Source organism: Elephas maximus, chromosome 8 (genome assembly GCF_024166365.1).
Source record: "Elephas maximus indicus isolate mEleMax1 chromosome 8, mEleMax1 primary haplotype, whole genome shotgun sequence".
NCBI classification, from domain to species: domain Eukaryota; kingdom Metazoa; phylum Chordata; class Mammalia; order Proboscidea; family Elephantidae; genus Elephas; species Elephas maximus.
In genome coordinates, this window is record NC_064826.1 from 20,882,730 (window position 1) to 21,019,332 (window position 136,603).

The following is a 136,603-nucleotide window of genomic DNA, read 5'->3' on the forward strand; positions in this document are numbered from 1 at the left end:
AATGGGAAACTAATTTGCTCGGAAAACTTTCACCTACTGCACAATAAAAAAATTTTGTACAAATGCTTGTATCCCTATCACATGGGAGCAGTAGAAAGGGTGTGGTGCAGGGAATTACTTAATATGGTCTTGCAGCCATGCATGGTCTTGTGACTCCCACAAATGACTGGGTGGGGCTGTGCAAATAAGGTGTTTGTGACCAACCAAGGGAATTGGAAAGCCTACGGATAATGCAAATAATGTGTATGGAATCCTAGCAGGGGTGGGACAATGCAAATAAGGTGCTTGGAACCCTAACAAGGGGATTGGTCAGTTTCACCATCCTGCTATGCTTAAAATGAGCCATCCTGAAGGCAGGAAGAGAAGACTTCACTACCATCAAGAAAGAAGAGCCAGGAGAGGAGCATGTCCTTTGGACATGGGGTCCCTGTGCTGAGAACCTCCTAGACTCAGAAGACAGAGAGAGCTGTAACACCAGAGATAGGGGAAAGTGGTGGCAAGCATAGCAGAATCCAGCAGCAGAGAAATAGTGGGCTTCCTGGCCCACCAAGCAAGGTGGCTACAGTGAGCGTACCAATCCACAGAGCAAGAGAGCTGAGTACCTTTGGGCAGGAGGCTTGCAGGCGGAGTGGGGTGCCTCTGGGCACTTATGAGTGGAGTTAAAGGGTTTGTAACACTTGTCCAAACAGGGCAAAGGCCAGGCCAAGGGCTGAGAGCCAAGAGAGGAGCCTGTCCTCAGAGGGCCAAGAGGAGCCCTGCGTGGCCAAGAGGAGCTGAGAAGGCGGCCATGCACTGAAGAAGGGAGACTTTGCCTGCATACATCTTGTCGTAGTTATCTAGTGCTGCTGTAACAGGTATACCACAAGTGAATGGCTTTAACAAACAGACATTTACCAATAGTCCGGGAGGCTAGAAATCTGAACGCAGTGCACTAGCTCCAGGGGAAGTCTTTCTCTCCCTGTTGGCTCTGGGGGAAGGTCCTTGCCATCAATCTTCCCGTGGTCTAGCAGAGACCCAAGTACAAAGGACGCACGCCACTCCTGGCTCTTCTTACTTGGTGGTAATGAGGTCCCTCTCTGCACCCTTCTTTCTCCTTTCATCTCTTATAAAAAGTGACGCAGGCCACACCCCAAGGAAACTCCCCTTACATCAGCTCAGGGCTATGACCTGAGTAAGGGTGTCCCACCCTGATCCTCTTTAACATAATCTAATTTTGCCTCATGAGCGCTGGTGGCACAGTGGTTAAGAGCTCGGCTGCTTTAGCCATTAGAGAAATGCAAATCAAAACTGCAATGAGATACCATCTCACTCCAACAAGGTTGGCATTAATCCAAAAAACACAAAATAATAAATGTTGGAGAGGTTGTGGAGAGACTGGAACACTTACACACTACTAGTGGGAATGTAGAATGGTACAATCACTTTGGAAATTCATTTGGCACATCCTTAAAAAGTTAGAAATAGAACTACCATACAATCCAGCAATCCCACTCCTTGGAATATATCCTAGAGAAATAAGAGCCTTTACACAAACAGACATATGCACACCCATGTTCATTGCGGCACTGTTTACAATACCAGAAAGGTGGAAGCAACCAAGGTGCCCATCAATGGATGAATGGATAAATAGTGGTATATTCACACAGTGGAATACTATGCATCAATAAAGAACAATGATGAGTCCATGAAATATTTCATAACATGGAGGAATCTGGAAGGCATTATGCTGAAACTAGTCAGTTGCAGAGGGACAAATATTATATGAGACCACTATTATAAAAACTCAACAAATAGTTTAAACACAGAAGAAAATATTCTTTGATGGTTAAAGGGTGGGGAAGGAGGGAGGGAGAGGGGTATTCACTAATTAGATAGTAGACAAGAACTATTTTACGTTAAGGGAAAGACAACACACAATACAGGAAAGGTCAGCACAACTGGACTAAACCAAAAGCAGTTTCCTGAATAAACTGAATGCTCCAAAGGCCAGAGTAGCAGGGGCGGGGGTCTGGGGACCATAGTTTCAGGGGACATCTAGGTCAAGTGGCATAATAAGATCTATTAAGAAAACATTCCGCATCCCACCTTGGTGAGTGGTGTCTGGGGTCTTAAACACTAGCAAGCATCTAAGATGCATCAACTGGCCTAAGATGCGTCAATTGGTCTCAGCTCACCTGGAGCAAAGGAGAACACCAAGGACACAAGGTAATTATGAGCCCAAGAGACAGAAAGGGCCACATAAATCAGAGGCAACATCAGCCTGAGACCAGAAGAACTAGATGGTGCCCAGCTACGACAGACGACTGCCCTGACAGGGAATACAACAGAGAATCCCTGAGGGAGCAGGAGAGCAGTGGGATGCAGACCTCAAATTCTAGTAAAAAGACCAGAATTAATGGTCTGACTGAGACTAGAAGGACTCTGGAGGTCATGGCCCACAGACCTTCTCTTAGTGCAAGACTGGAACCACTCCCAAAGCCAACTCTTCAGATGGGATTGGACTGGACTATAACATAGAAAATGATACTGGTGAGGAGTGAGCTTCTTGGCTCCAGTAGACACATGAGACTATGTGGGCAGCTTCTGTCTAGAGGGGAGATGAGAAGGCAGAGGGGTACAGAAGCTGGCTGAATGTACACGGGGAATACAGGGTGGAGAGGAGTGTGCTGTTTCATTAGGGCAAGAGCAACTAGGAGTACATAGCAAGATGTATATAAACTTTTGTATGAGACTGACTTGATCTGTAAACTTTCACTTAAAGCACAATTAAAAAAAAAGATAGAGGTCGGCTGCTAACCAGAAGGTTGGCACTTCAAATCCACCAACTGCTCCTTAGAAGCCCTATGGGGCAGTTCTCCTGTCCTATAGGGTCACTATGAGTTGGAATCAACTCAACAGCAACGGGTTTGGTTTGGTTTTTGGAACCTTGCCTCATTAACCACAGGCAGAGATTAAGATTTACAACACAAGAAAATTACATCAGATCACAAAATGGAGGACAACCCCACAATACTGTGAATTATGGCCTAGCCAAGTTGACAAATATTTTGAGGGACATAATTCAATGACATTTCCTAATCCTGATACTTCCCTAATAAACCCTAACTCTGAGTATGGTCTGAGTTCTTTATGGCCATTGCAACAAATTATTGAATCCAGCAGAGAAGTACAGAGTGCTGTGAGAGGGACCACTGTGTCAGAATTGGTAGACAGGTCGGAGGGTGGAGTATGTTTGATGTCCATCTCATAGGAATCAGTCTTGGGCTGATGTTGATGGTCATTCTCTCTCTCCCTTGTGAGGTTAGTTGAGGAGGTCTGACAATGCCAAGCTGCCATTTTTACAAACGGGTACCCTCAAACAAGCCTGGTTAGTACTCTACACAATACCCTCCAAGTCTGTGGGTACCTGCCTTTTCCTCTCTAGCTCTCCTTTCCTCCAGGATCTTTCTTCCATGGACCTCCTTTCCTAAATGGCTCTCCTTTCCTCCGTGGCTCTCCGTTTCTCAATGGATCTTCTTTGCTTTCCTTCCTCCATGACTCTCCTTTTCTCCCTAGCTCTGCTTTCCTCCAGGATCCTCTTTGCTTTCCTGTCATCCATGGATTTCTTTCCTCCCTGGCCCTCCTTAATCCCAGCTCCCGGTCTTCTACTGATACCTTGTTGGAGGTAGTGGGGCTAACTGACTCTGACATCCCTTTGTAGGAGATAGGAGGGCCCCCACCAGTAAGGTCCAGGATTGCCCTCAGGAACCATGCCCATCCAGTCACCAATGGACACTTGTTTCCAGTTGTAACTCCAGGCGCTAAGTGCCTGTTTTTGCTCAGTTATCTTGTGACCAGCAGGCTCTGGGGCAGCTGTAACCACAGAAGAGCTTTCAGTGTAGAGCTAACTGGCCAGGGAGGACAGCCAGCACATTACACAGACATCAGTTACTTGTGACCTTATTTGCACCAAACTCTTGAACAGCCTTAGGAGGAAGTGGAATACAAATGATTCTGAGATCAGGGCCAGAGCCTATGGAAAAGCAGCACACCAAGAGTTTATACAAAAACCTTTTATTTAGTTTATCTCTTCTCCCTCTCCCTCTCCCCTGATCTGGGACCCAGCCAGCTTCTTAGGCTTCCTGCTGTCTGGTTCTTGAAGTTGGGGCCTTGGGGACATTGTTGGGGGTTATGAGAGGTGGGAGTGCCCTCACCCACAGGTTGTGGAAGTTGAAGGAAACTTTTCTGTCTGGCTGAAGCTACAGCAGCTTCCCAGGGTAGTTCCTCAGGTCGGAGGATCTACCCCCCCCCACTGGATGGATGTGCGGAAGTTAACACGTGTCCCTCCTGTCACTGTTTCTATGCTACACCAGGTCCAGGCTCTCCCTGGAGAGGAGGCCCAACAGTAGAGAGGTAGGGTGGGGGACGGGAAGTGCTGCAGCTCTGGGTCCTAATCAATAAACAGGAAATGGAAACAGGTTGGCCTGGGTGAAGTGAAATGGGGAGGGATGGTGTAGGACAGCAGAGGATGGGTTACTGACCTGGGTTAGGGCCAGCTAGGCACCTCCCAAGAGAGGTTACAGCCCGCATGGGAGTGGACGCTCCCAGTCCTACTGCCATCTGGAAGAGGAATAAGGGAGCCTGGCCCCTCTTAGACAAAGGGCTAATGACACAATAAACCAACTTGGTTTGAGAGCGCCAAAAAGGGTACCACTTGGCCCAGAAAAGGGTAGCTGGGCCCAATCTGCTGGACACGGGCCACCAGAGCCCACTTGAGTGCTGTCACCCCTGCTTCCACCATTCCTGCCCCACCGCAAGCTCAGCATGTTCCATGACCCTACAGGCGACGCGCTCCAGCCAGACTCCAGCTGGTGGTGCAGAAATGAGGACCCTGAGCGCCAGGGCCCTGCCCTTGGTGAGTCCCAACCAAGGAGATGTAGCCCCTCAGGGCTTTTTCTTGCAGTCCTGCTGCCTCGAGCCCCTCTCCCAGGAGGGCACTGGGCCCTCGGGTTCTCTGGAAGATCAGGTCCTGAGGAAGCGCTCTCAGGGAGGAAGAAGAGCCTCGGAACAACATCTGCTCCTCTCTGTCCTGTCCCAGGTCCTGCTCTCCAGGCTCAGAAGTCTGAGTCTGCATCCATGAGCTCAGCCTCCATCAGGTTGGTGCGGGAGTGAATGGGCCCCAGACCCTGCCGGCGGCCCTGAGCCCAAGGCACGGGGGCTGGGGCAATGGGCAGAAACGGGTCCTGGAAGGCACTGGGCTCTGGACAGAAGGGGTTGGAGACCAGGGTCCAGGCTCCCTGTCGGCAGGGCTCCCCAGCTCCCCAGGCTCCGGCAGCCACCAGGCATTTCTGCCGGGGCAGCTGAGGCAGCCGAGGGACAGCACTGGAGGCATGGCCCACCGTGGGGCGGGGCAGCTCGGTGGGGGGCCCCAGTGGGCACACCTCTTTCTTCCTCTTTCTCCGTTTCTTCTTCCGGCCCATGCGCTTCTCCAGCTCTGGGGAGATCTCGGCCTCCACTAGCCACAGGTTGGCTTGCTCCTCAGGGGGCACTGGCGGTGGGAGAACAACAGAACCTGAGCCTGGGCCCCAGCTTTGTCTATGCCACCCCGTCTCCTCAGACCTCTACTCTTTCATCTCTGGGGCCCCCAACTCTAGACCTCTAGGGTCTCAGCTGACACTTCAGATCCTCCAGGGCCTCTTCTTCCTCCTCCCTCTATGAAAGACCCCTTCCTACGGAAACCCAAATCCTCATACCTGGAGTTGCCACAGGGGTGACAGACACATCCTGGGGCAGTATGGCTCCTCTCCGAGCCACCATCTTGGTGACATGCTGAGCCCAGGCAGAGGAAACATCTGCTGAGGGTTCATTGAGGTCAAAGGCCAAGCCCGCTACAGGGATGGGGAGAAAAGAATAAGGACAGTGACTGCACAGTCCCTGGATGGCACCTCCCTTATTCAGCACCACTGACCTTCCCCACCTGGCCCCTCCCATTCTACTACCCACAGAAAGCTCACTCTGGTATCAGAGTGATCTCGACCCGTTCTCAATCTGAAGAGAAGGGCCAGAAACCCAGTTCCTGGAACCCTGACTTACTCTAGCCCTGGGAGAGCAAGTGTAGAAGACAGGAGAAGAGGGTGAGAGGGGCGAGCCCTCTCGGAACCAAAGCACTAGGGTGGGGCTGAGGAGGAAGGGGGCATCACTGGTGAGGAAGCAGTGAATTAGGGTTTACGGTGGTGGAAACTTTGGCAATGATTACTGGTGAGGGTTGCTGATTACATGTAATTGATATCACTAAATTGGACATGTGAAAAACATTGAATTGGCAAATGTTGTGCTGTATATATTTTTACAATTAAAAAAAAAAAAGCACCAGCATGCAGACCCAGGGGAAGAAAGTTAAGAAACATAAGAGAAGGGAAAGGTGGCCGGGGACAGGGGACCTGAGAGCTGAGGAGGAGAGTGAGAAAAAGGAGGCAGCACCTTACTCCTCACAGCTCTCGACACAGCCCCACGTCCGTAGCAGCCTGGGTAGGGTGGGGTACCACTGGTGGGGAGGGGGCGAAGGCTTACCCACAGGCCCGTCGTGGGAGACGGTGTGCATGCTGAAGGAGAGCTCCTGGCCGGGGTTCTGCAGCAGCTCTCGCCGCTTGGAGAAGGCCTTGGCGATCATCTTGCTCTTCTTGATCCGTTTGGGCTCGTCATCGCTCTGCCCGGTCAGCCTGAGAGGAGAGAGGGTCGGGACGGGGAGTGGAGGAGCAACCACTGCCAGCAGTCCTGGGGAAGAGCAGGGACACCACTCCCTCCAGGGAAGGAGGCCCCAGAGGGTCTCTAGTCCCTCAAGAATGCTGAGGGACAGAGGTCTTCTCTGCAGGAAGTGGGCCTGGAACGCAGGGCTTCTGTGTGCCCCGCTCTCAAATCCCTTCTCTCTTAGATGCTGGTCGGGGGCTGAGCACTTAGCCTCAAGTCCTCCCAAGGACAGAAGGTGCCACCAGGGGGCAGTGGTGAGCCGCAGAGAAGGGCTTTAGGCAGCTCAGTGCATTGCCAAGGCAGTGCTGGAAAAAGTCGGACCACACAAGCCTAAAGATGGGGACACTGAGGCTGAACGAGTCAGGTGGGAGGTCAGAAGGAGCTGGCAGCTGACCCCACCTGCACCAGGTGCGCCTCCAAATGAGCAGCGTGGCCTTGGTCCACACCCAGGTGCTCATGGCAATGCCAGTGCCAAACATGGCAAACAGATTGATCTTCTCCACCAGGAGGCTCGGGCGGTTTTTGATCTCACAGTCTGGGATGGGCTTCTTGGTGGGCAGCCCAATGGTCACGTTGGCCTGGCATCTGTGGTGAGGGACAGCAGACAGACAAGGTTTTCTGGACTCCCTGGGTAGATACCCAGACAATCCAAAGACTTTATGAAGAGCTGTGACAACAAGCAAAGCCCCACAGCACTGATCTCAGCCCCATCTGCTCAGGGGCATCACCAGGAAGCTTACAGTCATTACTGATACTAGACAACTGAACATCCCAGACGACTGAATCAGGATTTCTGGAGAAGGCACCCAGGCCTCAGTATGTTTTAAAGCTTTGCAGGTGATTCAAGGCACAGCCAAGGTTGAGAACCACTGCCCTACAGTCTGGGATCACTGAGAAAGAGCCTGAAGTAGTCAGGACGAGGAGGACTAGTGTCAATTTTAATGAGCATCTTAAATGCTCCAGGAGTCCCTGGGTGGTGCAAGTGGTTAAAAACTCAACTACTAACTGAAAGGGTGGTGGTTTGAACCCGCTTGGAAGAAAGGCCTGGTGATCTGCTTCCAAAAGGTCACAGCTTTGAAAACCCTATGGAGGGAGCACAGTTCTACTCTGCACACGTGGGGTGGCTGTGAACTGGAATCAACTCAACAACTGGTTTAAATGCTACCCATGGTAACAGCAGGTGTCTGCTACACTTCTTTTGGGCGCCCAGTTGCCTTACTCTCGCAGACTCTTCTTCATTGTGACACAGCAAAGCACAGTCAAAGCTAGCAAATATGACACGTTAACTACGGTAGAGAGGTAACTCCTCCCATGCAGGGATCTACAATACACTCTGTAAACCAGTACATATGATTTACAGAGAGCACCTTCTCTGGCTCATGGAGAGTTGGCCAGAGAAGCCAAAACATGAAACGGCTTCTTAACAGTTAAAAATACAGGCCATGGGCATGCAGGAGGAAGGGTGGAGTTGAGAAGAGACTTGAAGGCTCTTTGCTAAGTTTGGCAAATTACAGGGCAAATGATGTCTTGGGTACCCAGAGCAAGACAGCCAGTTCAATCTGCTGTCTGAGGCAGGGAATCGGAATGATCCCTCCTGCACAGAGGAGGGGCTGTCCCTTACAACTGGCTCCAGGGCCACTGCTGCTGATTCTGAGCCCCGGGCCCTCACTCACAGCACATAGTCCCGGAAGCTGCGCTCCCATTCCGCCTGGTTGAAGAAGTCGTAGAAATGGCAGCTGAAGGTGATGAGCACAAAGCCAAAGGCCAGGAAGCCAAAAATGCCTGTGGAGGCCAAAACAATTTCTCCAGGAGCAGTGGACTTACAGAAAAGGCACTTCTTTCAAATTCAGCATGGATAACTCTAGGTCATTCATTCATTCATTCAGCAATTAAGTACTCATTATGTGCCAAGCAAGGAGCCCTGGTGATGCAGTGGGTAAGTGCCTGGCTGCTAACTGAAAGGTCTGTGGTTTGAACCCACCAGCCGCCCCAAAGATGTGGCAGTCTGCTTTCGTAAAGATTTCAGCCTTGTGAACCCTATGAGGCACTTCTATTCTGTCCTATGTGGTCATTATGAATCGGAATTGACTAGGTGGCAACGGGAATGTGCCAAGCAAGGAGTCCCTGCGTGGTGCAAACGATTAAGCACTGGGTTACTAACCAAAAGGTTGGTGGTTTCAATCTACCCAGAGGTGCCTCAGAAGAATGCCTGGCTTTCTACTTTTGAAAGATCACAGCCATTAAAACCCTATGGAGCACAGTTCTACTCCGAAACACATGGGGTCACTATGAGTTAGAATCGGCTCGGCAGCAGTGGGTTTGGTTTGGTGTACCAAGCACTGTCCTCAGTGTAGAATGAGGCACCATCAGTGGCCTCATCTTCTGGGATCTGGAAACTTTATTTTTATTTATTTTTTATTGAGTTTTTTGTGAAAGTTTACATAGTAAGTTAGGTTCTCACTTGACAATTTCGACACAAATTGTTCATTGACACTAGTTACATTTATCACAGTTTGTCCACATTCTCTTGTGTCTATACCTGTCCATATGTGCTCAAACACTTGTTTACTTTGTTATGCTGAACCCATAAATCCACATTTGGTGCCACTTTTCCCATCACCAAAAAGAACTAGTCTTTATGATCCAAAGCGTACTTCCCCTTTCCCCCTCTTCTCCCTGGTAACCACCAATGAACATTGGTCTCTCTCTATATATCTATTCTTGTCTTCTTATAGAAGACGGATCATACCATATATGTTCTTATATGCTTGGTTTATTTTACTTAGCACTATGCCCTCCAGGTCTATCCATGTTAAGCTTCATGGACTCATCACTGTTGTTTACAGTTGCGTAGTATTCCATTGTATGCAAGTACCACAATTTGCTTATCTATTCATCTACTGATGGGGACTTCGGTTGTTCCTAACGAGCCCTGGTGGTATGGTGGTTAAGCGGTTGGTTGCTAACCTAAAGGTCAGCAGTTCAAACCCACTAGCCACTCTTCGGGGGAAAGATGTGGCCATCTGCTTCCGTAAAGACTACAGCCTTGGAAACTCTATGGGGCAGTTCTACGCTGTCCTACAGGGTCGCTGTAAGTCAGAATTGTCTCAACAGCGAGGGGTCTGTTAGCGGGTCGGTAGTCCCATTTATTTGCTAGTATAATAAAGCTGCAGTGAACATAGGAGTGCATATGTTTGTGTGTGTCAGAAGTATTAGGTCTCTAGGCTATATCCCTGGGAGAGGGATTGCTGGATCATAAGGTAGTTATATTTCTAGTTTTTTGAAGACGCACATACCATTTTCAATAGTGATTGTACCACTTCATAGTCCCACCAGCAATGGATAAGGGTTCCAATCTCCTCACATTGTCTCCAACATTTTTTGTTATCTGCTTTTCTAATCAGTGCCATTTTAGCCAGGGTGAGCTGGTATTTCATTGTAGTTTTGATTTACATCTCTCTAATGGCTAACGGGGCCCTGGTGGTGCAGTGGTTAAGCATTTGGCTGCTAACCATAAAAGTTGGCAGTTTGAATCCACCAGCTGCTCCTTGGGGAAACTCTTTGGGGCAGTTCTAGTCTGTCCTATAGGATCACTGTGAGTCGGAATCAACTCGAAGTTCACTTTTTTTTTTTAAATGGCTAATAATCGCGAGTATCTTTTCATGTGTGTTGGCTACTTGGATGTCCTCTTTGGTGAAGGCTCTGGTCATGATCTAGAAGCTTTATTTTAAATCAGAAGGTCTGTGTGCTTTCTCTGAGTACTTTGCTTTTCAAACACTTTATTTTTATTTTTTAATGACAAAAGGAATACATGCTCTGTGTGCGAAGTGAAAAAATAGAGAGGTATATAAAGGAACAGCAGATCCCAGCTCCCTCAGCTGAACCAACCCATGTTGACGATTTGGTATATTTCCTTCTATTCTTTTCTCTGTGCTCATACAAATGTCCACAGAGAGAGAAACTCCCTTTCTTTATGTTAACGAGCTCATTCTAGAAACATTACTCTGTACCTTGTTTTTATTTTTTTCCACAACATATATTATGAATACACTGGAAAACAAATGCCTGTGGAGGGACGGGGCAGGACGGGAGGTTACTGAGCACCTCAGGAATCGGAGCAGCAGTGGGGAGCAGAGTGTTTGCCCCACAAGGGCCTGAAAGACAGCTGAGTCTGGGCGGAATCCACGCTGGGCTCTGAGAGCTGTGCTGCCCAAAACAAGGCAAGAAGGGCACTAAGGCAACTGTAGGAGGACTCAGGGAGAGGACGTGGGCATAAGGAGGCAGTCTTGGCACGAACTCCAGAATTCATCTACCTGAGAAAGCGCTCTCCTATTGAGCTGCCACTGCCACCTACACACACACACCACACACACACACGTACACGCACCAGGCTCTTGTCTGTGGCTGCTAACTATCTGTCCTCACTGACTCACTGCACCCTCCCAACCCTTGCCTGCAGGTCCACAGCCCCCAGAGGAGGCAGTGTTGGGCTGGCCCAGACCTCCGGCCCACTCACCCAGGCGCAGCATGGTCTCGTTGATCTTGCTGGCAGCCTTCTCGCTCAGCAGCCCAGGGTGGTTGCTCTTGATGGAGAACAGAGTCATCACTCCTGAACAGGGGAGACCTCAGACATTAGCAGGGTGGTGAGGCCACACACCTGGGATGGGTGTGTGCGGAGAAAGGGTCCCGTGGCCCTGAAGTCCTAGGTCTGGTTACTCTTGTGCTCGGGGAACTTGTGACACTGGAGAAATGGAGAGTCGGCTCGTGGAGATCTGCCATGGACTGGGGTGATTGGTATACAGCCCTGACATACAGTCAAAAAGAGAGGGAGGCTCGGTCCTAGCCCAGCCGCCCTAAGTAAGGCTTCAAGGCCAAAGCTGCTCTGACAGAAAAGGCATGAAACAGACTCCAGAAGAGTGCCACCCAGTGGAGATACGTGAGCCACACACATCATCTTAAATTTTCTAGTAGCCACGTAAACAAAAACAAGTGAAATGAATCTTAATGTATTTTATAAACCCTATATATCCAAAGTATTATCATTTCAACATGTAATCAATACGACAAATATTAATGAGCTATTCTACAGTCTCTTTTTGGTATTAAGTCTCTGAAAAGCAGTGAGAATTCTACACCTAAGCACAGCTCAGTTTGGACCAGTTTCACTGTAGGTGCCCAAGAGCCCCATGTGACTAGTGGCCACCACACGGGACAGCAGAGATACAAAACATACACCAGAGGCTCAAACCTACTGCCACGAAGAGGAACAAGACGTGGCTGATCAGAAAGAAGGCTGAGAGCGCAGGGTGAGGAAACGGAAGTTTACAAAAAACAAACAAACAAAAACAACCAACACGAAAAGCTACGTGGATACCTAGGCCTATCGTGGAGGTTTCGGGTGGAGACGGGGAAACTAGGGAACAATGAATCTGTGGGTGAGGAACTGTGTGTGTTGTGGGGAGCTGAGAAACAGCCCCAAAAGATTTGGGAGTATACACAAAACTCATGTGCGCACACACACCCCTACACATATACGAATGGCCCCAAGCTGGTCCGTGTGGACCGGGGAGGTTTCTCTGGGTGGTCTCCACACAAGAGCACCTGGACCAGGGGTGGCCAGGGCTGAAACGAACTCAAGCTCCACTCATTGAGCTGTGAGTCCTGGCACAGGCTCTAGAGAAACAAGCACATTTTTCTGGCCAGCACAAATGTGCCAGTCCCACACTGAGTGTCTGAGGTGCTGTGGCCACCTGGAGAGGGCGCCTCCTTCTCATACGCACCCAGGCCCATATGGGCTGGCTGAGGACCTAGCTCCTAACTACACATAGCAGGTGCTCTGTACATTTCTGCTGCCTCACCTCGGATGAGGAAGTAGCCTCCGACAATGAGCACCAGGCCAATGGGGGCCAGCACAAAGCCAGCGCGGTATCGGTAGTTCTTGTAGCCCACAAAACAGATGCCGCTCACGGAGTCCCCATCCACCTGTAGCAAGAGGGTGGGAAGGCAGAGGTGGTCACTGGCTGCTTTACTCAGGCCCATCCTACTCAGGCCCCAGCACCTCCCAGTCACTTACCTGGGCCACAGCAAGGATGGCCACAGTGAGCACAAACGGGAGTGACCATGTGAGCAGGTGGAAGTAGGAGGTCTTGCCTGAAAGAGGCTGGTAGGTGGTGCCTAGGGCTTTGAAGGAGGTGTGCCAGGCATAGGTGAGGACCACAAACCAGACCACGCCAGCCATCAGGGCATAATAGACAATGACAAAGATGATGACGCAGGACAGGGTCTCATTGGAGCTGTGCAGACATGTGGGAAGGTGTCACCTGGGGAGGTCATTCCGGACTCCCTCTACCAGGCCTCCTACCCTGTCCCCAGACCCTTGGCTTCTAAGGTCTGGAGGTCCCCTAGGAGACAGGACCCAGGTCAGATTTGAAGAGGATACAAAAATGCCCTTCTGAACAGATGCAAACCACCAAAGTCCTGGCGCTGAGATCAAAACACTCTGATTTGGGGTGCAAGGAGACAGAGTGGAACCCCACACTGAAATCTCAGATATGGGTCCACCTCCCTGTTCTGTGTGAGACACACACTGCAGCCCTTCTCCCCCACCTTCACCTCTGGGCCCCCAAAACACCTACGTGGGTTCCCCAAGCCTCATGGTGCCATCTGCCCGGCAGACAATCTCCCGGCGGGCACCGTCCATGAACTGGGCCAGCCAGCCAATGCTGCCCACGAAGAAACACGCATTAACGTAGAAGAGAATGACCGCAGGGTAGCGATTCGAATTCCGCCAGTCAGCAACAAACGTGGCCTAGAGAAAGAAGTGGGGCCTGTCCTTTGAGGCTCGGGCTATTGTATTGCCTCAGATGCCCTAGTCTGACCCCCCAAAAAACAACCAGTAGTTGCCTAACTCAGTTAATTCCGACTCATGGTGACCCCATGTGTGCAGAATAGAACTGTATTCCATAGGGTTCTTCACAGTGTGACCTTTCAGATGCAGATCACCAGGCCTTGCTTCATGGCATCTCTAGGAGGATTCGACTGGCCAACCTTTCTGTTAGTAGCCCAGCGACACCCAGGGACTCCTACACTTCCCTCATCATGACCCTTCCCTGGAGACCCCCACCCAGATCCTGCCTCTCCCCCTGACAACTGGGCTCCCCCTGACTTTACGGGCCGAGGGTCTCCTGGCCCCTGCGGCCTCTCGCCTGATCCCCACCCGCCCACCTGCCCATGGCCTGCCCCGGCTGACCAGCGTGAAGAGCGTGCAGAGGCCTGTGACGGCGCCGAAGCCAGCGATGTAGACATGCATGTCCTGGTGCTCGTCCTCCGTGAAGAGCGGGTTCTGGCACTGGATCCCGCAGCCCTCCACGTCCTCGTACCAGCTCTTGGGGTTGTCCGTCCGAACCAGCGGAGCCTCACACTGGCCCGAACTGTTGAATTTGATGTTCTGCACCTCATTCTAGCATCAGGGAGCAGGAGGAGACAGTGCAAGACGGGAAGGGGGGCTCAGAACGAGGGGCTCTGGAGACAGGCTGCAGGATTTCAGTCCCAGCCTCGCCACTGAGTGGCTGTGTAACCTTGGGCAAACTATTTGACCGCTCTGTACCTCGGTTTCCCTATCTATAAGATAACAATGTCTACTTCATGGTGTTATTTTAAGGTTGAATATGTAAAATGATTATAATAGCATTTGGCATGTAGTAAATAATAATAAATATCATTATATTTGTGATCTATCCCTCGCCACTCAGGACTAGATCACACCCCATCTTGGTGTCTCTCATTGTTCTACATGTGTGTGCCTTGACTCCCAAATATACTATAACCTTCTAGAGGATAGGTAGGTTCCTGTCACCCTGGACTCCTGTACCCCCCAACATCTAACAGAGTGAGCGCTCAGAACATATTTTCTGGGCACAAATCACCTTCTATAAATAGATAATCCCTGGAAGACTGACCCAGATGGTGAGCTGCAGTTGGGTCTGTGGCCTGTGGACCCCATGGTCATGGACCCAGGGCTCCAGGAACCAGGCTCTAGGCAGCCTGGCCGTGCCTCAGGCTGGGCCCTGCCCTGTGCTTGGTACTGCCCAGCCTGGAGCCCAGGACTCACCTCCACAGGGCACTCACCGGACAGCCTTCGGGGAAGTGATCGGGGGTGCAGCGCAGGAAGTCGGGCCAGCCCCGCTCCCTCTCCACGATGGCACAGGGGCCGCGGGTGGCCTGGCAGAGGGTGCGGCTGGGCAGCTCCACTCGGTCATTCTCGCACTTGGGCATGTACACAGCACATAGCAGGGGCTGGATCACTGCCCAGCAGCGAGGGGCGTTCCGGAGGCCTGCGGTAGCAAGAGTGTGGACACACTGGGGTGAAGACCCCTCTTCATTCTGACCACAGCCACAGCCACACCCCTGTCCCCCCAGGCCCCAGGTATCTCTCTTTGCCACACCACAGGCTCTTACTGCTCAGAGCTGTCAGGCACAGTGTTTTTCACCAGGGCATTTGGGCAGGCCAATTCTTCATGCTGCAGGGCTGTGCCATGCATCGCAGAAGAACTGTCCCATGCATCACAGCACTGTCCCACCCACTGCAGGACTGTCCCACCCATTGCAGGACCGTCCCATGCGTCACAGGACTGTCCCACACACTGCACGACTGTCTCACACACCGCATGACTGTCTCACACACCGCACGACTGTCCCACACACCGCACGAGTGTCTCACACACCACACAACTGTCTCGCACACCACACAACTGTCCCACCCATTGCAGGACTGTCCCACTCATCACAGGACTGTCCTGTGCATTGCAGGGCTGTCCTGTGCATTGCAGGACTGTCCCATGCATTGTAGGGTTGTCCCATGCATTGCAGGACTGTCCCATGCATTATAGGGTTGTCCCACCCATTGCAGGACTGTCCCATGCATTGCAGAGCTGTCCTGTGCATTGCAGGGCTGTTCCAGGCATTGCAGGAATGTCCCATGCATCGCAGGACTGTCCCATGTATCACAGGACAGTCCCATGCATCGTAGGACTGTCACATGCGTTGTAGGGCTGTCCCATGCATTACAGGATATTTAGCATCCCTAAGCCCTGCCAGTAGAGCCCCTTCAGGACAGGGCCTGAAGAAGAACTTCCGGGCTGCTGGTAATGTTCTATTTTGTGATCTGGTACTGGCTATACGGGTGGGTTCACTCTGTGAAAATCAGGCCTATCATCTGTACACTTTTCGTGCACACATTATAACCCAATTAAAGTGGCCTCCATTCCCAGTGGCTGCTATGGAGGGGTAGCCCCTCTGGCTAAGAGCCCCACGTAGGCTTCCATTTTCAGGCCCATTCTTAAAACCTTCTGCCCTCTCCTAGGGGCAGAGGGCGGTGGACTCCACCCCTTATGGAGTCCATGCACCAGAACCAGGTTGCCCCACGCCCAGACCCCCAGAACCCTCATTCCTCTTACCAGGCTGAGGTGAGATAGAGAAGAGGTGGGAGCTTAAAAAGAGGTAGTCAGAGGAGCCAGGTACTCCAAAGCCAGAGGAGGAAACAGGAAATCAGATGGAGAGAAACAGAGGAGGCTCTGTCCAGCACAGAGGGAGGAAAGGCGTGGTCAGCAAGGTAGAAATGGGCCAAGGCCTCCCCACACCCCTGCCTTAGCCCAGGCTTCCACCCTGCTCAGCCCAGTAGCTGGGCTTACTTTGCATTCTGTAAATCACCCCTGCTCCAAGAGCACCCATTTCTCAAGCAGGAAGTTGTATTAGGAGAAGCTTCTGAGGTGACTGCCAACATGGGTGACTGTCACACGGCCAGACTGGAGGTAATATATAAGGATCTGCTCCCATAAAGATTACAGCCTTGGAAACCCTATGGAGCAGCTCTACTCTGTCCCATAAGGTCACTATGAGTCGGAATCAACTCTATGGCAAACAACAACAATATGTATATAAGAAAGGAGCCCTAAGGGTGCAATGGTTAAGTGCTCTGCTGCTAACCAAAAGGTCGGTGGTTCAAATCCACCAGCAGCTCTGAAGGAGCAAGACTTGATGATCTGCTCCTGTTTTAAAGACTACAGCCTAGGAAACCCTATGGGGCAGTTCTACTCTGTCACATGGGGTCGCTATGAATCAAAATCAACTCGTAAACCAGAGACTCCACCAGCCTGAGACCAGAAGAACTAGATGGTGCCTGGCTATCACCAATGACTGCCCTGACAGGGAACACAATGGAAAGTCCCGGCCAAATTCAAGTAAAAACACCAGACTTAATGGTCTGACAGAGACTGGAGGAACCCCTGAAACTATGGCCCCCGAATGCTCTGTTAACCCAGAATTGAAACCATTCCTGAAGCTCACTCTTCAGACAAAGATTAGACAGGACTATAAAACAGTAACACACCTGAGGAGTGTGCTTCTTAGTTCAATGAGATACACAAGATTCCGAGTGGCTCCCGTCCAGAAGCAGGATGAGAAGGCAGGGACAGGAACTGGTTGAATGGACATAGGGAACACGGAGTGGAAAGGGGGAGTGTGCTGTCACATTGTGGGGATTGCAGCTAATGTCACAAAACAATACGTGTATAAATTTTTGGATGAGAAATTAACTTGAGCTGTAAACTTTCACCTAAAGAACAATAAATAAATAAATAAATAATGATCAATAAGGTAAAAAAACCCAAAAAACCTCAACTCGACAGCACCTAACAACAACAACAATATATAAGGAGCATGGACACTGTGACTGGCCTGCCTGCGTCAAAATCTTGGCTTTCCCACTTCCTAGATGTGTGATCTTGGGTAAATTACTTAATCTCTGTCTCCAGCCTCAGTTCCTCATCTGTAAAGTGGGAGTGATAGAGTTACTTCATGGAACTGTTGTGAAGAATGAGATAAGGTATTAAACGTGCTTAGCAGAGTACCTGTCATAGAGTAAGCACTCAGTAACTGCTAGCTGTTATTACTTGTCAGAGACCTCCTACGGCTTACAGGACTCATCTTGACAGAGACAGAGCAACTCCAGGGCTGGAGAGCAAGCTTCTGCCTCAGAAGAAGCAATATCCTCAGGCAACACTTACCAAGCAAGGCTCAAGTCAGAAACACCTGGGGAAATTTTATCACTCTAGGCGGGGGGTTTGGGTGAGGCGGAAGGTCCGCCCTCAGAATTTTTGACTGAGCGGGTCAGGTAGCTGACAGGGATGGGGGAGGGGGGGCTTACCTGCAAAGGGGCAGTACAAGGGAATATTTAGGGGTAATGAGACTGTTCTACATGTTGATTGTGGTGGCCATTTATATAACTCTATGCATTTATCAAAACTCATAGAACGCTACAACCAAAAAAGTGAACTTTACTGTATGTTTATTAAACAATAAATTTTAAATGGGGGGTGGAGTTCCCTAGAGTAAAATGTATTCTAGAGGAGCATCAGGCACTTAATTAATAAAAATATTATGTAATTTTCTTGGATTTTGTGATATTCATGGTAATTATCAACTTTTAAAATTTTGTAATTTGTTTTCATTCAAATAGCCGTTGCCGTCAAGTTGATTCCGACTCATAGCGACCCTATAGGACAGAGTAGAACTGCCCCATAGGGTTTCCACGGAGCGCCTGGTGGATGTGAACTGCCGACCTTTTGGTTAGCAGACATAGCTCTTAACCACTATGCCACCAGTGCTTACTTTCATTTAAATAAATACTCTATTTCTGACTTTAAAAAAGAAATCCCCCAAGGAAAAGGCAGATTATTACATAAATCTTAAAGGATGATTAGGGATCCATCTAGGATAAAAATAAGTTGGATCCTTACCCCTTCACTACATCAAAATAAGTTCCAGATGGATCAAAAATAATTACATCATTAATAAAAAAAATAAACATTAAAGTACAAGAAGAGGACATGGGAAACGGTTATTTAGACCTTGGCATGGAGAAGACCCTTTGAAATACAACACAAAACCCCAGAGCTATGAAATAAAAGACTGAAAAGACTTCAGAAAAATAGATAAATTCAGTAGGGTAAAAACAACAAAAATCATAAAGCAACAAACTGAGAAAATATATTTCCGATACATATCACAAGTAAAGAGCTAATTTCCTTATATACACGAAGCTTCTCTAAAGTCAATGAGAAATACTAAAAAAAACCAACCTATACCTGTGGCCTTTGAGTTGATTCCGACTCATAGCAACCCTACTCCGTCACATCGGGTCGCTCTGAGTTGGAATCGACTGGACTGCACCCAACAATAACGTAGAAAAATTGACAGAAGGCACAAACAGAACAAATCACACCGAAACAAAACCAGTGACTTTTCAACACATAAAGAGATGCTCAACCTCACTTCTGATAAAAAAAAAATACACACTAAAACCACAATAAGCTATCATTTTTAACTTCTAGAGTGGTAGACATAAAAAGAATTTAAAAGACTATACTGATGAGAGTGTAGGGGAACCTGGCACTTTTATAGATTATTGGTAGGAATAAAAATGAGTAAACACTTGTACAGACTATTTGGCATTATCGAAAAAAATTTAACCTAGCGAATAAATCTAAACAGAGACATAAAAGACCTATACAAAGAAAACTATAAGGCACTACTGCAAGAAACCAAGAGACCTACATAAGCAGAAAAACATACCTTGCTCGTGGATAGGAAGACTCAATATTGTAAAAATGCCTATTCTACCCAAAGCAATCTATAGATACAATGCAATTCCGATCCAAATACCAGTGACATTTTTCAATGAGATGGAGAAACAAATCATCAACTTCATATGGAAGGGAAAGAGGCCTCGGATAAGTAAAGCATTACTAAAAAAAGAAGAACAAAGTGGGAGGCCTCCCATTACCTGATTTTAGAACATATTATACGGCCATAGTAGTCAAAACAGCCTGGTACTGGTACAACAACAGATACATAGACCAATGGAACAGAATTGAGAATTCAGACATAAATCCATTCACATATGAGCAGTTGAAATTTGACAAAGGCCCAAAGTCTGTTAAATGGGGAAAAAACAGTCTCTTTAACAAATGGTGCTGGCATAACTGGATATCCATCTGCAAAAAATGAAACAAGACCCATACCTCAAACCATGCACAAAAACCAACTCAAAATGGATCAAAGACCTAAATATAAAATCTAAAATGATAAAGATCATGGAAGAAAAAATAGGGACAATGCTAGGAGCCCTAATACATGGCATAAACAGTATACAAAACATTACTAACAATGTAGAAGGAAAACCAGACAACTGGGAGCTCCTAAAAATAAAACACCTACGCTCATCCAAAGACTTCACCAAAAGAGTACAAAGATTACTTACAGACTGGGAAAAAGTTTTTAGCTATGACATTTCTGATCAGCACCTTATCTCTAAAATCTACATGATACTGCAAAAACTCAACAACAGAAAGTTAAATAACCCAATTAAAAAATGGGCAAAAGATTATGAATAGGCACTTTACCAAAGGAGACATTCAGGCTGCTAATAGATACATGAGGAAATGTTCACGATCTTTAGCTCTTAGAGAAATGCAAATCAAAACTACAATGAGATTCTCACTCCAACAAGGCTGGCATTAATCCAAAAAACACAAAATAATAAATGCTGGAGAGGTTGTGGAGAGACTGGAACACTTATATACTGCTGGTGGGAATGTAAAATGGTACAACCACTTTGGAAATTTGGTGCTTCCTTAAAAAGCTAGAAACAGAACTACCATACAACCCAGCAATTCCACTCCTTGGAATATACCCTCAAGAAATAAAAACCTTCACACAAACAGATACATGCACACCCATGTTTACTGCAGCACTGTTTACAATAGCAAAAACATGGAAGCAACCAAGGTGCCCATCAATGGATGAATGGATACGTAAATTATGGTATATTCACACAATGGAATACTACACAATGATTAAGAACAATGATGAATCTGTGAAACATTTCATAACATGGAGGAATCTGGAAGGCGTTACGCTGAGTGAAATTCATCAACTGCAAAAGGACAAATATTGTATGAGACCACTATTATAAGAATTCTAGACAAAGTTTAAACACGGAAGAAAATATTCTTTGATGGTTACAAGGGTGGGCAGGTAGGCAGAGGGACAGTCACTAACCAGACAGTAGACATGAATTTTTTTTTGGTGAAGGGAAGGGCAACACACAACACAGGGATAGTCAGTACAACGAGACTAAACCAAAAGCAGTTTCCTGAATACAACCAAACACTTCAAAGGCCAGAGTAGCAGGGATCGGGGTCTGGGGACCATGGTTTCAGAGGACATCTAGGTCAACTGGCATAATCAGATGTATTATGAAAACGTCCTGCATCCCACTTGGGTAAGAGGCATCTGGGGTCTTAAATGCTAGCAAGTGGCCATCTAAGATGCATAAATTGGTCTCAACCCACCCGGAGCAAAGAAGAATGAAGAACACCAAAGACACAAGGTAAATATGAGCCCAAGGCAGAAAAGACCACATAAACCACAGGCTCCATCAGCCTGAGACCGGAAGAACTAGATGGTGCCTGGCTACCACCAATCACTGCCCTGACAGGAAACAAAACAGAGAATCCCTGATGGAGCAGGAGAACAGTGGGATGCAGATCTTAAATTCTCGTAAAAAGACCAGACTTAATGGTCTGACTGAGACTGGAGGGATCCTGACCGTCATGGACCCCGGACCCTTTGACAGCCCAAGATTGGAACTATTGCCAAAACCAACCCTACAAACAGGGATTGGCCTGGACTATAAGATAGACAATGATGCTGGTGAGGTGCGAACTTCGTTGCTCAAATAGACACTTGAGACTATGTGGGCAACTTCTGTCTGGTGGTGAGATGAGAAGGAAGAGGGGGACAAGAGCTGGTTGAATGGACACGGGGAATACAGTGTGGAGAGGAGGCATGTGCTGTCTCATTAAGAGGAGAACAGCTAGAACTACGAAGCAAGGTATGTATAACTTTTTGTATGAGAGGCTGACTTGATTTGTAAACTTTCCCCTAAAGCACAATAAATAAATTAAAAAAAAACACTATTAAAAAAAAAAACTTAACCTAGCAATTCCACTGTACATTTTTACAAATATATAAGGTTATTACAGCATTGTTTGTAACTATAAAACAGTAGAAAGTCTGAATACTTATCCAGCAATAGAACAATTAAATGAAATATCATACATCATTATAATAGAACTGTATTCAGGGTAGGACTCTATGCACTGAAATGGAATGGTCTCCAAAATACAGTTATCTGTATCCATTGTTAATGGATAGTCTCAAATGCAGGAGGGACAAGATTAGGGCACATCTACGTTTATACATATGTTGGCTATCTCTAGAAGGGTATCTGTGTTTGCCTCTGGGGAGGGGAAATAGGTAGCGGGGGGAGTGGAAATGAGTAGCTTCAGAAATATTGTTATTAAAAACCCCAAAACCAAACCCATTGCCATTGAGTCAATTCTGACTCTTAGGCACCGTCAAATCAGCTCTGCCTCACAGCAACCCAATGTACAACAGAACGAAACACTGCCTGGTCCTGCGCCATCCTCACAATTGTTGTTATGTTTGAGCCTATTGTTGCAGCCACTGTGTCAGTCCATCTCATCGAGGGTCTTCCTCTTTTTTGCTAACCTTCTATTTTACCAAGCATGATGTCCTTCTCCAGGGACTGGTCCCTCCTGACAACATGTCCTAAGTACGTGAGACCAAGTCTCACCATCCTGGCTTCTAAGGAGAATTTTGGCTGTACTTCTTCCAAGACAGACTTGTTCATTCTTCTGGAGTCCATGGTACATTCAATATTCTTCACCAAAGTCATAATTCAAAGGCATTCATTCTTTTCTGGTCTTCTTTATTTGTTATTCAGCTTTTCCATGCTATAAGGTGATTGAAAATACCATGACTGGGTCAGGAGAGCCTTAGTCCTTAAGGTGACATCTTTGCTTTTTAACACTTTACCACTTTTGCATTTTTGCCCAATGCAAATATGTCATTTGATTTCTTCACTGCTGCTTCCGTGGCCATTGACTGTGGATCCAAGTAAAATGAAATCCTTGACAACTTCAATCTTTTCTCCATTTATCATGATGTTGCTTATTGGTCCAGTTGTGAGGACTTTTGTTTTCTTTACATTGAGGTGTAATCCATACTGAAGGCTGTGGTCTTTGCTCTTCACCAGTAAGTGCTGCAAGTCCTCTTTGCTTTCAGCAAGCAAGGTTGTTTTATTTGCATGTCACAGGTTGTTAATGAGTCTTCCTCCAATCCTGATGCCCCATTCTTCATATAGTCCAGCTTCTCAAATTATTTGTTCAGCACATAGACTCTACAGCAGAGCTCTAGAAGCAGAATTTTCGTTTCTCTTGTATTTTTTTATTGTGGTAAATACAGATAAAACAAAACATTGGCCATTTCAACAATCTCCGCAGGTATGGTTCAGTGATACTAACTTTGTTCATCATGCTATTCAGCCATCGCCCTTGTCAGTTCCCAGATTCTTCCATCACCTTAACGGAGGCTCACTGTCCCCTAAGCACTGACTCCTCCTTTCCTCCTCCATCCCTCCCCACCCCCTTAAACCAGTCATAAACTCTGGTCTCTATACACTTGCCAATTTTAGATATTTCACATACGTGGGATCATACGATATTTGTCCTTCTGTGCCGGACTTATTTCACTCAGCATAAAGTTTTCAAGGTTCATCCATGTTGTAGCATGTCGTTCCTCTTATATTTTATACTAGGTGTATATACTACCTATTTATAAAAACTAATTAACCATATATATATATATATATATATATATATATACATGCAACTTACTAGGACAGGGAGCGTTCCCTAGAGGAGGAGAAAAGGGAGTGAAACTGCAAAGGCAAAGACAGGGTCATCAACTTTATCGGCATTATTTTATTTATTTTAATAGGATACGAAGTAAAAAGAAAACATAGGTACACAGATGTAATAGCATTAGTCTGCATTTTTTACAGTCACAGACTTTTAAAATAACATTTGCCACAATTTGATCTAGACCTTTAAAAAGATTTTTTGCTTGTGTGATTTGGATTACCAGTCAAGTTTGAGAACCATTATTCTAAGATTGGTTTAACATTAGCAAATTCAGTCAATGCAATCTGCCATGTTAATATGTTAAAGGAGAAAAAGCGTATGATTATCTTAGTAGCTGCAGGAAAAGGACTTGATAAAATTCACCACTCGTACAGAATAAAAAGAAGAATTGGCAGATTAGGAATAGATGAAAACATCTTTATTTGGAGAAGGAGAACTACAGGAAACCTATAGCAAATGTATTTAATGGTGAAGGGTGGAAAAGCTTCCCTTTTGAAATCCAGAAAGAGCCAAGGGCATTGCTGTTATCACCACTTCTATGGAACACTGTACTGAAGGTCTTAGCTAGGGCAGTAAGGCAATAAAAATAAGTAAAAGATAAAAAAAGGCTTGAAAAGATAGATACAAAACTGTCATTATTCATAAATAATAAGACTATAAGTGTAGAACAAATTTAGCAAGTTTACCGGATTCCACATCAATTGTATTTCTACCCACTAGTAACAAACAGAAAGTGAAATAAGTATTAAACATACCATTTCAATAGGATAAAAAAATAACAAGTTTCTACAAGTAAATCTAGCAAATGATATGTAAGGATTCTGTGCAGAAAACTGTAAAAAGTATTGAGAAAATGAAAGAAGATCTAAATGTACAGAAATATATAAATGTTCGGTGATTAGAAGACTCGATATTGCAAAGACGCCAAATTTTAAAAATGAATCTATGTATTCCATGTAGTCCTCATCAATATCGTCAAAGAGTATTTTTATATTAAAATACAAAGGCTCAAAAAATAGTGCAGACTCTCTACAAGATACCGATTTACTATAAAACAGATTTCAAGAGGTTGATGGAGTAATTTCAGGGGTCCATATTTTTTTTATGAACCTAGATGGGAAAAAACTACACCTAACTTAATTCTAGCATTTCTTTCAACCATATATGTAAGCAACATACAACAGGAATGTTAGCAGTATCCGTGACTCTGTCACATATGGATACTGCAGGTATTTTGGTTGCAGATACCTTCATATATTGTTAGTGTTCATCAACACTTCAAAGTTACAGCGGTCATGAGTCCCTAGGTGGGGCAATGTTAATGCGCTCAGCTGCTAACCAAAAGGTTGGAGATTTGAGTCCATCCTGAGGTGCCTGACGACCTACTTCGAAAAAATAAGTCACTGATGAGTAGCATCTGGGGTCTTAAAAGCTTGTAAGTGGCCATCTTAGATACTCCACTGGTCTCACCCTGTCTGGAGCATGGGAGAATGAAGAAAACCAAAGACACAAGGCAAAAATTAAGCCAAAGGACTAATGAACCACAACTGCCACAGCCTCTACCAGACTGAGTCCAGCACAACTAGACAGTGCTCGGCTACCACCACCAACTGTTTTGACAGGGATCATAATAGAGAGTTCTGGACAGAGCTGAAGAAAAATGTAGAACAAAATTCTAACACGCACACACAAAAAAAGACCAGACTTACTGGTCTGACAGAGATTGGAGAAACCCCAAGAGTATGGTCCCCGGACACGCTTACAACTCAGTAATGAAGTCACTCCTGAGGTTCACCCTAGACAGGCCCATAAAACAAAACAAGATTAAATGGGCACACCAGCCCAGGAGCTAGCACCAGAAGGAAGGAGGTGACAGGAAAGCTGGTATGGGGAACCCAAGGTCTAGAAGGGGAGAGTGTTGACACGTCGTGGGGTTGGCAACCAGTGTCACAAAACAATACGTGTATTGTTTAATGAGAAACTAGTTTGCTCTGTAAACCTTCATGTAAAGTAAAATTAAAAAAAAAAAAAAAAAAGTCAGCCATTGAAAACCCTATGGAGCAGAGTTCTACTCTAAACACACATGGATGGGGTCTCCATGAGTTGAAGCCAACTCAGTGGCAATTGGTCCTGGTAGACCTGCACTAAAAAAATGTATTAATAAAGAAGCACATATATTATTGTGTCACAAATTTTTTTGCATATTTTGATAACTGCATTTCAATATAATTCATTTCCTTTGTTAATCCTATGAGCTTAAAAAAAAAAAACTTATGTGTTTTACTTTATGCATTTAAAAATAGTATACTGAGAAGAGGTCCATAGGTGTTACCAGACTGCCAAAAGGGCCCATGGCTCAAAGAAGGTTAAGAACCGTGCTACAAAGATACGGTAATTAAAATTGTGTGATATTGGCAAGGAGTAGACGAATAGACCTATGGAACAGAATAAAGATCCCAGAAAAAAGTAAACATACATACACTTGATTTATGACAGACTGGTGGAGAAAAGATGTCCTTTTTAACAAATGATGCTGGGTCAATATATGTGAAACTGGATTTGTACAAAAATCAACTGACAGGAAAATCTATAAAGATAACACAAAATTAACTTCATGACTTCGAGGTAGGAAATTTTTTTTTTTTTAAGCAAGACACAAAAAAACATTAGCCATAAAAGAAAAGTTAAATGACTGCCTTAAAGTTCAGAATCACTGTTCAACAGAAGATACATAAAAAGAATGAAAGGCAAGCTATAGAATAGAATATATTTTCAATACATATAATCAATAAAGGATTTGTATCCAGAATATATAAATAACTTCTACAAATCTTATGAAAATGACAGATGGATCTATAAAAAATGAGCCAATAGTTTGAACAGACAATTCACAAAAGAAACCCAAATGGCTAGTAAACATTTGAAAAGGTGTTAAACCTCAGTAGTAATCAGGGAAATGCAAATTAAAACCGCAAATACATACCACAACATAGCCCCTACACTGGCAAAACTTTTAAGGGCTGACAGTACCACGAGGGGAATCATATAGAGCGATGGTGACTCTTCTATGAGACAGTTAATGGGAGTGTAAGCTGGTACAACCACTTTGCAAAACAGTCTGACATTATCTAGTAAAGCAGAAGGTGCATACACCCTACTAGCAATTCCACTCCTCTAAGTATGTACCTTGGATGCACAATCAACACTCATGGAAGCAGCAGTCAAGAAAACAAGAGACGCATTGCGTTGGGCAAATCTGCTGCGAAAGACCACTTTAAAGTGTTGAAAAGCAAAGATGTCATCCTGAAGCCTAAGGTGCGCCTGACCCAAGCCATGGTATCTTCAATCGCATCTTACCCATGCGAAAGCTAGGCAATGAATAAAAAAGACCGAAGAAGAATTGACGCCTTTGAATTGTGGTGTTGGCGAAGAATATTGAACATACCATGGACTGCCAAAAGAATTAACAAATCTGTCTTGGAAGAAGTACAACCACAATGCTCCTTAGAACCAAGGGTGGATAGACTGCATCTTACGTACTGTGGACATGTTATTAGGGGGGATCAGTCCCTGGATAAGGACATCATGCTTGGTAGAGTACAGGGTCAGCAAAAAAGAGAAAGACCCTCAACGAGATGGACTGACACAGTGGCTACAACAATGGGCTTAAGTATAAAAAGTGTGGGCATGGCGAAGGACCGGGCAGTGTTTCGTTCTGTAGTACGTGGGGTCGCTATGACTTAGAACCAACTCGATGGCTCCTAACAACAAGTATGTACCTCAGGGTATTGGTGGTTCAGTGGCAGAATTCTCCCCTTCCACACAGGAGGTCTAGATTCAATTCCCAGCCAACGTACCTCAACTGCAGCCGCTACCCAATTGTCAGTGAAGGACTGCATGTTGCTGTGATGCTAAACAGGTTTCCATCGTCTATCTATGACCCTGGCGGTGTAGTGGTTAAGAGCTATGGCTGCTAACCAAAAGGTCGGCAGTTCAAATCTACCAGGCGCTCCTTGGAAACCCTATGGGGCAGTTCTACTCTGTCCTATAGGGTCGCTATGAGTCGGAATAGGCTCAACAGCGGTGGGTTCGGTGTTTTGGTTTTATCTACAACCCATCACGGGCATGGCGCAGGACTCAGCAGTGTTTTGTTCCATTGTGCACGGGAAACTTAATGCCACGTGCACCAGAATACACATAAAAGAATGCTTACAGTAATGTTCTTCGGGGTAGAGAAAAACTGAGACAACCTAAACGTTTAACAACAGCAAAATGGATAAATAAATTTTGGTATCTTCATTATGAAGCCCTAGTGGTTAAAGGGCTCAGCTGATAACCGGAAGGCCAGAGGTTCGAACCCACCAGCCGCTCCGTGGGAGAAAGGTGAGGTCTGCTTCTTTAAAGATTTACAGGCTTGGTAACCCTATGGGGCAGTTCTACCCTGTCCTATAGGATCACTATGAGTCGGAATCAACTTGACAGCAGTGGGTTACATTCATCATATTCATACAATGAATTATTCGGCAATGAAAATGATCAGCTACAATAAGATGGATGAATCTTACAAAATAATGTAGAGTAAAATAAGCAAGACAAAAAAATACACATAGCATGATTCCATTTGTATAAAGTTTGAAAACATGCAAAACTGAAATACACTGTTCAGGGATTCCACACCTAGGTGGTAAAACTATACAGAAAAACAAGGAAATGGTTGTCAAAAAATGCCAAGATGATGGGTACTTTTGCGGGGGGGGGGGCCTGATAGGGAAAGACCAAAGAGGGAGGGTCCTGGGGCGGGTGGCAGTGTTGGGTTTCTAGATTCAGTATATCCGTGTTTGGAGTCCCTGGGTGGTACAAATGGTTAAAGCACCCCTCCTGTTAACTGAAAGGTTGGAGGTTTGAGTCCACCTAGAGGATCCTCGAAAGAAAGGCCTGGTGATCTGCTTTTGAAAATCAGCCATTGGAAACCCTATGGAGCGGTTCTAATCTGACACACTCGGAGTCACCTTGAGTCAGGATTGACTTGATGGCAACTGATGAACACCTGTGTTTTATACATTTTTCTGTATATGTGTTTTATTTCACAACTAAGAAAGTTAAAAATCTGTAGCAGAAATGAGAGCTCACATCCCTGAGTGTTTTTCTGTACATCTCTACTCTCAAAAAAAAATTTGTTTCAACTGATTCTAGTTATCAGTCAGGTTTCAGAAACCTATAAGGAAATTTTTCCTGAACAGTCTCCGCAGATAATCCACCATTACCAAAACAACAGTCCTCCTCTCAGCTCTCAACTCCATGTCTGGGACGCCAACGAGAAATTCCTTCCCAGCTTCTCTGTCTCCTTCTACTGGCTGCACCAGGTGGGCGACAGGGTCCATATGCCCAGGTGCACCCGCTGAGCACAGCAGTGGTCGGTGAGGAAGGGCTACGTGCTGGCTCTCAGGGATGTGTTGCCCTCGCCAGCTGCAGGCCTCTCTCCTTTTTTTTCCCCATCTACCAAATCCGAGTTGGCCTAAGCTGGACCATGGCCTGGACTTTATGTCTGTCTGGTCAGCTTGGAATGCCTGGGAGGGGAAATAGTAAGCTGTAATGCAGAGGGATGCTGACTGGCAGAAGAAGCCCAAGTGGACAGAGTTTAAAGATATAGGAGAGGCCTAAGTTCTATATAGACCTAGAAATTGGCCCAGCCTGATCTAGAAACTTCTACACCCAATAGCATCCTCCTAAAGCCTCAGTTCTTGGGCCAATGAAGCACCTAGTGGCCATCTTTCTTCGCTCCCTCATATTTCCAGACCTGCTAAGCACCTGTGCTTAAATGTCTTATTAAAAAAAAAAAAAACAACGAACCCGTTGTCATCGAGTCGATTCTGACTCATAGCGACCCTACAGGACAGAGCAGAACCGCGCCACAGGGTTTCCAAGGAGCAGCTGATGGATTCAAAGTGCTGACCTTTTGGTTAGCAGCTGTAGCTCTTAACCACTGTGCCACAAGCACTTCAAATTCACAGGGCCACACACCCACTAGGAAGGCTAACAGGAGAAAAATGGAAAATAAACGTTGGTGAGGAGGTGGAGAAATTGAAACCCTCATCCACTGCTGGTGGGATTGCAAAGTGGTGCAGCCACCGTGGAAAACAATTTGGCAGTTCCTCAAAAAGCTACACACTGAATTACCGTATGACCCAGCAATTCCACTCCTAGGTATACACTCAAAAGACTTCAAAGCAGAGACATAAACAGATCCTGTACGCCAAGGTTCACAGGAGCATCATTCACAACAGCCAAAAGGTGGAAACAACCCGAGCGTCCATCAACAGGTGAATGGTTAGACAAAATGTGGTACATACACACAGTGGAATATGATTTAGCCATAAAGAGAAATGCAGTTTTGATACAGGATGACACAAAGGGACAAATACTGTATGACCCCACTTATATGAAATACTTAAAACAGGCAAATGCAGAGACAAAAGTTTATTAGAGGTCACCAGCAGCTGAAGGAAACCTGGATGCACAGTGGTTAAAAACTCAGCTGCTAACCAAAAGGTCCAGCTGCTCCTTGGAAACCCTATGGGGCAGTTCTACTCTGTCCTACAGGGTCACTATGAATCGCAATCGGCTCGATGGCAGTGGGTTTGGTTTGGTTTACCAGCAGCTGGGAGGAAGGGGAAATGAGGAGTTACTACTTAAGGAATACAGAGTTTCTGTATAAAGCAGTTGCCATCGAGCTGACCCCAGCTCATGGCAACCCAATGTATGTCAGAGTAGAAACGTGCTACATAGGGTTTTCAAAGGCTGATCGTTCAGAAGTAGATCACCAGGCCTTCCTTCCGGTGCCTTCGCGTGAACTCAAACCTCCAACCTCTCGGTGAGTAACACAGTGTGTTAACTGTTTGCACCACCCGGGTGTGGTGGGATAAAACGCATTTGCAAATGGGTAGTGCTGATGGTTGCACATGATGAATGTAATGAATGTCACTGAATCGTACACTTAAAAATGGTTAAAATGATCAATGTTTTGTTATGTGTATTGCACCACAATAAAAAAACTCACATGGCAAAAACAGCCCCTGCTCTGTTCCCACCGGCTCCTCCTCTAGCAGTCTCTCTTAGTGAAAGGAAATGTCACCTTTCATCCAAGCCGGAAACCTGGATCCTCCTGCTCGCTCTTGCCCCACGTTCAACTCATTAGCAACCTGGTGGTGTAGTGGTTAAGTGCTACAGCTGCTAACCAAGAGGTCAGCAGTTCAAATCTGCCAGGAGCTCCTTGGAAACTCTATGAGGCAGTTCTACTCTGTCCTATAGGGTCGTTATGAGTCAGCATTGACGGCACTGGGTTCGGTTTTCTTTTGGTTTATTGGTTCTCCCTCTTAAACTCTCCGGGATCTTTCCCCTTCCTCTTTTCTGCTGCCCAAGTCCTGACCGCCATCATCTCTCAGTTGGGCTACTTCAACCATCCCCTGAGCAGGATCTTAGGTTCCAGGCTTTCCCTCCTCCCACAGCTCCCTCACACAACACCAAAGACAACATTCTAAAATGCAAATATTATTACTCTTCTCCCTTGCTTAAAGGCTTTTGATGGCTCCCCATTATCTTCTGGATAAAATCCAAACTTCTCAATACAGGGTATGGATCCCTTCACTGTCTAACTCTCTAGGCCTTACTCTTACAGCTCTACCCCTCACACACTTTGGTCCAGGTCTCCTGAAATTCTTATACTTCTTTACAAGTACCAAGCTCTCTCTCCTCTCACGTCTATACCTTTGCATATCCTGTCTCCTCTTCCTAGCCCTTCTGTCCCAACCCTCCCTTGGCCCAGGGAATTCCTACTTGTTTTTCTAGTCATGGGTTAAATGTCAGTTCCTATGGGGAATCTTCCCTTGCTCCCCAAAGTCCTTTGTGTTCCTTCAGCACCCTACTCTGTCACAGGTATTGCTACAGTCTGTTTAACTGTCTGTCTTCCCCTTGATGGCGGGATCGTGTCTGACTTCATCTTTATATCCTCTAGAACCTGACCAGTTGCTGCTGAGTTCACTCCAACTCACGGCGACTCCATGTGTGTCAGAGTAGACCTGTGCTCCATATGGTTTCAAAAACAAACAAACAAACAACCCACTGCTGTCCAGTCAATTCTGACTCATAGAGAACCTATAGGGTTTCCAATGGCTGGTTTTTTCTAAAGTAATTGCCTGGTCTTTCTTCTGAGGTGCCTCTGGGTGGACTACATCCTCCTTTCAATCAATACCATTTGTACCACCAGAGGACTCCCAATATGTAATATATATTGCTAGATATAGGTGCTCCTGTAGCTCAGTGGTTAAGAGATCCACTACTAACCAAGAGGTCGGTAGTTCAAATCCACCCGCCACTCCTTGGAAACCCTATGGGGCAGTTCTACTCTGTCCTATAGAGCCACTATGAGTCAGAATCAACTCTACGGCAACAGGTTTGGTTTTTGGATAAATACTGCATAGCAAGCATTCAATATGTAATTGAGTGAATGAGGGGAGGCATGTACTCAGCACTCCAAGGCTTCGAAAAAAGCGAAGACCAGGTCTCCACCTTCAAAAGTTTACAGATGAGAAAGACAATCTAGATCATCCTCATCTTTCACCCACAAAACCACCTCCAAGAGCCAGGTGATACTAACCATGTCTGACACCAAATCAAGCTGACTACATCAGGACAGGACAGACGACCAGCCTAGGGCTCCCAGCTGAAGGCCTGGCTGTGAGAAGTGGCTCGGGTTCACTCTACCCATTCACTGACTCAGTGCCACACCAACCCCTGCTTCTGGTCCTACTTCACAGACCACCACACAAAAGTCCAACCACGTGAGAATAGGACTGAGCTGAGGGATGAGGGGGCAAGGCAGAAAAGGGCTCAGATGAATGAATGAACGAACCTGAGCTCAGTGCTCAGAAGCAGAGCGAAACAAAAATTACGTGGTTTTAACTCATGTACTTTCCTGCTCGGCAGCAGCTCCCAAGAGTGTGGGCTGGAAGAGGTTCATACCCTTCCTCCCTGATGTAATGGCAGCTAGAGGGGCAGTATCACATACACATTTCACTTAGGAGAATTCAACCGTGGACCCTTGAAAAATAAGTAAACTGATAGATATCCTCTCATAGTGTGGACAACTCAGAACTCATTGAGATTCTAGTGCTGAAAGATTTAGGGTTTTCATACAGCTGGTTCCGGAACTCAAGGCTTATGTCACATGGTGTTCAAAGGAACCTTGTTTATCTTTTCTTTTATAGGGCAGAGTAGAACTGTCCCATAGGATTTCCAAGGAGCAGCTGGTGGATTCAAACTGCCAACCTTTTGGTTAACTGCCGAGCTCTTAACCACTGCGCTATTTAAGTCTTCCGCTCTTTTGCACTGATGTAACTTTAAAGGCTAAAATTATATTTTGTATGTATAGCCACACCAAGCCAGTTGCCACTGAGTCGATTCCAACTCATGGCTGTCCCAGCGTTTCAGAGTAGAGCTGCTCTCCATAAGGCTCTCAGTGGCTATGGTCCTTCAGAAGCACATCACTGGGACTTTCTTCCCAGGTGCCTCTGGGCGGATATGAACCACCAATCTTTTGGTTAGCTGCTGAGCGCTTAACCATTTGCACCACCCAGGGACTCCTGTCTTCTATGCATTACTATACGTTACATATTTATACAAACATGTTATCATAAAGGAGTGTATAGGCAAAATCACATATACCATACATTAGGGTAATTCATGGATTTTTGAAGATACTGTGGATTACACAGGACTTCTGCCTTATGTGCTGATTTTTGAATCTGATCCCTACTGGAGACTATAGGAGACTGCAGCTCCACCACAAGGATACCATCCTCCACATGCCTTCTCTGGCATCACACTAATGATAACGATGCTGCCTCGTTCAACATCCCGGCAAAGGACCTGAGAAGTCTAATGGCCTATGCCAACAACGACTGGTCACCTACGTACACCCTCCCTCCTCAGGAGCAGAGCTGCGAAATGAGGCACCCTAGGGCCGTCAAAAGAAGGAGGCTGCCAGGTCTGCTCCTGGCTTTTGATTTCTTTTCCAAAGATAGTTTTGGAATCACACTGGCCAGAAGCGGAAACAACAGGGCCACTTCCCTTCCCCAACACCTCCAGGTCCCCAGCCCAGCAGAGGGCAGGTGGGGACGACCCATTCCATACTGCTGAAAAAGGACCTGTTTGGGTTCAGGCTGCAGTTTTTCAGGCCCTGCCATAAACCCACCCTGAGGAGAGGGCTCTAGAAGTATCCACAGGCCCTCTGCATCCCACAGTTAAGGGTCCTTCAGCAGTCTTGACCAGGCCAAGGATCCCAACTTCCGAAGAACACACAAAATAATTGGTGCAATAATTTCATCCTTTCACAAACTCAGGCAAGGATCAGAATGCCCATTTTTCAGATGACGAAACTGAAATCTTGTGTGAAAGCAAGACAAGATCTGGACTTCCTGTCTCCCAAGGCAAGAGTTTTCCAACTTTTTGGTTACCTTTTAATTTTCATCACAGATTCCACTCAATTCTTTCCCCCCACCTTCTTCTCCCTCCAAATGCCTAAACCTCCTCCACCCCTATCCTTTCCTTTTGCCCCTCCAACTCGATTTCCCTGTCTCTCCCCCCGGGTCTAAACACCTCCTTGAATCCCTGAGACCCTCGAGCTCAAGGTGGCACTTAGTGAAGCATCTTCTCTTTAAAATGCTTTCCTGTAGCTTGGCGCCCCTCCTCCGGGTCCCTCATTCCCCTGCTTCCTCTGCTCGCCTACCCTGCTCAGGCCTTTTGTGACTGGCTCCTCCACTCTCTCCTCCTCCGCCCCCATCACCGAGGGTCCCCTCCTGCACGTAACCCGCTCCAAAGCTTTAGCCTGTGTCCCTCTCACTCTCTCGGAGTCCTCTCCAAAGCTCAGGCCTGAGCCTGCTCTTTGCACCAGTCTCCACCCCACCTCCGCAGCCCCTGGGCCCGCTCCGGCACTTACCCGACCAGAGCAGGAGTTTGCCGTGCGCTTCCTCCTGGGAGTCCGAGTCCCCGGCCAGCAGCGTGGAGGTTGCCCCGTAGGGCAGCGCCGAGCCCAGACACACGTTGTAGCGCAGCGGCTCGCAGGGGGCCGCCCGGCCGCAGTGGCTCAGCAGCCGCGGAGGGCCAGTGGCGGCTGCGCTCCTCCTCGCGCTCCCGCCAGCGCCCCGCGGCCCAGACCCGGTCGCATTCCCGCTCCCGGCCGCCCCCCGGCCCCGGCCCCCCAGCAGCAGCAGCAGCAGCCCCAGGAGCGGGAGCGCTGGCCCCCGCGCGGGCCGGGTAGCGGCCATAGCCAGACCCGCCAGCTCAGCAGAGCCCCGGCGCCCCCGCCCGCTCCCGGAACCCGGGCCACACACGCACGCCTCGGGGCCGCGGGGGCGACTCAAGCGACCTGGGCGCCCCGCGAGCCCGGCGCCGGGCCCCCCCGCACGCAGCGCGCGCCCGGGCCCCTCGGCGCCCAACTTCGCAAACTTCGGGCCCCGCGGCCCATGGCGGGCGTCGGAAGCCGGGCCGCGGTGCGCAGCTCCCTACCCTCGCCCAGCGACCCAAGTCGTCTCAGTCCCGGGGGCCCCCCGGACCCTCAACCTCCAGCACCATCCCCCCTCCCACCATTAAAACCGACTCCCGGCCCCTCGGCGGAGGCCAGGCGCGGGCGGGGTGCGGGCGGCGTCCGGGCTCCGCGCCCGCCCGCGGCCCGGCCGCCACTTCGCCGAGCGCGCGCAGCCCCTCTCCCCGCCGACCACCCGGCTCCTTTGTGTTCTCCTCGCTCGGCTCTGGAATGCACCGGCCTCACGGCCAAGCCCGGCCCCTCCGCGCAGCGGGGGAGGGACTGGCCCGGGAGGAGGAGCGCCGCTCGGCGGCCGTGGCGCCCGGAGGGCCTGGGCTAGGGGGCTCGGAGGGCCCTCCTGCCGCCGCCCGCGCCCTGGGGCCAGAGGCGGGGGGAAATGGTGGCCCAGAGCTGCACCAGACCCAGCGGGCACCTTGACTGCTCGGAGGATCTTTGGACTTGGGCCTCTGCAGAGAGCGGCGTGAGGGGCTGGGTGCTGAAGTCAGTGGGAGCTTCTACCACATCCCCGCCCCCCAGCTCCGGCGGTCTTCCCAGCTTTCGGTTAGATCTTTGGACTCGTCTCTGGGCCCATGGAAGAGTACCAGGGTTGGGGTCTCCGTTTCTGCGGTTCCTTCCCGCTTGAATTGTCTGCTCCTTTCTCGTGACTTGCCTAGGAGATGGCCTCAGGATCACTCAGGAGCTGCCTGGCTGCTGTTACCTGTGGGAGCAGGCTGTGAAAACCAAACGTCCCAACGTCGTCTTTATTGCTACAGACGTGTGAAGTCTGAACCGTGGTTCCCAAAGACCAGCCCTGGCGTGTCTTTGGTTGTGTCCAAAGTAGACCAGTCTATCTCTGATAGCCCTTGCTACTGTCTGTTGGCCAGGGGAGTTTCTGCTCCCCTTACCTCCCCGGATCATCTTGCTCTCCCTCACAGGGCTTGATTTCACATCGAGGCAGTTCACACCCATCACCACACGACGAAGTCCAGAAAAGTGGACTTGCATTAAGCAACTTTCCAGTGTTGCTGACCAGACAGCACACTAAGGTGCCTTTTCCTTTCTTAACCGTGGAAGACTAGCTCATAGCCTAGCTGAGTTGGACTAGCTGTTACGTTTGACCTTTTAAGAGCGAATTAGCTATTACACTTCAGTTACTAGCCTTAATTAGCACGTAAATCTGAGTGAGAGAGAGAGGTTTTAATTCAATTTAGCGAGTCTTTCTGAAAATCTAGTACATAAAAACCAAAAAAAAAAACACTGTGTCAGAGTAAAACTGTTCTCCATAGGGTTTTGGATGACTGATTTTTCTGAAGTAGGCCGCCGACATGTCTTCTGAAGTGGTCTTGAATCTGCAGCCTTTTGGTTAGCTACAGAACAGGTTAACCATTTGTACCACCCAGGAACATAGCACTATGAGAAGCAAGACATTCTTGCAGAACTTGAGAACTTGCATTTTACTGGGGAGACAAGGCTTGCCCTTAGGAAACAGTGCAAAGCAGCAAGGCCTTCCTCTCCGGAGCATCTAGTGCAACACCATATACATATTAAGAACTCAATAAACTGCCAAAATGAGGTGCACAGAGAGTGCGCTACACGAGTTTATAGCAGGGAGAGATCAGTGTGGCTGGTGGAAGCGGAGGAGACGGGTCTTGAGCGATTAGGTGGAGTCAGAAAAGTTGAGAGGAGTCGAGGGGGCATTACATGGGGGGGGAACCATGAATCTAGCTCAGAGCATGATTTGCCTGGCTATCAGGGCATAGCAGGAGATCAGATAAGTAGGGAAACTGGTGAAAAGCCTTGACTGATGCACAGGGGAGTTAAGGCTTACTTCTTTTGGCAATAAGGAAAGGGTGCCAATTTTTGATGAAGAAAGTGTTATGTTTAAGGATGTTAATCAGGTGACATGAAGGTGGTATGAGGGCAAGAGGCTGGAGGAAAGGGGCTATTTGGAGGGAAGTTGATGGCGATTTACGGAAGAAATGGGAATAGACTATGTCATCAGGCATAATATTCTCACTGGAAAAAATAATCTAAAACATCATGACCAACTTCAGTTCTTTTTTTTTTTTTCCTGTAATATAAATGTTGTACATGTCCAAGTTTGAGCCACAGTGAAAGTTGTCTTGGTGTCTCCTACCACTCAGAGGTTTTGCTTTGTGAGCCTTCTCCACTCATTTTCTGTCTAGTTGTTACTGTGGTCACTTTGAAGTATTTTCTGAGTTTTCCATGTATTAGGGAGAAACCTACATGTATGCCAGCAAGCCCTTACTTTTCTGCTTAAAAATGTCAGTAGGTAGTTCCTCCAGTATGAAGACACTACCATTCCTTGTCCAGGCACAGCAGAGATTTCTTGGGAGGTATGTTGTAATAGAGTAAGCAGTTTGCAATCGCAGCTAACCTAAAGGTTGGCTGTTTGAACCTACTCAGCAGTTTCATGAAAGAAAGGCCTGGTAAACTGCTTCTGTAAAGATTACAGCCAAGAAAACCCTATAGAACAGCTCTACTCTGTAACACGTGGGGTTGCCATGAGTCGGGGGCGGACTCCAGCTAACAACAACCTTTTACAGTAAAGATAGAAGAGGGTGAATTGAGGAGATTCTAAAGTGTTGCCTTCCCTTCAGGATATTCTTCCCTTTAGGGTGAGAAAGAGATATCTTTATTTTTCAACTTGGTAGGTGTGAGTACGTCTACACACCAGGCTTCAGCATCCTTTTCTGGGAATCCTGCTGGCCTAGGCAAAGGGAAGCAGGAAGACAGACTGGAAAAATTCTCATAGTCCTGTCATAGGCTATGGGGCCAAGGGGGCCAGGTTCCCATCCATGGTAGCTGCAACAATAGCCATAGATCTGTATCTAAAGTGCCTGTGCTGTTCCCCAGATACAGAAGGAAATGGAAAGAGTCAGGAATCCTGTCTAACCTTAGGTTTGGAAGAGGAAAGAAGTCTTCAGCAGGCACTAGGGAAGACAGAATTTCCTGGTACTTCCTGGATGGCATTCAGGGTTCTGGAAGAGCTCAACCATCCCCTTCTGCAGGCACACTAAGACTGCCAGTGTCTGTTAGAGATTCCTCAGAGCAGCCTGACAGGCTCTTGGCCTCAGCCTGGTGGCCAGCTGGAAAGTGCTCCTTTCCTGAGCCTGAGCACCTCCCACCCAGTTTCTCAAGAGTCTTAGCCCGATCTACGTGTCATGACACAGTCCTTCCGTCAGGACCATGAGAAGCTCTCCTGTGTTGACAATGCATTACAGTACCTGGCTTGCTACAAGTAGCTTCTTGATTTCTGAGTCATCCTCATCAACTGTTTTGGCATTTTGAGGTCGCATACTCAATGATGACTCTTTGTCATTTGCCACTGGGCCCTCCACTCAAAGAGGAAGGACATGAAAGTATCTGTGGGATATCCATGGGTATCCTCAAGATCTTGGTTAGTGGCTTATGGTTCAGATTGTCACACTGGCCAGAATTTGAAGCATAATTGTTGCAGCACTCCAGTTTTCTTTCTTCTTCTAGTGTTTTCTATTTTGCAGCTAAGAGCATCAAGTCAAAGGGAAAGTGTAAAATGGGAAAGGAGCTAGATATGCAACCTCCTGAGAGAGGCAGCATATAGATTTGGAGTTAGAAATCTGAGTTGAGCCTTTCTAGCCAAGTGACTTTGAGCAACTTATTCTGAGCCTCAATTTCTTCCTTTATAAAAATGAAGGCATAACTATTTAGCTATAAGGAGTCTAATAAGGATTAGTATGAAGTAACATGACAAAGAGCTTATTCCTTAGGTGCTTAATAACTGTCACTTTCACTTCCCTTTTCTTCCATCTCCAAGATCCTTCTTATGCTGCCATTTCAGTGGTTCCTGGAAGTCCAACCAGTAGCCAATATGGTAGAAGTGTGGCTGCTGTGAAAGGGCTGTCCTACATCATTCCTGTCTGGAGCTGCACATTATAACATCAGGTGGTTTTAGGTCTTTTCTGGGTAATGACATTCTGTTTTTAATCTATGGAATTAGTTTTCCTCTTCTTGGTAAACAGTACCACCATTTATACAGCTGCACAGGCCAAGAATCTTGGAGTTCTCTCAAGCTGTTCTCTTTCTCTAACATCCCACACCCAACCCATGAGCAAATCCTGTCAGCTCCAACTACTCCTCATCACCTCCTCAGCTGCCACACTGGTCTGAACTACCGTCGTCTCTCACCTAGGTCACTCTAAGAGCTTTCTCACAGAACTCCAGTTTCCCTTGCCCTCCCACAACCTATTCTCCCCAGGCACCAGGGCTATCCTACTAAAATAGAAGTAGAATCATATCATTTCTGTGCTGAAAACTCTCTGATGGCATCTCATTATACTTATAATAAAGTCCAAAGATCTCACCATGGCTTCACCAAGGTCCTGCTGACCTCCTGGGTCTCATTTCCTGCAGCTCCTTTTCTAGCTTGTTTGACCTCCAACATGCTATTCTTTTTGCTGGTCCTTATATACACCAAGCAAGCTTCTGCCTCAGGACTTTTGACTTTTGGCTCACACTCATGTCTCACTTCATTCAGGTCCCTGTTCAAATATCCCTTATCTTAGTTAGCTAGTGCTGCTGTGACAGAAATACCACAAGTAGGTGGCCTTAATGAACAGAAATTTACTTCTCACAGTTTAGGAGGCTAGACATCTGAGTTCAGGGCACCAGCTCTAGGGGAAGGCTCTCTCTCTGTTAGCGCTGAGGGAAAATCCTTGTTTCAGCTTCTCTAGCCCTGTGTTCCTTGGTTCCTTGGTGATCTTCACATGGTATCTGTCTTTCTCCCATTTGTGTTTGCTCATAGCTGTACCTAATCTGTTATTTTTATACCTCAAAAGTCATTAGGTTTAAGACACACCCTACACTAACATGGCCTCATTAATATAACAAAGAAAACCCTATTCCTAAATGAGATTATGTCCCTAAGTATAACCAAAAAAAGAAAACTAAACCTTTTGCTGTCAAGTCAATTGCAACTCATAGTGACCCTGTAGAACAGAGTAGAACTGGCCAATAGAATTTCCAAGGAGTGCATGGTGGATTTGAACTGCCGACATTTTGGTTAGCAGCCATAGCACTTAACCACTACTCCACCAGGGTTTCCTTCCATAAGTATTAGGGTTCTGATTTCAACACCTGTTTTAGGGGAGCACAATTCAATCCATAATTTTCCTCCCCTTACAAATTGCTCAAAAGAAAATTAAATACTTAAGTATAAATCTAAGAAAATATGAATAGAATCCATATGATGAAAATTACAAAATGCTGATGAAAGAAATCAAAGAAAACATAAGTCCTTGGAAAGACATACCATGTTCATGGATTGGAAGATTCAACATAGTAAAATGTTAATTTTTCCTAAGTTGATCTATAGGTTTAACACAATTCCTATCAAAATCTCAGAAAATTTCTCCATAGACATAGACAAGCTTATTCTAAAATTTATATGGAAAGGGAAAGGCCCAAGAATAGCCAAAACAATTTTGAAAAAGAATATAACGGGAGAATCACTTCCCAATATTAAGATAAAACTAGCTGCAGTAAAGACAGTGTAGTACTAGTGGAGGGATAGACACAATGATCAATGAATGGAATAAAGAACTCAGAAACAGAGCCACACAAATATGCCCAATTAATTTTTGACAAAGGAGCAAAAACAATTCAAAAGAGGAGCGAAAGCATTTTCAATAAATGGTGCTGGAGCAATTGGACATCCACAGGCAAAAAAATAAAACCAACTTAAGCCTCACACCTTATACAAAAAATCAACTCAAAATAAACACAGACTTAAATATAAAGGTAAAACTATAAAACTTCTAGAAAAGAACATAAGGGAAAATCTTCAGGACCTGGGACTAGGGAAAGAGTTCTTAGATTTGACACCAAAAGCACAGCCCTTAACAGAAAAAATAGATAAATTGGGCCTCATCAAAATTAAAAACTTGCTCTGCAAAAGACCCTGTTAAAAGGATGAAAAGGCAAATTACGGACTGGGAGAAAATATTTGCAATTCACGTGTCTGACAAAGACCTTATATGTAGACTATATAAAGAATCTCAAAATTCAACATTAAAAAAACAAACAACCCACATAGAAAATGGGCAAAAGACATGCACAGACATTTCACTAAAGAAGATATATATATGGCAAATAAACTCATGAAAAGATGTTCAGCATCATAAGCCATTAGAGAAATGCAAATTAAACCACAACGAGGTTATCACTACACATCTACAAAATGACTAAAATGAAAAATAGTGATTAACACCAAATGCTGGTGAGGATGTGGAAACACCAAATGCTGGCAGGAGGCGGAGAAACTAGATCTCTCATATGCTGCTGGTGGGAATGTAAAATGGTATAGCCACACTGGCATATAGTTCAGCAGTTTCTTAAAAAAAACTACACATATACTTACTATACGACCTAGCGACTGCACTCCTGGGCATTTATCCAAGAGAAATGAAGATATATTTTCACGCAGAAACTTGTAAATAGTTTTACTTGTAATAGCTCAAAACTGGAAACTAACAAAATATCCCTTAATGCGTGAATGGTTAAACAAGCTGTGGTACATCCATACCATAGACTACTACTCAGAAATAAAAAGGAATGAACTATTGATACACTCAACAACTTGGATGGATCTCAAAGGAATTACGCTGAGTGAAAAGCCAATCTCAAAAGGATATCTACTGCATGATTCCACTTATGTAACATTCATGAAAGAACATAATTATAGAGCTGGAGAACAGATTAGTGGTTGCTAGAAGTTAGTGATGGGAGGGATGGGTGTGGCTATAAAGGGGTAACACCAACATGTTTTGTGATGATGGCACAGTTAAGTATTTTTTTGGTAACAGCTTTATTAGGATATAATTCACATACACAGTTGAGTATCTTAATTGCTATCATGGTTACACAACACTACACATGTGATGATAAAATTACATAGAGCTAGACACATACACAAATGAGTACGTGTGTTGTTGTTGTTATTAGGTGCCGTCGAGTAGATTCCAACTCATGGCGATGCTATGTACAACAGAGCAACATACTATCCTCACAACCATCGTTATGCTTGAGTCCACCGTTGCAACCACTGTGTCAATCCAGCTCGTTGAGCGTCTACCTCTTTTTTGCTGATCCTCTACTTTACCAAGCATAAGGTCTTTCTCCAGGGACTGATCCCTCCTGATAACATGTTCAAAGAACGTGAGACGTAGTCTTGCCATCTTTGCTTCTAAGAAGCATTTTGGCTATACTTCTTTGAAGACAGGTTTGTTCATTCTTTTGGACAAAACCCAACCAAACCTGCTGCCGTCCAGTTCATTCTGACTCATAGCGACCCCACAGGACAAAGTAGAGCTGCCCCATTGGGTTTCCAAGGATCAGCTGGTGGATTTGAACTGCCGACTGTCTTAGTCATCTAGCGCTGCTGTAACAGAAATACCACCAGCGGATGGCTTGTGCAAAGAGAAATTTATTCTTTCACAGTCTAGTAGGTTATAAGTCCAAATTTAGTGTGTCAGCTCCAGGGGAAGGCTTTCTCTCTCTGTTGGCTCTGGAGGAAGATTCCTTGTCATCAATCTTCCACTGGTTGAGAAGCTTCTCAGGCTCAGAGACCCCGGGCGTAAAGGACACGCTCTGCTCCTGGTGCTGCTTCCTTGGTGGTATGAGGTCCCCAACTCTCTGTGTGCTTCTCTTTCCTTTTATCTTGCAAGAGATAAAAGGTGATGCAGGCCAAATCCAAGGGAAACTCCCTTTACATTGGACCAGGGAGGTGACCTGAGTAAGGGAGGTGCTGCAATCCCACCCTAATCCTCTTAACATAAAATTACAATCACAAAATGGGGGACAACTATACAATACTGGTAATCATGGCCTAATCAAGTTGATACACACAATTTTGGGGGGACATAATTCAATCCATGACAGGACCTTTTGATTAGCAGCCATAGTTCTTAACCAAAGGTGTCAATTCTTCTTCGGTCTTCCTTTTCCATTGTCCAGCTTTCTCATGCATATGAGGTGATTGAAAACACCATGGCTTGGGTCTTCAAGGTGACATCTTTGCTTTTTAACACTTTAAAGCGGTCTTTGCAGCAGATTTGCCCAATTCAATGACTGGTGAACTCTGAATAAGCTCAACAGATTATAACAATGTCTATTTCCTGGTTTTGATATTGTACTAACATTGCATAAGATATAATTGCATAAGATGGGGGAGGTTGAGGGAAAGGTGCCCAGGACTTCTCTGTACACTTCTTTGCAACCTCCTGTGAGTCTATAATTATTTCAGAAAAAAAAAATTTTTTTTAATTTAAAGGCATTTTTAACTGCTTCATCCAAAACAGCAGGCCCTTCATTGCTCTCTATCCTCTTAGCCTGCTTTTTTTTCTTCATAGCTGACATTACAGTGTATATAATGTGTAAGAGATCACATGTATATGTATAAATTTGACTCCTCCAGCGGAATATACATTTAGGAGGGCAGGAACTTATTTTGTTCCCCACTGCATGCCAGTGCTAGAATGTCGCCTGGCACATTACATGTGTTGAGAGAATGCATGAGTTTACCTGGCTTCCTGTAGGTGTCCATCTTGCTTATTGCATCTATACTTAAATTGGCCCTTTACAGCCTCCTTTCAGAAACATCTTTAATCAAGGCTCTCAGTTCAGAGGAAATTTCAATTTCCTTTTCCAGTAATTATATTTTAATAAATGCAAGTTTTAGTTGCATTATTTGCACTTTAATAAATGCAATATTTTAGTTGCATGCAGAACAGGAATAAGCATTTGATTCCATTCTGTCCATTCCTCCTTGACTCCAACCAGACAAGCCCTTTGGGAATATGTCCTCATTTAATGTCTTTCTGGGATAGTTAAAACTTCAGCCACAAAAAGGCAGCTAAATAAAGGTCCTTGAATCTGACAGGGTTGACCCCGTGTCCCTCAAAAAGAGCTCCAGTAGGCCAGGGCTTCAGACTGAGTTGTTCAAATGAAATGAAGCAAATGTATGAAGAAAAAGGAACAGTGTAAAGAAAAAGCCATTAAACTCTCAGCCATCCATATTACTACAAATGGTCATGACATGTTTTATTGTCCATCTGTGGTAGGCAAAATAATGGCCCCTATACATGTCTACATCCTGATCCCCAGAACCTGTGAATATGTTGCCTTACATGGTGTCAAAAAAATCTGTGTATCAATTGGGTTGGACAATGATTCCTGGTATTGTGTGAGTTTCCTATGTGTTGTACAACCTACAAGATTGGATTGTGTCTTGAGGCAATCTCTTGAGATATAAAAGAGAGAAGCGAGCAGAGAGACAGGGGGACCTCATACCATCAAGAAAGCAGTGCTAGGGGCACAGCGCGTCCTTTGGACCCGGGGTCCCTACGTGGAAAAGCTCCTAGTCTGGGGGACGATTGATGAGAAGGTGTACAGAGAGAGAAAGCCTTCCCCTGGAGCTGATACCCTGAATTTGAACTTTTAGGCTACTTTACTGTGAAGAAATAGATTTCTCTTTTTTAAAGCCATCTACTTGTGGTATTTCTATTATAGTAGCACTCGATTACTAAGACACATGACAAAAGGGAATTTGCAGATGTGATTAAGGCTAAGGACTTTGAGATGGGGAGATTATCCTGGATTATTCAGAAGGCACAATCTAATCATACAAGTCCTTAAAAGAAGAGAACTCTCCCCTGCTGCAGAGAACCAGGGCGATGGCTGCATGAGAAGGACTCAACTTGCAGTTGCTGGCTTTGAACATGGAGAAAGGTGGTCACCAACCAAGGAATGCAAGTGGACTCAAGAAGTTAGAAAAGGCAAGGAAACGGACTCTCCCCTGGAATCTCCAGAAAGGAGGACATCCCTGTGGCACATACTTTGATTTTAGCCCAGTGAGAACCACGTCAGACTTCCGACCTCCAGAACTGTAAGACAACAAATGTAGTTTTAAGCACTAAGTTTGTGGTAATTTGTTACAGCAGCAATAGAAAACTAATACATCTTACTCTGATAATAGCTTTCTTTTTAGCTTTGTTTGTAGGTGTCATGGCTTGAATTGTGTCCCCCCCAAAATATCTGTCAACTTGGCTAAGTCATAATTACCAGTATTGTAAGAGTCTGCCGTTTTGTCTTCTGACATGATTTCCCTATGTGTGGTAAATCCTATCACTGTGATGTTAATGAGATGATTTGCAGCAGTTATACTGATGAGATCTACAAGAGTAGATAGTGTTTTAAGCCAATCTCTTTTGGCTGTAAGTATAAGGAGCCCTGGTGGTACAATGGTTAAGAACTTGGCTGCTAACTGAAAGGTTAGCAGCTCAAACCTACCCAGCTGCTCTGTGGGAGAAAGACCTGGCAACCCGCTCCTGTAAAGATTACAGCCTAGAAACCCCTATGGGGTAGTTCTGTTAATGCATGGGGTTAGCAGCATACAGTGTCCCAAACAGGAAAGCAATGGAGCTGTAGAAGGGTTCTAGGACCACGTCTGGAAATCTGCCGCCAGAAACCAAAGAAGTCTCCTTTCTCTGCCCCTTTTATCTAAGCCTCCATGTTCCTACCCCCAATTATTTTCATTCTTCTTTTTTGAAAACAGACATTCTGTTACTTAGTCCTTGGGGTGTAAGAAGGCTGAGCCACAGCTCTCCTTTGCTTTCTTTCTCTTCACGAGACTAGCCCAGGCTGTGACTAGAATCTCATTCTCAATTCCAAAGTTTCAGGGAAGGAACTCTGGCACAGTTTAGTTCAGGTGCCCCATCCTGATCCAATCAGTATGTCCAAGGGACCAGATTTTCTAGTATAAATATGGCTCCCCCAGACTCCCCTTGAGGCTAGGGAGTGTGGGAATTAGTTTCCACAAAAGGAAGACTTATTGTGAGCTGGAGAGATGCACTGGAAAGGTGTCCACTCTAGCTCCCTATAGCTAAGACAAATATGATATTGTTTTTAGTTTTGTTTTGCTTTTAAATATTTAACTGTTTTACTCTTCTGGAATTCATTACAGTGTATATGATATGAGATACGAATCTAAGTTCCTTATTTTCCATATTGCAATCCATTTGTCCTAATAACTTTCATTACTGATGACCCCTTCCTCCATCGCTGTGCTGCTTTGTTGATTCGACAATGAGTACAGACAAAATGTTTGAAAATAGTTCTGGAATCTCTATGTTCTTCCATTAATCTGATTGATTTACCAGGTTCCTGCACAGTAGCAAGAAGACTCTGGAGGCTTAACTCAACCTGAGTTCTAGACCTGGTTACCCTTCCCTTTATTTGCTCCATTATCTGTGGCAGTTTAGAATATCTAATTACTCTCAATTTATTTGGATGGGGGGAGGGCTCACAAAATGTTTCTGACTCTTTTAGAGTGATGGACCAGAAGAAGTCTTCTAATGGAAGAAGCTGTTCAGTTCTCCTTTTGAAACTGGTCCCTGACCCTGTGACCATACCTGGCCTTCAGAAATCAGGAAAGGATCTGCCTATTATATAATAAGTATGTGTCTGGCACACAGTAAGCACTCAGTGTTAGGTGGTTATTAGAATGAAGGCCAGAGAACACCTACCTCAAACTCTTGCCAATATCCAACATTAGGTTGTCCCTGCATCCCCTCTTCCCCTTTAAATCATAGTGAGGCTGGAAAGGGGAGGATATGGTAGGCTGAATAATGCACCCCCCCCCCCCGCCAAAGATGTTCATGTCCTCCTAATCCCTGGGACCTGCGTATATGTTGCCTTAGAAGGTAAAAAGGACTTTGCAGATGTGGCTAAAGTAAGGACTTTAAGATGGGAAGATAACCCTGGATTATCCGGGTAGGTCCAATATAATCACAACGGTCTTTGTAAGAGGGAGGCAGGAGAGTCAGAGTCAGAGAAAAAGGAGGTGTGACGATGGAAGCAAAGGCTGGAGTGATGCACTCTGAAGATGGAGGAAGGGGGCCACCAACCAAGGAATGTAGGTGAATTCAAGAAGCTGGAAAAGGCTAGGAAATAGATTCTCCCTCAGAGCTTCCAGAAAGGAAATCAGCCCAGTAAGACCCATTTTGAACTTCTCACCTCCAGAACTGTAAGATAATGAATTTGTATTATTTTAAGCCACTAAGTCTGTGGTCGTTTGTAACAGTAGCAATAGGAAACGAATACAGGTGGAATCAGAATTTCATTGAACACTGTGCAAAGTTTGCACCCCCAGACTCACGTTGTACAGCTTGAGGTGGACAGAACCAACTGATATCTTTCTTGTCATGCCCCCACCCCCAGCCAGGTTCTCACCCACCCTGTGGGGCTCTTCTCTTGGCCTCTGCCCACCCAGCCTGACTTCTGCTGCCCCCAAGAACTTCCTTCCATTCGCTCACCTACAGTTTGCCCTCTAGTCGATTCTGATCGTGGAGACCCCACATGTGCAGAGTAGAACTGTGCTCCATAGGGTTTTCAAGGCCGTGACCTTTCAGAAGCAGATTACCAGACCTGTCTTCTGAGGTGCCTTTGGGTAAGTCTGACCTCACACCTTTTGGTAGTAGTTGAGCACTTAATAGTTTGTGCCACACAGGGATTCCCTAGATTTGATTAGCTGTTCTAAAGTACTGGTGTGAAACCCCATATGCTTGGAACTCGGGTTACTAGAAATAGGTAGAAATTCAGGTAGTAAATTAAGTTGAAACATGAAATAACTACGAGAATCTTTTAGAGATTTGGGGTTATTTTTCTCTTCCAGCATCAGGCCACATTTCTTTGGCATGTGTGTATGGGAGATTAAGAGCGAAAGAGAGAGAACCAAACTGAAATCTAGGAACATTGAGCCTGCACTACAAGCTTCAGAAAGGATCCCTGGTGGCGCAGTGGTTAAGCACTCACCTGCTAGCCCAGAGGATGGAGGTTCAAACCCATCACCTGCTCCTCGCTCCTCTGGAGAAAGACGTGGCAGTTTCATTCCTTAAAGACCGGAAACCCTATGGGGCAGTTTTACTCTGTCCTGTTAGCTGGCTATGAGTGGGAACAGGCTCAAGGGTAAAAGCTTCAGAACACTTGCTCAGCACGTTTTAAGGCCTGGGGCTTGGGCAGAAAATTCCTGACCCTTTTGTCCAAGCTAGATACTGCGAGACAGAGTGGTAAAAACGTGGTTTGCAGTCTGAGAAATCCGGGTTTGAATGCTGGCTCTGCCGACCACGTTCCTAGTGTCTCTTACTTCCTCCGAGAGGCTCCAGAGGAGCTGGTGAGCCTCTCCTAGCCGGTGATCCGTTAGGGTGCAGCACCGCCCCTTCCCCTACAGCTTCTGGGGCCGGGTCACTAAAAGAAAAACCAAAAAAGCCAAACCGTTGCCATAGGGTTGATTCCAACTCACAGTGACCCTACTGGGCAGAGTAGAGCTGCCCAATAGGGTTTCCAAGGAGTAGCTGCCGACCTTTTGGTTAGCAACTGAATGCTTAACCACTGCGCCACCAGGGCTCCCACTAGAAGAAGAAAAAGTATAAAACACGTCGCTGGCACCAAACAAGAAAGACTTCACTAAGAATGTGCACTGTTTTACTCCTCTCTCCCATTTTTTAAATAAAAAGTATACTTGAATAAAACATTGGTGATGATTTTTTTTCTTTCCGTTCTGCTACTAGCTGGGCGCTAAACCTTGGCAGGGGCCCCAGACGGCTGCTGGAAAGGGCCCTCCCGGGAACAGGGGGGCTGGGCTGGGAGAATCGGGGGCGGGAGCAACTCACAATTCTTTGTCTCCCCAGCACTGTGGGGACTCTCTCGGGTTTCCCTGCCCAGGCCAACCCCCCAGTCTGAGCCCCGGGCAGCAAGGGGCAACGAAGAGACTTCAGAGACAATCCCCGAGGTGGCGGGGTCACAGGCCCAGCCCCGATTCTCGTGGGAGGGGGCGGGGCAGGGCCACTGGCGCCCTGGGTGGTCCCCGCCCTGCCCCTCCACTGGGCGCGAGGAAGGCCCGCGCAGCTCCTCACGTCTTCTCTAACACCAGCTGGGCTGCAGTGCTCAGCTCCTTCAGCTAAAGACGGGGAGGGAGGGGCGAGAGGACCCAGCCTGGGGTGAAGAGAAGGCCCCCCCACGAAGAGTGCGAGCTCCCACTTCGAGACAGATCCTTACAGTCAAGTAAACCCTATGGGGCAGTTCCACTCTGTCACATGGGGTCACCATGAGTCAGAATCGAATGGATGGCAACTACCACCACCACCATCCTAAAAGTTTTGGGTGGCAGATTAACTTCAATTTGAAATTTTTTTTTAAATTAACATCAGTTTGAGGATAATATTCGACCTGTTTTAGACTTGAGAGGGCAGGGTTGTGGGGGGCAGGGAGGCAGTGTGCCTAGTTTGGAGGGAGGTGGGGGCAGGTGGTGGGGACGGGGTTCAGTGGCCTGGAGGGAGGGCCCAACAATTTCTTCTACCCTTCCCTTCTAGGTGCCAGAATGGAAAATTCATGGAGTCCAGCTTAGCCCAGGTCAACAAACTTTTATTGCTGTTTCTGGCTCCCCCAGCCCCAGCATGATTCCTGTTGCTTACAGTGTAGAAATACTGCAGGGAATGTTGGGAGTGGTGGTGCCGCCTCCCCTCCTCTGTACACTGCCAAGGTTAAAGACAACCCCACTTGGTGGGGAGAGAGGGCTAGACAGGGGAGGAATTCAAGGGCATGTATGGCTCAGTCCCACTTCTGCTGGCTGCAGAGAATAGGAAACCTGGTTCCAAACTTTTTTCAAAAGGGGAGAGGGAGCTGAATTTGGCTGCTGTTGCACCCTTGGCCTTGCTGCCATGTTTCCATGGAAATGAGGGAGGGGCAGGGTGTAGCTCACTCTGACTACCTGGGGGATGGCAGAGCAGGCATTTGGTAAACATATCCCCTTCCACTGGACCCAACACATACAACTGTCCCCAGTCAACCCCCAAGCTCACTGCCCACTCCACCTCCTTCCTTTCTGGAGCTGGTTTCCGGCCAGTGACTCCAGGCAGGGGCTCCTGGTGTCTACTTTGCACAGCTAGGACTCACTGACAACAGTCAGAATCTGAGTATGTCCACCAGGCTCAGCAGCAGCCCTAGTAGAGCCGTTGGTTGCAATGCCTCCATGAGAAAGCAGCAAATGTGCCCTCATAACTCTCCGTGTACCTGCTGTTTCTCAAACAAAACTTAAAAAAACATAAACCAAAATGCTTAAGGTTAGAAGCAAGACAAATAGCTCCCTAGCGATGCTGTGGGCTAGGATAGGGGTCAGGGGGCACATCCTTCTGAGACTTGGGCAGCTGTGCACCCTGCCTTCTGCCCTTCTGAAGCTTGCTTCTTCCCAAGGGGCTGTCGCTGGGGGCTGGGATCCGAATCTCCACTTGTGCCTAGAGCTGTACCCACTGCTGTGGGTGGACGAGGCTCTCCTGTCGCCATGGTGAGGTGGATGCTCAGTACCATGGGTCAGCCTGGTGCTGCTGGTTGTAGAGCTGAAGCTTGATTTGGTCTCTGATCTGACTCACCAGAATCTGGGACAGCAGGATTCCCACCAGCTGCAAAAGGCAAGAAGGAACTGGGCTGCAGTAGCAACGCCTCTGCTCCCCTGACTGAGCAGTGTCCGCACCACTCCCCCACCCCCTGCCTTTCTCCCTTCTCCTGTCCTCTGGCCCTCAGCAACATCAATGCCTTGACACCCAACTGATCCCCAGGTGCCCTCCCAAAAATAAAGGAGCCTTTGTGGAGTTTCTGGGGCCCACAAGTCTTACAGGGTAAATTACCTGGGGGATGGCGAGGCCCAGTGCCACACCGCCAAGTAAGAAGAGATTGCTGTGTATCCAGTTGACCAGTTTGTCAATACAGCCATTGGGGTAGATGACTTTACTAGCTGCCAAGTAATCAAGGGCCTGCATACCTTGGCCACACATGGTGTTGATCACTGCCTGAGGAGAGAGTTGGAAAGCCAAGTGGGACTCCCATTCCAATCACTTTTTGCCTCAGGCCCTAGCTGATGGGCTTCCCAGCCTTCTGGACTCCTACGCTGGTAGAGAACACATGTGGGAGCCGCTGGGTTGGAAACTCCTAAGGGCAGACTTCCTTTCCTCTGAGAGGTTAAAGTCCAGATCTCGCTTTCCATCTGCCCCTTCTGAGCCCCTAGTTGGGCTACAAGAGTGCAAGGTTACCACAGCCATCAGATCAGGGTTAAGAAAGGCATCTGGTAGCTATCCTACAAAATTGACTGGTTAAGGAGGGATATCACTGCTGATGTCAGATAGATCCTGGCTGAAGGTGGAGAATACCAGAAAGATGGTTACCTGTGTTTTATTGACTATGCAAAGGCATTTGACTGTGTAGATCATAACAAATTATGGATAACACTGAGAAGAATGGAAATTCTAGAACACTTAATTGTGCTCATGTGAAACCTGAACATAGACCAAGAAGCAGTCATTTGAACAGAACAAGAGGATACTGCGTGGTTTAAAATCAGGAAAGGTGTGCATCAGGGGTGTATCGTTTCACCATACTTATTCAATCTGTATGCTGAGCAAAAAATCTGAGAAGCTGGACTATATGAAGAAAAATGTGGAGGAAGACTGATTAACAACCTGCGATATGTGGATGACACAACCTTGCTTGCTGCAAGTGAAGAGGACTTGAAACACTTACCGGTGAAGAGCAAAGACCACAGCCTTCAGTATGGATTACACCTCAACATAAAGAAAACAAAAATCCTCACAACTGGACCAACAAGTAACATCACCATAAATGGAGAGAAGATTGAAATTGTCAAGGATTTCATTTTACTTGGATCCAAAATCAATGCCCATGGAAGCAGCAGTCAAGAAATCAAGTGACTATTTTGCATTAGACAAATCTGCTGCAAAAGACCTCTTTATAGTGTTAAAAAGCAAAGATGTCACTTTAAGGACTCAGATGTGCCTGAACCAAGTCGTGGTATTTTCAATTGCCTCATATACATGTGAAAGCTGTACAATGAGTAAGAAAGACTGAAGAAGAATGGATGCTTTTGAATTATGGTGTTGGTGAAGAATACTGAATACACCATGGACTGCCAGAAGAATGAACAAATAGGTCTTGGAAGGACTGAAGACAGAATGCTCCTTAGAAGCCAGGATGGTGAGATTCGTCTCATGTACTTTGGCAGGTTATCAGGAGAGACTGGTTCCTGGAGAAGGACATCATGCTTGGTATCATGGATTGAATTGTGTCCCCCCAAAAATATGGGTCAACTTGGTTAAGCCATGATTCCCAGTATTGTGTGTTTGTCTTCCATTTTGTGATTGATGTAATTTTCCTGTGTGTTGTAAATCCTAAACTCTGCCTGTAGTTAATGAGGTGAGATTATGTTATTAGATTATGTTAAAGAACATTAGGGTGGGATGTAACACCCAGGTCACATCCCTGATACAATGCAAAGGGAGTTTCTCTGGGGTGTGGCCTGCATCACCTTTTATCTTATAAGAGATAAAAGGAAGAGGAAGCAAGCATAGAGTTGGGGACCTCATATCAGCAAGAAAGCAGTGGTGGGAGCAGAGTATGTTCTTTGGACCCAGGGTCCCTGCACCTGAGAAGCTCCTAGACCAGGGGAAGATTGATGACAAGGACCTTCCTCCAGAGCTGACAGAGAGAACGTCTTCCCCTGGAGCTGAAGCCCTGAATGCAGACTTCTACCCTGCTAAACTGTGAGAGAGTAAATTTCTCTTTGTTAAAGCCATCCACTTATGGTATTTCTATTATAGCAGCACTAGGTAACTATGACACTTGGTAAAGTACAGTGCCAGCGAAAAAGAGGAAGACCCTCAACAAGATGGATTGACACAGTGAATGCAACAATGGGTTCAAACATAGCAAAGATTCTCAGGAGGGTGCAGGACCAGGAAGTGTTTTGTTCTGTTGTGCACAGGGTCACTATGAGTTGGAACTGACTCCACGGCACCTACCAACAACAAGAAAGTAGAAATGAGGATCCCCACCAGCAGATGCCCTAATCAGAAATGGCCTCGGATCACTGCCTAGGAGGAAATGCGGGGGGAACGGTTGCTCACCTGGTTGGGGGTGGGCAAGCAGCAGGAGTAAGGCACAGAGCAGCGCTCGCGGCTGGGGTTGTCATCCGAGCAGTTGAAGTACATGTTCAGGGACCAGTCCTTGTAGGAAATCCCTCCACAGCAGCTGAACTGCAACAAAGCCCACCCAAAGAAGTTACGGATCACCCGCCCCACACATTGAGGTCACCGGCGGAACTGGCAGAGCAGCTGGAAGTCTATGGTCAGCTTCTTCTGCTTGTAACTTCAGGTTGTGTTTACATACAACCTTGAATCTTCAGCTCAAGCTTCTCAGAGTTGCGTTCGTCTGAAGAAATTTTTTAAAGTTCCATTACTTTATATGTCTTGCTGAACTTACCGGAGTGCTTGATTTTACCGCTGTATACATTTTTTGTTTTACACATTTAACTGTGAATGCCTTGTGGGCAGTTGCTGGTTGTGCAGGCCTGCACAGCAGAGCCTGGCAAAAGGAGGAGCTCGACATACTGGCTGAAACAATTAAAAGATCAACTCCAAAAGCTTTTATCTCAAGTCAGAGAAAATGCAGGAGGGGAAGCTTCAGTATTGTGGGCCCATAATTACTCCATGGGAGTAAACAGGGCCCCAAAGTAAGTGTCTGCTCACCAGGGTAGGGGACTCAGCACTGGTCTCAAGAACTTTACACTTTAACTTTTGAACGGGTAATATTTTAAAATCTGCCCAGTCCATCCCCTATAGAGAACTACCATATGTGATTTCTTATGCATCCTTTCAGATTTCTTTTGCAAATATGAATCTATATTCTTTCCTTCCTCTTATTATTTTTTTTTAACACAAATGGTAGATTACTATATATACTGTCTGTCCTGAAAAGTACTTTTAAAGCACCCTGCTGTGTGTGTGTGTGTGTTTTTCACCAAGCCCCAAACCCCCTTCCCAGAATCTATTGCCTGGCAGGTGATGAGGGGGCCCACAGGCCTGGAGGGTAAGGCATCCCTCGAGATGTTGTCAGCTTTTGCCCGCAGCCTCCCAGACCACTAGCAACCCTACCGCCCTTCACCCATACCTCCTTCTGGCCATAATCAATGAGGTTCTGCAGATCCAAGTCATCTCTGTAGTGCACGATGGCATTGTTGATGATGTCGCTCACTTTCCCCCTTGCCTGCCAGAGACACCGGGGAGGAAGTCAGGACACAGGACTAACCCCTAACTGACTTCTCCCTGCAGAAATAACAGTAGGCAGTGCTCACCCATCTCTATGAAGTCAGCTTTGAAATCAGAACTTAGTCCTAGTGATGGAACATGGCCAGCTCCAAAGCCCACCCATCCCTGGGACTTCAGGTCCCCATGGGCAAGAGAGCTGCTGGACCCGCTGTTGCTACTTCTCTGACAGCAGCTTCTTTTTGTGGGCCCTCTGAGGCCAGGTGTTAATCTAGTTGGAGGGGAGGAAGAAGCTTCGTTTGGGCCAGGGGCGAGAGCCACATTTCAAGATAATCCAACATTTATCTTCCTCTACTCTATTATGTATTGCATTTGGGCAAATCTGCTGCAAAAGACCTCTTTGAAGTGTTAACAAGCAAAGATGTCACCTTGAAGAGTAAGATGCACCTGACACAAGCCATGGTATTTTCAGTCACCTCATATGCGTGCAAAAGCTGGACAACGAAAAAAAAGGCCGAAGAAGAATTGATGCATTTGAATTATGGTGTTGGCAAAGAATACTGAATATACCATGAACTTGCAGAAGAATGAACAAATCTGTTTTGGAAAAACTACAGCCAGAATGTTCCTTAGAAGCAAGGATGGTGAGACTTCATCTCACATAGTTTGGACATGTTATCAGGAGGGATCAATCCCTAGAGAAGGATATCATGCTTGGTAAAGCAGACGGTCAGCGACAAAGAGGAAGACCATCAACCAGATGGACTGACAAAGTACCTGCAACAATGGGCTCAAATATAGCAGTGGTTGTGAGGATGGTGCAGGACTGGCAGTGTTTCGCTCTGTTGTACATAAGGTTGTTATCAGTCAAAACCAATCTGACAGCACCTAATAGCAACAACAACATTCTACCAAGGAGCCATGGTGGTACAATGGTTAAGCGCTTGGCTGCTAACCAAAAGGTCAGTGGTTTGAACCCATCAGCAGCTTTGTAGGAGAAAAAACCTCACAATCTGCTTCTGTAAAGATCACAAGCCTAGGAAACCCTATGGGGCAGTTCTATCCTATTATATAGGGTTGCTATGAATCAGAATTGACTCAGTGGCACACAACATTACTCTACCTAGTCTGCCTCTACCCACTATTACGACAAAATACTTCTTGACGATGTAAAGCAGAGTTAACTAAGGTTTCCTAGAAAGAGGCTTACTGAACTGAGGCACTGACCTCTAGTGGACATAAAGAGAATTGCATCTCTGGGAGCCGCGGGTGGCGCAGCGGTTAAGAGATACTGTGAGCTATGACTGCTAACCAAAAGGTTGGCACTTCGAATCCACAAGCTCCTCCTTGGAAACACTATGGAGCAGTTCTACTCTGTCCTATAGGGTCACTTAGGAGTTGGAATCGACTTGATGGCATTGGGAGACTCAACAGATCTCCCATATCATTTTAGCCCGTATCATCACTAAGCCAGAAAAAAAAATTCTGAATTAACTCAGTGGCTGTCCCTTTCATAGTTTTATGCCATGCTCTGTTACTTCCTGCTCCACTGCTTTTCCAAGGTTTCCTCTCTGTAGTCCTATACTCTGCCCCAAGCAATAATCTGCCCTTTGGGAAAGGAATTCTGGGATACAAGGACTGTCACTGAATAGCAGACCACTTCCAGACATAGTAAACACTATCCAAAATCAGGTTTCCTTTCCCCATTTCCTCCCCTCTGTTTATCCTAAGAAACAAATGTTTTTCCCACTAAACAATTAAAAAATAAAAAGAGGCTCTTCATGTTGTCTGTGGCCTACTTGGTAATTGAATTTTACTTAGTCATTTGATATTAAAGTTTGTGGATTATTTAAACCTGGTGTTCATGAAGTTACTTCCCTGTTGACCTCTCAGACTGTCAGAGAAAAGCCCCTCATGATCTTGAAAACCTCTTTAAATATGGTGATTTTAAAAGCCACTCATTCATTCCCAAGGAGAACCTTTCCAAGCTGGATGCTTATCGGGGGAAGGCTAAATGTGTGCAAGAACCTTCCCTTCCTCCACCTGGTTCACACCTGAGGAGGCCTCTTAGCTCCCAACTGATACCTCATCTGAGAAGACAAAGCCCAGGATACCAGCAGCCAGCTGTAGCAGGAACACGACGGTGAGGCAGAGAGAGAACTGTGGGAGGAGGCAGGAGGAGGGTCTGTTAGCATTCTGGAGGACCCCTTCCAGGGCTATGGGGAGTGTTGGGGGCCTACTCCTCCCAGATGCCCCCCACATGGAAAAGGCTACTGCCTCTGGGACACTGTCTGAGGTGGCCACCCTGTTCCTGGGTCACCTGGGGCTGAGCTCTGCAGTGAGGCATGGACAGCACAGGTCTTGGGGGTGGGACAGAGGAAACAGAAGGGCTGTAGGAACAGCACCTGTCTTTTCATCGGAGCCCCTGACCACTCACCGTCTGCAGGAGGCAGATGTTCTCACGGAGGGATCCGATGCAGCCGCAGAAGGTGAGCAGGAACATGAGGACGCCTACCACAATCAGGAGGATAGCAGGGTCCAACGCCAGGCTGGCCAAGGCTGCTTCTGGGGGAGAGGCCGTCCCGGAATTTGAGCCTGATGCCAACTGAAGGGGCCCCCAGAGATGGGGTAGGGGTGTTCAAGAACTGTTCTATTTCCCCTGGTGGGGGGATCTACAGTGTGGTTGGGTGAGGGCCACAGGGAGTTAGTGTCCCCTCCCATGGGGAGAACAAAAATGGGCCCAGAATAGTTTGTGGCATTTAACTTGAGGAACTAAGTAAAATCCTTTATTCCCTGGGTTTAAGAGAGGAGGGGCCGCTTTCACTCCAGAAAAGAGTTAGAATGGCCTTAGGCTCGCCAGCCTTTCAGATTCCGTATCCTGGAGACTCAGTAGGAATGGAGGTGGAGTTACTCCAGGACAGAGCTGAGGAGGGGCTAAAGTTCTTGATTATTCTTGCTCCCAGAGGCCTGTCTTCTTTCCCAGACACCTCCTGAGACTGAAATGTAGGCATATCTTAGATTCACAGGAGCTCAGGGGAATCCCGGTGAGCTGGCATGGGTGGCCCAGCCCCATGGAGCCGGCCTCTAAGATTTGGCCTGAAGAAGGCTGCTGCCTTTAGCCCCAGAGCTTATGTAAGAAGTACTTGAGGGTCAGGGCCAAGTGAGGTGGAGGAGGCAGGAGCAAGAAGAGCCCTAAAGCATGGAGAGGGACCTTTAGCTCACCTGCATGCTTCATCAGCCGAGCGTAGACACCCACGGCCACCATCCCCAAGGCGATCACCTGAGCAGAGAGGAAAAGGGCCAGACCCTGAGATTTTGGAAAGCTGTGAGAAACCCTAAAGAAGAGTAGCAGAAGGTGACCTCCAGGCTCTGAGGTGAGAATCTTCCTCGGTACCTGCCAGCGCTTTAGCATCCATGAAGTGCTTGTGCTAACGTGATCTCACCCGATCCTCACATAAAATGACCTTGTGAGGCAGATATCCCATTTTATAGATGAGGAAATCAAGGAAATACAAGGTTAATACAGAACTGTAGTTACGAACATAGACTTGGGAGTGAGTCAAACCTGGGCCTGTGCTGGGTCACGTTCTGAGCCTTAGTTTCTGTATTTGAAGATAGGAATTAAAAAAAAAAAAAAAAAAAAAACCCTGTATCTCATGAAGATTACTGTGAGAATTAAATAAAATAACACATGGAAAGCATTTAGCATAGTGCCTGACAATAGCCACTTTCTATCATTTCTTGTAATTAACTTGTCCAGGGACACAGAGAAACTATGAAGTTCTAAACTCTAGACCATCTACCTCAAGGGGCAAGCCTGAGGAGACAGCACACTCCCAGCTCTCTAATCCTCTAGGAGGTCAATATGGTGTCAAGTGCAAGGGAGAAAGTGCACACCAGTGTGAAAGAGGGCATGTGTGTGTGTAAAACACTGGAACTACCTCAGTGAAGGAAGCTTTATCTTTATAAACCCGGATTCCGGTGTGGAGGAATGGAGGAGTTTATGCCCTTCCAACAACCTAGCTGCTCCCTGAGAGAACGAACCAATCGGAGACTAACAGGAGTCCCCAGAGGGGCCTTTCCTGCCCCGAGGCCTCCAGGAGTGCAGAGCAGCCCCAGTGCATACCTCCCTTGGCCACCCTTTCTTTGTGCCCAGTCCCCAGGCTGGTGCTAAGCAACAGCTGGCTGTCACCATGGCAACAGCTGAGGCCAAGCTCTGGCTGGAGGGAGTTCTCAGCAGCAGGGACTCAGCCAACTCAGTGGGGAACAAGGAGGTTGGCTAGACCCCAGAGTCCTGCAAGACAGAACCAGCTGGAAAGAGCGACATTGGGGCTGTGGTGGGAGAAGGGAGCTGGGCCCCTATAATATGTAATAGGGTCAGACTAGTCTCTTAGTAGAAGTTCATGGGTGTTGCAAACAGTTGACACATTTGGCTGCTAACTGAAAGGCTGGCTGGTGGTTCAAATAACCCAGAGGCGCCTTGGAAGAAAGGCCTGGCAATCTACTTCCCAAAAATCAGCTATTGAAAACCCTACAGAGCACAGTTCTAATCTGACAAACGTGGGGTCGCCATGAGTTCGAATCGACTTGATGGCCACTGCTACTGATAGTCATTTAGCAGAGAGACATTTTTCCTTGTGGGCTTCTTTTATGAAGGGCCTCTGCCATCTGGCTGGGGTGGGGAAGACATTCAGCAGTAAATGGGAAACCCTTACTAAAACCATGTCTCTCAGGACCCTTCTCTGCCCATAGGCACAGCCCTCTTTCCTGACCCCATCACTTGCTTCTGACTCAGGGCCCGATGTCTTCTCTGCCTGGCCCCATGTTCTCTGTCCAGGAGAGAGGGAGCTGTTTGTGAGTGGTGTGTGGGGCTGGAGGTGCCGGCTGGCTTTTTGTCCTACAGCACACTCGGGCTCAGGGAGCTCAGGGAGGAGGTGGGGACACAGCACGACAGAGACCGCACTCAGCCCCAGGCCCAAGGGCACGGCCACTGACCAGAGTGACTGAGCTTCTCAGTCTGCCCTTTAAACTAACCACAGCCAGTTACCGTTCTGAATCATTTTATGAAACTATGGAAAAATATGTATCTGCTCTTTATTGCTTGCTCCCAGGCTCCTCATTGTGTTTTCACATGTTAAATTTTAAGTAGGGTGCAAAACTTTCCACAAAGATGGTCTCTGATTGAATTCTAACAGCTAAAACAAGAAAGGGAAAGTAAACAGAGGCTGTGTACCACAGGGTAACCTAATTCCATTTATGGGTCTGTAATTAAGCATATAGGAGCCCTAGTGGTATAGTGGGTAAGTGCTCGGCTAACCAAAAGGTTGGCAGTTCAAACCCATGAGTCACTCCACAGGTGAAAGGTGTGGCAGTCTGCTTCAATAAAGATTGCAGCCTTGGAAACCCTATGTCCTATAGGGTCGCTATGAATCAGAATCGATTCGTCAGCAATGGGTGAGTTACACATATTCTGCCTCTATCTGTGGTAGGCAGAATAATGTCCCCCCAAAGATGTCCATGTCCTGATATCTGAAACTTGTGAGTAGTACCTTACACGGAAAAGGGATTTTGCAGATTAAGTCAAGGACCTTGAGAAGGGGTGAGTCTCCTGGTAGGCCTGATATAATCATAAGAGACTTTATAACAGGGAGCCAGGAAGGCCCGAGTTAGAGAAGGAGGTATGAGGATGGAAGCAGAGATTGGAGTGATGTGGGGCCATGAGCCAAGGAATACAGGTAGTCTCTAGTAGCTACAGAAGGAAGGAAAATGGATTCTCAGAGCCTCCGGAAAGGACACAGCCCTACCAATACCTGGATTTTGGCCCAGCGAAACTTACCGTGGACTAATAATCTCCAGAACAGTAAGAAAATAAATCTGTGTTGTTTGAAGTCACTAAAGTTTGTGGTGGCTGGTTATAGCAGCAGTAGGAAACTAATACACTATCCAAGTCCAATTCACCAGCTGCTATGTACAAGGAATGCAAATAGGAGACAGGGTGCCTACCCTTAAGGAGTTTACACTCTATGTGTTCTATGGGGGTGGGGAGTGGACAGGAGCATTTATAATCTAAAACAGTGATTCTCAACCTTGACTGACCTTGGACTCATCTGTGGGGGTGGGGGTGGGGGCAGGGCACTAAAAACTCCTGGTGCTGCACCCCAAACCAAGCATATCAGAATCTCTGGCATTGGGACCCAGGTAACAGTAGTCCTTTATGTTTCCCAGGTCATTTCAACGTGCAGCCAAGTTTGAGAACCACAGCCTAAGTAAGGCACAATCGGCCAGCGATCTAGAGCAGCAAAGGCAGGCTACGTGAAAACCGAGATGAAGACTTTAATATGATCATTAATATTTAACGGATCATTAATGAAGCCTCTCACCTGGCACTCCCGGCTAACTCTAAAATCCCACGCTTCTGTTACTGAGCTGCCTCCTTGTCTCGGGGTCACAGCTCGCCCTTCCACACTTTCGCTCCTGCCCCCACCTCCCACCCCGAATTCCTCAAAGCCGCTGCCATTCCAGAGTTAGTGCTGCTGTTATTAACAGCGCAGCGTTTTAGTGCTGAATAGGGCCTTGGCAATGCGCTCGACCAGTCACCTCTTTTTAGGTGATGATAAATGGAAGCCAAAAGAGGAGAAATGACACTTACGCAAGCACACGTGGGTGCAGTTGCAAAATCTGACCAAACCCAATTTTCCAGCCTCAGTCTGTTGCTCTTTCCACTGTCAGTCTTTGCTACAAAATCCTCATAACAAAATCCCCCAATGCCAGCAATACCTCCTTTCACGGCTATTCGCGGTCTGGCTAGAACGAAGTCTGGAAAGGTGGAAAAGCTAGATACAGTTTTAAAAAGAGCTGAGTCTAGCCTTTAGCAAAAGGCATGCTCCTGAAGAGCTGTCCATCAAATGATATAAAATAATTTGCACGAGCCAGTACCTTTATCCTCATGTAAGCCCTTGGGCTCCTTGGAGAAACGGCTGATTCTAGGAGCCCTGATGGCGCAATGGGTTAAGTGCTCAGCTGCCAACTGAAAGGTTGTCGGTTTGAACTCACCAGCTGCTCCTCGGGAGAAAGACCTGGCAATCTGCTTCCATAAATATTACAGCCTTAGAAAGTTCCATGGTGCAGTTAGTTCCACTCTGTCACAAGGGGATACTATGAGTCAGAATTGACTTGATGGCACCCAACAACAACAGGACTGAGGCAGGAAATATACAAGATGAGCCTGTAGCATCTTGTAGTGCCATAAAGTAAGGAAAACAAAAACAAAAACTCCACATTGTTGGGAGTATGCCAAAGGGACACAGGAGCCAACTGAAAGAGCTCCCAGTGGCCAACGCTGGAATGATCAGAGCAACAATATAAATAAATAAGTATTGGGTTATTACTTAAAGTATAAAATTAATATCCATGAGTCCATGCTGATATAGACAAATGATAGAATAAATAAATAAATGAGGGAGAAGAGACAAATTTCCTGTACAGAAGAATTCCAAATAATGTAGGTAGCTAATCTGCCCTCAAGGAGGTGGGGCATAACTGCTCACCCCTTAAGGCCTTTCTGTCTTCGTGACACTGACTTTGTTTTTGATACTGACATTTTTTGGTAAGTCCAGGCCAGTCATTTTGCAGAATGTCCTTCAGTTTGGATTTGTCTGATTGTTTCCTCACAGTTAGATTCAGATTAACCATTCTGACAGGAACACTACACAGGTAACACGTTCTTCTCAGTGCATCACGTAAGGAGGTACCACATATTAATTTCTATCACAGCAACGAGAAAAAGTTTTACTAACAGATGATATCGCTGTTCAACATATGTCTCTGCATCTCATAAAACAATAAATGGCAATACTCTAAATAAATTGTTTCCTAGTTTTCCGTAAGATTCATTTGCTACTTGTCCTCTTCCCCTAGCCTTCTGCTAGCACTTGGGAGAAAATCGAAAACGGAGGAAATTCTCCCCATTATTTTGACTTTTTTTTCAGCAAATTGGGAAAAGGCAGCCATGATTTGATGTTTGTGAGAAAATCCCTTATTCCAGCCCCTAGGACATTACTTCAGGGCCATCTACCCCAGGAGAGGAAAGGTTACAGGGTTCCAAGTTGAGGCCGTTTCTCTCCTGGCTCTAAAGCCCAAATGCCAATAACTATAGGCAAATCCCTTAGCTCTTGGGGTCCCTTCCCACAGGAGTGCACTTTAAGGTCAAGGCGGTATGAAAAGTCACGAGCCCTGTGGGAAGGTCCTCAGTAACCACAGTGGGGTCTCTGTTCCTATGATATACATGAATATTCTCCGTAAACCATAAACTATAAAGGCATCATTAGTTAGCATCTCACTCTGGCTAACAGTAAGAATGTGAGCCAAAAGGGTTCTAAGCTGAAAGAGGTAAGGATCAAGGTTGGCCCTTATCTAGGCTCTATCCCCACCTACTGGCCACTCCCTTTCCTCCTTCCTGGAGGAGCACTCCTGGGGAGGAGCACTCATCCTAGCCCTCCACGCCCAGGCTCAGCAGATGACCCCTAGGAGCTATTTCCAACAATAGTGATACCTATCGCCTGTTGAGTGCTAAGGGACAGGCCCCGCGCTAAACACTTTACACACACTATCCCATTTAATTCTGACCACAACCCAAAGAGGTGTGTTAGTGTCTCTGGTGAACTGATACTCAGAGAGCTCAAACAACTTTCTGCAGGTGGCTCAGTTAGCGAATGGCTGCAGTGGGATCAGAACCCAGTTCTGTTTGTCTCCAAAGCCTCCTGATCTCAACGGCAATGCTGCCTTCCTATCTGCCTCACAGCAACCCCAGCACACGCACGTTCACCTCAGGGCCTCATGTGAGATGGGAAGAAGCAGCTGCCTGCAGTTATCTTGGGGAGCCAGCTGGTAATCTCAAAATGGGGTGGGGAATCAGGTGAAGAGGGGAGAGTAAGATAGCACCAGGAGGTGACAGGGTACCAGCAGGGATAGGGGCCGCTCTGAGAGAACTCCCTGTTGCACTGCCCTGAAAGGGGAAGGAGGGCCCGCCCGCCAGAGCAGCCTCAGAGAGCCCTGGCCTTGTCTGTCTTCCACATTCCAAAGTCCAGTCTGCAAGAAGGGTGTGCATCTGTCTCGAGTCCACACCTCTTCTTTGGAATCTCTCCCTCCTCTTTTGCAGGTGGTGGGTGGGGAGGAGACATCTGAGGGTAGAGTGACCCCCTGTGTGGGAATGAAATCCCTGTGCCCACTCAAAGGGAAGTTGGGAGGGAAGGTTCTCCACCCCCCGTTTCTCAGTTCTTTCTACCCTAATTTCTAGATGGAGTCAAAGAAACCACAGCCTGCTAGACCTAAAGCAGGCCCTCTCTCTTCATCTAGGCTCTGCACATGCTGGTCCTTCTGTGGTCACCTGGCTCTGCTGTTCCTGAGATGGCAGCTTACCCATGTGCAGCTGGCTCTCTGCTTTCTCTCTCTGGATATTGGATGGTTTATCCTGCTGGAATGGGGATTCCACAGGGCTCACTTCCTCTCAAGAGAATATCTGGGGCCAACCCTTTAGCTTCTTCCTCAGGCCTGGGCCGGTTTTAGGTGGGTTTTAAGTGGGGAAGGGACATGTAGAGGAGCGGAGCCCGCAAGAGCTCACAGCAGTGTAGACATTCAGACTCACGGCCCTGGAGTTACTGGCCTGCTGCTACACGACTCTGAAAGCTGTTACACCTTGTTTTTTCTCTAACGGCTGCTTGAACTTTATGGTTTTCACTTGGTACAAGGCAAGCAGAGCGACTGGGGGAGTCAGGAAGGCATGCGCGTGGCCTGGACAGCAGACAGTGTGACTCTCATCTTCATTTTTGGTGCTTTGGCTTTTTTGTTGTTGTGTTTATTAAAAAAAAAAAAAAACCTGACTACTTCAATTACTGAAGCCTGCATACTGGATGGGGGAAGGAAGGGAGGAGAGGGAGAAGATGGTTCTACTTCCTAGTGTACGGGGAAGTGTGGTAGGTGGGTGTCAGCTTGTGGGTGGTGGGTGGCAGGAAGGGCCCCTCCAACCCAGGACAGGTCCTTCCTGGGCTTGACGACTGGCTCCTTCCTCGTGGTTTCTGAGCCAGGTTACAAAAGATGGTGCCACAGGTGTCTTGGGCAGTTCCAGGAGCCTTAGAGACTCTAATACAGTGGGCCCAGATGGGAGAGTGGACTTCCTGAAGAAAAAGATGCCTCACCAGTGGCCTGGGTCAGCCTAGGAAAGACCTGAATGGTGGAGGATCAATTCCCCAAACTACCTGGCTCTGAGTGAGACGCTGGAGGGATGGCTGCCATTACTTCTGACCTCGCTTGGGGTAGGGGTGCTAGATCAAAGGGCCCGCTGCAGAGGCGAGCACAGTGGGATATGCCACCACCTGAACTCTCAAGGACTTGAAGTGGTGCTGCATCTTGAGAGACCAGTGTCCATGGAGGGGGCAGGGAGGAGGGAGGGAAGGGGAGAGGGAAAGAGGAAGGGAAGGGAGGAGGAAGAGAAGTGAGGGAAGGGGGAATGGAGGGGGAGAGGGGGGAGATCATGCCCCTAACCTGCAGGGTCTACTCTCTCACTGACCATTCAGTAAACATTCAACAAGCACCTACCCTCCGCCACACAGTTGGGCACTGAGAATCCAGAAATGAATAAACCAGTCCCTGCTCTGGACCCCAAAGTCTAGAAGGGAAAACAGATGAACAAACATATACTGGGAGCCCAGATAAGAGGTGTGACAATCAAAGTATGTACAAGGAAGCCTGGGCTGAGACACAGGGGATGCGGGTCTGAGCTACTGGGCTCTGCTGGACTCAAAAGCCACCTCAACAGCTGCCCCAAGTGGCAAAGAGGACCAGCGAGGAAGGAGGAGGCAGCAGTGGCAGCACTAATAACGTTCCTGGCCATGTATGTCTGTGGCTGATAGCGCATGCTGCCCCAGTGTCTTCCCTCTGCACAGAGCTGTCTGACATGGGCAGCGAGGGAAAGTCAGCTACTTCTTAACTGAAAGAAAGAAATACGTCTTCTGGGATCTTATGGCAACTACTCCAAGCCAATGGTCAGTAACCCAGCAACATGATTCTTGGAAGAGAATCAGAACTCGCAGGCAAAAGGGGAAGTAAGATTTGAAACATGAATAGGAGGAACTGGTCCTGGTCCCACAGGAGCCACCAGCTTTGAGTCAGACTCCAAATGCCCCAAGGGTCAGGGCTTCTGGAGCAGAAGGTGGCCACTGCCACCACCACCAGCTCTGAGTGTGAGCCCAGGCGATGCTGGCTACCTTCCTCATGTGTTCCAGGCACAGAAGCAGAACCCCCCTACCCCCAGCCAACATGGCTCCCCAGCAGCTGGCCAGAACATGCACTCTGCTACAAAGGGAGCGGCCGACGGCCCACACATGATGCTCCCCACACAGAAGAGGGGACTGTGATTAGGCTGGGAGCAGCCTGCAAAAAAGAAAACACAGTAGCCAGTCCATGAGGGGGGCTGGGAAGAAAGATGACCTGTGACCTACAGAAATCGGTCCTTCATCTCCAGCTGTATTTGTGTGAAGTGTAACTAACTCTGTGGCCCTCAGCTGGGGGCCACAGAGTTAGTTACACTTCAGAATGCCCAAGAAGAACTGTCCCCCAGAAAGGTCAATGTCCCAGGGATACCCAGAAACAAAGAAATTCTTCCTTAGGCCTGGCCCCAGGTATTGAAGAAAGACAACAGGCTCCAAAGTGATTCATTCACCTTTAAATAGTTCAGAGGCAGAAAAATGTTCTCCTTTAGAGGAGAAAGACTAAGGAACAGAGAGACAGATACACTGGCAAAGGGTCACACAGTAAGTTGATGCTAGAAAGAAGCTGGACCTCTTGTCCTTCAATTGTGCTATTTTTAGAGCTTCTGACTTTTTATGAGTCTAAGGAGGGCCAAGAAGGGGCTCTACTCTAATTTGGGGTGAGGCTACTTTGTCTAGCCAGGTCCTCTGACCTTGAATGAGGCATTTTTTGCCAAAGTAAATGGGTCAATTGAGCCAAATTCTCTCCCTGGCTCTGACTGCCCAGAGCCATTTGTCTGGGGGATGGGAGGGGGAAGGGAGTCCAAGAAAATGAGCATGAACGCAAGTAAAACAGATGCACCCAGCTGTTGTCGCCAGGGAGCTCAGATAAGGGGAGGTGCCAAAGACTCCAAAGGAGAACGCGACATCTTGGCTGATGGAAGAAGTCAGAATGAGCACCCGAGATCCCCGGGATGCCAGTGCTGGCTCTGAGTCCTCCAGGCTACCATGCCACTGGCTGGCACGCTCGGTGAGCAGGTCGGAGGGTTCACTCGTACTTGCCTTTAGGTGGAGTTCCCCTTAGCACATTCCCCACCCCTGGCAGTGCGGTGAGGGATTTTTTTCTGGTCTTCCCTAACCTCAGCTGAAGCAGAACCTAGGCCGTGGGGACTCGGATTGACTGTTAATACTGCTGACACTCCAGCTACAGCAGCAGCCATGTAAGCCAAGCACTTCCCCTAGACACAGAGTGGTTCAGTAGAAAAATCACCAGGCCACACCTGCTAACCAGCTGCTGAATCTTGGACAAAATAGTCACTATGTCTGCTTTAGCTTTCTCATATAGAAAATGCAGGTGCTGGGCAAGCTGTCCTCTAAAATTCGTTCGAGGGCAGTGCTGGCTCAGTGGCAGAATTCTCACCTTACGAGCAGGAGACCCAGGTTCGATTCCCAGCCAATGCACCTCATGCACGGCCCCCATCTGTCTGTCAGCGTAGGCTCATGTGTTGTATGATGCTAAACAGCTTTCACGGGAACTTCCAGACTAAGACAGACTACGAACAAAGGCCTGGTGATCTGCTTCTAAAAATCAGCCAGTGAAAACCCTGTGGATCACAATGGTCCAATCCGAAACCGATCATAGGGATGGCACAGGACTGGGGAGTGTTCTGTTCTGTTGTGCATGGGGTCTCTACCAGTTGGGTGGCAATCTGACAGCAGCTAACAACAAAATTCTTCCCAGTTGTAAAACTGAGAATTTGTTAGGAGCCCAAACTTCATTTCTCCCCAGAGTACAATGGCTGAGAGTAAGAGATTTCTCTCATTTGTCCCAAGAAGGTAGCACTTAAGTTCTTTATATCCGTACTTCACACTGGGGCCCTTGTTAAACCTTTCCAACAACTGGCTTAGATGTCTGGTCTGCTCCTTCTCCTAGGAAACATATTTTAGACTCACAGTTCTCCCTCCTGCAGGTCTGAACTTTAGGTCTCAGGCAGAGGTGGGCAAAGACCACCAGCTCCCAGAACAGCTGCTCTGGTGTGGTAGGATGGAAGACAAAAAGGAGGTGGGGGAAGGACCCTGCTGTATTCCCAAACCTGGGGGTGGGGGAAGGGGAGGGGAAACCAGGGAATCTCTAGAAGGGAAATAGGATTGAGCTAGCCTTTCATGATTTGGTTTGACCTCGGAATTCTCACCTCCAGCAGTTTTTCTGCCATTCCGATCACATTGGACCTGATTTTATGGAGGGGAAACAGGCCTACAGAGGTGAACATATTTGCTCAGGTCAGTCAACAATTAATGGCAGAGTAGGGTAAGAATCTGGGTCTCCCTAGTCCCTGCCCAATATGCTCTCCACTTTCTCACACCCAAGCAGAAGATTCAGAAAGGACCCCTGGCCTTCCTGCTCAACACAGAGTCCTACGTCAAGAAGCTGAAGACTGTCAGGCCCCAGGGGATAGAGTCTGGTTCTGAGGAAGGTGGGGCAGTTCTGGGAGAGATATCTGCACCTGGAGGCCATTTCTGCCCTTTCTCCAGCCTTTGCGGGGGGAGGGGGAAGGTGGGCACCGCAGGCTTGCAAAGCCAGAGAGAGATGATGCCCCGAACCCATCCTCTCTGCGGGAAGGGGGGAAGTGTGCAGGTTTGGGTTTTTTCCTTCCTTCATTCCCAGCAGGGCCTCCCAGCCCCAGGCCTGAAAGTCTCCTCATCATGAACCTGCCTGTGGGTCCGCCTTGGGCAGGAAAACCTGCTCCTCTAGCAAACCCACCTTTCTGGCCAGCCATGGACCCCCCATCGATGGCCAGAGAGTACCCATAAGTCTTTCCTGAATCCCCCTGTATGTCCCCAACGTCTCCTCCAGACACGGTGGGACACTGTGTCCCCGCAGCCATAAATTAACCCAAAGTGTTGCCAGCTCAGAAAAGCAGGCAGTGCGGGTCCCCACACTCGCCAGGAACCGGCGTCCCGGGATGCCCCCTTCGCAGCCAGCGGCGGGCAGCCCCCTGCCCCCTCGGGGTGCCCCGTTGCCGAGGTCCTCCCGACCCCCAAGACTCACCCAGAAAAGCATATTGAAGAAGAAGAGCAGATATTTCACCAGCGGGTTGATGAAGGAGAAATCCTCGCCGTAGACGGCCGCCGCGCCGGGTCTCCGGGCCATGGCCCCGCCGCCGCCGCCCCCGGGGGCCTAGCTCTCTGCGGCGCCGGCCCACCTGCGCGCCCCGCGCCCTGGGGCATGTGCCGCGCCGCCGCGGGAGCTGCGCGCCAGGAGCTGCGGGCGGCAGGGGCGCCGAGCCTGCGTGCGGGGGAGCGCGGCCGGGGACCGCGCCACTGCCGGATCCACCCGAGAGCCCGCGGACAGCTCGAGCGACCGAGGCTCCGCCGAGGGCGGGGGAGGACTAGCCCGGCCCGCCAGCGCCCAGGAAACGGGCCCACCGCCGGCCGCCCATTGGCGCCCCTGCCGAAGCCTGACTTCTCATTGGTGCCCGCTGATGTCACTCAGTCCCCATCCATCCCTCTGCTCCGGGAGGCGGGGGAGACACCTGTTCTGCGAGGGACAACTTGTTAAAGGGTCAGCGGCTCTGCCTCCCCCCGGAAGGAAAGCACCCCGGCTGCAGCTGCTCAAAGGGGAAAGGAGGAGGAGGAGGAATGCGCGCTGCATCGTACGCTCCTGTCCTCCATCCAGTTGCTGTGCACATATGCAAACACACATGCATTACAATCAACAAGTACGCACACTATGTTCAGCAATGCGCCAAAAACTGTGGGAATACAGGAGACTAGAGACAACCCCGAAAGGAATGACAATAAAATCTGGGAGACAAAACTAGCATACATTTAACAATTAGAGAGAATTTAAGAACACATGCAATCCTGGTTAGTAGCTATATATTTTAAATAATTATTTTGATATCTTTGGAAACCATATATCTGATAAGAATCTAATAACCGAAATATACGTAAAACTTTGACAATTTATCAGCAAAACCACAAATAACCCAATCACAAAATGGGCAAAGGACTTGCACAGACATTTCACCAAAGAGGACATACAAATAGCCACCAGACACATGAAAAGACTCTCAGCGTATTTACCCATCCAAACCCACTGCCCTCAAGTTGAATCCAACACGTAGCGACCCTATAGGACAGAGAAGAGCTGCCCCATAGGGTTTCCAAGGCCGTAAACCTTTCCCTCCGAGCGGCTGGTGGGTTCAAACCGAAGATCTTTCTGTTAACAGAGGAGCACTTTAACCACTGCACCACTGGACTCCTCGTTTAGCCATCAGAGAGATGCAAATCAAAACCACAGTAAGACATCATCACTCCCACAAGGATGGCTAAGATAAAAATAAATAGAAAATAACAAACGTTGAAGAGGATGTGGGGAAATTGGAACCCTTATCCGTTGCTGGTGGAAATCTGTAAAAATGATGTGGCCTGGTTTTCTGACCTTCTCATCTAATTCAGGAAACCCTCTGGTGGCATAGGGGTTAAGAGCTACAGCTGCTAACCAAAAGGATGGCAGTTTGATTCCACCAGGCACTCCTCAGAAACCATATGGGGCGGTTCTGCTCTATCCTATAGGGTCGCTATGAGCCTGAATTGACTCTTTGGCAATTGGGTTTTGTTTGTTTATTTGTTTTCATCTAATTTCACAAAGTGGGAGGGGAATCATTATCTGCATAGACAGCCCAAGGCTGATTGCTATGAGGTGGAGGTCAGGCATACCTCCACCCTCCAACCTTTTTATCAATTCTGACACCACCTGTCCCTCCCACCGCACTCTCTGCTTCTCTGCTGGGTTCAGTAATTCATTGCGATGGCAACACATAACTCTCAGACCATACTCACAGATATGTGATTTACTGAGGAAGTAACAGGTTATAATTCAGGATCAGAAGACATCCAGGACACAGCTCTTCCATCAGGACTGCCTCTTGTTAGCCATGCTGACAGGCAGGCCTCTCTCTGGCCTTTGGCCTCTTGGTCCCTCAGCCTAGCCTCTGCCCTGCTCAGGCAAGTGTTACAAAGCTCTTCAGCTCCACCAGGAAGTCTCCGCCTGAAGATGCTCAGCTCTCTCCCTCCGTGGGCTGGGAAGCCCACACGGCATCTCTTGCTCGTCTCCTGGTTCTGCTGCCTCTACTGTCACTGCTTCTTGTTCTTGCTACTGCTATGCTGCTGTGATGGTTAGGGTTATGTGTCAACTTCGCCGGGCCATGATTCTCAGTGGTTTGGCAGCTATGATGTAGTTTGGAAGCCATATGATGGTGCGATCACTTCCATGATGAGATTTGATGGAATGCGATCACCTCCATGATGGGATCTGCTGTGGGTAGCCAATCAGTCGAAAGGGAGTTTCCTTGGGGGTGTGGACTGCTTCGAATATACTAGTGGACCTTGTGGCAAGACTCATGAGCTTTTGTTTGCTCTGGATCCTGCAGCCGGCTCCTGTTTGTCTGACCTCTGGTTTTTGGGACTTGAGCTAGCAGCTTACCGGCTGTCTTGCTTGCTGGTCTTGGGATCTGTTGATCTTTGCAGCCTGTGAGCAAGAGAGCCTTGCTGTCTGACCTGCCAGTCTTGGGTTCACCAGCCCCTGTGGCTATGTGAATCAGGAGAAGCCTCTATTCTGACTCACCGACTTGGGACTTTCCAGTCTCTACAACTGTGTGAGCCATTTCCTTGATACAAATCAATCTCTATGTATATTTATATGCTCGTCATGGATTAAATTGTGTCCCCCCAAAATATCTGTCAACTCGTCTAGGCCATGATTCCCAGTATTGTGTGATTGTCCACCATTTTGTTATCTGATGTGCTTTTCCTGTGTGTTGTAAATCCTACCTCTTCGATGTTAATGATGTAGGATTAACGGCAGTTGTTTTTTTAATGAGGCAGGACTCAATTTACAAGATTAAGTTGTGTCTCAAATCAATCTCTTTTGAGATATAGAAGCAAGAAGCGAGCAGAGAGACAAGAGGACCTCATACCACCAAGAAAGCAGCAGGAGAACGGTGTGTCCTTTGGGCCCAAGTTTCCCATGCTGAGAAGCTCCTAGAACAGGGGAAGATTGATGACAAGGACCTTCCCCCAGAGCTAATAGAGAGAGAAAGCTTTCCCCTGGAGCTGGCACCCTGAATTCAGAATTCTAGCCTCCTAGGCTGTGAGAGAATAAATTTCTCTTTGTTAAAGCCATCTGCTTGTGGTATTTCTGTTATAGCACCACTAGATAACTAAGGCAAGGCTTTACTTGTTTTGCATCTCAGAAGAACCCAGTTTAAGACAGCTGCCATCTTTTGCTGTATTCCATATTACAGCTCTCTCTCTCTGTCTCCTGGGTCTAGGAGGTTCTCAGTGCGAGGATCCTGGGTCCAAAGGATGCACTCTACTCCTAGCTCTTCTTTCTTGGTGATGGTGAGATCTCCTCCTGCTCTGGAATTAGCTCTGTTTTAAGCCTGGTGGGATAGCAAAACTGACCAGTCCCCTCATTAGTGTTTCATACACCTTATTTGCATGCTCTCACCCCCACAAGCGTGTCATATACCTTATTTGCATTATTAGCAAGCTGTCTAATCTCCTTGGTGGGCCACAAGCACCTTATTTGCATAGTCCCACCCAATCATTTGGTGGGAGTTACAAAGACTATGGCTAGAAGGGCCATGTTAAGTAATTGACTGCACCACAGAATGCAAAATGGTACTGCCATTGTAGAAAACAGTGTGGTGGCTCCTCAAAAAACTAAAAATAGACCTACCACATAACCCAGCAATTCCCCTTGTAGGTGTATACCCCAAAGACTTGAAAGCAGAGACTCAAAAGGAGGCTTGTACATCAATGTTCAGTGCAGCACTATTCACAATAGCCAAAAAGTGACAAAATGGTATATACATAAAGCAGAATACTGCTCAGCCAGAAGAAACGACCTCTTGATATATGCTACAGTATGGTTGGAGCTTGAAGACATGCTGAATGAAATAAACCAATCACATAAGGACAAATATTGTATGACTTTACTTATATAAAAAGACAAGAAAAGGCAAATGTATAGAGACCAGAGTTTATTAGTGGTCACTGGGGATAAGGGAGGTGGAAAAAGGGAGTTAACAGTGATGGAAAAATTGCATTGATTAAGGGTAGGACTGTACAACCGATTATTGTAATTGTTGTCAATAAGTTGTACACCTGTAAAAAGCTGAATTGGCAAAAGTTGTGTAATGGGTATATTTACAACAATGAGAAAAAAAAAAAAAGGAGTAGCTGCTGAGGCTGCTTATGTACAACCAAACACCTCATGGGATTTGGTTCCTTGGTTTAGAGGTCTAGGGTCATGGGTTCTTAGGGCATCCCAGTCAATTGGCCTAGTAATGTATTTAGTGCTTCTGTTCTATCTCCTGGCTTGTTTCATGGTGCCTGCGGTCTTAAAAGCTTGCAAGCAGCCATCCAAGGCACAACAATTCGTCTCTATTCACCTGGAGCAACAGAGGAAGAAGGAAAGTCAGGAATAGGAGGAGGATACGGAATGTGTCGCTAATTTCCTCCATGAACAACTGCCTCCTTTGCCATGAGACCAGAAGAGCTGGATGGTGACAGGTTATCATTACTGAACATTTTAATCAAAGATTCCATAGAGGAATCATGATCCGAAGGGGGAAAATGCAGAACAAAACCTCAAATTCTCATGGATTCTAGATTTTCTGGAGCTAAGGAGGCCGGATGAACCCCTAAAACTATTGCCCTGAGATAATCTTGAAACCTTAAACCAAAAATATCCCCTGAAGTCTTAAAACTGAATAACAGTTTAATATAATTAGTAAAAAAAAAAAAAAAAGTCAGCCTTGAACATTATGCTCTTTTAAGAATTATCTATACGGGATCAAACTGGCAACAGCCACTCAAAGGCAAGATAAGAACCTTAGGGGAAAGTGAGTTTATATTAACGAGAGAAGAAAACTCAGAAAAGGAGGAGGAGAATGGTTGCACAACTCGAAGAATGTAACCAGTGCCACTAAATTGTTGAATTTGTGTATGTTTTGCTGTGTATATTCTCAGCAATAACAGCAAAATAAATAAAATTTAGAAAAAAGATCACCCTACAATGCCACAGTGGATAATGTGATACTCAACATGGGTGACCCTCATGTCGAGGACAATTAAAAAAAAAAAAAAAGCTTATTTCAAAAGCTCTATAGCTCAATAAAGAAGCCCTGGTGGCACAGTGCTTAAGCACTCAGCTGCTAACCAAAAAGCTGGTGGTTTTGAACCCACCAGCTGCTCCATAGGAGAAAGATGTGGTAGTCTGCTTCCATAAAAATTTACAGGCTTGGAAACCCCATGGGGCAGTTCTATTCTGTCCCGTAGCATCACCGGCAGTCAGTTGACTCATCAGCAATGGGTCTCTATGGCCCAATAATGGAACTTTGGAAAATCACAATTTTGGCATCCTAATCCATTGTTGTTTCGGTCCTCTGCTTTCCTTTAGAGCCTTGATCTACACGCAGGCCCTGTATGTAACACGTGGACCCAACGCACACAGGTTGAGGAGAGTGTCGGTGGTGAGCACCAGTGGCTGCCATAAGTAATGGGAAGATGAGCCTCAGGGAGGAAGCTGACTCCACCACTATTAGCTGCATGGCCTTGGGTGGTTTCTTAATCTCTCCAATCCTCAATTTTTTTAGTGTCCAGTTGGGAGGGTCCTGGCCTTACAGTGTTGTTGTGAGGCTTCAGTGAGATAATGCGCTTAGCATAGGGATGACACATAGGGCTCAGTGAGTGCAGTGTTTAATTTTAACAGAATTTAGAATCCAACTGCACAAATAACTATAACACTTTTGGTGGAGAATTCGTAAAGACGTTGTGGCAAGTGAAATTAGGGGAGAATGAGATTTAGAACAGCAGAAATAGAGAGAAGGAAGGGCAATTCAGGTGGACAAAAACAAACAAACAAACTGAACCATAGCCTGGCAGAGGAAAATACACCACGTGTTTAATGAAAAATAAGCAGGTTTGGCTGGAGTGTGGGGTGTGCCTAGTAGGGCAGTGGAAGGAACTACTGACTGATACCAATAAATGTGGACTTGAGTTAAACCTGTGGGAGGGCTTGAGTATCAGACTCAACAGTTAGTGCTTTACCGATTAGAAAATAAGAATTTTGAACAGGGGAATGATGTAAGCCCTGCTGTTTGCAGATAGAGTGGGAAAGAGGCTGGAGGGAGAGAGGAGGTCCGTTAGGAGACCATTACTAATAGTCCAGATAATCAGAAATCAGGATCTGATTTAGGGGCAATGGATGGAACTGATAGGAGAAGCTAGGAATGAAGCCAGTGGGAGATAGAACCATAGGGCTAGGGTATGGTGAGGCATGGTAGCGGCGGTGGTCAGGGAGCACTGGGGGTGGGGAGACATGAGCCAGGTTACTGAAAGATTGGCCATTAACAGGTTAGATGATCACTTGAAGATCAGTTTTAATATGGGGAGAGGGTGGTATGGGCAGAAGCCCCGTTTCAAGAGATCAAGGACAGAACGAGTAGGCAAAGGATGGTGTCTTAGTTACCTAGTGCTGCTGTAAAAGAAAAAGTTAAAATTGCCACATGTGGGTGATGTTAAAGAACAGAATTTATTGGTTCACAGTTCTGAAGGCTAAAATCCAAATCAAGGTCTTGGCCATGTTATTCCTTCTGTGGGCATCTTTCCCAGTTCCTTATGACTGCCGGCAACCCTGGGCTTTCCTTTACTTGTAGATGGCTCCTCACGTAACATCTGCTACCCCTGTGTGTATGTCTGTGTCTGTTCTGCACCTTTTGTAAGATGCCAATGAGAAATGATTAGGTTTAGGACACACCCTACTCCGGTATGATTTGATTAACGTGACAAAAGAAACCCCCTACTTCCAAACAGGGTTATATTTACAGGTACAGAAGTTTGGGGGACATAATCAGTGGCATCACTAGGGATGGTGTCACCCCACCCACGGATATACATGTAAGTTTATTATCGGTTTTAATCATAGAATAATATGTGATAAATATAGTTGTAAATTGTTTACAAGAAATATTTCTTAGATTATATGAATACTAACAACAAAATTGTTTTGTAAAATCTTTCTACATTGAATTACGACATTATTAGTAACTAAGCGAAATCCTTTTTTGATTTTTCTCTTTCTTTTCCTTTAATTACTACTTCATTCTCCAAAAAGTTATTGATATAGGTTCACAAATACTAATTACCACAATGTTGTAGCTAAAACACCAGAAAACTTGATAAAATCAGTGACTATAAAAACACTGGCAGCAACAAAATCAACAACGTGTACTTGTAGCGCATGCGGATGAGATCATGTGATTCGAAGCATCATCGTAATTGGGTAATAATGACAGCTCTGACTGGAGCGCATTAGAAGGGTCAAAAAGGAAATCAGCATAGAGTTTCAGCCTTGTAGGTATATTGATACATGTAAACTGGGCTTATGAAAAAAAATTTTTTTTTATTATAACTAACTGCAGGGACTTTTTAGAAAAAATAATAAATTTCTGCTGAAATTTCTGCACAAAAATTTTATAGACAGCCATTTGGTGTCATCCCCTCTGACAGTGTCATCCTTTCTGACAGCGTCACCCCCCCTGACAGTGTCACCCCTTCTGACAGTGTCACCAGGTGCAGTCCACACCCCCTGCATCCTCCTAGTGATGCTACTGGACACAATTCAACACATAACAGGTGGGTGCACATTGGGTACACATTTTCAGATGTTAGAGGGGTGGGGACTGAGACCAAGCTGATGAATGTTTATATTAGATGGCCTTCTAGAGGTCAGTTTTAGTACACACAGGAAGAGGGAGGCAGATCACAAGGGATCAAGGAGTGAATGGGTGGCAGAATGGAAGCTGTGGATGAAGACTGTGGACATCTCTTTCTAGAAGTCTGAAGGTTAAGGAAGGAGAGAAATAGGAGGACAGTTTTAAGGGACCTCAGAGGAAAGGGAAATTACTCTTTTAGCATACTAGAGGACTGACATGCTTGTAGGCAGCCAACCAAACAAACAAAAACCAAGCCAGCAAAAAGGTATTGATGTGGATAATGAATAGAACAAGATTTTGGAGTGAATGGATGGAAATGGGATCAAGAGTCAAAGAAAAGACCACCATGTCCATCAGTGGGAAAGTCAAGAATGGCACCCATGCAGTAAGAAGCTATACAGCTGCAGAAAAATGTATGAGGAAAATCTCCATGTACTGAGTTGCAACAATCTTTAAGATATGTTGCTAAACAAAAAAGAAGCAAAGCGTGGAATAGCATATATGTTTATATGTTTGTATATATGTATGATATTTTACATTCTGTTTCAGAAAAAAGAAAGGAGAGACAAAAATAAAAATGGCTTTGTATTTGCTTGCATCTGCATAAAGAAACTCTGGAAGGACTATAAAATATGGAGAAAGGAGGTTACATACGAGGGTAGGGTGGGAATTAAGAAAATAGGAGAGAGACTTTTCACTGTGTGCCATTTTGTTTTTTTATGATTCTTGATGCATGTAGTGTAGTAACTATTCAAAACATCAAATTAAAAAATATTACATCCTTATTATGGAAAGCTATGCAGCCATTAATAATAAAGAAAATACATGTACCGACTTGAAAAACTTCCATGATATAGGAAGTACAAAAAGCAGTTGTAGAATAAAATATATAAAGTATCCAATAACCGGGGAATTGTTTCAATTTATTTCAGTTCTAAGAAGATATTTTCGTTCCTTGGAATATATAACATGGCCACTTAAAATGAAAATCACAATTTTAACAATATCAGTGAAAATTTTCTCAAGAGCACATCCACCATATAAAATACGTGTAAATACCAACAGAGATGAAGAAAATGTAAAAGTGAAATCAGTTTCATTGATGTGATAAGATGTGTAGCAATGGTTAACTTTAAATTTTTATTTACTCTCATATAGGATTAAGAAAATAATTAAAATATTTGAACGAGATTTTTGTAATGTAAAAATAAAAAAAGAGTCATGTGGCTGGAACTAACCTTGGCAAGGCGTGTGAAGAAAGGAGCAGTATGAAGGAGGAGAGAAGGTGTGGACTGAGAGCTTCAGGAGTGGAGGAGCTGGAGGCAGAGAAGAGCAGGAGAACTGAAGGAGGACATTTTGTCAGCAGTGAGGGCCCAGCTTGTGACTTTGTGGTGATCCCAGTTAGCTAGGTTGGTCATTTCCTTCAAAAGTACTTGGTAGACATTACTGAATGTTTTGATTAAAGATTCTGTAGAAGAATCCTGAAAAAAAGGGGGAAGATTCAGAAAAGAATTTAAAATTCTCATGTAATCCAGATTTTCGGGAGCCATTGAGAATGGATGAATTCTCAAAATAATTGCCCTAAGATCATCTTTAAACATTAAACCAAAAATATCTGATGATTTTTTTAAACCAAATAATAGTTTAGCTTCGTTAGTAAAGAATATCTACCTTGAGCCCTGTTCTCTTTTAAAGAACTATCTGTAGGAGATCAAAATGACATACAACTGGAAAGGTTAGATAGGAAGTTTAGGGGATAGTGAGTTTATGTTGGGAACCCTGGTGGCATAGCGGTTAAGTACTACGGCTCCTGACCAAGAGGTCAGCAGTTCAAATCTGCCAGGTGCTCCTTGGAAACTCTATGGGGCAGTTCTCTGTCCTATAGGATCGCTATGAGTAGGAATTGACTCGATGGCAGTGGGTTTGGTTTTGGGTTTTTTTGAGTTTATGATAATGGTGGAGGAATAATTCGGAAGAGGAGGGTACATTGTACAACTTGAAGAATGTGATCAGTGTCACCAAATTGTACATGCAGAAAATACTGAATTGGTGTATGTTTTGCTCTGTATATTTTCAATATAAAAAAATTCTTAGTAGACTAGAGAGTCCATCATAAGGAGTTCCAGTGCTGCTAACTGCAAAGAGGCAGGTGACTCTGAACTTGTTTTAAATGCACCATTGAAAACCCTGCCTTCGGGTTGTAGTACTGTACGAAAATTAACTGCTTATCTACAAGACTAGGAGAATTAGAAGGCTTCCCTACATTCTTCTCTCTGTGTAGCATTTTTTGTTTGTTTTTGTTTTTTATTGTGGTGACTATATATATAAAAACAATTTGCCATTTCAACATTTTTTTACATGTACAATTCAGTGACATTAATTATTTTCTTGTTTAACCATGTTATAGATTCAATTGTGTCCCCCAAAACTATGAGTTGTAAATCCTAACCTCTATGCCTGATGGAGCCCTGGTGGCACAGTGGTTAAGAGCTTGGCTGCTAACCAAAAGGTCAGCAGTTTGAATCCACCAGCCATTCTTTGGAAACCCTATGGGGGCAGTCCTACTCTGTCCTATGGGCTCACTGTTAATCAGTGTGGACTGGAGAGCAATAGGTTTGATTATGCCTGTAGTCGTGACTTTCCCCTCTAGGCACTCTGAATTCAGATTTCTGGCTTCCTAAACTGTGAGAAAATAAATTTCTGTTTGTTAAAGCCACCCACTTGTGGTATTTCTGTTGTAGCAACACTAGGTAACTAAGACAAACCATAGACTATTCACTTGCAAAATTTTCCACCACCTTTAACAGAAGATAAGTGCCCCCCAAGGAATGACGCCTTCTCTTTAGTGTTTTTTTAATTTGAATTTTTATTGACATATGCCTACAGAATGCATCATTCTCTTTTATTTATGTGTTTTTCTTTCTATACGAGTAAGTTCTTTTAAAATTGGAGATCAATAAAAATGTTCTATGCCCAGAGTGATCACAATTTTATAAAATAATAAGAATTGTGTTTATAAATGTATAGAAAGAAATGCTTTATAATATAAGTAATGAGTATCTCTGCATGATAGGATAATAGTTACCTTTTATTTATATTACTTTTTCTTTTTTTCCCCTATTTTTTTTTAGTGAACATGTTTTACTTTCATAAACAAAGTGTTTTGGATTCTTGCTTCCACTGTTGATTAGAAATGTTTTCAAATACACAGGAAGATAGACCAAATAGTCCCAAAACATCTATATCCCCATTATCAAATTTTCACATTCTGCCATGTTTGCTCCATCCATTTTTAAGTTAAAAATTAAAAAATAGACATTAAAACATTTCACCCCAAATAATTAAGTTTTCATACGTAAAAACAATGACTTTTTTACATAACCACAATAACATTATAATTCCTAATAAGTTTAACAATTTCCTAGTATCATTTTGTAACTTGTTATATTCAAATTTCCCTAATTGAATCCAAAATATCTCTTACAGCTAGTTAGTTCAAACTAGGATTTAATCAAGGATGATTCATTGCACTTGATGTTATGTGAGGTTCTTTTTAAGAAACCTGACTCCATTGGAACTTCATGGACAATCATGATGTTTCATGAAGAAGGTGGCATTTGAACTTGCGTCCTCAAGGGTATGTCAGAATTGATAGGGGTACCCTAAATAGACAATAGATAAGTGATAACTTTGGTGAAGGGTAAGACAGTACATAATACTGGGAAGTGAGCACAGCTTGTCCAAAACAAGGTCATGGAAGCTCCATAGACATATCCAAACTCCCTGAGGGGCCAAATTACTGGATTGAGGGCTGTGGGGACCATGGTCTTGGGAATATCTAGCTCAATTGGCATCACATAGTTTGTAAAGAAAATATTCTACATTCTACTTTGGTGAACAGTGTCTAGGGCCTTAAAAGCTTGTGAGCAGCCACCTAAGATACTCCACTTGTCTTACGCCATCAGAAGCAAGGGAGAATGAAGAAAACCAAAAGATGCAAGGGGAAGATTAGTCCAAAGGACTAATGGACCACAACTTCCACAGCCTCCACCGGACTGAGTTCAGCACAACTAGATGGTGCCCAGCTACCACCACCGACTTCCCTGACAGGCATCACAATAGAGGGTCCTGGACAGAGCTGGAGAGAAATGTAGAACAAAATTCTAACTCAAAAAAAAAAAAAAAAGAAAGAAAGAAAAAAAAAAACAGACTTACTGATCTGACAGAGAATGGAGACACTCCAAGAGTATGGCCCCTGGAGACCCTTATAGCTCAGTAATGAAGTCAGTCCTGAGCTTTATCCTTCAGCCAAAGATTAGACAGACCTATAAAATAAAATGCGACTAAATGGGCCCACCAATCCAGGGGCAAAGATGAGAAGGCAGGAAGGGACAGGAGAGCTGGTAATGGGGAATCCAAGGTCAAGAAGGGGAGATTGTTGACATGTTGTGGGGTTGGCAATCAATGTCACAAAACAATATGTGTGTTAATTGTTTAATGAGAAACTAGTTTGCTCTGTAAACCTTCACCTAATGTACAATAATAATAAAAGAAAAAGAATTGATATGGATATAAGAGTGACAAGGTGATTTCGAAACAGACCAAAGTGAGCAAAGGTAAGAGGGGTAACAGATGTGTTTGGGTGCAGCAAGCAGCCAAGTTTACTTGGATCAAAGGGAAGGGAATAATGGGGGATAAAATTAGCAAAATAAATTGGAGACAGATCACAGAGGGCCTTGAATGAAAGGAAAAAAAAAAAAAAAAAAAACCAGATCATTCTAGTTCATTCTGAAGTCGTTTCCGGTTCATTTTGAAGTTGTTTCCAATGCAACTGGAGACTAGCGAGGCCCAGGTCTGAATTATCCCTCCGTGTATCCCTGGCACCTAGCAGAGTGTCCCTTGTGGAAGCTGAGAACGTATCCTTTGTCGATCTCTTGGTGCTACTGAAAGCTTTTTTGTTGGAGACTGACATGTTAATATCCCCTTTGGGAAGATTTAGGAAATTGGGTGGTACTGATGGTGAGTAGAGTAAGAAGTTAGAGAAGGGAGCTAGCTGAATGGGTCAGAGTAATTGAAGAAGTCTTCCTAGAGGGAATGGGAGCTTGGCTCCATTCTGTTTTAGTTATCTAGTGCTGCTATAACAGAAATGCCAAAAGCGGGTGGCTTTAACAAACAGAAATTAACTTTCTCACAGTTTAGGAGGCTAGAAGTCTGAAATCAGGGTGCCACATCCACGGGAAATCTTTCTATTTCCGTTGGCTCTGAAGGTAGGTCTTTGTCTCTTTAAACTTCTGCCCCTGGGCTGGGGCAGATTAACCAGTATGCATGGTGTCATGGATTGAATTGTGTTCCCCAAAAATATGTGTATCAATTTGGCTGGGCCATGAGCCCCAATATTGTGTGATTGTCCATCATTTTGTTAGCTGATGTGATTTTCTTATGTGTTGTAAATCCTATCACCATGACGAGATGGATTATCAGCACCTATATTTGTATGTTGTTGACAGTTTCTTTTGCCACTTAATTTTTTATGCTGAGTAGTTTTTCTTTATAGATTGTCTTCTCTTTTTCATTGTTGATTTTGTTTTTGCTGAGTCTTTATGTTTTTCTTGTATTTTATTTTGATGTGTAGGATTGTTAGTCTCCTTTGTGGTTACCTTATTACTTACCCATTTTTTCTAAGTTTAAACCAAACTTTTATTTTCTATATCGCCTTGACCTCCTCTCCATATGAAAGACCTATGACTACATTTTTTAGTCCCCCTTTATTGATTTAATGCTGTCATCTTTTACATAATGATGACTCTGTTTTCCTGTTTTGAGCTTCTTTTTTTTTTTATCTTGTGATTTCCCTATCTGGGTTGGTATCTGGTTTCTCTGTCCCGTGTTCTAGTCTTGGATTGTTATCTGATGTTATTGATTTTCTAACTAGAAGACTCCCTTTAGTATTTCTTGCAGTTCTGGCTTGCTTTTTTGCAAATTCCCTAAACTTCTGTTTACCTGGAAATGTCCTAATTTCACCTTCATATTTGAGAGATAGTTTTGCTGGATATATGATTCTTGGCTGGCAATTTTTTTCCTTTGAGGCTTTATGTATGTCATCCCATTGCCTTCTTGCCTGCGTGGTTTCTGCTGAGTAGTCCGAGCTTATTCTTATTGAATCTTCTTTGTAGGCGACTTTCATTCATCCCTAACCACTCTTAAAATTTTCTCTTTATCTTTGGTTTTGGCAAGTTTGATTATAATGTGTCTTGGTGACTTTTTGGGGGGATCTACCTTGTGTGGGGTTTGATGAGCATCTTGGATGGATATCTTCTCGTCTTTCACGATATTAGAGAAGTTTTCTGCCAACAAATCTTCAACAATTCTCTCTGTATTTTCTGTTTTCCCTCCCTGTTCTGGTACTCCAATCACTCACAGGTTATTTCTCTTGATAGAGTCTCACGTGATTCTTAGGGCTTCTTCATTTTTTAAAATTATTTTACCTGATTTTTCTTCGGCTATATTGGTGCCAGAAACCCTGGTGGCAAAGTGGTTAAGTGCTACGGCTGGTAACCAAGAGGTTGGCAGTTCAGATCTGCCAGGCGCTCCTTGGAAACTCTATGGGGCAGTTCTGCTCTGTAGGGTTGCTAAGAGTCGGAATCGACTTGATGGCAGTTGGTTTGGTTTGGTTGGTTCTGATATTGGTGCCAAACGTTTTATTTTCCGTTTCACTAATTCTGACTTCCAGTTCCTCAGTTCTGCTCCTTTGACTTTCTATTGAGTTGTCTAATTCTGAAATTTTATTGTTGATCTTCTGAATTTCTGATTGCTGTCTCTCTATGGATTCTTGCAGCCTATTAAATTTTTCATTATGTTCTTGAATAACCTTCTTAATTTCCTCAGCTGCTTTATCTGTGTGTTCCTTGGCTTGTTCTGCATTTTGCCTGATCTCCTTTCTGATCTCTTGAAAGAGTTCTGTATATTAATCTTTTATATTCTACTCTGTTAATTCCAGGAATATATCTTCATCTGGAAGATTCCTTGATTCTTTGTTTTGGGAGCTTGTTGAAGCGATCATGGTCTGCTTCTTTATGTGACTTGATATTGACTGTTGTCTATACCAAAACCAAAAAAACCAAACCCAGTGCAGTCGAGTTGATTCCGACTCATAGCGACCCTATAAGACAGAGTAGAACTGCCCCGTAGAGTTTCCAAGGAGCGCCTGGTGGATTTGAACTGCCGACCCCTGGGTTAGCAGCTGTAGCACTTAACCACCATGCCACCAGGGTTTCTGTTGTGTGTAAGTTATTTAAAAAAAAAAAAACAAAACTTTTTTTTTCTTATTATTGTATTAATTTATTTTACGTTTGCTTACTGTGTCCTAGCTTCTTGCTTTGTTTTGTTATACTCAAATAGGCTGCTGGGGTGAGCTAGCTTGATTATTGGAGCCTTTCAGGCTGCAGTGTTCTGTCAGCAGATGGCTAGAGCTGTTACCAGGTATATGAGCCTAGGAGTCCATTCACTTTTCTTGTATGGATTCAGCTCAGGTGTCCAAGTAATCTGTCACCACATGTGTGGTAAGAGCTTTCACCTATGGTCTTAGAGGAGCAGTGGTGATTGGTGTATGCACAGATTTCTGGTTGCAGCAGGGGGTCACACTCTGAGCAAGGCAGGGGGCCGACAACCATGCCCTGAGTGTCTGTGAGGAAGGCGCAACTCTGTTCTCTAGAGTGCACAGGTGGGTGGGCTCTGCAGTGTGCCATAGGCACCCAACGCTTTTAACTGTAAGGACTGGGAGGCACCACTTATCCTTGGACCCCTGTCTTGGGTGGCTAGGTGGTATAGGTGGAACCACCAGCCCTCAAGCCCCTGATGTGAGTAGTTGAGGACTCTGCTTAATAGGCAGAGCAGTGTCAAATATCAAAAACCCACCTCTCCACTGCACAGCTGAAACCGTTAAAGTCACACCTCAGGCACATGCACCTTTGCACTGTAACAACAAAGTCCTAGCTACTGCAATGGAGTGAAAGGCATTCAAAGTCCATGGATTTCTTGTGTCCATTCAACCAATTCCTGTCCCTTCCTGCCTTCTCATCTACCAAAACCTATGGGGCAGTTCTACCCTGTCCTACAGGGCCACTACGAGTCAGAATTGACTTGAAGGCACACAACAACAATAACATGGTTTTTTGTGTAAGAACAACTTTTTAAATGTAATTGATTCACTAAATTATACATGTGAAAAATGTTGAATTGGTAAATGGTTTGTTATATATATTTTCACAACAATTAAAAAATTCTCAAAAAACAAGAACAACTTTTAGTCCAATAAGAAAGACAAATTGAATAAACATTATTCAGAGCCTAAACAGAACTGGAAACTCAAGAAGACATAATCTAAGGGAATGTTAAATCCAAATTATATCGGATTATGTTTATTTCAAATTTGTTAGACAATTGGAATATGATACTGAGTACAATTGTGCATGTGAAATGGGAATACAGTTGGTAGTGCTCAAAAGGAAGGGAATAGGGATATTATGACACATTCAGAGAAAGCCTAGCAAATTTAGTTAAAGTTAATGAAGAAAACAGAACATTTGCTGAACCCACATAGGAAATTGTGTGCTCTTATCGAAGCCTGGGAGAAAAATGCTATCTGCTCCTGTGAAGATTTACAACCTTGGAAACTTTATGAGGCAGTTCTACTCTGCCCTATACGGTTGCTGTGAGTCAGAATCAACTTGATGGTAACGGGTTTGGTTGTTTTGTTTTTTTTATTGAAGCCTGGCAGTCTATCCCCCTTCCAGAAGAAGGTTGGACCCTTCTTGATTATATTTGAGTTAAGGTTGAAGTAGAACTGAAAAACTCAGCTACATTTACTTTGCCGCCAAGCAAACGACTCAGACTTGTTTAGATTATTTGGCAGTGGTTCTTAAGATTTTCTGAGCACAGAGATCACCTGGGGAGTTTGTTAAAAAAAAAAAAACAGATTCCCAGTCCCCAACCCCAGGAATTCTGATTCTTGTTTGGGGGCAAGGGGTTGGTCAAACAAGCATATGGGAAATTTACCTTCTTAAACAAGTATCCTGTGTAATTCTGATGCAGATCATCTGTGGAACATACTTTGAGAAACTTCTCTAAAAACCTAGCATCTAACTTTCACTTAAAGCACAATTAAAAAAAAAAAGACGGTCAGAAAAAATAAAAAAGCTAATATATAAGTTGGGAAGGAGTAAATAGAGTTAACTAAAATCTAAATTCTCAACTTCTCCCACAATAATACTGGATATACAGATTTATTTATATTTTAATAAAAAATTCTAGACTAAAAGAAAGAACCTAGTATCTTTCCTAAGGTAAGAATATAACTTGTACAATTAAATAGTGAGTTCTAGTTTAAAATACCTTTTTAACGTTTGTTAGGACTATGTTCAGGTACAAGTAACAGAAAGCCCAATTGACAGTGGCTTAAACAAGTAAGGGTGTGCGTGTATATGTGTGTGTATGTGTGTGTGTGTGTATGTGTGTGTGTAAACAAGAAGTTGGGATAGACTGTCCAGTGCTGATACTTCACACTCAGAGATTCAATAACGTCCTCAAGGATTCAGGCTCCTTCTAGTCCTCTACTACACTAGTCTTAAAGTGCAACCTTCATTCTTATGGTTACAAGATGGCTCCTGCACATCCAGGCATCATGTCCACAGTCCAGATACGGGAAAAGGGGAGCAAAAGTGCCTGTCAGACACATTTGTTTCTTTTAAAGAATGTTCACAGGTGCCCTACCCAGCAAATTTTGCTACGGTCTCATTGGCCAGAACTGGATCACATGGCCTCCTTAGCTGCAAGGGAGTCTGGGAAAGTAATAAAAAAAAAAATGTTAATTCACTGCTGCCCTGAGGTGAAAAAAATCAGGGTTCTATTATTAAGGAAGAAGGAGAGAAAGAATATGGGTAGAAAACTAGAACAATGACTGTCACAAAGTGTTTACTGTATGTTAATGCACCTATCAGGCTATGTCTGTATGCAATAATTCAGATGTTGTGTGAGCCTAATTTTTTTTAGTTAAGGCCCACAGAATTAGTTATACATTCTCCATAAAATTTGTTTTGCAGCAAAGGGGTGGAAAGGCAAATAAGCCACAATCACTGTCCTTGAGAAGTTCACAATTTCACTGGAGCATCAGACACATATGTAACTTTAACATAATCTTTTGGACCATCTACCCTGTCTCCAGTTACCCTTAACTACCCCATCCCTATCCATAGAGGTGGCAGCCATTTTGTACAATGTGATCCCACCATCTAACCCAACCCAAGTAAATTCTGACCTAAGCTGAATCAATCAATTTCTTCCCTCAAGTTTGGAAATGAAAACAGAGAGACAATCACTCTCTCTTTGTGTGGCTAAACTTCTAACAGATAAACTTGGTAGCTAAGTGTTTAGTTTCGTAGGACTGACATAACAAAATACAAATGGATGACTTTAAAGAACAGAAATTTATTTTCTCACAGTTCTGGAGGTGAGAAATTCAAATTCAGTGCCTTGGTAGGGCTATGCTCTCTCTCTGTCAGCTCCAGGGGAAGATCCTTCTTTGTCAGTTGCCCAGGAGTTTCTCAGCATTCCTCAGCTTGTAGACAGATCTTCACATGAAGTTTTCCCCCTGTGCGTGACTCTCTGTCTGCGTCTGTCCTTCTCTTTTATAAAACTCTGAAGGAATTAGGGCTAGGACCCACCCTACTGTGCTATGACTTCCTTAACTGAACTGATAACTTAGGCAAAGAAAAACCCTATTTCCCCAACCATGGTCATATTCACCTGTGCATGGGTTAGGACTTCAACATATATTTTAGGGGGGGAAATTTGATCCATAACACTGAAGGACGGCCATTTTTTTGCCATGGGGACTAGAGAGCAAAAAAAGTTGATTTTCAGCCTGAGGATGAACCAGTCACCTAGAGAAGAGCAGAGAGTAGAGAGGGATGGCTGGAGAAAGGAGTCTGTTTAGTTCCTGGACTAGTCCCTTCCTTGGGCTCAGTTGCTTACTTGCCCTTAAGTCCCAGGAATTAACTTGTTATTTTTTTTAATAGATTCCATGTTAAGCTAGTTTCTCTTTCTTTCAACCAAGTAATCTTTATCAATATAACAGAAAACCATACAATAAATGTCATAATGAATATATGAGCCAAGTTCTATTGGAGTAGGAGGAAAAAAAGAGCTTGGTATTGCTAGAGAGGGAAACAAACCGTTTGCCATCGAGTCGATTCCAACACATAGCGACCCTATAGGACAGAGTAGACCTGCCCCATAAGGTTTCCAAGGAGCACCTGGTGGATTTGAACTGCCGACCCTTTGGGTAGCAGCTGTAGGCTCTTAACCGCTACGCCACCGGTGTTTCCAGAGAAGGAAAGTGGAATGAAATGAAGTGGGCAGGGAAGGGCTAGAGAGGAGAGAAATACTCTAATTTGGACCTAAAGGGATGAGAAAAGGTCCCTGGGTGATGCAAATGGTTTGCGCTGGTCTACTAACCTAAAGGGGCCCCGCTGGTGCAGTGGTTAAGAGTTTGGCATGCTGTGGCTGCTAACCAAAAGTTGGGAGTTCAAATCCACCAGCTTTTCCTCGGAAAGCAGTTCTACTCTGCCCTGAGTCAGAATCAGCTCTATGGCAACGGGTTTGGGTTTTGAGACTCACCTAAAGGTTGGAGGTTTGAACCCACCTGCCACCACCACGGAAGAAAAGCCTGGCAATCTGCTTCCATAAAGATTACAGCCAAGAAAACTCCATGGAGCAGGTCTGTGTATCACAGAGTTGACTCGATGGCAAGAGGCTTGACTTTTTTTGGTTTAGAGGGCTGACAAGGATTTTGCCAGAGAAATCAGGGAAAAGTATGGTGATCCAGAGGTATGCAAGCATGTGATCAGTGGGAAGGTGCCAATACTCCAGTCATAGGTATATGTAAGGAGCGGAAGAGGATGAGGCTGACAGGGAGGCTGGTACCAGACTGGGCCTTAAGGCAAGGAGATAAGCATGTCCTTGTCATTGTAGTTTAAGGACCCCACACAGCAAAATTTAGGCTAATAAAGACAAAATAACAGATTAGGGCAACTCAAAATAATAAACAAAAAAAAAAAGAAAAAAAACCAAACCCATTGGAGTCAAGTCGATTCCGACTCATAGCAACCCTATAGGACAGAGTAGAACTACCCCATAGAGTTTCCAAGGAGTGCCTGGTAGATTTGAACTGCCAACCTTTTGGTTAGCAGCCGTAGCACTTAACCACTCTGCCATCATGGTTTTCTTGAAGTAATAGGCAGAGGCAAATTGAAATAATTTAAACAAAAGAGTGGCTTCTAAAGACGATTTAAAAAAAATCTTTTAAAGACGATAGTTTTAAAAAACTTATATGATGGAACCAAGTATATATGAAAATAAAGAGAACAGTGTAATGAACTCTCATAAGCCCAACACCCAGCTACAATAATCATGAGCTTGTGGGCATTCTTATTTCAACACCCCATTTACTTCCTTCACCACTGGATTATTTTGAAGCAAATCCAAGACATCACATCATTTCCAGGAGGATGATATTTTTAAATGATATATTTACTAGTCATCATTATTACATTATTAACTTTACTTCTAGGCAGGATTTCAGGTACTTTTCCTACACTGCAAGTTTTCACAATGCATATTACATATGATGGAATCAATGAATTATGAAAAGTGTGTTCGTTGTGTTAACCGCTCTTGGTTATTACCCGATCTATTTCAGGAGCCAGCTCTGTGGGCAGGAAAAAAAGCATCACTTCCAACACATGGTGCTTTGTTTTAATACGTCTGATCTCTTTTCATCATAATAATGGGTGAAAAGGTGATGAGACTATATTTGAAGCCTGTGCTAAGGGTCATGCTGATCATGGTCAGAAAGAAATGCAACCATAGATACACAATCAAACACTGGATTTGCTCAGTGGTATTTAGATAGAGTAACTATACACTTCTAGCTACAAAAACAGCATTTATTACTGAAATTTCTGCAAGAAACAAAAAACCCCACTGTTGTGATGAATCTGAAATTCTCCAATTTCTGATTCCTTTTTTTCTCAATAAGATGTTATTCTTGAAATCACTTCATAGCTTTCCTCAAGCAACGGAGAAGGGAGTGAACTGCAAGTTTTGGGAGAGTGAGGACTGTGTCTTGCTCACCCTGCATCTCCAGTACTGACACATGGTTGTTGTTGTCAGTTAGCTGCTCTCAAGTTGGGGGGGGCGACACAGGGCGGCCCCATGCACTACAGAAGGAAATACTGCCCAGTTCCACACCATCCTCAGGATCGGTTGCAGATCAGACCATTGTGATCCATAGGGTTCCCACTGGCTATTTTTCAGAAGTAGATTGCCAGGCCAGAGACATTTGGCAATGTCTGGAGACATTTTTGTTTTTCAGGATTAGTAGGGTGCTACAGGTATCTAGTGGGTGGGGGTCAGAGATACTGCTAAACAGGACCAGGAATAGGGTAAGGCAGGTGAGATACCCAGGGCACAAAACCAGGAGTAGGTGCCTCACCTGCCTCACCCTAGTCTCGGCCCTGCTGCTAAACATCCTTCAATGCTCAGGACAACCCCCTATAACAAAGAATTATTCAGCCCCAAATTTCATAGTGCCCAGACTGAGAAGCCCTGGACTGTAGTACCCCAAGGAAACTTCATTCAGTCTGGGCCACCTCTGGGCCATACTTCAGTTGAAGTAACCGAACAAACTACTAAAGCTATTAACAGCATCTTGAGCTACCATAGTAAATCCAGAATCTCTGCTTAGGGAGCTTATGTCAATAAATTTGGCCTAGTCCAGTTTTTTACTTCTTTTACCTTTATCACATAATCTGAGGATTCATTTCTACACATATTCCCCAGGCTTCTGTTGATATAAATTGGGGAAACAATACAACTCTTTCAGTGTGTACCTCACCTCCTTACAGGTTATCTCCTGTACCTCATCCTCTGGGGCCTGCCGGAACTTCGATCTACTACAGGTCTGGGAGCAATGAGAGATGGTGAGGATAGGTCTTTCAGAGCAACTGCAGTCCTTTGCAGAAACAGCTACCTCAGAGGAAGGCCATTATGTTTTCTTCAGGCAAGAAAAGACTATCTCCAATTCTTCATGAGATGGTATGGGAAAAATAAATAAAAATATTGAAATATGGTTGAATTTTACATTTCAGGTATGATCGGTTCTTTACAAGTATGATTTCATTACGTGATAAATGGAATTTGTCTCTTTTTTAAAAGAGAGCTTGGGTTTCAATTGGATTTCACAGGCTATATTAATTCTAATATCAAATTGGAGTATTTGTGGTCCAATTTGCTGGGGTAGAAATGACCACTGGCAATTGGGATCATTATTCATCTTGGATTACATGTCACCTTGATTAAAGGGGAGTCGTGACTCACCTTTCAAGGTGATGTGTTTGTATTAGAATACTGTTCTCTGTGATACTCTTTGTGTGCACTCACTGTGCATGAAAACCTGTGATAATAGGTTTAAACTATTTAATCCATAAACAGCATTTGAATCCTTGATCCAGAATGAAGTTATGTGATGGGATGTTTAAACACATATAGCCAACATGCTGTGGACACCCATTGTATCTCAGTCCTGTGCCAAGGGCTGGGGGGTGTCACAGGAATAAGATATAGCCTTAGCCATAACCTTAAGGAGCACACAGTCTAACTGCAAGTTTAGTTAAATTATTTAAATTCAAAAAAGAAACTGGGCTCTGTTTTATCACTGATGATTGAACATAAATTTGAAAAGAATCAAGGTATTTCTGGAAACAACATACCAGCACTTCCTTAAAAAGAATAAAAGAATTTCAAACTACAATACAATGACTACACATTTGTTATAAAAAATACAAACAAAAAAAAGAAGAAAATAAAAATAATCAGTAAGCCCACTGCCTTCCAGACTTTTCTCTGGGCATATGCGTGCACGTACAGAACACATATTTTTTCACACACAAAAAATTTATTTAATGTTTTTCAGATACTTAGGTAACAGCAAGGAGAATATCTGGAATTTTTAAAGAAAAAGAATTCTGTAATTGCCTTTTGAACTATCCCTCATAATGCTGCTCGTTTTATTTCAGGGCTCCAAACCAGTTTGTTCTGGTTCAAAACCCTGCTGAGAATTTGCATTTCAAACAAGTTCCCAGGAGATGCCACTACTGCTGGTTAGGGACCAATCCTGAGAACACTAGCAGAGCAGTGGTTCTCAAAATTTGTCATGCATAAGAATCACCTGGGCATCAGAATGTAGATTCTGATTCAGTATATCTGGGGTGGAAATGCAAATTCTCAGCAGTGGTTCGAACGGGAATAAACTGGCAGTAATGAACACTGAGGTGCGTGTCTAGAGTAACGCTGGCTGTGATGGTTAGGGTCATGTGTCAACTTGGCAGGGCCATGATTCTCAGCCATTTGGCAGTTATGTGATGATGTAATTTGGCAGTTACGTAATGATGCAGTCATTCTCCGTTTTTGAATAATGCCGATTTTCACATAATGACCTGGTCTTTGGAGCTTAACCATATTGATAGGGGAGCAGTGAGTATATTTTGAGGTTAATTCTTAGCGAGTGTTAGAATCATAAGTGTCCGCTTTGATGTAGAATTTGATACGTTTATCAGAGTATGTTTTGTTAAATCTGAAAATCTAAGGAAGGGAAAAGGGAGGATAAGGTATTTTAAAACAATTTTTAATGGCTGTTGAGAAGCAACAAAGGCAGAGAAGCTATTCATAAAAGTTGGATTAAATGAAAAAGTGGTCAGCGTTAATTTAGAATCTCTACGCATCTGGTACAATTAAGCTTCCTGGTTATTTATAAAACCGGTGGTTCCCAGTATCACTTCAATTTGCTCGCTCTTTTTGGCCACGTATATAATGGAGTGAGAGAGCTGAGCACCTCTGGGCAGGAGACTTGCTGGCAGAGTGGGGTGCCTCAGGGCACTTGTCAGTGGAGCTGAGGTTGCCGGCCCACGGAGCAACAGAGCTGAGTGCCTTCAGGCTGAGGCTTACTGGCAGAGTGGGGTGCTTCCGGGCACTAGTCAGCAGAGCTAAAGACCTTTGTAACATTTCACCAAGACGGGCAGAGGCCAGGCCCGAGCTTGGACCAAGGGAAGACGCCTGTCCTGAGGGGGTGAAAGAAGGCCTGTCCTCAGGAGCCTGAGAGAAGCCTGTCCTCAGGGGGACAAGAGGAGCTGAGTGAGCTGTCCTACGCTAAAAAAGGGAGACATTGCCTATACGCTTCCTGATCCTAATGTTGAGTTGTAGCCTGTTGATCCTGATTCTGAATTGTAACTTGTTACTTCTGCATAAGGAGCCCTGGTAGACAGTTCGAATCCACCAGCTGCTCCTTGGAAACCCTGTGGTCCAGTTCTACTCTGTCCTATAGGGTTGCTATGAGTTGGAATCGACTTGACAGCAATGGGTTTGGTTTGGTTTTGGGCTTACTTCCCCATAAACCCCATTGTTGTTGTTGGATGCCATCAAGTCAATTCTGACTCATAACAACCCTATGTACAACAGAACGAAACACTGCCCGGTCCTGTGTCATCCTCACAATCATTGCTATGCTAGAGCCCATTGTTGCAGCCACTGTGTCAATCCGTCTCATTGAGTGTCTTCCTTTCTTTCACTGATCCTCTACTTTACCAAGCATGGTGTACTTCTCCAGGGACTGATCCCTTCTGACAACATGTCCAAAGCATGAGAAGTAGTTTTGCCATCCTTGCTTCTAAGGAGCATGCTGGTTGTACCTCTTCCCAGACAGACTTGTTTGTTCTTCTGGCAGTCCATGGTATATTCAATATTCTTCACCAACACCACAACTCAGATTCTTTTTCTATCTTCTTTATTCATTGTCCAGCTTTCACATGCATATGAGGCAACTGAAAACACCATGGCTTGGCTCAGGCACACCATAGTCTTCAAAGTCTTTGCTTTCCAACACTTTAAAGAGGTCTTTTGCAGCAAATTTGCCCGATGCAATGCATCCTTCGATTTCTTGCCTATTGCTTCCATGGGTGATTGTGGATCCAAGTAAAATGAAATCCTTGACAACCTCACTCTTTCCTCCATTTATCATGATGCTGCTTATTGGTCCAGTTGTGAGGATTTTTGTTTTCTTTACGTTGAGGTGTAATCCATACTGAAGGCTGTGGTCTTTGATTTTCATCAGTAAGTGCTTCAAGCCTACTTCACTTTCAGCTGGCAAGGTTGTGTCATCTGCACGAAGCAGGTTGTCAATGAATCTTCCTTATAAACTCCATAATCATGAATATTGTCTATGAGTTCTGTGTGGCCGTTGCAACAGATTACCTGAATCAGCAGAGAAGTAGAGAGTGCAATGGGAGGGATGGCTTGTGTCAGAATTGGTAACAAGTTTGGAGGGTAGAGTATGTTTGACCTGTACCTTATAGGAATCATCCTTGTGCTGATGTTGATCTTGATTATCCTCCCTACTCCTGAAGTCAGACAAGGAGATCCTGCTGTTTTTACATGGTGTTTTATTCCATTGTGCATGGGGTCACCATCAGTTGGGGCCAACTCCATGGCAACTAACGACAACAACCAACCCTCTAAATTTGAAGGAATAGATCAGTTTGTTAATCTGAAAAATTTATTTCAAATTAAAAAAATATACACGCACATACATACATATGTCAGAAACACCAAAACCCAAACCCGTTGCCACTGAGTCGATTCCGACTCATAGCGACCCAGTAGGACAGAGTAGAGCTGCCCCATAGGGTTTCCAAGGAGTGGCTGGTGGATTCGAACTTACTTCTTGTGCCTCCTCAACACAATCTGTCCTGGTCTCCCTTCCGCCAAAAGTCACGCAGTCTCACCTCTTCACCTTTGTCCTCCTCAGAATCGACATAGACTCTGGGTTCTTCGTAGACTCAGCCAGTTCCAAATCCTCCTTCTTCAGACACATCTTCTCATGAGAGGTAGTCAAGATCAGTGGTTAGTAGCCATAGCTCTTAACCACTGCACCACCAGGCTGTGTATATATATATATATATAATTTTCCCTGTATTTCTAGACATTTGAGATCCTCTTTAGTGTATTTATTATACTTTTTTCAGATTAAATTTGGACCCATTGCTTGGGGGCTATCTGGGGGCTTAAGAAAAACATATTGAATATATTGTTTGAAAAGCTAACATACTGCTTAAAAATGAGTTTATCCTATGTTTCTCAATCTTTCAGACACCCAGTATTTTATACACATGAATTGATTTAATTCTTTCAGTGACGGTATGAAGTAGTGTCTTAGTTATCTAATGATGCTATAACAGAAATACCACAAGTGGATGGCTTTAACGAAGAAAAATTTATTCTTTCACAGTTTAAGAGCTAGAAGTCTGAATGCAGGGTGCCAGCTCCAGGCGAAGTCTCTCTCTATGGGCTCTCAGGGAAAGTCCTTGTCATCAATCTTCCCCTGGTCTAGTAGCTTCTCAGTGCAGGGACCCCAGGTTCAAAGGATGCACTCACTCCTGGCTCTGGTTTCTCGGTGGTATGAGGTTCTCCTCCTCTCTGCTGGCTTCTCTCTTTTATATCTCAAAAGAGATTGACTCAAGATACAACCTAATCCTGTAGATTGTGTCCTGCCTCATTAACATAACTGCCTCTAATCCTGCCTCATTAACATCATAGAGGTAGGATTTACAACACATAGGAAAATCAAATCAGATTGAAAAATAGTGAACAACCATACAATACTGGGAATCATGGCCTAGCCAAGTAGATACACATTTTTGGGGGACACAATTGAATCCATAGCAGGTAGGTACTGTTACTCTTATTTCATAAATGAGGAAACTGAGACAAAGAGAGGTTGTCTAACTTACCCAAGGTTATACAGACAGCCAGAAAGCTGTTGAGTCTGGAGGTAAACCCAGATAGATTAGCAGTAGATCCATTCATAACCACTGATCTTGACTACCTTGCATGAGAAGATGTGTCTGAAGAAGGAGGAGTTGGAACTGGCTGAATCTATGAAGAATCCAGAGTCTATTTCGATTGTGAGGAAGAGAAAGGTGAAGAGGTGAGACTGTATGTGACTTTTGGAGGGAGGGAGACCAGGACAGATTGTGCTGAGGAGGCACAAGAAATAAGTTTGGGGCTGGTTGTGGAAGGCTTCAAAAGGCAGTTCAGACGGTGTGTGCAGTGGGATACAAAGTTTGGAATCTGGAGCCTGGAGTGTCTTGAAGATGTTCTGTCTGTAGGATATCTGGGTCTGGAGCACATGGGAGAGGTCAGGACAGCAGCTGTGGACATCCAGGGTAGCCTCACCAGGGCATTCAGAGAGAGAGAGATTGGCCTTTGTCTGTAGAATAGGGTCCAGTCCGGGAGGTAACTGATCAATGGTGACCTCATGGGAAGCATAATGAGTCCACGGAGTTGGGACTGGGGTTATGGACTGCAAACAAGAAGGTTAGGGATTTTTCCTACCAGGAACAGCCTCATACCCATATAGAAATAGGTCACCATCCATTTTTGTGTCCTTTGCGGGGCTCTATAAAGCTTCCATGCTTCTCACCCTTACCACCTTGCCTGAAATTTCTACCGTTCGCTAATTCACTAATCGCTTATTTTTAAATTAAGGCACTGAATGTCTTAGTAAAATGCAAATATTCCCAAGAGGGATAAAACAAAAAATCAAACCCATTGCCATTTATTCGATTCTGACTCATAGTGACCCTATAGGACAGAGTAGAACTGCCTCCATTGAATGTCCAAGGCTGTAAATCTTTTACCAAGTAGACTGCCACATCTTTCTCCCGCCTAGCAGTTGATGGGTTCTAACTGCTGGTCTTTCGGTTAGTGGCCAAGGGGTTAACCACTGTACTATCAGGGCTTCTTCCACCCAACTCAACATCGGTACTTCGTACCTTAGAAGTTACACTTTATGGAAACATTTATTCTGTCCACCCTCCCCCTCCTCCAGTCAAGTCACCCAGAAATCAAAGGGTGGCAGAGTTCAGGCAGAATCTCGTGTGTTTAAAATTCTTCCACTCCAATTTTGGGGTGCAACTCTTTCAAACGCGTCAAGGAGTAGAACTAAATCAGTCCCCGAAGCAAACATTTGTTATTTTTCCAAGCCCAGCATTCATTTCCCCCTTCTACTACCAACATTCTAGACTTCCTCAGTAAAATCACCCTACTGTCTCTCTCAGGCCAAGAGTGTAAGGGGAGTGCTACCCCTAGGCACCAGAGTATGTGACTCAGCTCTGGCCAATCAAAACACAAAGGGATAGCCATGTGATCCAAATGGGCCCAATCAGAATGAATCCTAGAGTATGGTGGGAGGAGGGGAACATTAGTGAAAGAGATTCCTGATGTCTTTTTTGCTGGGACCCCCTAGCAGTACGGATAACCTCCTGCTGCTGGTGTTGAGGGCCTCCCCAGGAATCCTGAGAGAGAAGGTCACACTGAGGGGAGGCAGAGCTGACAGATGGGGTTAAACCAAATCCTGATGGCACTGTTCAAGCTCCAAGGTCCAAAAGTACCTGAAATCAGTCCTATCCTTAATTATGTGAGTCAATAAATTAGAATTTTTTGGGTGTTTTGTTTGTTTGTTTTGCTGAAGTCACTTTGAAATGGATTTTCAGTCACCTCATAACTGAAAAAGTACTGACTGGGACATCATTCTCCACAGTTATGTAGCTATAAACATCAACAAAGTCCACGTTTTCTTAGTGATTCACCCCGTATAGAAGATCACTGTGATGTAGCCAGATCTAGGACATTGTTTTTACAGCTTAGCTATTGACTTCTTTACTTCTAGCAACTGCTTGATGACCTCCTTTCAGCAGCTCCAGCAGAGAGAAGCTCAGTGGGGCTCTTTTAAAAGTGAGTTGTGAAGGCCGATTATGCTATCAGGGCCATATCCCCATTTCCACAGTTGGCCTGGTCAGTCACCTCATACTGTGTGCTGCTCTTCTTCTAGTGCTAGACCCTATGAAGAACCCACTACTAGCTCCTTACTGAGGTGGGGAAATAACCCCAAGAAGTTTGGCTCTCTAAGCTTGGGGCAACCAAGAAATGAGTCAGGTTTCTGGAGAAAACCGTCCTTCCCACAGTACGTGATTCACCATCTCTACCAAGCCCCCACCCCCACCTCAGGGAGGCCTATGCTTTTCTTTCAAGAGCATAATAACTTGTATTTGAAAAGCACTGAAATGCTGTACTTCTTTCAAAGTACTTGTGCATTCATTATCTCATTAGGATACCAGATTTGCTATTTTTTCTTCAGATTCATTTTTTTTTATCTCAAATCCAGCAGAGAAATTTTTTATGTGGCTTTCAATGAGCTTTGAAAGGAGAAAATCAGAACTCAATCTAAGAGCGAGGCTTTCCTAGGACCTCAAATATAACCCTTCTCTCATTCTAAAAATAATAAGGACCAGAAGCATAGAGGAGCAGAGGCTAAACTCTAAAAACGTTCTGTGAAAATTGAAATCTAGGTTCTAGTTCCCAATCTGCCTCTAAGTAGCTGTGTGACTTGGACAAGCCCCTTAATCTCTCTGTATCTCAGTTTTTATCTTTGTAAAATGGCAGCATTGGGGCTTCCTTGGTGAAGTTGGCCTTGAAATTTTCTGAAGGCACTTAAAGCTCTGACATGTTATGACTTGGGGAACTGTAGAGCCTAAAGGGGCTGATTTATACACAAGTTGTCGTGTTTTTATGAGCCCAGTCACTATTTTGGTGTGTGTAGGGGAGACACCTGCCCAGGGTATTAGGAGGCATAACACAGTGGGATGTTCAGCTGAGAAGAGCTGACTCCCCAGAGACTCCAAGGCCCTCTGCCTTAGGTTCCTAGTGTTATTGCAACAGAAATACCACAAGTGGGTGGCTTTAAAGAACAGAAATTTATTTTCTCAGAGTTCAGGAGGCTAGAAGTCTACATTCAGGACACTGGCTCTAGGAGAAGGCTCCCTCTCTCTGTTGGCTCTGAGGGAAGATCCTTGACTTTTTCAGCTTCTGTAGCCCCAGCGTTCTCAGTTCCTTGGTGATCTTTATGTGGCATCTATCTACATTCCTCCATTTGTGCTTGCTTGTTTCTTTGTGCTGCTCCTTATAACTCAGAAGTGATTAGGTTTAGTACATAAATGACACTAATGTGGTCTCATTAACATAACAACGAAAACTCGATTGTCAAATGGGATTACATCTACAGGTATAGGGGTTAAGACTCCAGCACATATTTTGAGGGGACAACCTCCTCAGGACCACCTCTGATGGTAATTGGTGGTGGTTAGTTGATTAAATGAAGAGCAAGTGCCTGACCACTCATGAAGCACTGGCTTCTTGATAGATTAGGAAACCTTGCCGGTTGTGGGAGGAGGCATAGGCAGATGTCAGATTGGTTCTTGGAAGCAGAGGGAAGTGGAACATGGAACATTCTCCTGGGGACACGGCCTCTGTAGGGCTTGGCAGGCCAGGGTAGTAAGCCCTATGTAGCAATACAAAGACTGGCCCAAGACATTTTTCTGGCTGAGTTCAGTCTCTTCTTCATAGCCCTTTGCTTCAACAAACTCTTTATGCCCAGGGGGGAAGTGAAAGGGTCGCCCATCCCATAAAAAGCCCTTTCTGTTTGACCATACTCTCCAGTGTATCTTGGCTCTTCCTTCCATTTCCAATGGCTACTTTGAGAGACTAGGATGTCAGTGGTTCATCTTGTCTCACTAGTGCCTCAATTATGTATTCTTTGAGAGTGGAGTCTCTATGTATGTCAGGCTGCTCCCCATCTCGCTCACGACTGTTTTGGCTGTAGACCCTTCTTCAACATGTCCCCTCCTGCCACCAAAAAGAAAAAATCGAAATAATCAACTACCACCACTGCTAATAGCGACAAAACCTTAACAATTCCATTATGCTTCTTGTCCTCTCCGGAAGTTTTTCCTTGTTCCTAAACCAATTCATGCTAATGTGCTGATAGCTGCGAAGGCTTATTACTTGTCACACCCTCCAAACTGAAAATCGATTTGCATTTTAACAGTGAACATTGGATCCAGCTTGGCAGAAACCAGCACACTCAGGGAAAAAACTTGTTTCAGGGTCCACCATCAGACCTATGAGGGGAGATATTTTGCCCTTAAGGAAGGACCTTCTCACTCCCTGAAATTATTGAGAGGCGGCTGGGTACTGGTGAAGTAGAGCTACTGGAGGCAGTCTGGCCAATCAGGCCTTCCCCTGAGCCAGCAGAGCCATCCTATTCGTAATCAAACCAGTGGCTTTAATACTCAGAACAAAATTTGCCATGTTGCATATGCCAATCTCCTTGCCTTTCACAATGTTATTTTGTTGTTCCTGGACTCTTCTCTTTCCCTCCTTAAATCCTGACCAGCCTGGGATGTTCCTGGCTCTGTATGCGGTGCAGATCAACATTACAAAGGGGCAAATTCTATTCCAAAAGTTTGCAAACTGTACTCTCTGCCACCCACCTGGTTCCACCCTACTCCCCACAATAAATTGAGAATGTCCCTACAAACAAGAACATAACCCAGCTCCCTCAACTTGGAAGTCTGCTGGATTCTTTGAGGGGAAGGATTAAAAAGGTCAGACCTAGCTCTGGGACATCTTTGATAATCGGATGTTCTGGTTTTTGATGGCCTGTACTGGTTTTCCAATGCAACCGTAGGATAACAATGAAGTGATTTGCACTAATGTATGAGTTATGGTGGCCAAGCTAAAGTAATAGCATGAGCAAACAAATAATATGAGGAAGGTTAAATAATATAAAGTTAAGCTTGGAATTCTAAAGTAAAAGAACATATAGTCCCATTGGAAAATGGATACCAGCCTCCTCCACTGGCCCTGTCCCACTCTCATAGTCTGGGTGCTGAGTTTTGGAGCTAGAGACACTGGAAGGAGCCAAGCTCTCTTCCGGTCTCTGCCTCGTCCTGCCTGGCTTGGCTTGGTCCACACCTAGACTTGCTGTTTAGAAATGTGGTCACTTTAGTCATCTTAAATCCAATCATCTTCCGTTTTCTGCTCCCTGATATTGACATAGTGGACCATCCAGTAAAAGCCATGATAAGCCCTCAGGAGGCAGAAAGCATGAGAAATCTTCCTTAGGTCACAGTTTAGAGATGAAGGATTAGCCTCACAGAGATCGGGAGGCTTTTGGGAACTATATAAACGAAGAGACACTGAGAAGAAAGATGGAGACAAAGGAATGCCCTGGCTGAGGCCTGAAGGGAATCTGCCGACCACGAACTACAACCCAAGCACAACCCAAGCTCGTGCCTGCAGCTGTGGAGGAGTAGATTCCTGCAGCTGGGAAGGTCCAAGTAGAACTTGTTCAGCACAAAATTGGAGCAGCCGAGCCGACTTTGCTTCTAATCTCCCTTCTCTCGTGATAAAGGAGTTTTATCATCCTCTAGGCCTCTAAAACCTCACCACTGTTTATGAGTTTATTATCCCTGAGCCAGGCTTGGGCTAACATGGGGTTCAGAAAGGACTTCCTTGCCCAGTTCTCTGACTCACACTCTTGCCAGCAGCAGTCACAACTGTGGGCACCAGAAGGGCAGCAGGTTTAGGTCAGCCCTACTTTCAGCAAAACTGAGATGTGGAAATCCAGATTTTCCCCCAAGTCATAAATTTGGGAGATGATTACCTATCTTTTGGTTTCTTTATTCAATTTTTGCTTTACAAAAGCACTGCTGAAGATTTCTCGAGCTTTTCTACGGTTCTGTTTTAAAAAGACTATCCTTGTTATAGCATCACTTTATTTAAAAAATTGGACAAAGATTGAAAAAAAAAATACGTGACTCTTATTATCCTAATACTTGGTAGCATTTGGAGTATTTCTTTTTCTCCTGCATATGCCTTGTTTTTTCTTTTAAACATTAAAAGTTAGTTTTATTTTAGATTTAAAAAACTGAAAGTAATTCACACACATGATAAAAAGTGTAAAATAAAAAGTAACAGTGACTCTCCTTGACCCTTATCCCCAGTGATCGCTGTTAAGTCTTATATCGCTTTCCAGAAAATAACCATTGCCATCGAGTCGATTCCAACCCATGGTGACCCCATGTGTGCAGAGTAGAACTCCATACGGTTTTCAGTGGCTGGTTTTTCAAAAGTAGATCTCCAGGCCTTTCTTTCAAATTGCTTTCAGGTAATAGTTGAGCACTTAACCATTTGCACCACCCAGAGACTCCTTCCAGAGAACAGCTTGATATGTAAGGTGTGTAGTTGAGGGTGGGGGTTGGCATGCACAGTGAGGAGCAAGGGACAGGCACAGATCTACTCTTGTTAGGAGTGTAGATACCTGAAACACACAAGCAGTCCCTCTCTGGTGGCAGAGTTGTAAACTGTCAAACTTGGGAGCTGCCAGGGATGGTATTTCCAGCCATGTAATTGTGGTGCAGCAGTTAATGTGCTCAGCTGCTAATCAAAACGTTAGAGGTTCAAGTCCATCTGGAAGTGCCTCAGAAGAAAGGCCTAATAACCTCCTTCTGAAAAATCAGCCACTGAGGAGACCTGACAGCACCTGATCTTGGTTTTGGTTTTAACCAAAACAAGTGAGAGGAGAGTTGGAGAGAGAGCCCTGGTGCAGTTCGAGATTCTGGACCTAGTTCTTTTGGGGGGTTGATCTGTCTCCTTATCCTTCCCATGGATTAGTTGTGACCAATAAATTCCTTTTCTGCTATATTTTATTTGAATTTGGTAGATGTCATCTGCCAACAAAATTTTTTTTTTCTCTATGCAATCTTCAGGTCCATATTTTTTACCTATTCATAAGTAACAAAAGAAAAAAATAAATTGAATACCATAAGAACAAGAAATTTTGTGCTTCAAAGGACACTGTTAAGAAAGTAAAAAAGACACAAAATGGGAGAAATTTTTTGCAAATCGTATATTTCACAAGGGACTTGTAACTAAAATATATAAAGAACATTACAAGTAATAAAAAGACAAATCCCTAATTAAAAATGGGCAAGGGATTTAAATAGACATTTTTCCAAAGAAGACATACAAATGGCCAATAAGCACAGAAAAAAATGCTCAATATCATTAGCCACTAGGAAAATCAAAATCACAATTAGATACCACTTCACACCCAGTAGAGCAGCTATAATAAAAAAAAAAAAAAAAGGACAGAGAATAACAAGTGTTGTGGACAATGTGGAGAAATTGGAACCCTCCTATATGGCCGATGGGACTGTAAAATGGTGCAACTGCTTTGGAGCACAGTCTTGCAGTTCCTAAAAGGTTAAGTATAGAATTGCAATGTTGTTGTTAGGTGCCGTCGAGTCAGTTCTGACTCATAGTGACCCCATGTACAACAGAACGAAACACTGCGCAGTCCTGCACCATCCCCACAATCATTGTTATGCTTGAGCTTATTTTTGCAGCCACTGTGTCAGTCCATCTCATTGCAGGTCTTGCTCTTTTTTGCTGACCCTCTACTTTGCCAAGCATGATATCCTTCTCCAGGGACTGGTCCCTCTTGAAAACATGTCCAAAGTATATGAGACGAAGTCTCACCATCCTTGCTTCTATTGAGCGTTCTGACTGTACTTCTTCCAAGATAGATTTCTTCTTTCTTCCGGCAGTCCATGGTATAGTCAATATCCTGTGCCAATACCATAATTCAAAGGCATCAATTCTTCTTTAATCTTCCCTATTACAGGGTTGCTTTGAGTCAGAATCGACTCGATGGCAGTGGGTTTGGTTTTGGTTTGGTTTGGTTATTCGTTGTCCAGCATGTGAGACAATTAAAAACACCATGGCTTGAATCAGGCACACCTTAGTTTTTAAAGTGACACTTTTGCTTTTTAACACTTAAATTATCGTATGATCCAGCAATCCCACTCCTAGATATCTGTCCAAGAGAAATGAAAACATATGCCCTCAAACTCTTGTACACCAATGTCTTTTTGATCATAACCATTTGGGGGTGGGGGGAGGCGAGGTGATATCTCATTGTGGTTTTGATTTGTATTTCCCTGATGACTAATGGGAGCGCTGGTGGTGCAGTGTTTAAGCACTCAGCTGCTAAAGTCAGAGATTCGAACCCAGCAGCCGCTCCATGGGAGAAAGATGTGGCAGTCTGCTTCTGTAAGGATTACAGCATTTGAAACCCTGTGGGGCAGCTCTCCTCTGTCCTATAAGGTCATTATGAGTTGGAATGGACTCCGTGGCACACAACAACAATGGCTAATGACACTGAGCATCTTTTTATGTGCTTGTTGGTGATTTATATATCCTCTTGGTGAAATGTCTAAGTCCTTTACTCATTTTTCCAGTGGGTTGTCTTTTTGTTGTTATAGGAGTACTTTATACATTTTGGATATTAAACCCTTATTAGACATATGGTTCCCAAAATTTTTCTCCCGATCTATAGGTTGTCTCTCCACTTTGTTGATAAAAGTCCTTTGATGAACAAAAGTATTTCATTTTTATGAGGTCTCATTTATCCGTTTTGTCCTTTCCTGCTTGTACTTTTGGTGTTTTATCTGATAATTCATCATTGAAAACTAGGTGCCAAAGCCATACTCATATGTTTTCTTCTAAGAGTTTTGTTCTCACATTTAGGTCCTTGATCCATTTTGAACTGGTTTTTATATAGGTGTGAGGCATGGGTTCTGCTTCAATTTTCCCAGCACCTTTTATTAAAGAGGCTCTTCTTTCCCTGTGGAATGGACTTAGCACCCTTGTTGAAAATTAATTGACCATAGACGTATGGGTTTATTTCTGGACTCTCAATTCTATTCCATTGGTCTGTCTATTATTATAGCTTTGTAGTTTGTTTTGAAATAGGGAACTGTGACTCCTCCCACTTTATCCTTCTTCAAGATTTCTTTAGCTATTTGGGGTCCCTTGTCCTTTCATGTAAATCTGAAGATTGATTTTTCCATTTCTTCAAAGAAAACCCAGTAACCTAGTGCTATTGGAATTTTGATGGGGATTGCATTGAATTTATTGATTACTTTGGGTAGTATTTACATCTTAACTATATTTAAGCCCTCAATCCATGAACACAGAGTGTCCTTCCATTTATTTAGGTCTTCTTTACCCCGGGACCTTGAAATAGGTAAGTCCCACTATCATCATGACAAGTGGGTGATAACACTGTTAGTGGCTTCACAAGTCCCATGACCAGATGTCATGGAATCTCATATGGGACAAACCTCTTTTACACCTCTTGTCTCCAGTAAAGAATGTCTGGTATTATGACATTTACCAAGACCAAAAGTCTGAGTGTGTTAGTCTCTGGGCCCACCAGAGTGGCCATGGTTGATAAGGTAGCTCAATACCCTAAAATCTATTGTGGCTTGGACAGAGGATAAATTATTGCAGATAAATGGTCAGGCATGAAGAAAGGGAGGGTATGATAGGATTAGAACTGGCAGGTTACCTGTTTGTTTTGGTCAGGGGGACATGCAGCTAGCCCCACCTCACAGCATAAATGACACTTGCCTCTATGGTCTTGCACATAGCTGCAGTCATCCCCATGGGCCTCTGTGAGGTGAACAAGCCCCAGCCAGGTTTAGGGCTTGCCCAGACAGGAGAGCAGGTATGAACCCATAACCAGCCTGCCTTTCTGCTACAACCTCAGGGCCACCATTTCTGTAAGGCCACCTCCTTAAGCATATAAGCTAATTTATAGCATCACTATCCACAGTCTTTCCTGAAAATTTGTACACAGGTCAAATCCAGAGCCAGAAAGCAAAATTCTATGACAAGGAAGTTCACTAATCCCTATCTTAGTTTAAGTGGCAGATGGCCAATGCCTGCCAGGGTCATATTTGTTCCAAACAGTCCCAAGAGGAATCAGGTAGAGTTTCTGTGCAGGGACTTTCTGGCTACAGGAGTGACAAAACCCATTTCAGAATTTCCCAGAAGGGCAGAAAAACAGAAATTGTTGTATGATTTTCCTTGTCCAGGAAACATGGGGCCTGGAGGGTCAAAAATGATGTAGCCATGGCAGGATGCCATGGGACTGCGGGGTCTTTGGTGTAGTGTTGGGGAGGTGGGGGAGGTACTAGGACTTGGCCAGCACTGGGGGAGGACGGGAATGACACAGACACAGAAGTGTTGGCTCAGCTGACTGTAAAGGCTGGAATTCACCTCTGGAAGGAGAAACTTTCTTTACAATGCCAAGTTAGCCAAGCGGAGAGAACGCAGACTGCCTATAAACTCTTCCTTCTCGCCTGACTGAGATCCTCAGGGTTGGAGAATTAGTTACTGATTAACTGGTAGAGGCAGGGGTAATGTGACCCTAAGGCTTTTCATAGGTCAGCAATTTAAAGAGCTGTAGCCAGGCAGTGAGGCCAAGGTCAGAAGTTGGGAGAAACCAAATCCTGGGCTAACGTACAGAGCTACAGGCAGATAGAGACCAGTCCAAGGCCTGTACTGTGGAGGCAAGTGAATGGCACAGAAGGGAAAGAGCAGTGTGTTTGTGCAGGATTTAAATCTGGTCTCACATTGTCTTGGTGGAATGGGAACTGAGCCATCAAGGACCCACTGGGGCTGGACATGATTAGTTTTGTGTCTTTAGAATGCCAATAGGTATAGGCCCTTGGAGTAGACTATGAGTTGTCATTATATAATTCCTTTTATTTTCTGCCTCTTACCCAGGAGATACGTTACTAATTGCCTGACTACTTTGCAAAACCTTTCAAGCAGGTTTCCTTCTCCCCATTCCTGTGGACAGAGTTGCTGGGTCTCTTACTTGAGACTTAGGCACACCTCTTTGCGCACTTACCGAAATACTGCATTTATTTGCATATCTCTTTCCCCTCATTAAACTGTGTTTTACTGAGGGTAGAGCTATTCTGATTCATTTTTATTTGGGTTAGCAGTCTTGACTTTATACTGGGTGAGTAAGAAAAAAAAATTTTTTTTTTTAATACCTGGTAAGTGAAGGACTCAATTAAGGCAACAGTGAAGGCATGTACATATATTAAGCGGGTCCTCCTCCACCTCTGCAGTCTCGCCTCCTGCTGTGTTGCTCCACTTGCCCTTAGTTTGAACTGCTTCCTTCTACCTGACGTTCCCAGCCAAGAACACCCCATGTGTGTCCACACCTTTGTGCCTTCTCTACTGCTGTCCCTTCCCTCTGGAAATCTCTTCTCCCTTCTCTTTGTGCTTTCACCCCCACAACTCCCTGACTGGACTGGGAGCTCCTTGAAGGCAGGACTTGAACTTTCAGCAGAAGCTCAATGATTGTTTGCTCAGGGAGAGAGTTAATTACTTTGACCTTTTGGCCCCTGTCAGGCAGTTTCTTGTTATGTCTGGTCTAATTGCCATTTGTCTAAGAGGATTTGCTCGGAAGATGAGCTGAGTAACCAACTAACCAGTGAGAAAATTCAGCAGGAAACAGGGCTTTGAGCAGTAGTTCAAAGAATTATTGGATTAATCAAGGGTGGGTGGCCTGCTACTTCCCCTTTCACTGCAGCCATTTAGTTAACAGCATGAACACACCTTGGACTTTGTCTTAGTCATCTAGTGCTGCTATAATGGAAATGCCACATGGGGATGGCTTTAACAAAGAGAAATTTATTCTCTCACAGTCTATTAGGCTACAAGTCCAAATTCAGGGCTCCAGCTCCAGGGGAAGGCTTTCTGTCTCTGTTAGCTTTGGAGGAAGGTCCTTGTCATCAATCTTTCCAAGGCCTAGGAGTTTCTCTGTACAGGAACCTCAGGTCCAAAGGATGCGTTCTGCTCCCAGCACTGCTTTCTTGGTGGTATGAGGTCCCTCTGTCTCTCTACTCACTTTTCTCTTTATATCTCAAAAGAAACTGGCTTAAGATACTCTAATCTTATAGATCTCATCAATATAACTGCTGCTAACCCACCTCATTAACATCATAGTGGTAGGATTTACAACACCTGGGGAAATCATATCAGATGACAAAATGGTGGACAATCACACAATACTGGGAATCATGACCTAGTCAAGTTGACAGATATTTTGGGGGGACATGATTCAATCTATGACATCCCACCCTTTGGCCCCCCCAAATTCATGTCCTTGCCACATGTGAAACATATTCACCCCATCAGACTTCTTATAGGGGAACTCTCAGCTCTCCCTTATTCCACACAAGCTGAGCGGGTGGAATAAAGAAGACAACATAGAGAGACATCTCCACCCAGCTCTATGCTGCCCCTGGTGCCTGCCCCAGCCCTGGGACAAAGCCAGGCCTACACAAAATTATCAAGTGATTAAGGTTTAACTTTGGCTGTGGCCTACCTTTATGCTTCTTTTCCCTCTCTGTCTCCTCTTTCCCAGCTTCTGGACTAAAAGTTTCTTCTCTACTCCAGAGACAGAGCCCCCACAATGCCGTATTAGAAATCATGTTTTCTTTGCCTGGCTTTCTCCTCACAATGTTGTATTGAAAAATCCTGTTTCCTTTGCTGGGCTTTCCCTTACTTCCCAGCTTTGCATTTGAATCCTGCTTTTGTTTGGAGGTTATATGTAAACCCCATTGCACCTGCGTAGCATGATTAAGACTGTTGCTGATATAACTTATATGAACTCCCTACTTGTAAACTCCTTTAAAAGTAACTTGCCTGCCTGCCTTGGCAAGCAGTCTTGGCAGCAGCACCTCCAACTGACTCCTTTCCTTGTACAATGAAATAAAGTTGTCTTTCCTGTTCCCTTAGCTTGGTCTCTTGTTTATTGGCCAATAAGTGTTTCCACCTGGTAACACTCCCATTCCTTGTAGGATAGAGGGAAAGGGATTTGATCAATCACTAACCAGAGATGGAAAACTCAAATGCTCACTGAGGCCGTGGGAAACAAGCTAGTGGACTGGGTAGGGACGAGGTAACCATGTTTGATGAAAGGGGTAGCTGCTTCCTGGCACAGGCGGATGGCTGTCCACAGGTACTGTGGGCCTGGGGCTGCCTGATCTTGTGTTTTGCAAAGTCACCCTAGTTACGAGCCTTGGCGCTGTCAGAAAAAATAGTCCAAGACTGGGAAAAGGGCAAAAGAGATTATTGGGTGTCTTTTCGGGAGCTATAGGGCATAATCTCACAGAGTCCCTAGGGTTTATCTGATCTTCTAGGGGCTTGCACTTTTAACGGATTTTGAGATGGGGAGATTACCCTGGATTACCTGGATAGGCCCAATGTAATCACAAGAGTCCCTATAAATGAAAAAGGGGAAGCAGGAGAGTCTGAGACAGAAAAGGAGATATGATGACAAAAACAGAGAACCAGAATGACTGTGAGAAACACGCGGGCAGCCCTTGCTGGCTTTGGAGATGGAGGAAGGGGCTGTGAGCCAAGGAATGCAGGTGGCCTCTAGAAGCTGGAAGAAAACAGATTCTCCCCGGAGCCTCCAGAAGGAATGCAGCCCCACCAACACCTTGATTTTAGCCAAGTGAAACTCATTTCAGACTTCTGACTTCCAGAACAGTAAGATAACATATTGGTGTTATTTTAAGCCATCAAGCTTGTGGTAATTTGTTATAGCAGCAATAAGGAATTAATACCAGGTTGTTTTACAACTTTGTTGGGGTAGAATTTAAATTGTAGAAAACCAATAGCGATACAAATGTTTCTTGTCCATAACGGTATGAATTCTTTCTGTTAATAGAACTGTAAAAATACCTTGTCCAGCAGAGAATGTAAACCTCTGTAAGTCAAAATCTCATTTGAACTAGTTTTAACATCTTATTGGTTCCATCATTAATTAATGAGCTGAATAAAATCACTGACACTGTTTATTTTGTATTTGTATGAGTCATGTTATTAACTTTTTAAAATGTTATATTTTAACAATATAATGTTCATATTCTGCACCTTTATGCCCCTGAATTTCAGCTAGTAATATTCTAAATCTGCTGTGACATTACTAATTTAATTTTTATTTTTCAAGCAATCAATGATCACAAATTTCAAAAAGGTATGTTCCGGCAAGGCCTGCAGTTGGAATCCCATTGGAAAGGTATTATGCTCAGCAAAATGTTGACCATGATGAAATAATTCATTCAGACTTGAGAAAGTGTCAGATAGTGTATTTTTTCAATAGCTAAGGTCTTTTTTTTTTTTTTTTTTTTAAGGTCTTAAGGAGTATTTCCTACCGGGGCAATATAGGTACTTATTTTGATACTTTTCCGATAGTTTATCTTTGTCTCCTCTGTGCTACCTACTGCTGAAAATATTTATCTGCAGGAACTGGGAAGATCAAAAGTACCATGTGTTGGAGTATCTGGTCAATCTTGCAAATTGCGCCAACCTGGGGCGGGTGGGGGGAGTGGTGGATGAGTGACGGCAGGTGAGGGATGGAAGATCTTGCTACAAAGCTGATGCAACGGGCAGTGAGACATAGGAGCTGCTGCTGCTGCTACGGTATGTGGAGGCAGCCTCGTCTTACAGCTGGGGACACTGAGACCCAGAGACATTTAGTGACTTTCCCAGGGTCTTTCAGATACTGAACAACTGAGTGCTGAACCCAGGTCTTTCTCACGCCAAAGCCCTGCATTTTGGTTGCATCCCATATTGTAGGCAGGGACTGTGCAGTATGGTGTATGACATAATATAATATACATAAAATAATAATATACCAACTGTTGTTGTAGAAGGTCAGTGAAAGAGAGGAAGACCCTCAGTGAGATGAATTGATACAGTGGGTGCAACAATGGGCTCAAGCAAAGCAACAATTGTGAGGATGGTACAGGATTAGGCAGTGTTTTGTTCTGTTTTGCATAGGGCCTTCATGAGGCAGAACTGACTCAATGGCACCTAGCAACAGCAACTGTTGTCTGTAGGAGCAGTGCTGCCCTGTTATGGATTCAATTATGTCTCTCAAAAATACGTCTTGTAAATTCTAACCTCTATGTCTAAGGTTGTAATCCCACTTGGGAATGGATTTTCTTTGTCATGTTAATGATACAGAATTAGTGTAGACTGTATCTTGAGGCAATCTCTTTTGAGACATAAAAGTGATTAAACAAGCAAGTTAGCAGTGATGGGGGAAGAGAGATACCAAGCCACATGAAGATTGCCCAGGAGCAGAAGCTCAAAAGAGACAAGGACATTCCTCCAGAGCCGACGGACAGAGAAAGTCTTCTAGATTTGGCACTCAGAATTCAGATTTCTATCCTCCTAAACTGTGACAAAATAAGTTCCTGTTTGATAAAACCACCCACTTATGGTATTTCTGTTAAAGCAGCACTGGATAACTAAGACATGTCCCCAAGGAGTTCAGAATTGTGACAATGATTAAGGGATACTATTGCTCTTTTTTTTTTTTTTTTATTGCTCTTAAGAAGGCATGCATCAGGCTTATGAAGATGTCCTTCAATGAACATGACAATCCCTCAAAACGAAGACTTGTCCTGAATCCCGTCCAACTTTTGAATGTATTGTGAGATATTCAAGTAGGTGAAAAAGCTGTCTTTAATTACCTGAGCCTAAAACCTAATTTCCTTTTATACATTAACACAAAGTGTTTTTTATATGGTTTAAAAATACAGTGGCTTTTCCAAGAATTCGACTACTGTGTAAGTTACAGGAAAACTGTTCTTTGTTTTGTTCAGAACTTCACCTAGAGTTGTTCATTCACTAATCTGGAAAATCACGTCAGGATCTGCAATGTGTGAATTGCAGACAAAACCATCTGTATTTGTCTTTATTTGTGGCTATTTGAATTCACAGTGAGTTCACGTTTAGGGACAAGCATTTATTATTGCATTATATGTGCTAGTATAGCTGTGTCCAAACATTTACTATTGTTTTATTTGTAACTATATTAATTATTTTATTATAAAACTTTATTTTTATTTCTCTATTCCCTCATGAGCCAGAGGCAATATATTGATTAATTTTGACATTATCTATAAATTTAATTCCAGCGTAGTTACAAAATATTTGTTGTAAAATGTGGGGAGTTCACCCTGAATCTATTTCCCTGAGACAATCTTTAAACCTTAAACCAAAAATATCCCCTAAAGTCTTAAAACCAAATAATAGTTTAGCTCAACTAGCGAAGAATGTCTGCCTTGAGCATGGTGCTCTTTCAAGATCTATCTATATGGGATCAAATTGATGACAGCAACTCAAAAGACTAGATAGGAAATTTAGGGGCAGTGATTTTATGTTAATGGAGGAGGAACAGCTCAGAAAAGGAGGGTGAGAATGGCCGCACAACTCAAAGAATGTAATCAATGTCACTGAATTCAACGTAGAAACTGTTGAATTGATATATGTTTTTCTGTGTATAGTCTCAACAATAATATTATAACAATAATAATACAACAATTGCAAGTCCAAGTTGAAACTGAAGAAAATTAGAACAAGTCCACGAGAGCCAAAGTACAACCTTGAATATATCCCACCTGAATTGAGAGACCACCTGAAGAATAGATTTGATGCACTGAACACTAACCATCAAAAACCAGACAAGTTGTGGAATGACATCAAAGACATCATACATGAAGAAAGCAAGAGGTCATTAAAAAGACAGGAGAGAAAGAAAAGACCAAAATGCGTGTCAGAAGAGACTCTAAAATTTGCTCTTGAATGTTGAGTAGCTAAAGCAAAAGGAAAAAATGATTAAGTAAAAGAGCTGAGCAGAAGTTTTCAAAGGGGAGGCAGGGCGAAGATGGAAGAATAGCTGGAACTTCTGGCAGTCCTGCTTACAACAAAGACCCGAAAAAACAAGTGAAACGGTTACATTTATGACAAGCTAGGACCCCTGAACATCAAAGGCAAAGTTAGAAAATGGACTGAGTGGCAGAGGGTGGGAGAGTCAGTTCAGAAGCGGAGAGGAGCTGCCGGACCTGAATTGCCAGGATCCCTCAGGCACCATTCCCAGGAGCGGCTGCAGTGGGCTGGTGGCAGCATTTGGCCACAGTTTCCTCAGGGAGAAGCAGCCAGCCTCACAACCTACTCACACCTCCAGAATCAGAGAAGAACAGCGCTCTTGACAAAAGCTAAGCACTTGTGTATATTTTGCTCTGCTTCCTGCCCCCAGGCCAGCTTCAGAGGCTGTTGATATCCCTGGGCCTGAGATAGGTCCTGTTGAGTGCCTGGAGCCATTCTCCCAGCCTTGGGGAAGGAATAAATTCACAATTGGGGGAAAAGATAATTTGCCAACTCTACTAACCTGGGGAGCTCCTGACAGAAGCGGCTCCTGTTCAGCCATAAACGGTCCATGGACTTTGAATACCTTTCCCCTCTGCATGGACCTGTGTGGGCCTATTTCAGGAGAATAGGCCCCTGTTGGCAATCTGCAACTGTTTCAGCTGTGTAGTGGATAGGTGGGTGTTTGATGATTGACAACACTTTGCTTATTAAACAGGATCCTCACCTACCTACATCAGGGGCCTAAGGACTGGTGGCTCCACTCAGGTCACCCAGCCACCCGTGACAGGGGTCCAAGCATAACTGGTACCTCCCAGTCCTTACAACCAAAAGCACTGGGTGCCCATGGTCCATCTGTAGAACCCACCCACCTGTACACTCTAGGGAAGAGGGACATACTTTCCTCAGAGTCACTTGGGGGACAATTCTCAGCCCCCCGCCTTGTTCAGAGTGTGGCCCCCTGCTGCAATCAGATACTGGTAACTACACCAATCACCCCTGCCCCTCTAAGACTGTAGAACAGAGTGTGTACCACACACTTGATGACCAGCTACCTGGACACCTGAGCTGAATCCAAACAAGAAAAGTGAGTGGACTCCTGGCCTGATATACCTGATAACAGTTCTAACCATCTGGGGACAGGAAGTCACAGCTTCAAAGGCAAAAATAATCAAGCTAGCTCACTCAAGCTACCCGTTTGGGTATATCAAAACAAAACAAAGCAAGTAAACAACCATAAAATAAACTAATACGATAACTTATAGATGGCTTGGAGACAACAGTCAATATCAAATCACTTAAAGAAAGAGACCATGATCACTTCAACAATGTCTCAAAACAAAGAATCAAGGGATTTTCTAGATGAAAATGCCTTCCTGGAATTACCAGATGCAGAATACAAAAGATTAATATATAAAACACTTCAAGACATCAGTAACGAGATCAGGCAATATGCAGAACAAGCAAAGGAACACACAGATAAAACAGTTTAAGAAATTAAAAAGGTTATTCAGGAACATAATGAAAAATTTAATAAGCTGCAAGAATCCATAGAGAGACAGCAATCAGAAATTCAGAAGATTAACAATAAAATTACAGAATTAGACAACTCAGTAGAAAGTCAGTGGAGCAGAACTGAGCAAGTGGAAGGCGGAATTGGTGAGCTTGAAGATAAAGCACTTGGCATCAATATATTTGAATAAAAATCAAAGAAAAGAATTTAAAAAAATAAAGAAATCTTAAGAATCATGTGGGACTCTATCAAGAGAAATAACCTACAAGTAATCGGGGTACCAGAACAGGGAGGGATAACAGAAAATACGGAGAGAATTGTTGAAGATTTGTTGGAAGAAAACTTCCCTGATATAGTGAAAGATGAGAAGATATCTCTCCAAGATGCTCATTGAACTCCACATGAGGTAGATTTTAAAAGAAAGTCGCCAAGACATATTATAATCAAACTTACCAAAACCAAAGATAAAGAGAGAATTTTAGGAGCAGCTAGGGATAAACAAAAAGTCACCTACAATGGACAGTCAATAAGAATAAGCTCGGACTACTTGGCAGAAACCAAGCAGGCAAGAAAGCAATGGGATGACTTATATAAAGCATTGAAGGAAAAAAAATTCCAGCCAAGAATCATGTATACAGCAAAACTGTCTCTCAAATGTGAAGGTGAAATTAGGACATTTCCGGATAAACAGAAGCTTAGAGAATTTGTAAAAACCAAACCAAAACTAAAGAAATACTAAAGGGAGTTCATTGGTTAGAAAACCTATAATATCAGGTATCAACCCAAGACTAGAACACTGGACAGAGCAATCAGAGGTCAACTTAGGCAGAGAAATCACAAAAATAAATAAAGACAAAAAAATGCTCAAAACAGGGAAACCGCAACGTTATTATGTAAAAGAAGACAACATTAAAACAAGAAAGAGGGACTAAGAAATGTAGTCATAGATCTTTCAAATAGGGAGGAAGACAAGGTGATATAAAGAAATAAAAGTTAGGTTTAAACTTAGAAAAATAGGGGTAAATATTACGGTAACCACAAAGGAGACTAACAATCCTACTAATCAAAATAAAATGCGAGAAAAAAATACAGACTCAGCAGAATCAAAATCAACAAAATGAATAAGAGGAAAAGAATATATAAAGACAAACTACTCAGCACAAAAAATTAAGTGGGAAAAAGAAACTGTCAACAACACACAAAAAAGACATCCAATGACAGCACTAAACTCATACCTATCCATAATCACACTGAATGTAAATAGACTAAATGCGCTAATAAAGAGACAGGGGCAGAATGGATTAAAAAAACACGATCCATCTATATGCTGCCTACAGGAGACACACCTTAGACTTAGAGACACAAACAAACTAAAACTCAAAGGATGGGAAAAAAATATATCGAGCAAACAACAATCAAAAAAGAGCAGGAGTGGCAATAGTAATTTCTGACAAAATAGACTTTAAAGTTAAATCCACCACAAAGGATAAGGAAGGAAACTATATAATGATTAAAGGGACAATATACCAGGAGGATATAACCATCTTAAATATTTATTCACCCAATTACAGGGCTGCAAGATACATAAAACAAACTCTAACAGCATTGAAAAATGAGATAGACAGCTCCACAATTATAGTAGGAGACTTCAGCACACCACTTTTGGTGAAAGACAGGACATTCAGAAAGAAGTTCAATAAAGACATGGAAGATCTAAATGCCACAATCAACCAACTTGACCTTATATACAGAGCACTCCACCCAACAGCAGCCAAATATACTTTCTTTTCTAGTGCACATGGAACATTCTCTAGAATAGACCACACATTAGGTCATAAAGCAAGCCTTAGCATCAAAATATTACAAAACATCTTCTCTGACCATAAGGCCATAAAAGTAGAAATCAGTAACAGAAAAAACAGAGTAAAGAAATCAAACACTTGGAAACTGAACAATACGCTGCTCAAAAATGACTGGGTTATAGAGGACATTAAGGCTGGAATAAAGAAATTCATAGAATCCAATAAGAATGAAAACACTTCCTATCAGAACCTTTGGGACACAGCAAAAGCAGTGCTCAGAGGTCTATTTACATCAATAAATGCACACATCCAAAAAGAAGAAAGGGCCAAAATCAAAGAATCATCCCTACAACTTGAACAAATAGAAAGAGAGCAACAAAAGAAACCCTCTGGCACCAGAAGAAAGCAAATAATAAAAATTAGACCAGAATTAAATAAAACAGAAAAACAATGGAAAGAATTAACAAGACCAAAAGCTGGTTCTTTAAAAAAATTAACAAAATTGATAAACCATTGGCCAAACAGATGAATGAAAAACAGGAGAGGAAAGAAATAACCCGTATAAGAAATGAGATGGGTGATATTTCAACAGACCCAACCAAAATTATAAGGATCATATCAGATTACTATGAAAAATTGTACTCTAACAAATTTGAAAACCTAGAAGAAATGGATAAATTCCTAGAAACACACTACCTACCTAAACTAACACAAACAGAGGTAGAACAACTAAATAGATCCATAACAAAAGAAGAGACTGAAAAGGTAATCAAAAAACTCCCAATAAAAAAAAGCCCTGGCCAGGACGGTTTCACTGCAGAGTTCTACCAAACTTTTAGAGAGTTAACACCACTACAAATGAAAGATATTTCAAAGCACAGAAAAGGACGGAATACTCCCAAACTCATTCTACGAAGCCAGCATATCCCTGATACCAAAACCAGGTAAAAAAAAAGCAAAAACCAAATCCAGTGCCGTTGAGTCGATTCCGACTCATAGCAACCCTACAGGACAGAGTAGAACTGCCCCATAGAGTTTCCAAGGAACGCCTGGCAGATTCGAACTGCCAAACCTTTGGTTAGCAGCCGTAGCACTTAACCACTACGCCACCAGGGTTTCCAAACCAGGTAAAAACACCACACAAAAAAAAGGAAATTACAGACCTGTATCCCTCATGAACTTAGATGCAAAAATCCTCAACAAAATTCTAGCCAATAGAATTCAACAACATATCAAAAAAAAATTCACCATGACCAAGCGGGATTCACACCAGGTATGCAGGGATGATTCAACATTAGAAAAACTATTAATATAATCCATCATACAAATAAAACAAAAGACGAGAATCACATGACTTTATCAATTGATGCAGAAAAGGCATTTGACAAAGTTCAACACCCATTCATGATAAAAACTCTCAGCAAAACAGGGAGAGAAGGAATATTCCTTAACATAATAAAGGGCATCTATACAAAGGCAACAGCAAACATCATTCTAAATGGAGAGAGTCCAAAAGCATTCCCCTTGAGATCGGGAAGCAGACAAGGATGACCTTTATCACCACTCTTATTCAACATTGTGCTGGAAGTCCTAGCGAGAGCACTTTGGCTAGATAAAGAAATAAAGGGCATCCAGATTGGTAAGGAAGAAGTAAAAGTATCTCTATTTGCAGATGACATGATCTTATACGCAGAAAACCCTAAAGAATCCTCAAGAAAACTACTGAAACTAGTAGAAGAGTTCAGCAGAGTGTCAGGATATAAGATAAACATAAAAAAATCAGTTGGATTCCTCTACACCAACAAAAAGAACATCAAGGAGGAAATCACCAAATGAATACCATTTACAGTAGCCCCCAAGAAGATAAAATACTTAGGAATAAATCTTACCAAAGATGTAAAAGACCTATACAAAAAAAAACTACAAGACACTACTGCAAGAAACCAAAAGAGGCCCACGTAAGTGGAAAAACGTACCTTGTTCATGGATAGGAAGACTTAACATTGTAAAAATGTCTATTCTACCAAAAGCGATCTATAGATACAATGCAATTTCGATCCAAATTCCAATGACATTTTTAAATGAGATGGACAAATAAATCACCAACTTCATATGGAAGGGAAAGAGGCCCTGGATAAGTAAAGCATTACTGAAAAAGAAGAACAAAATGGGAGGCCTCCCTCTACCCGATTTTAGAACCTATTACACCACCACAGTAGTCAAAACAGCCTGGTACTGGTACAACAACAGATACATAGACCAATGGAACAGAATTGAGAATCCAGACATAAATCCATCCACATATGAGCAGCTGATATTTGAAAAAGGCCCAAATTCAATTAAACAGGGAAATTACGACAGTCTTTTTAACAAATGGTGCTGGCATAAGCGGATATCCCTCTGTAAAAAAATGAAACAAGATCCATACCTCACACCATGCACAAAAACTAACTCAAAATGGATCAAAGACCTAAATATAAAATCTAAAATGATAGAGATCATGGAATAAAAAATAGGGACAATGCTAGGCATAAATGGTATACAAAACATTACTCACGATGCAGAAAAGAAACTAGATAACTGGTAGCTCCTAAAACTCAAACACCTATGCTCATTCAAAGACTTCATCGAAAGAGTAGAAACATTACCTACAGAGTGGGAAAAAGTTTTTAGCTATGACATTCCCTATCAGCGCCTGATCTCTAAAATCTACACGATACTGCAAAAACTCAACTACAAAAAGATAAATAACCCAATTAAAAAATGGGCAAAAGATATGAACAGGCACTTCACTAGAGAAGACATTCAGGCAGTGAACAGGTACATGAGGAAATGCTCCCAATCATTAGCCATTAGAGAAATGCAAATCAAAAGTACAATAAGATTTCATCTCATTCCAACAAGGCTGGCATTAATCCAAAAAACACAAAATAATAAATGTTGGAGAGGTTGTGGAGAGTCTGGAACACTTATACACTGCTGGTGGGAATGTCAAACGGTACAACCACTTTGGAAATTGATTTGGGACTTCCGTAAAAAGCTAGAAATAGAAATACCATACAATCCAGGAACCCACTCCTTGAAATATATCCTAGAGAAATAAGAGCCTTTACACGAATAGATATATGCACACCCATGTTCATTGCTGCATTGTTTACAATAGCAAAAAGATGGAAGCAACCAAGGTGCTCATCAACGGATGAATGGATAAATAAATTATGGTATATTCACACAATGGAATACTACACATCGATGAAGAGCAATGATAAATCCATGAAACATTTCATAACATGGAGGAATCTGGAAGGCATTATGCTGAATGAAATTAGTCAGTTGCAAATGGACAAATAGTGTATAAGACCACTATTAGAAGAGCTGGAGAAATAGCTTAAACAGAGAAGAAAATATTCGTTGATGGTTACGAGAAGGAGCAGGGAGGGAGAGGGGCTGTCACTAATTAGATAGTAGGTAAGAACTATTTTAGGTGAAGGGAAAGACAACACACAATACAGGACAGGTCAGCACAACTGGACTAAACCAAAAGTAAAGAAGTCTCCTGAAAAAGCTGAACACTTCGAAGGCCAGCGTAGCAGGGGTAGGGTTTTGGGGACCATGGTTTCAGGGGACATCTATATCAATCAGCATAATAAAATCTATTAAGATAATATTCTGCATCCCTCCCTTGGAAAGTGTTGTCTGGGGTCTTTAACGCTAGCAAGCGGCCATCGAAGATGCATTAATTGGTCTCAACCCACCCGGAGCAATGAAGAACACCAAAGACACAAGGTAATTATGAGCCCAAGAGAAAGAAAGGGCCACGTAAACAAGGGACCACATCAGCCTGAGACCAGAGGAACTAGGTGGTGCCTGGCTGAAACCGATGGCTGCTCTGACAGGGAACACAACAGAGAACCCCTGAGGGAGCCGGAGAACAGTGGGATACGGACCCCAAATTCTCGTAAAAAGACCAGACTTAATGGTCTCACTGAGACTAGAAGGACCCCGGTGGTCTTGGTCCCCAGACCTTCTGTTAGCCCAAGATGGGAACCATTCCCAAAGCCAACTCTTCAGACAGGGATTGGACTGGACAACGGGATAGAAAATGATACTGGTGAAGAGTGAGCTTCTTGGATCAAGTAGACACATGAGACTATGTTGGCATCTCCTGTCTGGAGGGGAGATAGGAGGGTGGAGGAGGTCAGACGCTGGCCGAATGGACACGAAAAGAGGGAGTGGAGGGAAGGAGTGTACTGTCTCATTAGAGGGAGAGCAATCAGGAGTATATAGCAAGGTGTGTATATATTTTTGTATGTGAGACTGACTTGATTTGTAAACTTTCACTTAAAAAAACAATAAAAATTAAAAAAAAAAGTTTTCAAAGGGCTGCTTGAGAAGGCAAAATAAAGTATTATAATTATATGTGCAAAGACCCGGAGATAGAAAGCCAAAAGGGAAGAACACACTCAGCATTCCTCAAGCTGAAAGAACTGAAGAAAAAATTCAACCCTTGAGTTGCGATACTGAAGGATTCTGCAAGGAAAATATTAAATAACACAGGAAGCGTCAAAAGAAGATGGAAGGAATATACAGTCACTATTTAGTATATACCAAATTGGTTGACATTCAACCCTTTCAGGAGGTAACATATAATCAAGAACTGATGGTACTGAAGGAAGAAGTCCAAGCTGCACTGAAGGCGTTGGCAAAAAAACAAGGCTCCAGGAATTGACAGAATACCAATCGAGATATTTCCACAAATGGATGCAGCCCTGGATGCGCTCACTCGTCTATGCCAAGAAATTTGGAAGACAGCTACCTGGTCAACTGACTGGAAGAGATCCATATTTATGTCTATTCCCAAGAAAGGTGATCCAACCAAACGTGGAAATTATTGAACAATATCATTAATATCACATGCAAGCAAAATTTTGCTGAAAATCATTCAAAAGTGGCTGCAGCACTATATCAACAGGGAACTACCAGAAATTCAAACTGGATTTAGAAGAGTACATGGAACCAGGGATATCATTGCTGATGTCAGATGGATCCTGGCCGAAAGCAGAGAATACCAGAAAGATGTTTACCTGTGCTTTACTGACTATGCTAAGACATTCAACTGTGTGGGTCATAACAAATTATGGATAACATTGCAGAGAATGGGAATTCTGGAACACTTAATTGTGCTTATGAGGAATCCGTACATGAATCAAGAGGCAGTCGTTCGAATAGAACAAGGGGATACTGAGTGGTTTAAAGTCAGGAAAGGTGTGCATCAAGGTTTTATCCTTTTACCATACCTATTTAATCTGTATGCTGATCAAATAATCAGATAACCTGGACAATATGAAGAAGAATTGGGCATCAGGATTGGAGAAAGACTCATTAACAACCTGCATTATGCAGAGACACAACCTTGCTTGCTGAAAACAAAGAGGACTTGGAGCACTTACTAATGAAGATCAAAGACCACAGCCTTCAATATGGATTACACCTCAACATAAAGAAAACAAAAATCCTCACAACTGGACCAATAAGCAACATTATGATAAATGGAGAAAGGTTGTCAAGGATTTCATTTTACTTGGATCCATAATCAACATTCATGAAAACAACAGACAAGAAATCAAAAGACGCATTGCATTGGGCAAATTGGTTGCAAAAAACCTCTTTAAAGTGTCAGAAAGCAAAGATGTCACCTTGAGGACAAAGGTGTACCTGACCCAAGCCATGGGGTTTTCAATCGCCTGACACCCATGCGAAAGCTGGTTGATGAATAAAGAAAACTGAAGAAGAATAGATGCTTTTGAATTGTGGTGTTGGCGAAGAATATTGAATATACCATGGACTGCCCAAAGAATGAACAAATGTGTTTTGGAAGAAGTACAACCAGAATGCTCCTTAGAAGCAAGGATGTCAGGGCTTCATCTCACATACTTTAGACATGTTATCAGGAGGGATCACTGGAGGACATCATGCTTGGTAAAGTAGAAGGTCAGCAAAAAAGAGGAAGGCCCTCAACGAGATGGATTGACAGACACAGTGGCTGCAACAATGGACTCAATATAACGACAATTGTGAGGATGGCGCAGGACCGGGCAGTGTTTCATTCTGTCGTGCATGAGGTCACTATGCGTTGGAACGGACTCGACGGCACCTAACAACAACTACATTCTCAACAATGATAACAAAATAAATAAAATAAAATTTAAAAAGTAGGGGGTTCAAGTGGGGTTGAGAACCACTACAGTGGAATGAGCACTGGCCAGGAAATGGCAAAATCTTTACGGGGACTCTGGTTTTGCCACTTATTTTGAGAATGTCACAAACTCTCCAAGATTGTTTACTTCCCTGTAAAATGAACAACCTCCACCTTCTGCTTTTCTGAGTAGTTATTGCATTAATCAAATGAGATCATATAATACCACACAAGTATAAGGAGTATCTCTCAGTGTAGCCCATGAACATTTAGAACATTCTTGTTTGGGATTGAATCACATATTTAACAATGCCCTAATCATTCGTGGTGGGTAAATTTAGGCTTTAAATTGTTTGCCTGAAAGCCTTGAATAGGCACTTCACAAAAGAAAATATTCAAACCAAATGGCTCATGATTATATGAAAAGGTACTCAACTTCATTAGTCATCAGAGAAACGCAAATAAAAGCCACAAGGTAATACTATTACCCACCTACCAGAATGACTAAAATGAAAAATAATATATCAACTGTTGTCAAGAAGGTGAAACAATGGAAACTCTCATACATTGCTAGCAGGAATGTAAATTAGTACCACACTTAGGAAATCTGTTTGGCAGTATGCGTTAAAGCTACCCTGTGACCCAGCAATTCCACTCCAAGTTACAAAGTTAAGAGAAATGTGTACATATATTCCTCAAAAGCTATGTACAAGAATGTCCATAGCAACATTTTTATAATGGCCTCAAACTGCATTTTAACCACTGTGCCACCAGTGCTCCTAAGGAATATATACATACATTACCACAATAGTATAGCAATTGCTAAAATATATACTCCAGCAATGAGAAAGAACAACATGCAACAACGCAGATGAGTTTCACAATGTTAAGGAAAAGCTAGACACATGAGTGCGTATAGTTCGATTCCTTTTGTACGAAATCCAAAAGTGTTATGGATTGAATTGTATCCCCCAAAATGTGTGCTGACTTGGTAGGGCCATGATTCCCAGTGTTGTGTGATTGTGTGATTTTTCTATGTGTTGTAAATCCCACCTTTATGATGTTAATGAGGCAGGATTAGAAGCAGCTATGTTAATGAGTCAGGACTCAATCTACAAGATCAGGTTTCATCTTAAATCAATCTCTTTTGAGATATAAAAGAGAGAAGTGAGCAGAGAGACAGAGGAACCTCATGCCACCAAGAAAGCAGCACCGGGAGCACAGTGTGTCCTCTGGACCAGGGATTCCTACGCTGAGAAGCTCCTAGACCAGGGGAAGATTGATGACAAGGATCTTCCCCCAGAGTGGACAGAGAGAAAAAGCCTTCCCCTGGAGGTGGCACACCGAATTCAGATTTCTAGCCTCCTTTACCATGAGAGAATAAATTTCTTTGTTAAAGTCATCCACTTGTGGTATTTCTGTTATAACAGCACTAGATGACTAAGACAAAAAGCAAGCAAAAGTAATCTATAGTATTAAAAAGTCAGAGTATCAGTTACCACAGCGGGAGGTTGTAACTGGGAGGTGATATGAGGGGAGCTTCCGGGGTGGTGGTAATATTCTGCTTCTTGATCTGTATACAGGTGTGCTCACTTTATGAAGATTAATTGAATTGTACATTCACGATTCGTGCATTTTTTGATTCTTACTGAAATTCAATTAACTAAAAAAAACGTTGATGGAACAAAAATAATTGTTTATCCCAGCTTGTGCTACTCTGGTCATACGTTTTGCTTTCTCTGCCCTGGCAAGTTTAAGGCTCTATTTGTGACCACAGAGTAAAGCAAAGCTAAAGGATCCCTACGGGGTCAAGGTCGTGACCTCCGCTCCGAGAGCAAGGATGTGGTCAGGCACACCCTTGCCAAAAACACTGGAAAGGCATCTACATAGGTTGCTATTTTTTCAGTGTTGTCGTCCTCATTCTAGAAGGGGGAAGAGAGGTGATGTGAAAAGCAAGTGAGAATGGGTCACATGAGATGATGTTTGTGAAAAAAAAAAAAAAAACTTGTAAACTGTAAGGCATTACACAAAAGTTATTAATAGAGGGCAAGAAAGAGGGAGTGGGAGGCCTGGCTTTGGGAGGCAAAAGGAAAAGACACAAGTAGAAACAGACACAGGGAACAAACTCCCTCTGGTGGTTGTCTGGGGATCTATTCCCGGAAGACTGTCCCCACCCCGGCTGTTTGTTCTCGCCAGGCGGAGGCCCGCTCTCTGCCGCAAGAGGGCGATATGGTCACTCTGAGCTGGAGCAGCGCTTGCGGGAGAGGGAGCTGCCGGAGGAGTGGCCAGGGCTAAATCTGGCTTTGAGGGCCATACCCCGGAGTCAGACAAATCGTTCTCTGCCCGCTCAGACCCCAGATCGAGCCATAGAGAAACTGCGGCGCGAGGGGGCAGGGAGATATTTCGCATGGTGCGTTTAAGCTCTGGTGTGATCAGGTCTGGCACAAGGGGTGGGAAGCTTGGGAGCTTCCTGTGGAGCACTGTGGGCTCTCCAGAGTAAAATGCGCGTTGCATTTGCAAAGGGCTTGGGATCCAGGTTTCTCTGGACCAGGGAAATGGGGGGGCTTTCCAAGGGGCATGTTGTTGGTAGGTGCCCTCCAGTCGGTTGCCGGCTTCCCACTTACAGCAACCTTAGGGATTACAGTCTAGGGAAAGAAGCGTTGCCTGGTCCTGCACCATCCTCACAATCGTTGCTATGTGTGTGCCCATTGTTGCAGCCACTGTGTCAATCCATCTCATTGAGGGTCTTCCTCTTTTCTGCTGCATGATGTCCTCCAGGGACTGATCCCTCCTGAGACCATGTCCAAAGTATGTGAGAAGCAGTCTTGCCATCCTCGCTTCTAAGGAGCCTTCTGGCACAGTAAGTAGGCTTTTAAAAAGACTCCCCATCAACATTTTCCCTACTGTCGAGCTCTATTCCCCTCCACATTTTGTCTTCCCATGCGCCAGCCCTGTGATTTCTCTTCCTTAATTCCACCTGAACAACACAGGCCAGAGCCAGAAGGAACCTCAAAGATGGTCTACTTCTGTGTGTCTCGTATCATGCCCGGGGACTGCCAGCCTCAGAACCAGCTGGATGCTTGTTAAATGTGCAGGTCCCAGGGCCCTGCTTCAGACCTACTGCAGTAGAATCACTGTGTGGGCCAGAAATCTGCGTTTCTAAACAAGCGCACACACCCCACCCGCTCCACTACACGCTCTAGTGATGCACACTAGAGTTTAGAATGTCTTGTTTAGCTCTGCCTCCTCAATTTGCAGAGGAAGAAACAAAACTCAGAGGTTGAGTGACTTGCCCAAGGCTACCCAGCTGGTTTACAGCAAGCATCCCTATGACTTAATTCAAGACCCTGACCTCTAACCACACCAGTGCTTTTTACTCCAAGTTTGTGAGAGCCCTAGAGTTTTTAAGAGGTGTTTTCAGAACTTCTGCAAATATTTGATTGCAGGGGACCTGTTTAAAAGGCGATGGGAGGAGGTGGGACCTGTTAGCATTTGCAACTTCTTATGGTGTGAACTGGAAACCCTGGTGACATAGTGGTTAAGAGCTCCTTGGAAACTCTATGGGGCAGTTCTTCTCTGTCCTATAGGGTCACTATGAGTTGGAATCGACTCAACAGCAATGGATTTTTTTTGTTTGTTTTATGCTGTGAATCAGAATTTTTTTCAATACCATGTCTGTACCTGTCTTCCATCATCCCCGCTTAGTATTGTTGAGATCACTACAAAAGTCCCGGGTTAGTACTGATTGACTTAATAGTAAGTAAATGTACTGAATTGAATGTGTAAAACAAACTAGTGAAATTCCACTTTTATCAGTTTTGTATATTGTGATTCTGTGTAAGATTTCATTTAACAAAACAATTCAGCTGCTTCCTATAAAATGTATTGGGCATTCATTAAGCTCCAAGAACTGTGTAAAGCTCCATGGAAATAAACGAAGACCACCCAGGTAAGAACAGACAGGCTGTTTATTACAGCTTGCTGTAACAAGGGAGTCAACCACCACCGCTGGTATTTGGCAGACTCGAAGGCAGGCATGGGAGTGGAAAGGTCTTATAGTGAAAAACAGGGAAGGTTTCAGGTTGTTCGCAGTGGAAAACTGGAGGCAGGATCACTGGGAATGGGGCATCCTATGTGATTGGTTTGGAGAGCATATTTGGTTTTCTCTGACTAGCCCCGAATTGAAAGTGGGGCAAATAATCAGGGAAACTGGCCATCACTGACTACGTCCTGACCTTTCTGGACTGATTGTGACGGTGATTGTGGTTGGGCTTCCTGGGCTGGTTACTGCAAGTTGTGGTTCAGAGTTCTATCGTCATATGTGGTCTGGCCATTGTCCCTTTGTATTTTCAGTCTCTCAACACTACACGCATTATTTCATTTAAGCCCTATCACAACCTCATGAGATTGGTAATATTATGATCTCGATTTTACAAATGAGCAATGGAGTTGCAAAGAAATTAGGTAGCTTGCCCAAACTCATTCAGCTAGGAAGAGGTAAAGCTGGGACTTGAACCCAGGCAGTCTGATCTCATAGCCCTGGGTTTTTAATTAATGTGCTATATTTCTGTCTCTGCTTTACAGAAAAAAAAATTGTAGAAATTGACAAGCTGTCTAAAATTCATATGAAAATGCATAAATTCCTATGAAGATAGCCAAAACAAACTTGAAAGAGAATAATAAATTGGAACCTGATTTCAAGACTTCTTATAAAACAATGGAAACCCTGGTGGTGTAGTGGTTAAGTGCTATGGCTGCTAACCAAAATGTCGGCAGTTCAAATCCACCAGGTACTCCTTGAAAACTCTATGGGGCATTTCTTCTCTGTCCTATAGAGTTGCTGTCAGTCAGAATCGGCTCGATGGCAATGGGTTTGGTTTGGTTTTGGTATAAAAAAGAGTAATCAAAACTGTGTGCCATTGGCATTAAGATAGGTCAATGGAACAGAACAGAGTCCATAAATATATCTATGCATAAAAAAATATATATATGGACTCTCTATATATATTTGGAGTGCCCTTGTGGTGCAGTGGTTAAGAGCTCAGGTTGTTAACCAAAAGGTTGGCAGTTTCAATCCACCAGCCACTCCTTGGAAACCCTGTGGGTCAGTTCTACTCTGTCCTATAGGGTTACTATGACTTGGAATCAACTCAACCACAATGAGTATATGTATATATACGTATATATAATATACGTATATATATCTATAGACAGTTGGTTTTTGAGAAAGAGGCAAAGGTAATGTAGTGGAGAAAGAATACTCTTTTCAGTGACTGGAACAATTGGATACTCATATGCAAAAAAAAAATTAAAACTAAAAAAATAACCTTCAACTCATACCTCATACCATATACAAAAATAAAGTAAAAAATGGATCATAAACCTAGTGGTAAAATCCAAAACTGCAAAGCTTCTAAGAGAAAACAGCAGAAAATATTTGTGACCTTGGGTTAGACAAAGATTTCTTAGATACGGCATCAGTAAAAGAAAAATTTGGTAAATTGGACTTCATCAAAATTAAAAACTTCTGTTCTTTAAAAGACACTACTAGAAGAATAAAAAGACAAGCCACAGACTGGGAGAAAATATTTGCAAAACACATATCTGATAAAGGACTTGAGTCCGGAATGTATAAAGAACTGAATACTCAAGAAAAACAGTCCAAAAGTGGACAAAAATATTGAATAGACACTTTACCAAACAAGGTATATGGATGGTATCTTAGGCTGGGCTCTGTAGAGGAGCAAAACCAGTGATGTGTATGTGTAAATATATATTTTGAGAGAGATTTCTTTCAAGGAATGGCTCTTGCAATTGTGGAGGCTGGCGAGTCCCAAGTGGGTCAGGCAACAGGCTGCAGACTTCTCCTATCTCAGTGGTTGCAGGGGCTGATGAACCCAAAATCTGCAGGTCATTCCTCAGGCTGCTAGCTTGTGCCCCGAAAATCAGAGGTCAGAGGATGAAAAGACAGATGCAGTATTGAGAGAGAATGAACTTTGCAGAACATCCATGTATATTGGATGCAGGCCACATCCCCAAGGAAACGCCCCTTTCAGCTGATTGGCTGCTCACATCAGATCATGAAATGGAGATGATTACATAATATCTGCCAAACCACCGAGAATCATGGCCTAGCCAAATTGGCACATAACCTTAACCATCACAGATGGCAAATAAGCACATGAAAAGATGCTCAACATCATTGTTGTTGTTAGGTGCCGTTGAGTATGTTCTGACTCATAGTGACCCTATACGTTGTTGTTGTTAGGTGCCGTCGAGTCGGTTCCGACTCATAGCGACCCCTACGCACAACAGAACGAAACACTGCCCGGTCCTGAGCCACCCTTACAATCGTTGTTATGCTTGAGCTCATTGTTGCAGCCACTGTGTCAATCCACCGCGTTGAGGGTCTTCCTCTTTTCTGCTAACCCTGCACTCTGCCAACCATGACGTCCTTCTCCAGAGACTGATCCCTCCTGACAATATGTCCAAAGTATGTAAGATGCAGTCTCGCCATCCTTGCTTCTAAGGAGCATTCTGATTGTACTTCCTCTAAGACAGATTTGTTCGTTCTTCCAGCAGTCCATGGTATATTCAATATTCTTTGCCAACACCACAATTCAAATGCGTCAATTCTTCTTTGGTCTTCCTTATTCATTGTCCAGCTTTCACATGCATATGATGCGATTGAAAATACCATGGCTTGGTTCAGGCGCACATTAGTCTTCAAGGTGACATCTTTGCTCTTCAGCACTTTAAAGAGGTCCTTTGCAGCAGATTACTCCATCCACGTCATTAAGGTCAACTCTACTTTGAGGAGGCAGCTCTTCCCCAGTCATCTTTTGAGTGTCTTCCAACCTGGGGGGCTCATCTTCCAGCACTATATCAGACAATGTTCCACTGCTATTCATAAGGTTTTCACTGGCTAATGCTTTTAAGAAGTAGACTGCTGGGTCCTTCTTCCTGGTCTGCCTTAGTCTGGAAGCTCAGCTGAAACCTGTCCTCTATGGGCGACCCTGCTGGCTTCTGAACACCGGTGGCATAGCTTCCAGCATCACAGCAACACACAAACCCCCACAGTACGACAAACTGACAGACACGTGGGGGAGCGACCCTATATACCACAGAAGAAAACACTGCCTGGTCTTGCACCATGCTCACAATCACTGTTATGCATAAGCCAATTGTTGCAGCCACTGTGTCAATCCCTTCCTCTTTTCCACTGACCCTGTACTTTACCAACACCATTAGTCACTAAAAAAACAAAACAAAACTGTTGCCATAGAGTCGATTCTGACTTATAGTGACCTATAGTTTTTATAGAACAGAGTAGAACTGCCCTACAGAGTTTCCAAGGAGCACCTGGTGTGTTTGAACTGCCAACCTTTTGATTAGCAGACTTAGCATTTAACCACTACGCAACCAGGGTATCCCATTAGTCACTAAGGAAATACAAATTAAAATCACAATGAGATACCACTACATACCTACTGTTGTTATTGTTGTGCGCCCTGGAGTAAATTCCAACTCTTAGCAACCCTATAGGACAGGGTAGAACTGCCCCATAAGGGTGTCCTAGGCTGTAATCTTTACAGGAATAAATCGCCAGATCTTTTCTCCCCCTGAGCCTCTGGTGGGTTCAAACCGCCTACCTTTTGGTTACCCACTGCACCTCCAGGGCTCCTCACACATCTCTTAGAAAGTCTAATTAAGAAGACTGACCATATTAAGTGTTGGCAAGGATATGGAGGAACTGTTGATGGGAATGTAAAATAGTACAACTGTTTTGGACAATTTTGGGATTTTTAAAAAAATTAAACACACTTACTGTATGATTCAGCCATTCCATTATTGGGTATTTACCCAAGAGAAAAATATGAAGTATATGTCCATACAAGGACTTGTACATAAATGTACATAGCAGTTTTATTTTCAATAACCCCAAACTGGAAACAACCCAAAAGTCCCTCAACAGGTGAATGGATAAACAAACTGTAGCATACTGGAATGCTGCTCAGCAATGAAAAGGCATAAACTGTTTTTTGTAACAGCTTTATTGATATATAATCTGCATACTATAAAATTGATCGATTTAAAGTGTACAACTCAATGGTTTTTAGTATATGCACAGAGTTGTGCAACTACCACCACAATCAATTTTTATCACCGTCATCATTTTCGTCACCTCAGAGAGAAACCCGTACTCCAGCCTCCCCATTCCCACTGCTAGCACTAAGCAATCACGAATCTACTTTCTCTATCTATAGATTTGCCTATTCTGGACGTTTCATATAAATAGAAACATACAATATGTGGTCCTTTGTGACTGGCTTCTTTCACTCAGTATGTTTTCAAGGTCCGTCTATGGTGTAGCATCTATCAGTACTTCCTTCCTTTTTATGGCTGAGTAATTTTCCATTGTATGGATATATTGCATTTTGTTTATTCATTCATCAGTAGATGGACACTTAGGTTGTTTCCATCTTTTGGCTATTATAAATAATGCTATGAGCATTCGAGTACAAGTGTTTGTGGATATATGTTTTTATTTCTCTTTGTATATACCAGGAGTGGAATTGCTGGGTCAAATGGTAAGTCTATGTTTAACTTTCTGAGGATCTGTCAGACTGTTTTCCAAAGCAGCTGCACCATTTTATGTTCCTGCCAGCAGTGTGTGAGGATTCTGGTTACTCCACATCCTCACTGACACTTGTTATTGTCTTTTTTATTAAAGCCATCCTATTTTTTTTTAATGGGTGTAAAGTTGTATCTCATTGGAGTTTTGATTTGCATTTCACTGATGGTTGAGCATGTTCAGCATCTTTTCATGTGCTTATGAATGGACCATTTGTATATCTCCTTTGGAGAAATTCTATTCAAATTCTTTACCCATTTTTAACTGAAGGAAGGGATGAAGAAGGAAAAAGGATGCACATACCAGCTCTCTCTTAAGGGTGGTTTCCAGAAGCTGCTGCAGAACACTTCCACTTATACCTAGTAGCTAGAATTTAGTCAATGTGGCCATATCCACCCACGCAGGAGGGTGAGAGATTTAGTCTTTATTCTGAGTAGTCATGTGTCAGCTAATAATTCTATTACCACTTTAGAAGAAGGGAATGTACGTTAGAGAACAATTAGCAATCTCAAGCACATAATCATAGGAAGTTAACAGTAAGATCAATACATTATTCTTCAGAGCTTAGGAAAAAAGGATGGCTCCTAGGACTTGATTGATTAAAAGATCTTAAAAAAAAAAAAATCTGCTTATCAGAAGGGGTATTAGGTAGTATATCATGGATTGAATTGTGTCCTCCAAAAATGTATGTCAACTTGGCCAGGCCATGATTCCCAGTATTTCGAGATTGTCCACCATTTTGTCATCTGATATGATTTTCCTGCGTGCTGTAAATCCTACTTCTATGATGTTAATGAGGCAGTTATGTTAATGAGGCAGGACTCAATCTACGGGATTAGATTGTGTTTTAAATCAGTCTATTTTGAGATATGTGGAAACCCTGGTGATGTAGTGGTTAAGTGCTACAGCTGCTAACCAAAGGGTCGGCAGTTCGAATCCGCCAGGCTCTCCTTGGAAACTCTATGGGGCAGTTCTACTCTGTCCTATAGGGTCGCTATGAGTTAGAATCGACTTGACCACACTGGTTTTTGGTTTTATTTTGAGATATAAAAGAGAGAAGTGACTAGAGAGACATGGGGACCTCATACCACCACGAAACAAGACCCTGGAGAATACCACATCCTTTGGACCTGGGGTCACTGTGCTGAGAAGTTCCCAGATCAGGGCAAGATTGATGACAAGGACCTTTCCCCAGAGCTGACAGGGAGAGAGAAAGAGAGAGAGCCTTCCCCTGGAGCTGACACCCTGAATATGGACTTCTAGCCTCCTAGACTGGGAGAGAAAAAAATTCTCTTTGTTAAAGCCATTCACTTCTGGTATTTCTGTTATAGCAGCACTAGATACCTAAAATAGTTAGCATGGATTCTTAGAAAAGGGCATTTCTGGGGGTCAGATATGAGCAATACTTGTCTGTGTATTGTCCGGGAGACAGGAAGTCTCAGTCTTTGGACTTGTCAGAACTACCTGTAATGTAGATGTGGAGGCAAAAGGTTGTAACCAGTGGGCTGTGAGTATTTCTGGTCCTACTGGTAGACCCACTCTATTATGGGGTAACTGACCTAGGTTATCTTAGCCTAGCCTCTTACTAAGGAACATTGATTGGGTTCATCTAACACCCCTTGTTCCATGGCCATTGGTAGCCAGTCTTCTCATTATCGTGGCAGCCTGCCAACCAGAGAGAGTGGAAGAGGAAGAATGTTTTATTCACTAGAATGTCCTGTGTGCCTATGCCATGTCAGATGAAGAGTTTACAGTCCCTAAAGGCACATAAGACATAGTTCTTGTCCTCTGTGAGCTTATGATTTTTCTCCTAATGTACTCCCACAATCAACACCCGTGGAAACAGCAGTCACGAAATCAAACGACATATTGCATTGGGCAAATCTGCTGCTAAAGACCTCTTTAGCGTGTTAACAAGCAAAGACGTCACTTTGAAGACTAAGGTGTTCCTGATCCAAGCCATGGTCTTTTCAATCGCCTCATATGTATGTGAAAACTGGACAATGAATAAGGAAGACCGAAGAAGAATGGATGCTTTTAAATTATGGAGCTGGTGAAGAATATTGAATATACCATGGACTGCCCAAAGAAGGAACAAATCTGTCTTGGAAGAAGTACAGCCAGAAGTACAGCCTTAGAAGTGAGGATGGAGAGACTTTGTGTCATGCACTTTGGACATGTTATCAGGAGGGATCAGTCCCTGGAGAAGGACATCATGCTGGTAAAGTAGAGGGTCAGCAAAAAAGGGAAAGACACTCAACAAGATGGACTGACACAGTGACTGCAGCAATAGGCTCAAGCATGACAACGATTGTGAGGATGGAGCAGGACCAGGCAGTGTTTTGTTCTGTTGTACATTGGGTCCCTTTGGTGGGAACCAACTCCACAGCACCTAGGAACAACATATTCTTTTTTTTCCAAAATAAAAATAGCTTCTTAAAAATTACAAATATAATGCTTCTTGTAGAGAAAATGCATGTAACACAGAGAAGTAGAAAGGAGAAACTGTCAATCCCCCCCCACCCCAAAATCCCGTTACTCCGAGGTAATCACTGCAGACGTTTTGGTGCTCTGCCTCCAGATGGCTCTATGTTTATGGAAAACGTAACAAGGGAGAAAATTGTAATCATCCGAATCTAAGAGGACAAGACCTGTATTCCTCTGTGTGTAGTGTTTACATGTAATTTCTTTCCTTTTCACGGGAGGGCAAGGTACACATATGCATGGTAAATAATTCAAACAGTAAAAGTGTGTAATACTATAAATGATTAGCTTTCTCCCATTCCTCATCTACAGCACCTTTCCCCAAAGGAAATCACCATTACTAGTATTTTGTGTATCTTTCTAGAGAATTCTTTGTTTAACATTGTATTCCTTTGAAAGAACATTTAAAAATTTTTTTTTATTTTATAAATTAATATATAGAAAAATTGATGTTTTTCTTTTTAATGAATTTTAACACCTGTAACCACCTCTGCAATCAGGATACGGAACAATTACATCGTCCAAAAGAAACTTTCTCATGCTATCCCTTTGTAGGCGCACTCTCTCCCCAGCCCATATCTCTGGAAAGCACCGATCTGTTGTTCAGCACAGTATTAATTTCCTAGGGCTGCATAAGAAAATACCACAAATGGGGTGGCTTATAAGAACAAAAATTTATTGTCCCACTTCTGGGTGTCAAAATCAATGTGTGGGCCAGGCTGTGCTAACTCTGGGGTCTCTAGAAAAAAAAACCCCAAACCCATTGCTGTCGTGTCGGTTCCTACTCATAGTGACCCTATAAGGCAGACTAGAACTGCGCCATAGAGTTTCCAAGGAGCACCTGGTGTATTTGAACTGCCAACCTTTTGGCTAGCAGCTATAGCCCTTAACCACTACCCAACCCATTGCCGTAATTAACAACTACACCACCAGAGTTTCCAGTGTCTCTAGGGGAAGATCATTTCTTGTCTCTCCGAGCTTCTGGTAGTCCCAGGTGCACTTGTAGAAGCACCTTCGCATAGCTGGCTGCTTCTCTCTGTATCTCTTCTCTTTTTTAAGGACACTGCTCAGACTGGATTAGGACCACCCTACTCTGGTATCACCTCATGTTAACTGATAACATTTCGAAGACGCTATTTCCAAAGAAAGGTGCCCTAGTGGTACAGTGGTTAAAGCGCTTGGCTTCCAACCTAAAGTCAGCACTTTGTACACACTGAGTCACTCCACAGGAGTAAGATGTGTCAGTCTGCTTCCATAAAGATTTACAGTGTTGGAAACCTTATGGGACAGTTCTACTCTATCCTGTGGGATCACTATGAGTAAGAATTGACTTGACTACAATGAGTTTTCGCTTTGGTATTTCCAGAGAAAGTCGTGGTCACAGGTACCAGAGGTTAGGAATTAAATGTATCTTTTGGGGGGACACAATTCAATCCATAACAAGCACTACTGTTTTGCCTTCTTGAAGATGTCATAAAATGGAATCACATAATATGTAACCTTTTGATACTGGCTTTTCTCATGCAGCATAATGCCTTTGAGAATCATCCATATGGATAGTTCCTTCCTTTCTGTGCTGAGTAGTATTCCAATCATTGTTAGACTGCACCACTGTTTGTTTATATATTTGCCCCCTGGAGAACATCTGAGTTTTTTCCGGTTTGGGGCAATTATGAATAGAGTTGCTATGAACATTTGTGTACAGGTTTTTGTGTGAACATAATTTTCTATTTCTCTGAAGTCAGTACCTAACAATGGGATTGCTGGGTAATGTGGTGAGTATATATTTAACATTATAAACTGCCAAATTGTTTTCCAGATTAGCTGTACCATTTTACATTCTTACCAGTAGTGAATGAGAGTCCCAGTTGCTCCGCATGCTCACCAGCACTTGGTATTGACAGTGTTTTTATTTTAGCCATTGCGTGAAGTGTGTAGTGGTATCTGATCCTGGTTTTAATTTCTATTTTCCTAATGGTTAACAGGAGTCCCTGGGTGGTACAAATGTTAACATGCTGCTTACCAAAAGATTGGGAGTTCAGGTCCACACAGAGGAGCCTCAGAAGAAAAGCCTGGTGATCTACTTTCAAAAAATCAGCCATGAAAAGCCCTATGGAGCCCAGTTCTACTCTGACATACATGGGATTACCATAAGTTGGAGTCAACTCCTTTGCAACTGGTTTTTAATGGCTAATGATATTTAACATCTTTTCATGTGCTTATTTGCCTTCTATATAGTCTCTGGTGAATTGTCTGTTTGAGTCTTTTGCTCATTTTTATATTGGGTTGCTTGTCTTTTTCCTCTGAATTTTGAGAGTTCTTTACATATTCTTGATGCATGTTCTTTGTTGTATATGTGACTGGCAAATGTTTTTTGTGGCTGTAGGCTGTAGTCTCTAATTGTGATGAAGTCTGGAAGAAAGATTTTAATTCAGGTTTGGGTAAAACCAGTAGCCCTTCTAATGCCCAAGGAAGGATCAGAGGTTATAGATATTCACGATGCTGGCTTCTATAGCTATACTGCCCTCCAGGATTGCAAATGATACCCCTTTCCCCACAACCCTGACAACATAGATATTGTAAATCTTTTCCAATATAATAGTTAAAAAGTCCTATTTCATTGCTTCTTTTATTGGCATTTTATTGATGACTAGTGAGGCGTAACACCGTTTTATATGTTTATTCGTCATTTGTGTTTCTTTAATAGCCCGTTTATGCTTTTTGTAAGAGCTGCTTATTAAACATGAGACAAGTCATAGATAATTCTAGTAGGCATGTTATTGATTCTTCGAGTGGGAAGAAGCAGAGCCACAGAAAACAAATACCATTGGATAGTACCAATGTGGCTAATATTTATCTTTGAATCCAGAAGCTGTGGTGCAATGAGCAGAATTGTCTTGAAGTGGCCCTGGAAGCTCAGTCAGGGTTGCCTGGATAATGAGCCTATGGGGACAGGGCCACCTCCTGGTAGGAGGAGTTGCACAGAGCTCAGCTTCCACGGGATGGGAATTGACTGCATTCCCACAGCCCCCAGGCCTCCAATCCTTGGGGAGCTAGAGTTCGGATAGCTCCTCTGAACAGCTGGCACTCCACGCCCAGATGGCCAGCACCCAAGCAGCCCACGGGTTCCCCCACTCGCAAGGCTGCTTTCTTATATTTGCTCCATAAAAAGGTAGAACAGAGGGGTGCAATGGCCCTTCAGCGGGACACAGACTCATCCTGTGGATCCAGCAGAGCATCCTGGCCCTGGCCCACCCCTCTGTGGGCAAGAGAAGGATGGGGATCCTGCCTTCTCCTTGCTTGTTGGACCAGCCTTGTAAGATGTCCGTTTCCCTAATCAAGCCTAATCTTTAGTCCATGCTGAGTGGAACACATAGGTGATGATCAGGAAAGGCCTATGCGAATGAGCACCACCTAAGCCATTCCTCCGTCTCTATTATTGTTATATTATTGTTGGCCTGGGGACTAGGAGGATCCTCCAAACAGAGAAGTCCCTGGAGGATACATAAGAGTTGACTCTCTAAACCTTTTCTTAGATTAAGCCAAGGAGGTCTACTCAGCTTTAGCTGAATTTAGATAACAAAGTCTTCTTTTGACCAACTCCTAAGGACTCCTTTTTTATCTTGGAAAAAAAATGTTATTTTTATATTAGAATGAAAATGACTATATCTTGGAGTAGATGATATAATTTGCATAAAGTTTCCAGATAAAACATAACACTTTAAAATTCATTCATGTTATCATAGACTGTGTAAAAAACCAAAAACCAAATCTGTTGCCATTGAGTGGATTCTGACTCATAGTGGATTCCAACTCATAGCGACCCTATAGGACAGAGTAGAACTCCCCCATAGAGTTTCCAAGGAGCACCTGGTGGACTCGAACTGCTGACCTTTTGGTTAGCAACTGAACTCTTAACCACTGCGCCACCAGGGTTTCTATAGGCTGTATACAACTCCTCAAAATGTTCCCACTCCTGAGAATATCTTCAGTAAACCCGTTGCCGTCGAGTTGATTCCTACTCATAG

General features: G+C 44.3%; 2 protein-coding genes and 1 long non-coding RNA gene across 4 annotated transcripts; 1 reads left to right on the forward strand and 2 right to left on the reverse strand.

The window, feature by feature from the left end:
• Positions 1-4,056: 4,056 nt before the first annotated feature.
• SMO (smoothened, frizzled class receptor) lies at positions 4,057-35,570 on the reverse strand. Its single transcript, XM_049894029.1, has 12 exons — positions 34,567-35,570; positions 14,854-15,059; positions 13,976-14,185; positions 13,362-13,534; positions 12,800-13,019; positions 12,585-12,708; positions 11,243-11,335; positions 8,400-8,508; positions 7,126-7,311; positions 6,550-6,698; positions 5,733-5,867; positions 4,057-5,527 (listed from the first exon to the last, which is right to left on the reverse strand). Exons 1-12 carry the CDS (start codon positions 34,892-34,894, stop codon positions 5,094-5,096), a joined length of 2,367 nt encoding a protein of 788 aa, XP_049749986.1. The 5' UTR covers positions 34,895-35,570; the 3' UTR covers positions 4,057-5,093.
• A 14,038-nt stretch (positions 35,571-49,608) lies between these two features.
• On the reverse strand, positions 49,609-68,930 carry TSPAN33 (tetraspanin 33). 2 transcript variants are annotated; one of them, XM_049894146.1, is made up of 8 exons: positions 68,607-68,930; positions 57,537-57,594; positions 56,752-56,876; positions 56,400-56,474; positions 54,220-54,315; positions 53,178-53,306; positions 50,889-51,050; positions 49,609-50,663 (listed from the first exon to the last, which is right to left on the reverse strand). In XM_049894146.1, the coding sequence occupies exons 1-8, from the start codon at positions 68,706-68,708 to the stop codon at positions 50,562-50,564; spliced, it is 849 nt and encodes a 282-aa protein (XP_049750103.1). In that variant the 5' UTR covers positions 68,709-68,930; the 3' UTR covers positions 49,609-50,561. The 2 variants fall into 2 exon arrangements, with proteins under 2 accessions (XP_049750103.1, XP_049750102.1); XM_049894145.1 differs by having other exon boundaries at positions 56,752-56,879.
• Positions 68,931-123,804: 54,874 nt separating this feature from the next.
• On the forward strand, positions 123,805-134,646 carry LOC126081463 (uncharacterized). The gene is made up of 3 exons (XR_007518399.1): positions 123,805-123,866; positions 124,235-124,316; positions 134,561-134,646. It is a non-coding gene; the product is annotated as an uncharacterized LOC126081463 (long non-coding RNA).
• Positions 134,647-136,603: the final 1,957 nt, after the last annotated feature.

Excerpts from the sequence above, each read along its gene's own strand:
- SMO (XM_049894029.1), bottom strand. The coding sequence starts at position 34,894 with ATGGCCGCTACCCGGCCCGCGCGGGGGCCAGCGCTCCCGCTCCTGGGG. Across the intron at positions 13,020-13,361 it reads ATGAGGCTTGGGGAACCCAC|CTCCAATGAGACCCTGTCCT; the intron begins GTAGGTGTTTTG and ends ATGTCTGCACAG. Across the intron at positions 11,336-12,584 it reads AGGCTACTTCCTCATCCGAG|GAGTGATGACTCTGTTCTCC; the intron begins GTGAGGCAGCAG and ends TCCCCTGTTCAG.
- TSPAN33 (XM_049894145.1), bottom strand. The coding sequence starts at position 68,708 with ATGGCCCGGAGACCCGGCGCGGCGGCCGTCTACGGCGAGGATTTCTCC. Across the intron at positions 57,595-68,606 it reads TCTTCAATATGCTTTTCTGG|GTGATCGCCTTGGGGATGGT; the intron begins GTGAGTCTTGGG and ends CTCTCTGCTCAG. Across the intron at positions 50,664-50,888 it reads TGGGCCTCGCCATCCCCCAG|CTGGTGGGAATCCTGCTGTC; the intron begins GTAATTTACCCT and ends TGCCTTTTGCAG.